The 144,179-nt window shown below is 40.6% G+C and overlaps 2 protein-coding genes across 10 annotated transcripts; one reads left to right on the forward strand and one right to left on the reverse strand.

Annotated features, from left to right (window-relative positions):
* Positions 1 to 3,267: 3,267 nt before the first annotated feature.
* GRSF1 (G-rich RNA sequence binding factor 1) lies at positions 3,268 to 26,084 on the forward strand. 2 transcript variants are annotated; one of them, XM_075202497.1, is made up of 10 exons: positions 3,268 to 3,369; positions 7,769 to 7,919; positions 8,817 to 8,972; positions 14,579 to 14,767; positions 21,943 to 22,081; positions 22,767 to 22,942; positions 23,855 to 23,976; positions 24,140 to 24,278; positions 24,994 to 25,082; positions 25,535 to 26,084. In XM_075202497.1, the coding sequence occupies exons 2-9, from the start codon at positions 7,850 to 7,852 to the stop codon at positions 25,041 to 25,043; spliced, it is 1,041 nt and encodes a 346-aa protein (XP_075058598.1). In that variant the 5' UTR covers positions 3,268 to 3,369; positions 7,769 to 7,849; the 3' UTR covers positions 25,044 to 25,082; positions 25,535 to 26,084. The 2 variants fall into 2 exon arrangements, with proteins under 2 accessions (XP_075058598.1, XP_075058589.1); XM_075202488.1 differs by lacking the exon at positions 3,268 to 3,369 and adding an exon at positions 3,376 to 3,604.
* A 2,865-nt stretch (positions 26,085 to 28,949) lies between these two features.
* RUFY3 (RUN and FYVE domain containing 3) lies at positions 28,950 to 99,280 on the reverse strand. Of its 8 annotated transcripts, none has more exons than XM_075202509.1 (19): positions 98,430 to 99,280; positions 72,063 to 72,116; positions 60,473 to 60,646; positions 59,597 to 59,714; positions 58,736 to 58,837; positions 56,704 to 56,827; positions 56,405 to 56,466; positions 54,686 to 54,751; positions 51,392 to 51,461; positions 50,944 to 51,024; positions 50,691 to 50,774; positions 49,834 to 50,001; positions 46,269 to 46,366; positions 42,196 to 42,315; positions 36,137 to 36,272; positions 35,049 to 35,122; positions 32,580 to 32,613; positions 30,968 to 31,036; positions 28,950 to 30,449 (listed from the first exon to the last, which is right to left on the reverse strand). In XM_075202509.1, exons 1-19 carry the CDS (start codon positions 98,884 to 98,886, stop codon positions 30,306 to 30,308), a joined length of 2,235 nt encoding a protein of 744 aa, XP_075058610.1. In that variant the 5' UTR covers positions 98,887 to 99,280; the 3' UTR covers positions 28,950 to 30,305. The 8 variants fall into 8 exon arrangements, with proteins under 8 accessions (XP_075058610.1, XP_075058637.1, XP_075058626.1 ...); XM_075202536.1 differs by lacking the exon at positions 98,430 to 99,280 and adding an exon at positions 79,980 to 80,805; XM_075202525.1 differs by lacking the exon at positions 50,691 to 50,774.
* Between the last annotated feature and the right edge of the window lie 44,899 nt (positions 99,281 to 144,179).

Raw genomic sequence — 144,179 nt, forward strand, 5'->3', positions numbered from 1 at the left:
TTCTTCGTTGTCCTATGTGAATGGGCTTTACATCTGGGCTATAAACACCTTTCTCACTTTAAGTGCCTGTGATACTGGTAAACGGTGTTGTCATCATTTTTCCACGTGGTGTATTCTACCATATATACAATACTACACTATGTCTGCTTTTTTTCTGCATTATCTCTTTATTGAGCTGAGGTCCAGAGGCACAGCCATTGAGGAGGACCCAGTATATGCCAAGATCTCCTTATTTAACCTCACGGTACGCATGTTATTATTATTATTATCCTTTATTTGTTAGGCGCCACAAGATTTCCGCAGCGCCGTACACCATACAAACAGTACACTATACAGGGTGAAACAGTACAAAACAATAAACAAAATACCAGTACTTCAGAAACTCCAGGCAGGTTAAAGCAATAAACACGGAGCAGAAGAACAGGAAGGGAGACAGGAGGGAAGAGGGCCCTGCTCATGTGAGGTTACATCCTAAGGGAGGGAAAACAGAACAGACACAAGGGGAGCCAGATGAGGCAAGGGAGAGAGCGAGTGGAGATGAAGGGGTTATGCGGATGGTTGGTAGGCTTTTAGGAAGAGTTGGGTTTTTAGTGCACGTTTGAAGGAGCACAGTATAGGAGAGAGGCGGATGGAACGAGGGAGGTAATTCCAGTGAATTGGGGCTGCACGGGAAAAGTCTTGGATTCTGGAGTGGGAAGAGGTGATAAGAGTGGAGGAGAGGCGGCGATCATTGGCTGAGCGCAGGGAGCGAGCAAGAGTGTGAATGGAGAGGAGGTTAGAGATATAGTGGGCAGTAGAGTGGGAGAGAGCCTTGTAAGTGGTGGTGAGGAGTTTGAAAAGGATTCTGTAGGGGAAGGGAAGCCAGTGTAAGGCGAGGCAGAGAGGGGAGGCAGGTGAGGAGCGGCGAGAGAGGAAGATGAGTCTAGCGGCCGCATTGAGTACAGAGCGGAGGGGGGAGAGATGGGAGTGGGGGAGGCCGGTGAGGAGGAGGTTGCAGTAATCTAGACGGGACATGATGAGTGCGTGTATGATGGTCTTGGTGGCATCCTGAAAGAGAAAGGGACGGATGCGGGCGATGTTGCATAGTCCCCAAGTTTTTATATATATGATTTTACACTATGAGGCGCCCCGCCTGTCTTCTGTTGCAATATATATATATATATATATATATATATATATATATGTTTATATACAGGATATTTGCAACAATTTTACCAAAGACTGAAAGTCACGATGAGCATGCTGATTCATGTGTACACAGCTACACGATTTACATTCAGACCTGTTGTCTTCATCTCTCATAACAGTCTGTTGAAAAGATCGTGACTCTGAATATGCTACAGGTATCTGTATACACTGCTGGTTGTAAGTGCATACACACTTCCACATTTGCCCAAAATCATTCCATTGTCGATAGTGATTTTTACAAAGTTTACAAAACTAAATTCACAGATGCGATGTGCTTTGGTACGATAAAACAAATGCTATATCTGACCAAACGGTCGTTTATCGGGTGATCTGCACGATAATTGCATCAGTGTGTGCCCAGCATTAGAAATGGTGGGGAAACTAAGATACAGTATATACATATATTTTACAATGAATGTCAGAAGTTGCCTAAAGTTGACATCCATCCAATATCAATAATGGCGGCATTTCTGATGCTAGCTGCAAAGTAACATGTGTATATACATATATATGTATATTACCCGCAAGTGACTATTATTATATATTTTAATACTGGAAAGAGGGAGAGGGAGAAAGAAAAATGTATCATGTTGAAAGAAATCAGGAATAGCTGAGTAGCTCAGAGAGGTTAATGGCAATGACTAAGGCTGAGTACACATTACGGGTTTCTCAGCCAATTATCGGGCCAAACACCTAATAAATGACCGTTTGGCCCCGATATCGCATTAGTCGATAATGATCGACTGAATGTCAGTCGTTACACGATGAACCTCAGTCGTTCCAAAGTACAGATTGTCGTTTGATTTGATTATTCAGCAGAAGTTAATATCTCGTTCTCACGATCCGGATCTCCATAGAGTTTACAGAGTCATGGGGGTATACTTATTAAACTTTTGAAAAAGTGGAGATATTGCCTATAGCAACCAATCAGATTCTAGTTAACATTTATTTAGTACATTCTACAAAATGATAGCTAGAATCTGATTGGTTGCTATAGACAACATCTATAATTTTTCAATCCTGCAGTTTGGCAAATATATCCCATGATCTTTTCAGCCAATGGTAATGACAGTTGAAGAGCACAGATCTGTGGGTGAATCTTTTAAAATATGTATGTATGTATAGTGTGTACGCATTAATTGGCATGCAGATCAGGACGAAAATTTCAGCTGTATGTTTCTAGACTACAGTTGTAGATATAAATTTTAATCCATTTTCACTTCCCTATGACCTTGGACAAGTCACTTTGTCTTCTCCTGTCTCAGGCACAATGGACTGGTTTGAATGCCCGAATGGCCAAGGGAATTGTTCGTAACAAATTATGTGTAAAGAAAAATGTGCTACATAAAAATAAAGCGTAATAATTTAAATAATAATAATAATAATTTCAAAACAGATCTGAGCATTTTGTTTATTTACTATTCGGTAAAAGCAAATGTGCAAGATAAACGTGCCACTTAATATATACAGTATGCACACTGTTTCAATTACAAGCTATGTGTGTAAACAAGGATGTGGAAAAATGCTTATTGGAGGCTTGTATACTAAACTAATTCTACCATTGCTGTCAAATAAAGTGTTTTGGTTACTCTGTTCTCAAGCAAATAAACTTTTACAAATGAGACATTCAAGCCTACAGTATCCTTCCTTCATTTAAACTCTAATCCTCTATATATCTTCGGCTCTGATCCTCATCTGTACAAATTAATGTAGCATCCCTGTTATACAGGTTCTGCTTGTGGTGATGACAATAATAAGCAACGTTGAATATAAATGTATTTATGCGTACACTATATAATAAACACCTATGATGACTTCTTTGGGGCTAATAACACCAGGTGGGACGAGGAAAGGTCAAGTGACCAGAACAATGTCACAATGACCGTGCTCTCCATGTGATAACCAGGACTCAGTAGGAGCCGCACGGAGCGGTGTATCATGGGAGATGTAGTCTTGGCCTCCCACGCTTACGTTGCCCAGTGTGTATGCCGGAACGTGTAGTACGCTCTCACGTCTTTCTTGTCGTTGCCTCGGATTGGTCGGCACCAGGATAAGGTTTCTGGGAGTTGTAGTCTATGCGGCCTCCCACGTGTTGTCATTGGTGAAGTATGAGGAGCTGGTTGCTGGGAGTTGTAGTTCTGCTTCCTGTTTCAGGCTGGTGGTGTCGTCGGCTGGTCTTTGGTGAGCTCCTCTCCTAGGTTTCCGGGTGAGGTGTATGCCCTTCCTCTGCATGGCCGGGAGCTGCAGAGTCATCAGAGCCTCGATAGCTCAGCTTCTGCTGAGGGGCCGGGGAGCCGCACTGCTGTGGAGAGGAAGGCCCGAGCAGCAGAGCTGCGTGGGGCGGGCGGGGAGAGTGTGGGGTCCTGGGCAGGAGAGCAGAAGGCTGGAGAGGTCGTTCTGCACCAGCATCAGCCAGGTAATGATCCCATGCTGGAGCCCAGGACAGGGGTATCATCTCACGACAGATTGGCAAGCACACAACTATGTTTCTCTTAATACCCCCTGCCACTAAAGCAGTTAGCCAAATAATAGTCTATTTAACGTTTGTATTTTATTACAGATTAATAACTCAATAAATGCGATTAAAATACGGTAATCATGAAGTTTAGTGCCATAAACTCTACAACATCATTAACCATTGTCTGCCATTCTTCCACTCCTTCTCTCCAGACTTCCAGGCTGGAGTACTTCTCACATTTAATATCCTTTATTAAATAGCAGAATAGGAGATTAGCCATTCTCTTCCCCTGAACAACTGTAGCCAATGCTCTGTTTTCTCTCTGGTATTGAACTGGTGTGGCCCATTGGAGTTGCTGCCACCTTTATACAGGTATCCTACTGCTCCATTGTCTGCACTTTTTTCCATGGCTGCTGCTTCTGACAGAGTGGCAGATGTCTGAGGATGTTCAGAGAAACCAGACCAGCAGCAGACAACGATTATTGGCAGTTGTTCAGAACTGAGGTGACTGGACCTGAAGTAGGTAATTCAATGGAAGGTAGTGAAGATGTTTTGGTGAGAGAAAGGAGAGCATGGTTAATCAGGAAGTTTGTGTTGCAGAATTTATGACCCTAAACATAAGGAATACCGATTTGGTAACCTGACACAAATGTACCATTCAGTCAAGTTTTTCTATTTAACTTTGAACTGAATTGATATTTTGATCTTCAGAACCTCAAACCTTGATTTTGCTACCTATTTGGTATTAAAGACATATGCTCTGCTTTTACAGCAATATTTGGAATAGTGAGGATTCTTGATCCAGATGGTCTAGATTCCAGATTTGAATGAGATTACAGGGCATTCAGTATATCCCCTGGTTAATAGCACCAGTTTCTTTCAATCCCATTTTAGATACAGAATTTGCTGTGGGGTTAAGTATTTGTGTTATGTCTTTATAAGCTCTGAGGAGATAAGATGTGCTACTTCAGCAGTAGGACATGCTAATACTGAAGCTCAATGACTTGATGTCTGCCTAAACAGAATGTCTTTTTTGTGAAGAACCTCAGGAGCTAAACTCTGACTTATTTTTATTTTCTTTCCTTAAGTTTGGGTATGCTGTAGTTGTGAAGGTTCTGTGAAACTAGCTGTTCTGTGTAGTGACATGATGTGACCAGAATTGCTGGCTGTTTAAGGAAATCGCACATGGTCTAGTCCAGTGGTGTGTAAAATCATTTTTAAGGTCTCCAAATATTCAGTTATACACTTCTATCATGACCAACTTTTTTTTTTTTTTGTCAAGTTCCAATTTGAAAGTCTTGCTCTTGTACCTTTCAATTATCTAGCTTTAATCAGTTTGACATAAAAACAAAGGGGGTGTATGTATATATAAAGTGTGTGTTTGTTCTGATCGCCATATGAGACTGGTAAAGGATAAATACTGAAAATTTAAGTACTAGTTGTGTGGTTTGCCTTGACTATGTTGTGTTCAGCGGTGATTATTTGGACATTGGATTGGTTCTGTTGAAGCGCTTTTGTTAATATTTCATTTTACCAGTGTATCAATGCATCACTCATCCCCTGCCAATATTTCAAAGAAAGAAATACATAGGAAAGTAGAGAAATGGTAAATTCATGGCATTAACCATTAGCATACAAATTTCTTCTCCTGACTATAAAATAGTAAAAATGGAAAGCGGTCGCAGCAATCTTTGTACTGACCTAGAAGTTATTGTTACTCTGACATACTACAGCTTCAACCAGATATGTTTTCCATTTCCTCTATCGTGCCAACTGTACTTGCTTGTGTTTTCCTAAGGCACAGTTGCGCTTTTCATGGATGTGGTTGGAGTACTGTAGCTCTCATTTAGTTCTTCCTTGATCTTTTAGCCATTTCTGGAGGAGCTGGAATACATCATTCCAGTCAGTAAACATACTGTCTGTAAAATAAATAAAGTTGGAGAAACAATGCTATTCTCTTTTGTGGAAAAGTTTTGGTTAAACCTATAAAATGTTGTACATTAGTACAATTTTCCATATAATTCTGATGACTGCACAGACCATGAGATTGTGCCCTTCCTTAGGTATTTTTTTTTTCTTTCCCCTTCTGTGGGAATCCTAGTTTTGTTATTGTTTTCGGACTAGCTGGTGGCAGGTGGGAGTTGGCATGTTCTGAATGTGTATGTTGGGCTACAAGTGCTGTTTTTCCTGCAGTGCGTGGCACAGGGTCCTGCAGGTAATGGGATGTTGATGCTATATTTGCTAGGTAGAGACCTCTGGCAGGAAACATCTCAACAATGGATGGTTTCTTGTGGAGGTACTCTCACAAGAAGGGTCAAGCAGAATGAAGCCGTAGATCCATCATTCTTGTGAGGATAGAAGCTCTGCTGGTTGATGTTACTGAAATTAGATGATGGACCTTCTCTCTTCACTCCCACAACATAGAAACAAAGCTAAATTCATGCACCCAGTTTCTGTAGAGCCAGTTCTCACCCCTGGTCTAGTAAGGGCCTCAGGGCTGGACTGGCATAAGGGGAGGGACAAGCAGTAAGAAGCCAGACCTCTTCTCCTTGTGAAGTTTAAGGAAACTTGTAGAACCCTAAGGCTGTCCATAGTTCATATTGTAGGAAGCTACAAACGTATGACCTAATATAAGTTCCACATAAACTGAGATCATGGCATTTATTATACAGTGTTCCTGGTCAGGAAACAAATGGTAGTTCTAGGTCAATTTCTAAATTTTAATTCCATACACAAAAACAGAAAATGTACATTATCTTCCATTGAGAATCATAAAAACAAGTCTCTTAATTGTCACCCTGCACTTTAAGGATGCTTGCAACCCTATTCCAATTCATCCAGAAAATCAGAAATATTTAAGAACTGCAGTATTTGGTACAAGCTTGAGACCTTTCCAGTTTTTGACGTTTAGACTTTACAGCTCCATGGATCTTCATGAAATTGATGACAGATGGTATTTTTCCTTGGGGGATGAGGTACTATGTCCATCTACTACTAGACAATTTTCTAATTTCAGTTGACCTGGAGGCTCTAAACCTTCTGTTTAAGGAGGTTTTACGTCACAGATCCTGGCACATACTGGGTGATATAAGCCATGAAGACAACGCTATGATGAGCAACAGCTCAGAGCTGGAGAAATCCTTGTTGCCAGGGTGACGATGAATGTGCTGTGGTGACTGGCACATGCCCTCCCATTTGTACTCTACAGAATCCCCATCCCAGCATTTGCAGTAGGCTGCCCACAACTGCGTGCTCTTCAGTGCATGAGCCAGGAAACAGTACTGGCTTTCAGTGCATATTCTTATGTAACTGCAACTGAAGTCACACTTATACATTCACCACAATCCCAGTAGAATGATATTTATAGGATGTATAGGGACTAAGGTAGGAGACAGTTCCTAGTGGTCACTGGCTTCTGAAGAGGTGGTGTAGGCAATGTTATACTGCATATGTTGTGGGTTAACTGGTATAGAATAGTGTGGGCACTATGCTGTTCTTTAATGTGACCTGTCTATACAACATTGCAGAGGGTTTTTTTTTTCTTGTCCTTGCTAAGTATGGTGTGCCCCACCTGCTAAATGCTGACTTCTTATTAATTTTTGTTGTTGCTGGTTACCCCCCCACTCATCACTTCGCACATTCAATATAGAAGTATTTTTAATATTTTATGTTGTAAAATGTGGGTGATAGATGCACTGGCAATATTTTCTTCCTAGTTGCTACATTACAGCTATTGGACTCCTGGAAATATGACATTAGGTCTCCATGATCTGTGTGGTCGGAATATAAGAAGAGTATATTCTGGGGGTGTGGTCTGTACAGAAAGAGGGTGTATTCCGTTTGAGATATGTTTTGAAGGTGGAGTGGCTGCCATATTAGTACCTTTTGCTAGGATCTTGCATAACTAACTTGAGTGTCCCTCTGGCTAGATGTAATCCTGGCTGGCTTTCTGTGGCCCCTGCTTTTTTCGTTAACTTCTACTATATATTTTTGTACATAGCCAATGGACTTGGGTTTATTGGGATATAAAAATTTAGGTATTTCAACATCTTGCTTGCATGGAACTTCACCATTGTTTCTCACTGTACAACCACACTACTTAGTATTCTTCTTTTCTTTCAGGATCAGCAGAGTTCATATGTAAACGAATATCCTGCCTTACCAGAGTATGAAAAAGAGGCTGTAGGCAAAGAACGAAACGAGATGTTCATTGTGCGTGCTAGAGGACTGCCATGGTCTTGCACTGCTGAAGATGTGGTTAATTTTTTCTCTGGTATGTCTTTGCACACAGATCGCGCAGTGTAATTCATGAAATGACATTGGGAAAAATAAGCACTTGGACCATTTGAGTAAATGAGTAAACTGTTATGAAAGATATAATCATCATCACCTTTATTATTATAGCGCCACTAATTCCGCAGCGCGCTGTACAGAGAACTCGCTCGCATCAGTCCCTGCCCGATTGGGGCTTACAGTCTAAATTCCCTAACACACACATAGACAGACTAGGGTCAATTTAGCAGCCAATTAACCTACCAGTATGTTTTTGTAGTGTGGGAGGAAACCGAAGCACCCGGAGGAAACCCACGCAAACACTGGGAGAACATACAAACTCCTCACAGATAAGGTGATGGTTGGGAATTGAACTCATGACCCCAGTGCTGTAAGGCAGAAGTGCTAACCACTACGTCACCGTGCTTATCTTTATCGCTCTGATATGAATAGTTATCAGTAACTGTGTTTCACTAAAATGTCCATTTTAGGACAAACCTTTTTTATGGCAGACATTGCAGTTCCTACTCTATCTGAAACACTTCTTCCTCTATCAAATGGTCACTGATTACACTGCCCACAATACAACTAACCCCACCCTTGCTCCAGGTGTTCTCTGCACTCTTCATATTGCCCACAATGAGCTTATCGTGTTTAGCTGCAAACTATTTACTAATATACAAAATACTATAAGTGTTACACATATTTATCTAAATCATGAGTGGGAATTCATATATGGATATATGCTGGATTTATTCAGCTGTAATCCAGCAACAGTTTTAAAAGTTGCTCATCCTTGGGTGTATATTTGGTGTAGCATTAAACCTTTTTTGACTACATGATTTGCTTATGAACATTTCCTTTGGACCATGATCTGAGTTGCTATTTCACTTTTCAGGTTGCAATATACGGAATGGTGAAGATGGGGTGCATTTCATGTTTAACAGAGATGGCAAGCCACGAGGAGATGCAGTCATAGAGCTTGAGTCAGCAGATGACTTGGCAAAAGCATTAGAACAGCACAAAAGGTACTTGGGGCAGCGCTATGTGGAAGGTGAGCAAGCTAGATTACCCATTGCCACTATATGCTGGTGTGTTTACATTTATCCAATTTGTCTTTTCTTCACCATCATACAAATCAACAATAATATTAATCCAAAACCCAAGTAATTCTTCACTGTTGCTGATCAGATTTCTACTTTTAACAGCTGCAACACTAAAGAGCTTCTAGCAAACATTTAAAATGGATGGGTTCAGAAGCCCATAGCTGAATATCGCATTAGATTTGGCAGCATATGATCACATGAGCCACTGTTCCTTTCAAGTCTACTGAAGAGACTATATTATTTGGCTTTTTCCTTAACACAAAAGTATTTGCTATAGCTTGAGGTTTACATCCGTTATGTAAACTACATTTTCTCAGTTGGCCCAGTGTTTCACCAATGTGCTAAGTTGCTGCTTGAAGAAAATAATCTCATATTCCCCTGCAGCTCCAATTGCCCTCCCTTTATAAATGCTGTTGTTGGTAGGGAGGTAGAGTATTTTCGGTGCTTTGAGAGGGGAAAAACATACACTCCAATTTGCTGTCATTTTGGATTTACTTGCAGCTGTTGGCAATCCATGCTATGCAGATCAGTTTGTGGGTGAGGAACAATGTTGATTGCTGTGTAGACATTCAGCTGTACTGCACCATCCTGGTTACTTGGTATTCGGATACTGTGCACACAATCCAATTGCACTTCTTCATTAAAGCACAACTGCACTTCAGTAGAATATGCCACAATTGAAATTAAAATGCACTCCTCACATACACCTGGTAGAAGCAACAATGTTTTTGGGCTGTGCTTATCTTTATGACAATGCAACCTTTCAGATTTGGTCATTATCTCAGTAATGTCACTGGTTTTTAGTGGATGCATAAACTGAATACTGGTTCATCCCACAAAATAGCTCACTCTGTTGTCTATTGCACTTACAAGCTCAAATGTGGGATATTCTGTATGTAACTGGACCTTCATTATACCATGACTTGAACTATGCCCTATAGATGGGCAGTGCAAAATCAGGAGAAAAATCCCAAGCAATGGGAAGAATAACAAATCTAAAACATCCAAAAGCACCTTAGAGGTCTTAACAGACTTAAACACACACACATAAAAATCTGATCATTTGAGCTACTTGCTTCTTCCATCTTAATACTACTACATACTATAGCTCTGGGATTCTAGTCCGTGCCTTGGTAAGAACAGAAAAGATAATTGCTCAAATTTTAGGGCACTGTAAAGGAAATCAAAGGGTGGTTGGGGGGTGCAGCTATGTTCTGTAAACAAAACTACATTTAGAAAACTTAGAGGGAGTTCTGCATAATAGTGCACCCTCGTATGTGTATAGTTAATCCCTGCAGGAAGAAATCTCATTTCTGGCCTGGTTTTATAATGTTGGTCCCCAGTGCAGAGAGCAAAGGAGGGGAAACCCCTTACTTTTTAAACTGCACATTAAGAAAGGTATGTGCATGTACAGTCTTTTCAGTTCATGGTGCTTCAAAAGAGAGGAGACATAAACAAGTGCTTGGTTAATCCCATATTATATATGGTACCAGCTACAGGTATACAAAACAAAGACAGTTGCCAGCGCTTATCATTAGCACTGCATATCTGTGTGTCCAGTAAAATGACAATATGAGGTATTTGTTCATATTTTGATCAAAACAAAGCCTGCATCCCAGTGTCAGAGCAACATCGTTTGTAGTCGCTGCGCTAGATATTAATAGCAATTTCAGTTATTTATCCCTCCTACCACAGCTTCTATTAAATAGCAGACATCCAGCAATAAGTGTTGTGCTCTCCGTTCTCATCCTTGAATGGGAAGGGAAAAAATAACATGAGGCAGTGCAGCTGCTCCTTTTTAATCACTCCTGTGAAGGGAAGACTCAATGCATTGTTTTCCCTTGTCATAATCCTTTGTGTTTCCCTAGCCTGAGGACCTCCTATCTGAACCAATTAAGACTGCTCCAAACTTTAATAGTTTTCTGTCGTATACTCGCAGCTGGATAACGAGTTTCTATCTAAACCCTTCCTGGTCCAGAGTTGGACAAGTTATTGGCAGAAACATTTTGCTTCACTTTCCAGATATTCTGTTGACCTTGTTCTAGTATTGATAAATCCTCAGTCCTATGCCAGATTTTTATTACAGTTCATGGTAAACTTAACGACTGTGGCTGTTAGACTGATAGCCCAGATGGTCTAAGCCCACGGCCCACACTCTGCATTGTGCACGTCTCTGCAGGCAAAAGAGTTAGGTTAAATGTTAGTTCTGTGATTGTTTTACTCATAAGGTATGGAGGAGGAATAATTTATTGATGGTGAGTTATATGATCCTGCTATAGATAGCCATATCTGTTGATAGGCTAATATACTAGATACCTGTAGCACAGACTAGTTATTTAAAATAAAGGAGATAGCGTTCATTTGGGAAAGCAAACCTTGTCTTTCTCACTTCCATTTTATTTGATTACTGTAAATATTAAGGGATGAATGTATAGAATTTTCTGGTGGTAAATGTAGAACTCACTATTCAATAGGTTTGCATTTGTTTCTCTTATCTGCTTTGGGAGCTTATCTGTCACAAAGGTGCATTCCAACATAGCATCCTGAATGGAAGCTGTATCAGGAAACAGTCTGAGTAAACGGATAGAAGGGCTGCTAAAGAACATTTTCATTATTTTCTGCTCTGCCTACTGTTCTGTCATTAGACTTGGGTTACCAAGGCAGTAGATATAATGGCCTCTCTGTTGCTGGATGGACTGCAAAATGTTTTTTTTTTTTCGTTTGTTTTTTTAAAGAGACTTGTTTCATATGGAATTAAGAAGTTATTTATAAGAAATGGCAATATATGTGATTGATGTAGCCCTGGACCCTGCTACGCTAGCAGCTTGTTCTTTAGCCAACAGGCAATATACACTGCAACTGCCGTAACTGAAGATCGGGTCTGTAGATGTTCAACCTTAAAAGTCCTGTTTCACCCTTCATTCTTTGGGAAGGAAAAAATAGAAAGATGAAATTTAAAAAATTCACATGGTTGAAGCTCCTCAACATCTTCTAAACTGTTTTTTGTTTTTTTTTAAGCCAATTAAAATGGCAAGACGCAGATTAGTTCTCAAAAGCCCAGCCATCTTCTTCAGGAAGAACAGCACTATTAAGTCCCAGATCATCTTTGTGTTCTCGCAAACCAGGATGTTTTCTATTCATCCTTGTTCTTTGTGTTAACACACAGATAGGTCTTAATATCCAGTTCTCAATCTGTATCCTCCGAGACAATTCTTTTCAGCACAAGATGGAATCAGTTTGACCAACCATTTAATCCCTAGGTCAGGAGGAGTTTTTAGCATCCATGGAAATTAGAGATGCGAGATACCTTCACATTTTCATTCATCTAGATGTCTGGTTTCTATTTTTCACCTTCCAGAAAGCTTGTTACCAATTCATGAGTCTTATACCTCTCTGGCTTTCATGAAGGTTATCATGTCCATGGCAATGCTTCTGCAGTGTCAGGGAGCATAATTATCCTGTACTTGGACATGTTGCTGCCAAAGGCCCAGTCCTTCAGTTGGCAGTTTGGGTTCTGCCATGACATGGATGAGTGATCAATACTGAAGTTCTCTGATACCATCCACCATTTTTGTTGAATAGAAAAAAAACACAGCATTAACATATAGAGAATACTTGGACGGGCTTTATTCCCCCCCTCCTCCCAATTTGATTATTCCGGTTATAATCTAAAGTAATTCATGATGGTGGTGGGAATAGACCTTACATTATTTTCAATTTCATCCGAGGCCGTCGGCTGAATCTTCTCTGAAGGAGCGATACAAGTCACAACACCTGTTTCTGAACTGGGAACGGTTTGCTCATCTGACCCAGGTGAAATTCTCTCATGGCAGGGCGGCACCTTGGACGACTGCGTTTTAGCAGGAATGACCTGTATTTGCTATTGTTTGTAGGGTTAGACACTGTTCGTTTAAGTTCCAGGTTAATATCCAAGATTATCTGTGATTTTGTGAATAGACACTGTGAATGTCACTGTTATAGGGCAGTGGCATTCAGGGTCCAGATGGACAGAGGTTCAGCCAAGTGTAGAGGTTTCTGATTAAGGCATCCTGAGATACTCCTGAGGTTCTTTTTTGTGTATCTGTTTCCTCTTCTGAATCCTTCCTCACATTCCAGGTGATTGTGTTGCTGACCACCGTTTTGGGATAGTGTTCTTGTCAGACTGTTCTTCTCAGTGTTCTACAGTGAGAACAAGAAGTTGGTACTGTTCTAGCTGAAGGTCATGTAAAGGTTGTGTGTACATTTCTTTGAGGCATTGCATTGTTTGTAGTCTGTTCTTGATTTGAAAGCTACAAAAAAGGTTTCGCTTCTTTGGAATGATACAGCCATTAGGAAGGCATACTTCACCATTTGGAGAAACTGCTTCTGCCAAATAACTACATCATATTCTTCATAGGATCTTTGTATTTTGTTCATTATGGTACCTCAGTAGTGCCAATTTGTTCATCCAGCAAATGTTCTAGAGGTTTTTATCCTTGTTTGTGTAATGGTAATCTGAGATATGATGTAAGCTACGGTAAGTAATAAGGTGGAATTGTAGATGGTAGAATTTGGGCCTAATAATGTGTTTACCCCTATTTGCTTTGGATAAAAAAAATTGATGGGAGAGCACAAAAATACCTTTTTATTATAAATAGAAGCAAGTATGGTTCTATTTTTAAAAAGTGTATGTACATCTTTCTTTTTTTCCTCTTTAACAGAGCTTCCTTAATATCAGTGTACATTATAAAAAGATCAACTTTTACTAATCTAATACAGACCAGTGTTCTCCACAGAAACTATTGCCAGCCGCAGGGCTTTAAGAAGTAGCCGGGTGCGCCAACTTGGTGGTTTTGCCCACACTTAAGTAAATATCCATGCCAGCAGAATAACTTTCAGTTCCACAGGCTAAGTTTACACTTTTCAGTGTTTTAAATAGTGTAAGATATTCTGTCACTGTTTTCTTGTTGCATATTGCTTTCAAACCATATCTCATTATGCTGCTGTTTCCCTGTGCAATGTGTAGGTATGAGTGTTTCCCCTGTTCACAATATTCTCTGTTCTTCTCAGGCTTCATGTACAGTAGGATATTTCATGTACCCTAGATTGTCACTCAGTCTTCCTTTAGTATTTATAACAGTCTATCGTTTCTTTGCACCCTCTGACATTTCAGTTGGAAAATGCAATGTTACTAATTTGTAGCAGTCGCAATCGGGCTAATCGTACATTGTTCAGTATTCAGTGTTACATGTGCTGCTCATATTTCAAACGCTCCAGATTTCCCCTTTCTCCTTCTATTAATCCATTGTTCCCATTCTAGTAAGTTTCTTAGTATAGTCATCTAGTGAGTGTAATAAAATAAAATTCAGACACTACAGCAAATGCAGACAAGCGTTAACGATGCATTACAGTACACGAGCTTAGAGAGAGCAACTCTGAGTGTTCTGCGTTAGTAGAAGTTGGGTGGTAAAAACAGCCTGGTGGAGGTCCTGGGGAGAACACTGCAGACATTATGTGTTAATAGAGTATGTTCAAATGGTATCTGCTTTTCACTAGCTGAATTCCTTTTTTGCAGTGTTTGAAATGAGCCCGAAAGATGCAGAGTCACTGTTGCAAAGACTGCAAGCTGTTATGTCACCCACGACACAGTCCTCTCTTTCCCAAGCTGTACAATCAATGTCTGCGACCCCAAATGATAGCACAGTGCGACTCCGTGGTCTTCCATATAGCTGTAGTGAACAAGACATTGTCAATTTCTTTTCAGGTGATTTATTTATTTTATATTGTATAATTTGCAGTTGTAAACTTGACATGATTTTTTTTTTTTTTTTGTGTGTACAGTGCATCTGGAAAGGATTCACAGCGCTTCACTTTTTCCACATTTTATGTTACAGCCTTATTCAAAAATGCAATAAATTCCCTTTTTTCCCTCAAAATTCTACACACAATACACCATAATGACAACGTGAAAAAAGTTTGATTTTTTTTTTTTTTAAACCAGTAACATTTTTATCGTTTTTCAAAAGGGGTACAGAAGAAAAGAGGGGAATGGTACATAAAGGAGATGGAACACAACACTCCTGAAAGCATACAAAAAGTTTGATATTTTTGCAAATTTATTAAAAATAAAAAATAAAATCGCATGTACATAAGTATTCACAGCCTTTGCCATGAAGCTCCAAATTGCGCTCAGGTGCATCCTGTTTCCAGTGATCATCCTTGAGATGTTCCTACAACTTAATTGGAGTCCACCTGTGGATTGATTGGACATGATTTGCAAAGGCACACACCTGTCTACATAAGGTCCCACACTTGACAGCGCATGTCAGAGAAAAACCAAGCACAAAGTCAAAGAATTGTCTGTAGACCTCTGAGACAGGATTATCTTTAGGCACAAATCTTGGGAAGGGTACAGGAAAAAATCTGCTTCTTTGAAGGTCCCACTGAGCACAGTGGCCTCCATTATCCGTAAATGGAAGAAGTTCGGAACCACCAGGACTCTTCCTAGAGCTGGCCGGCCGTCTAGACTGAGCGATCGGGGGAGAAGGGCCCTAGACAGGGAAGTGACCAAGAACCAATGGTCACTCTATTAGAGCTACAGTATTCCTCTGTCCTTCTGGAAGGTTCTCCTCTCTCTACAACCAGCTCTGCAGCAATCCAAGTTTGCCAAAATGCACCTGAAGGACTCTCAGACCATGAGAAACAAAATTCTCTGGTCTGATGAGACAAGGATTGAACTCTTTGGCATGAATGCCAGACGTTATGTTTGGAGGAAACTAGGCACCACTCATCACCAGGCCAATACCATCCCTACAGTGAAGCATGGTGGTGGCAGCATCATGCTGTGGGGATGTTTTTCAGCGGCAGGAACTGGGAGACTAGTCAAGATAGAGGGAAAGATGAATGCAGCAATGTACAGAGACATCCTGGATGAAAACCTGCTCCAGAGTACTCTTGACCTCAGACTGGGGTGACTGTTCATTTTTCAGCAGGACAATGACCTGAAGCACACAGTCAAGATATTAAAGGATTGGCTTCAGGACAACTCTGTAAATGTCCTTGAGTGGCCCAGCCAGAGCCCAGACTTGAGTCCGATTGAACATCTCTGGAGAGATCCGAAAATGGTTGTGCACCGACGCTTCCCATCCAACCTGATGGAGCTTGAGAGGTGCTGCAAAGAGAAATGGGTGAAACTGCTCAATGATAGATGTGCCAAGCTTGTGGCATTATATTCAAAAAGACTTGAGGCTGTAATTGCTGCCAAAGGTGCATCAACAAAGTATTGAGCAAAGGCTGTGAATACTTATGTAGATGTAATTTCTTAGTTTTTTATCTTTAATAAATTTACAAAAATTTCAAACTTTTTTCACATTGTCATTATGGGGTATTGTGTGTAGAATTTTGAAGGCAAAAAGGAATTTATTCCACTTTGGAACAAGGCTGTCACAAAACAAAAATGTGGAAGAAGTGCTGTGAATACTTTCCGTTTTTTTTGTTTTTTTGATTTGAGCTTTTCTGCTGTGCATAGTATTTCTCAGGATTAAAAGCAAATATATAGTTGTGCAGTATCAACAAAATGGCCGTAAAGCATGTTTATTAATTGTGAGAAGTGTAACGCACAAAATTTGGACAGGTGAGCTTCGGGGGCAGAGTAGAATTCAAGTATTTTTTTGTTTAAGTTCCGGGGGGAGAAAAAGCTACTCACAATCAGACTTGTCTCGCAGTGGTTTGTGTTTTCAGTAGGAGTGTTTGGGTGTGGTGTGATTAGCATCGCATTTCATACATAACGCTGAGGGGAGGTTGGTTAACAGGAAGCTAACTTCAATTTATTTTTCCATGATTAATTACAAAGCTATTATCGGATTATTTAACTATATAAATACTTGTACATTTTTTTTTAGTTCTAAGAATGTATAAAACAGACACTGATTTGACAGTGGTTATCAATGTCTTTATTGAGATCTTTTTTTTTTTTTTCATTTAAAACTCATCCTGGGAATAGGAATCATTGAAGCGATGGAGGCACCAGACATTGAAACTCTTCAGTTTTCATAAGTTGATATGTGAATAGTTTTTAGCTGGAATTATTTGTGCATTTTGATGTATGTGCATACTGTTATTCTGCACGAAGAATTTTCTCTTTCATCCATCTGGGGGACACTCCTCAACCATGGGGTTGAGTCGGGGGGATGAGTCTGGCACCCAAAGAGTTAACTTTTTTTCAGCTGACAGCATATCACCCCCGCCAATTCCCACATACCTCAGTTTGAATTGGGTGCCCTTGGAAGAAGGTTGCACCTGAAGAGCTCCAAGAGAGACAGTGAACAGGGTTCACTGGTTATAGGTTTTTTCCTTTTCTTTTGCAGTTTTTTTTCTTTTGGCAGTGGCGAGAGGCTCCGTGCAAATGGAGCTGACTCGTGGGAGAAGCGCCTGTCGGGGGGGGGGGGGGGGCGGCGGCGGCCCCGCTGACAGAGGTAAGAAGCGCTTCTCACAGCGGGAAGCAGTCTGCAAGAGACTCTCCCCGCTGTTGCAGGGCGGGCGCTGCCATTAGGCAGAGAGCGCCTTTACTGCTGAGGTTCCCCGGAAGCCAGCTGGAGTATACCAAGTTCCTCCTCCCATGGGGATGGCAGTGAATTTTTGAGGATGGCACGCTTTGAGTAGCGCTAGCGGGGAACACATTCTAACAGGTTTTCCCCTAATATAAGCGAAAGGGCAAAACGCTGTTAAGGTAAACAACACAGAAGGAGAGCCAGTGGAAGGGGAATGTGTTTGAGGAACACCGCTCCCAGAACCCCCCCCCCCCCCCCCCCCCCCCCCCCCCCCCCCTGCTGACTGAGCACGTGGAAGATCCCTTTTTGGCGCCAAGCTTCAAAAGGAGGACAGTTGTAGCAGTCATTTGAAGAGAAGTGCACTGTTGACACATATCTTCCACGCTAAGTATCACTTTGTTTCTTCTGTATATGCATTTGTATTATAAGACTATGAGGTGTTGAGAGAACTGTGTTTAAGGAAAACTATAAAGTTCTCCAAACCTGTCTTATTTAATCAGAAATACTATGATATGTTAAATAACCTAGTCTGTATTTTCTGATAAAACTTGTGGAAGTGTTTGGGCGTGCCAAACATATTGTCTGTTCCAAATGTAATGCTAAATGGGCCCAGGTGTTCTGTGCTAATTGCAGTCATTACTGAAAAACCTGCTGCAGCCTTTCAGCTTGACTAAAAAAAATATACCTTATACTCTCTATATAGAGGAAAAGGAACAGAAATACTATCTTTTGACTGGTTCATAGATAAATATGTACCTGTATTTTTGCGGTGTGGTAGCAAAATGTGAGAAAGATAAAGCAACAGGATTTCACCTAAGTAGATTGGGGAAATCACTGTTAGCAGAGACACAGAAGGAGATTCCAGTGGTAGGGGAATGTGTTGAGAAACACCTCTTCCCCTCTCCCGCTGAGTGAGCACGTGGAAGATCCCTTTTTGGCGCCAAGCTTCAAAAGGAGGACAGTTGCAGCAGTCATTTGAAGAGAAGTGCACTGTTGACACATATCTTCCCCGCTGAGTATCACTTTTATTTTCTTCTGTGTGTATGTGTGTGCATGTGTAGACATGTATATTATAAGACAATGATGTGTTGAGAGAACTGTTGTTTATGAGAAAACTATAAAGTTCTCCAAGCCTGTCTTATTTAAATCAGAAATACTATGATATGTTAATATAACCTAATCTGTATTTTCTGATAAATTGGAGAAGTGTTTGTGAATTTTGAAACGTGATTTAGTTTTTCTTATCTTGTGATGGCAGATAAAAGCAAAACACGTACCAAACATAATGTCTGTTCAAAATGTAATGTTAAACTAACAAGTGAACGGCTGGATCAGGGGGGGGCTCTGTGCAGCCTGCACTGTGGCTCCTGTGAAACAGCCTATAGACACCTCCACCATAACGGTAGATCCTCCTGAGTGGGCGGCTGCCTTAACACAGGGAGTTAATACCCTTGTAAATCTGTTATCTAAACCAGTTGAGATCCCAGCTACATCTGTGGTTTCTCAGGGTATAACAGTAGGAATGATAGATGAGTCATTTTCCCCAGGGGTCGGTGTATTTCCCTCCCCAGCCCTCCCGGGGGTTTCCCAGATGGGAGAGGTGGGTTGGTCAGCGGTGGCTAAAAGCCTGGACCGGCTTACCCATCTACTGGAGAACCCCAGACACAAGCGTAGTGTTAAAAGACGTAGACATCATCATCATTTATTTATATAGCGCCACTAATTCCGCAGCGCTGTACAGAGAACTCATTCACATCAGTCCCTGCCCCATTGGAGCTTACAGTCTAAATTCCCTAATATATACACACACTCACACAAAGACAGACAGAGAGGGAGACAGACAGAGACTAGGGTCAATTTTTTGATTGCAGCCAATTAACCTACCAGTATGTTTTTTTTGGAGTGTGGGAGGAAACCGGAGCACCCGGAGGAAACCCACGCAAACACAGGGAGAACATACAAACTCCACACAGATAAGGCCATGGTCGGGAATTGAACTCATGACCCCAGTGCTGTGAGGCAGATGTGCTAACCACTAGGCCACTGTGCTGCCCTAGACAAACAGCTAAAGCGCTGTGGTCAGTGTCAGACTCAGAGAGTTCCTCAGAGGAGGAGGGGGAATTGTTGGACGATTCAGATGTGTCCATTATAGAGTCAGAAGGAAACTAGGCACCAGGGTATGGACGATCTGGTAAGAGCAGTTCGTCAGACCCTGGGGTTTGCTGAAGTAGAGGAGACGAAGTCTTTGGACCGCTCCCTCTTTAAGAAGGCTTCTAAGCAGGTGGTCATGTTCCCTCCCTCAGTTGAGTTGAGGGATACTGTAGAGGCCTCTTGGAAATATCCAGATAAAAGGTTCTCTATGCCAAGGAAGTTTGGCGTATTGTATCCCCTTCAGGAGGAGGATATGACCCGTTGGGAACAGGTGGCAAAGGTAGATACACCTGTGGCGAGATTGGTTCGTCAGACTACACTACCTGTACCCGGGTCAGCGACCTTACAGGACGCGACTGACAAGAAATTAGAATCCCTGCTGAAGTCGATCTTCTCGGCCGCCGGTATTAGCCTCAGGCCAGCATTGTCCTCTACCTGGGTAGCTGGGGCCATGGAAGTCTGGGCAGGGCAGTTAGTCTGCCTTGCAGGATTCAGATTTACTGCCTCTGGCCATGCAGCTAAGGGAGGCAGCAGGCTATGTGTATGAAGCGGCCCATAATTCGGCCTCCATAGCTTCGTCTATTTCAGCTACAGCTGTAGTAGCTAGATGGGCATTATGGTTAAGGGCTTGGAATGCGGATTCAGAGTCTAAACAATCATTAGAATCCATCCCGTATACGGGTGGGATGTTATTTGGTCCAGAATTAGACTCTTGGATTTTACAGGCTTCAGGGGGCAAGAAGACATCCTTGCCTGTAAATACTCCAAGACCTAGGGCTAGGCCTAGGTTTAGTTCTTTCAGACAGCCTCCTTACAGGGGCGGGTTTGGCAGAGGCCAGACTACCGATCCAGGGGCTGTGGAATCTAGGAGACAGTCCCGTAGGGGAAGGTCATCCTTTGCCCCTGTGGCGCGGAGAGCTTCTTCTGCCAAGCTGCCGGATAGACCAGCGGCATGACTACCACCCACCTCTGGTTCCAGAGGGTGGGGTGGGAGGACGGCTGCTTGGGTTTGCCCGGCAGCAGACAGGGTCCTCGGTAGAGGAGTAGGTCCAGAATATCGTGATAGAATTCATGGGTCCAGCTCACTTCAGGTTTTGGAAAAAATTACCTCGCTGGCTTCTGTCAAATCAGAATATGTTAAGAGATCTGCAAAGATACGTAAGACAAAGTCTCTATTTGTGTTTGACTTTTCCAAACGGGAATGGCCAGCATCTAAGCAAACTATTGCCAGATGGCTTACCCTGACTATCAGGGAGGCTTATGTCCGTATTAATCTCCCTGTGCCGAAACGTATTGTTGCCCATTCTACCCGGTCGGTTGGGGCGTCTTGGGCGGCTCGTAATGAAGCCATGGCGGACCAGCTATGCAGAGCAGCCACCATCTGGTCCTCCGTCCATACCTTTACGAAATTCTACCAATTTAATATATTTGCGTCTGGGGACGCCTCCTTTGGCCGTAGTGTTCTGCGTGCAAGGAGATCAGAGCGGTCCCACCCTTCAGAGGGATTGCTTTTGTAAGTCCCCATGGTTAAGGACTGTCCCCCAGATGGATGAAAGAGAAAACGGGATTTATACTTGCAATAAATCTTTTTCTCTGAGTCCATCTGGGGGACACTTCGATTCCCCCCCCCCCCCCCCCCCCCGTCTTTTCGTTGTTTTGTCTCCACTACCCCCTCTGTTGAGTGGTGTGTCTTGGTTGATTGGCCTATCTTCCTAATGGCTTTTGTAATCAAACTGAGGTATGTGGGAATTGGCAGGGGTGATATGCTGTCAGCTGAAAAAAGTTAACTCTTTGGGTGCCAGACTCCTCCCCCCGACTCAACCCCATGGTTAAGGAGTGTCCCCCAGATGGATGAAAGAGAAAAAGATTTATCGTAAGTATAAATCCCGTTTTTACATGTTTGCATCCATTAATAGAATAGAAGCTGCTACATACTACTTGTTTTGTCTAGGTAAGAAAAGTTAACCCATTTGTTTGAGTAGGCAGTCCATGAATGGAGTTGCATTTTCCTTGAATCAGGGCTTTCAATAAAACATGGGGCTATCTTTCTAGCGTGTTTTCAGGACATTGATTCCTTTTGTTCACCTTCGACATTTGAACAAAGTAGCTGCTCAAATAGGTCATTGATTGCTATAGAGAGACTCTTGGGCAGTAGACCTGATGGGGTTTTTCTCTAAATAAGAAAAAAAAAAGTTTCTCCATTATAATGTATATTTCTTAATGATGTGTGTTCTTACAGGTCTGTCCATAGCCAATGAAGGTATTACTTTTGTCTTTGACCAGAGGGGACGCAAATCGGGGGAAGCATTTGTACAGTTTCTTTCTCAAGAACATGCAGAACAGGCACTTTTGAGACACAAGCAGGAAATAGGCAGCAGGTAATTGGCAGCAACTGGTTAACATACCTAGTTTGCCTGTGTTATGCTGAATTCAGATAGGTCCGATACCTTATGTGAAGAGTCCAAAAACTGTCACAGCTGGTATCTAGCAATAGGCCTGAGAGCAACATATACAATAAGGGTCGCTCAAACCGTTAACTCATTGACTGTAACATCTCTTGCACATTGTAAACACAGATGATTCTTCTATTGCTTCATGTACGGTTTTCAACAAATCATGATTTTTTATTTATTTTTTTTGATTAGCAATAATGTAAATTAAAAATCTAAAAATATGTTAGCATAGAGGTGAAGAAAAAAAACTTTGTCAACCTTAATGAATAGCCTCAATTTTGGCTGATTTATAACCTTTAAATTGTAAACCATATGCATTGTATTGTATCTGGTGTTTTGATATGGGGAGTACTTAAAGGGGACATTTCCATAGTTAAAAATATAATTTTTCTATTTGAGTCAAGAAAATGTCATGTTCCTATAATCTATTATATTCCTATAACAATGTGTGCATAGACAAAGATGAATAGAAAAGAACTTAGGAGTCACAGCATAACATTTTAAAACCGCTCTAGTCCTTTAAGTACAAGCCATCCTGGATTTGGAGGAGTTAAGGCTTCTTGCTATTGATCTTTGATTTTTTTTTTTAATGGTATCTCTCCACTGTCAGGTACATTGAAATTTTTCCAAGCAGAAGAAGCGAAACTCAGAGTGCTAATTTTCCCATTAGAAGAAGAAAAGCATTTGATCAGACCATGAAAGACCTTTATGATCCAAACAATCCTCATAATAATGAAAACAAAGACAGACAAGTTGATATGTCAAGCGAGAACAATCATATGAATGGTGAGATGCTACCGATATTTTTTTCCCCATCAAATGATCCGTTAATGACACTATCTTCTTTAACCCTTAGAATGCCAAGCATATGGCTGTTAAGTGTACAGAATGCTGACCCCCAAATAAGCACATAAGATTCACTTTCTCAGCAACATAAAATTAATATATATATTTTATTCATAATTTATTTCCCCCCTTCTGGTATTTTTCAGACTATTTTGCACAGAAACACAACTGTGGTGGTCAAATATCTTATGAGAACTACATGTAAATTTTATTAATGTAGTCTCTGATGTCTAGTCTGCTCTAATTGAAACTAGTTTTAACCTCTTGGTTTAATTGGTGGTTTAAATTTGTTGCACTTATTAAATGTTCTTATTTTTTCCTTATTTATGAAATTACTTATTAAACTCATTATGAAATTCAGTTTAAATAAGGTATAAATTTAATAGCTGCACTTGTCATGGATAAAATATTATTTTGAATGGGAAACAGTTATGTAAATCAATCTTAAAGGTTAGCCTGATCCTTCTAATGAGAATTTTTCTAAACCTCAAGCACATAAAGGGTTACTACACCTCCCGTTACAAAAAAAAGCATACGTTTAAAATAACTGCTCAGCAGTAAAAAAAATTTAAAAAATTTGGTGGGTTATTAAACAAGTTGGTGACCTGCAATTTGGGATTTACGTTCACTGAAATATTGCGCAGTGAACAGCTTCTGTGATTTCCTGTATGCCTATTCTAACTGCTAAAGAGACAGATGCATCAGTTACTCTAATTTAATTTTAGTTCTACTTAACTGCATTGAGAGCTCCAAAATCTTGGTTCCTTTGCTACTACTTGTGTTTTTAATAAGCGATGTAGAAAATGTTTGTCCCCCATTTTGACTAATCAAGAAAACTGTTTACCCCTCCAGATTATGGTAAGGAAATGTCTGGAAAGTCTATGGATGCTAATGATTTCACAGTTGTATCGCCAGTCCATGATATCCACATTCGAGGAATTCCATTCCAAGCTTCTGGGCAAGATATTGCAAATGTAAGTTAATGATGGCTAGCAAACTTCTTGTGTAGATATTTATGGCCATGCAGTTTGGTTATTACAATACACATAGAAAGGGAGGACACTGTTAGTTTACACAACTATGTATTAACAATAGCTGTCTACACAGTGATGTGATAACTGTTTTTTCTTTTAATAGTTTTTCCATCCTGTGATGCCATTGAAGATTAATATTGAGTTCAGTGCAGATGCTGGAGGTGCTTCTGGGGAAGCTGTTGTAAGGTTTTTAACTCATGAGGACGCTGTAACCGCCATGGCCAAAAACAGATGCCATATGCGTAAGTGTAGCTGCAATCTGTGTCTGGTCTTATGGCTTTGCTCTGTAAATTGCCATGACTCATCTGTGCATTGTAGGGAACACGTTGATACCACTGTTTACTTAATAGAAATTCAACTTTAAAGTTCTAATATGCATTGCTAATCGGGATATTTTGTTTTGTGACTTGAAAGAAAGATAGATCATGAGAAACTGTAACTTGTCATGGAATAGAAATCATTATACAGCCGCCCCATGACTATGTTAAACACATACTCTATTTACTTTAATCAGAGTTACACAGTACAAACATTCCCTTTGTTAAATTTATAAGCAATACTATAAACTGTTCTGTACTGATCCCCAGTTTTTGTTGAGACATTTGATGCTTGCCATCTGTTTCATGTACATCTACAGCTTGAATCAACGCACCAACAAATAATTTGCAGGCTGGGGTATCTTGGGTTTAGTCTGAAATTTCCCTCAGTGACTGCATGAAAGGTTATCTAGTTTTATCAATCCTCATGAACAAATGCAGTTCTCTAGTTGTCCACCTCACTAGTGATCTATCTGCTCTTAAAAGCCATTATTGTGACCTAGTCTGGCTTGAAAAATGATTAATTGTGTCTGACTTGTGGCTTCACAACAACCAGTTTATTACAATCACGATTACTGCAAATATTGCAGATACTTTATTGTATGTATTTTCATGTTTAATATATATTTTTCCCTCCTAGAACAAGGATACTTAGAACTGTTTCTGAATTCATCACCGGACGGTAAATGAGATCTATGTTGGTAGTCTTGGTGTGCGCACACACAAAAGGTATTAATACCCATATAGCAGTAAAATCACACATTGTATTTGTGTACAAGATCTATTGTTGCTTAACCATATTTAACAGAATCAACTTCTGCATGGTGACTTACAATATTTAAACACTTACATTAACCTTCTTACTAAGATGTATTATATAGTCACACAAGCTACTGTACAAACTGTTGCATGAGGGTGTAGTAGAGCTGCCCATGATGTACTTGGTCAGTCTCTAGATTCCGTGGGATTTAAAGCGCACCTGTCAACTATCCATGAGGCTGCAGTTCCTAGGACATTGCCTGTCTTGTTTATCAGGCACACTGCTACATCTGTCTGTAGCTTATGGGTCCATTTTTAATTTCAGACAGAGAATTGATTTTTTTTTAAGATATATTTAAATTTACCAGTGTTGATTGTGTTCACTTAAAATTAATTTTAAGGATTTTTTTTTCCCATTGCAGGACAGAAGAATATTCCACCTCCTGCCGTTCAACAGATTTTGAAATCTTTATAAATACATTGATATGTGTTAACCTGCTGAACGTAAGATGACAACTGGAACTAATTCAGCAGGAGACAATTATACAACATCCTCCACTAAAGTGTACTCATTCAAGTTAATATTGGTTCTGGAAAAAAGATCATTCAGATTGGATTAAATGTTGCGAACCAGCTATGTTTTCTTGTTGTTTCATCAAAGTGCCTAAGTTTAATACTGAGAATGTGATTTGCACTGTAATGCCTCTTGCGTATATCCTGAGAACGGAAACCGAGTAGAGAAATTATGGGTTTACAAGTCCTGTGATCCCACTTTTTAGCTGTAAAAAATTGGTAAGTGGTACAGTGAATGTTCATTGGCAGCAGTTAATAAGGAAGAAATAAAACCCCCTAGGTGATGTGAACTCATTCCATGTATAGCAGATTTGTAATGAGTTCTAAGTTTATGAAAAAGTTACATGAATATATTAGTGTTTTGGGGTGGGGATGGAATAAACATTAGATATCACTTTTTGCTGTTGTCTTGAATACTTTTTATTGTCTACTGTGGTTGTATGTTCCGGTTAATGCCAATATTAAGGTAGAATCAAATAAAACAAACTGACCCCATTTCCAGAGTTGTATTCATTCCAGGGAACAGCTCGGGTGGGATAACTTCATGTTCAGGGAAGGCTAGAAAAAGCCACATTCACTCAACCATTAAAGATATCGGTGTTTCCTCTTCAAATTGTCTCAGATGCATGCAAGTCAATGTTTGTTTGTTTCATTTTCATTCAACAATAGATGAATAGAGTATGTAGACTTAAAGCAGACTATGAACATGGGCATGTTCCAAAGGAGACTGACAAGGTCCTTTGCAAGTGTATGCCTTTAACTTATTTAGAAGAAACCAGTTATGTAGTGTACAACTGTTAATGTATTAGACCAGGGGTGTCCAACCTTTTAGCTTCCCTGGGCCACATTGGAAGACGACAAGTTGGTTTGGGCCGCACATAAAATACACTAACGATAGCTGATCACCCAAAAAACCATAGAAAACGTAGTTAACATATTAAACTTACTTGGAAATGAAATTAGTTAGGAAACCTGTTGCAGAATAATGATTAAAGCAGTAGTCCCATTACCAGCTACAATTTAACTTACCTGCATCTGTCCCTTAGTGGGGTTTGGGGAATTAAATGCCAAAAACTTTTTTTTCCTCTATCTGCACCCATGAATCACTTTTTTTTTATTGACCAATTTGAAACGGGCAGCACAGTGGCCTAGTGGTTAGCACGTCTGCCTCACAGCACTGGGGTCATGAGTTCAATTCCCGACCGTGGCCTTATCTGTGTGGAGTTTGTATGTTCTCCCTGTGTTTGTGTGGGTTTCCTCCCACACTCCAAAACCATACTGGTAGGTTAATTGGCTGCAATCAAAAATTGACCCTAGTCTCTCCCTCTCTGTCTGTGAGTGTGTGTCTATAGTAGGGAATTTGGACTAAGCTCCAATGGGGCAGGGACTGATGTGAATGAGTTCTCTGTACAGCGCTGCGGAATTAGTGGCGCTATATAAATAAATGATGATAATGAAATGGTCACCGATATAGGTAGCATCAGGAGGACTAATAGAAATCTACAGAGATTTAAAGATAGGGTGGCAGGAAAAATGGCTCATGGAGCAGCCTCCGATGAGGGTAACAGTGGGTGATATTTTCACCCTACTCAGCACTGCACATTTAAAATGGTTTAAAATATTAATACAATTGTCTTAATATTTATATTAGATGCATACAGAGAACACAGCTAGTTCATAATTGCATGGTGCATAAAGTCCAAATTCAGAGTAAGAACAACAATAAGATACTGGATAATCTTTCAGTGCTGCTGATAGTTCGCGCGGGTGACTCCTCTGTGCTGCGCAATGGATGTCTGGTGTGATGTCACCTGCGACATTCACTGCGAGCGCCGCACAGAGGAGGAGCTGGAGCACGAGCTGACGTGACCGCAAGGTAAGTTTTTTTTCATTAACAGCGCTGCCTTCTTGCCACAACCACTGGGCCACATTTACAGGCGGGCTGGGCTGTGGGTAGGACAACCCTGTATTAGAGTAAATCTAATGTTACATTTCTTATTCAGACTGATGTGCTTCCCTGCACCAAAATTAAAATAACTTATACATTAAAAAAATCGCTTGATCTAAACCAGGGAATCTTAATGTGTAAGTGTACATGCTTTTTAGACTTGTACATTGAGTGTGTACACTTACCTTCTAATTGTATAAGTGTCCTATCTAAATATTCTGTAAGTAGTTCAGGTAGTCCTATAATGTCAGATGCTTAACACTTAATAACTTTGGGTTACATTGCATCAGATAATAAAATGTGAAGCTTATTGTTACCCAATAGTCTGCTTAAGTTTTAATGCTACATTATCTCCACTGAAATTATAAATTGCTTTACTTAGATTGTAGGCATGAGAGGAAATTTGTCACTCCTGATTCTACATGAAGAGTAAGTGAGCAGAAAGGAAAGGGCTACAGTGATGTGGGACACTTGGCATAAATGGTTTTTAGGCCTTTAAAATGTGGCTTTTCAAAACATGCGTTGGTGTGTTCACAGAGTGCACCATATTATCCCACATCATTGTAGTTTGTACAAATGGTTCTCATACTTAAAACTATATGGAGAGGGGGATTCAGCTCATGGTGATGTACCACACTATCTGGCTGTACACTGCCATCCATTACAGTAGGAATCTTTGCTCATTTTTCTGTACATCTCTCCTGGGGAGGTGAATAGAAATGAGCCCCCCATCCCAATAAGTTAGACTTTAGGCTGTGGTTTAGTAGCCATCAGGATTAGAGTAGTCAGCCCTTACTTTCCCTTAATTTATGTAGTGAACTTTTTTCTTTCCTCCTAAATACATTAGTTCTGTTTAGTAGTGGCACCTTCATTCCATTATACATTTGCGCAGTATACATGTAGTTTTAGGGAAATAGTGGAATCACTCACTTCATATTTTCGGGAACAATAGCAAGTTTTCTCCCAAGTATGCTTTTATAGAACTTGTGTTTCAATAGTAACTAGGCAGATGTGGCACACAAACACATTTTATCTATACTTCCTATGTCTCCTTTTTTCCAAAGATCTTCAAATAAGTGCGAGGTTAATGTATATTTATGGTATGTTTTGAGAAATAAAAGTAGTAAATAGGCAAGACATTAGTGTGGTGATGGGCACCATAATTATAACACAACTCTGCTTAGTTACCAGTTTAACTTGAGCATTGTTGCTTATACTATAGAGAACAGCTGATGCCATGCACCAAACTCAGCAGTGCCCTACTACTGCACTGTTCCTGTACTCTCCTGCATATTGCACAAATAAAGCAAAACACATGCCACTTATTCTTTATTGACTTTTGTATAATACAGTTCTTGTACTAATCCAATATATACAGCAAATGTACAAAAAACCTCCATAGCAGCAAGTGAGAGGTCAGCATTATATGCTAAAATAAAGTAGTTTTAATGTCAGTAGCTATACATCACAAATCAATACCTTGTTACAAGTGTGTTTGCATGATATAATACATTCATTGGTCTCCAGAATCACATTCTCACTGATGGCTTGTGACATAATGTATCACTTGGCTGGCAAACCAGAACCATCACCCAGAATTACAAGACTTCTTTTTCTGTCACATTATCTTGTCCTGACTGTGGAAAGCCACTCTACAAAACAACTTATTACTGTGGTCTAGCCCCATATACTATTGCTCTCCTGTTTCAGGGGAGCATGTTAATTTGGAGATCTTTTAAACCTTGCATACAAATTACCCTTAATTCTTCATTATAATATTCCAGTTACTGGGTTGTGGTGGTATATAATAACACATTAGCCTTACTTCTTTACATGTCAATGAAGAGTACAAAACATTTTTAAAGGGACCATCTAAAATATTCAAGTGCTACATTATGTAATTTAAATCAGTCTATGTTCCTGACTGGTCACTTGGCTTCCTAAACCAGAAACCCTACTTTACTTCATAACTACTTAGAACATCACCATCATAAAAGTTGGAAGAAGAAGAATAAAGGTGGTGGAGTAGACCAGGTCAGAGCAGAGCCATCCCACTTTTTAAAAGGTACAAGCCTGAGAACAGAGTACCTGTAATTTACATCACACAGCTGTCTCAGTTGAGGAAAGTCCTGGAGAGGGTGTACCTCTGTGCTTGTTCACACTCACAGTTGTCATGCCACTTATCCATTTTAATGGATTTCATCGGCTATAAAGCATCTACACAAAAATTAAGCTTGCACCATTTTTTTTTCCTTGGCCACATCTGAAAGTGTAGTCTGGTGGTCTACTTAAAAAAACAACACAAAGCTACCAGTAAGTTTTAATAAATGCCTACTAAAGTTTAACAAACCTCTGAAAGGCATTTACTAGAGACTGTTACACACAAATCTGTGTAAACATGGCCTATCTGCACTTGTTCAAATACAGCAAGGTTAGAACTTATTTTATGCTTTTGAAATCATCTTTACATTGTTAAATCTAACAGTTCTGATCTTAATTTTCAGAATGCACACATATTCCAGGTTTACAGATCGACAATGGCTCTTCTAAATAACAATGTGGACAATCCATTTTTAGATGGTTAATAAATCTGAAGGGCTGTAGTGTGCTGAATTCAATGCCACTAAATAAACACATATTGCATATATTGTCCATGAAGCACACACTGATTTTTAGGATGGACTGCTACAATATTGCTGTATCAGTTTCTTGTGACAGTGGTTACACACTCGCTCAGGATTAATGGAAGAAGGAAGAGGAATTTCATTGGATGAGCATGTGGAGCAAAATATCCCGCCACAATTCTTGCACTCGTTCTGTAATACAGAAATATGAGAATAAACATGGCATAGTTCAATAATAAATAGGAGATGAAGTCTTAGATACAATAACTAAGTGCTCATTCGCAGCTGCTAACACAGTCCTAAACAGCCCATGTTTGAGATAGGAATACTTGTTGCAGGCACAGCTATGATAGGGTTATTTGAATGCTGTATCTCCTCTATTAATAGGAGATGTGGCATGTAAGTGGTGATTCATATTGTATAACCTTTAAAAAAAACAAAAAACAAGCCACGAAGCGTAAGTGAGAAATATGCGCACACCCCACAAGTTGGAGCATTTTTTTCAATTTATCGATCAAACATACAGAGCTTTTAACCCAATCTTACCTCATTAACAATATAAAAAATGCATTTATAAATATAACCTGTTATAATGGATTATGACTTTCTATACATGGGGGCAAATGACCAGAACCCCATCCTTTACTACACTGCCATTTGTCACGTAGGGTTATAGCTTATTACTGCATCTGTTAGCAGAAGGCGACTACCTTGGTAAGCAGGATGCTGGATTCTTCTCGACACAGCTGGCACATCTGAAGGATCTTCTTTTTACTGTCCTAAAACATGAGGTAAATAATATTATTGCCAAAGTGATGCGATTCACCACAAATCATTCTCCTGCATCCTGCCCACTTCCTAATGAAGTGAGCAGGATGGGAGCCTCCATGATGTGGTCTGCACTCCTTGGAGTCCTAGGGGTAACTGTATCAAGCTGCGATTTTTTCAGAGATTTAAAAACGACGTACGTTTCGAGAGATATCCGGCTTGTACTTAGACAGTAAGCCAACATATTAAAATAAAGAAAAATACATATATTCATTACAGATATCTGCACCCATCAAGTGTAGGCGTTGAATTTGCTCTTGGTAAGGGACATATTTCAAAGAGAAGTGTATGTCACAATACGATGTATCTCAAGTGGCAGGGTTGCTTAACGTGCATCTAACTCCCCTTACTATACTATAATGTATTTGCACCTGAATGCCCCTTATCTGCCTCTTGAAGTGCAAGAGACTGCAGGTGTTAGATACACACATCTTCAAATAATGGTGCAATTTGGGCATATGGGTAGTGTAACACTTTTTGCAAAATTACAACATTCTGAAGCATTTACATTCAACTCTAAATTAAACAAAAGCAAATAGACAGATGCATACAGATGTTGCACAGAAATGCCAGTCACCAATGCCTGGTTTGTTCAGAGGATGATAATGCTGAAGGCTAAGAATAGTTATTCTGCTACCTTAAGTATCAACTGTTCCCCACACCTCTTTTTTTTTTTGTTGTAAAAATTTGGCCAGGCCCATCTTTACCTTCTGTTCCACTTCATTGTAATTACTGTTTGTGTCATCCCCTCAATGTATATTTATATGTAATATGTTGGTGCTTTATAACTAAAAGATAATAATAATGTAGCACATACTGTAGACTAATTAAAAAATATTACATAAATCTACAAAAATTTTTTATTTGTAAAATAATTGGTTACCTGTAAGCTAATTTATAAACATTTTGCCCCTCTAAAACATAAGTCATGCTTTATTGAAAATCCCATTGTGCCTCCTGTGAAATTAACATTGCCCAGCTGTGTAACAGCGATGTGTCTGCCAATCTCGCCTATACAAAGTAGTGTGTTGTTTCTGTTGATTTTGAATTCAAACTTAGTTGAGTTTGCAAAATCGCAGCTTTGGCGATTTGTATAGCTAAAGTAGCAAAACATCGGGACTGCGATTTGTACCGATTGTGAAAAACACTTCTCTGGCGATTTTAACCTCTCCCTTGAAAATCCATGGGAATGCAAAATCGCAGCTTCATACATTTACTCCCAGAAGACCTACCCGGACACTCCGGGAGAGTAGGCAAGTGTGATATATAGTGGTTAACATACATTTTGACTGCATTTCTGGAAACACTTGTCAGCACTGCATTTCAATATAATTTTAGAAAAAAAACTATTTCTATATAAAACTATTAATGCTTTTTTCCTTAAAATGCTTTTTTTTTAAAAAAAATAACATCAAATCAATACAGAACTGTTTTTGGTTTGCTTGTCATAGACCATTTTAGAAATAGAACCACAACATCCCATTGCATACAAACCTCGTTCTCAAGGTTAATTGAAGATGACATTGAACTGAAAAGCAGAATAAAATAACAAAATAAGTCTTAAAATTGAAACAACAAAGAAGAAATATGTTCTGAATAAGAAATTAGATGTTACTTATACATAGATATATATGAACTGCAGCACTGAGTGCTGGGTAAATAACTCGAAGCTCCAATAGGACATTGGTTAAAACATATCAGAGGTTTACACAAGTAATCATACATGAGCATTTTCACAGTTATGTTTCTAAAGGCAACCTTAGACACTTCATGGGCAGCCCTCTAACCTCAAAAGGGGAAGCATATTGCCCTTAATCAAAAAGACACCTATCTGTAATAACATTTCAGAAGGAATTTTAAACAAGTGTTACAAAATGTAAATCAAATTTGAAAACTAAGCAGGAAGAAACTGCGGGCCCCAGGTGATGGCCAGGAGGGCAGCATGTGGCCCTAGGAGCACCTGTTACCAGTCACTCATTTATATTAACTTTATATTCATCCACTAAAAAGAGGATTTTGTAACCAATTTCTCAGAATCCATTTGGAGAACACTGCTTCGCCATGAGATATAGAGAATGCAGCGCTAGGAGTGAGGCATTTTCTAATCAAAAAACTTGTCTGGCTTACCCGTCCCTTTCTATGTACCCTTTACTGGTAGGGATCAGTTTTTAACGAACAAATCAGTTAGATAAGCCTAAACTCATCACAGAAGTAACTCAAGATTTCAAACGAATAACAGAGCAAAAGGACAAAGGTATGGGAACACATGGATTCAAAGAAATGGATTTTACAGCTAGTACAAACATCCTCTTTTCTCAATCATCTCATTTGAGGGACACTGCTACACCATGGGGATCTTTACAAAGCTGCCCCTTGGGTGGGGTACACTCAGACACAGTTGCCACAACACCTTGAGGCCAAACTTGGAATCTGTAGAATTTGATAAAGGTGTGGATGGAGGACCAGGTTGGTGCCAGAAAAAACTGTTCAATCAAGACAGTGCCATTCTGGCCAAGAGGAGCTCACCGATATAGTAGGGTGGGAAATAATATCTTCCGTGACCTGTGTTCCCTCTGAAATATAAGGCTGATGAATTGTAACCTTAATTCACCTGGCAACTGTCTGTTTTGTTGTTGGTCATCTTATCTTGTGTGCACTGTAAAGGACAAGGAAGCTATAGTGTGTTGTAAAGGACAAAAAGTGTTAAAGGAGGTCAGTACTCAATACCAGAAACAAGAGTAAATACAGTGACCAAAGTCATTGTATTTTCTAAATAGAGTCAGTACTCAAAAGCATGAATGAGTACCATGACAAGACAGAGTTGCCGGGAACAAAATTACTAAATAAGTCTGTACTCTCTCCTGCTTATGTGATTTGAGTACTGTTACAGGACAGCACGCGCTCAACCACACATTATTAAAGATGAAAAATATTTCCCCCATTCAGAGCTTTGCAGGTCTAGCACTGCAGAGGTGAGCAGCCCGAGTGTAATGGTGGGTTTTCTGCAGCAAAAACTTGCCATGAGTGAAGTGCTACTATTGTGGAAAAGCACCTCCCCCAAAGTCCAGTCCAACTATAGTACTGTATCTGCTACATCCCAGAGCGCTGGAACCTCATCCTTGCCATCAAAATACGGGGAGACTGGGTGTAGGAAGTGCCACGGCCCCTTGATTGCAGTCAGTTGGCTGTGCTGCCATCAAGCTGAAGCCACTGGATCTCTGGCCACTGTACCATCTAGATGACCAGACGACCCCTCCAGGAGTCTTCCTGGAGTCTTGAAACGCCAGTAACACTTGAATGGAGCCTATCCCAGCTCTATATAGTGTGTTAAAGGGCTAATAGCTTTACCTCTCATAGAGGACATCCCTATTAAAAATAAGAAACCAAAAATTGCCAAAGAAATAAACCATGTCCTAGCCCTAGGGGTACTAAATACAAACAGATAACTTTCAGTGGAAGGGGCATAGATTGGAAGTAATAAGCCAGACAAGTTTTTTAGATTGTACTACTCCATCCATATACATGTAAGGCACAGAGGGGAGCAGCTACAATACAAACAAGTTTGCAGTTTGAATAAAGTGCCTCCTCCAGCGCAGCGTCCTCTATACCCATGGTCAAGCAGTGTTCTCCAAAAATAAGATGAATGAGAAATATATGCTCATAAATATTAATTGTTCACCCTATTTCTCATCATATTTGCATGTATAAAACATAAGTGGGTAAAAGAATGGTCTCCTTATATTTTATGTATATCCTAAAACACTAAAATATAATGATATCATTGTTACTAATGAAGAATAAGTTATGTTTAATGTCTATGAAGGACTCTTTCAAGACGGCACCATTTTTAGTATGAATCTCACGCCACAGATTGAAAAGATCCGATTAGCTCTTCTCTCCCTGCATAATGTATGAAGAGCTCAGTAACAAAGTAGATTTTACATCAAATATTGAATGACATACTTGTTTGGAGTGGTGGTGTTTGTTTCATTCACCGCAGCCCTCACATTTTCATCCAGTCCTTTATTTTGGGCATTCTGTGTGGATAAACCAATAAAATTAGTGTTTCACATTTTCTAAATTAATTTGATTGATAATGATCAGTCACTAATTTATTCAGTCATGTGTTCTTCCTCATGTAAAACTATTACAATCTAGTACAATGATGTGATTAAATCACCAGTGTTTTCATGGTCTAATAGCTTTACTTCCGTCTTGTGCTCACTCCTCCAATGACCTCACTACCTTGATTTTGATGCAGAATGATAGATGGTGGAGGTGTAAAACAAGAAGCAACTCAGGTCAGTTAAGCAGCTGGTTGCTGGAGACAAGGCCACCAGTATCTCTCTCTCTATGCTGTAGAAACACTGCAGCCATTTCATCAATGGAACTGAAAGATGCCAAGCCAACTTGTACTCTGCCAGATGAGGGCCATAGCAATTTGAAAGGTTGTACTTATTTCCAGTCTAATTAGCTATTACTATAGAGATCATTGCCTGTACCATTCACTATTGAAACTATAACATTAACTCAATCTCGTTATTTTGTTTGCACTTTTTGTCATTTATAGCTGTTTTGCCTTTTTTTTTTTCTTATAGGAATGTCTATTTACATAGAGGTAACAAGAGCATATACAGGTACTCTTCTCCTTTAATGTTAGGCACCCCATAACTTCTGATGTTCATATGTATAAGGCTATGTTGTGCCATCTCAGATTTCACATTTCCCAGGCCCAATGAGCACAGCATCCAGTATTATGCTTTGTAGGTGTAATACAATGGCAATTTTATAAAAGATTAGTCTACAGAAACACATGCAATTACTTTAACCAAAACGTCCTGGAAATGATCCAATAAATCAGGGCTGTATGCTATCTATTCAGCAGATTGATTGGAAATGTGTAATTGATGCATGTGTCCTAGACACCACAGAATCTTTTCGATAAACTGTTACATATGTTTAAAGCATATTCTAATATTCTGATAGTAACAGAAGTCCTTGACAAAGAAAAGTTTTAAAGTGACTTGGAAAGTTTTTGACCTCTAAATTACCGTTTTGATTGTGTTTCTTTGGAGAAGTTGTGGTATTCTCAAAGGTGTGTATTTATTTTCAGGGGATTCTCTCTCTTTATGGTTTCCAGAAGAGCGCCTGTTTTTTTCCTTCTTCAGTTCCGTTTCACAATGAGCACTAAAACAGAGCAAAATATAAATATTTAGTTAATGATATGTCAAATGCAGAGCCCCCTTCTTAAAAGGTGAACAACCTGATAGGTTGACAGTGTTGCCAGATTAAGCAAAACCTGCAAAGGATATGACAGCATTGCATTTGATAGTTTGCAGTATTACACAAACACATTGATCTAATGCTCTATTTACAACCTGCTGCTCTCTAAATGTTTTGTAATTACCAGTCCCAATAAGCACTGATAGCCAGAGGTTGTCAGGGCATGTTGGGATTTGCAGTTCCACTATACCTGGAAAGCCACAGACTACCTAACTTTAACATTAGTTGGCATAAAAATAGATTTCCTTGTGCTCTATACAAATCGAAGGCTCATTTGTGTACTTATTACATAACCTTTTCCCAGAAAAGGGAATCATCACATGTTTACCGATCTGATGATTGACCCCCCCCCCTCTCTAGAAGTAATAAACTGTTTAATGTCGTATTGACCCTTTTATATGAAGGCTGCATTAATGTTGCTAAATCATAAGTCACTAAACCTAAAATACAAGTGCCATATATAAAAGATAATAAATGCAGATGTACCATTTTTGATCTCTTGAGAGGACAATGATTACTATATTTACATTTGCTAAGCAGAGGAGTGTGACCTTTTGGAGCTAAAGTGCTTTCTTAGTCACTTTTTACTATGCCACAAAGAACAAGTGATTAGTATCTGCAGGTGTTTTCAAATATTATATGCCCTTTCTCCATGTTAACCACAGAGGCGTGAGTTTTTTATAAAACGAAACATACAAAAAATAAATGTCATCTTTTAGAGTGAGAGGCAAAAAACAAAAAGTAGCCCTAATGTTGTCTAGCAACTCTTTTAGAAAAACAAGGGACCTGCACGCATACTTATTCTAAATAAATTAGACTGGGAAAAAATTGATAACCTTAAAATTGTAGTGTTGGAACATATGGATCATAAAACCAAAAGACAAAAGTGGTAGGCCAACATTATTTCATGATTTGTTATATACTTACACTTAACTTTTAACAGACCCTCTACTTTATAGTGACAATCTAATTTACTGAAAATAGTATAATCTAAACTAATGGTCATTAAAATATTTAAATTCAATGGCACTTGTGCTTTCATAACAATTTTCTATGGAGTCCGCATAAAGAGCAAGCAAGCAAGTGAAAACATAACTTGTTTCTAGTTTAGTTATAGTAGCAACATACGCCATGTAGTATATTTACTAAACTGCGGGTTTGAAAAAGTGGAGATGTTGCCTATAGAAACCAATCAGGTTCTTGCTATAATTTTGAAGAAATCAAGTGAATTGTGGCAATTTTAAACAAACTGAAGCTGGAGATTGTTTTAAAAATCTTGCCACTTTTCCCAATTCATTTCAAAAGGCCCATGTTTTACAAGTGCATTTTCAGCATATGTTTACATGCAGAAAGCTAATAAAAAATGTATTTACTTTTGAAACAAATTGAACAGTTTCCAAAACATTCCTGTCCCCAACTTCCTCAACCAGCCTCAGTACTAGTCAGCCTGGGCTGGTTCCCACTAAGCAGGCAGATAAACTAGTGGACCCCATGCTGGTTAAGTGGTAACAGTCTTCACTGTTCACTGCAATATAATGGGGTCCTCCTGTCATTGTGGGAACCCGTCTAGGCCTGCTCAACATGAGGTTGGAGCCTCTAGGGAAGTGACCTGCAAAAAATGAGCAAGCATGGCCTTCAGCACTGGGATTTTATTGGCACCCTTGGGACACTGGGTAGCAAGGTAACAGATACAATTTTTTAAGATTTATAAGTATAGAAATGTGCCCTGTGATCTATGTTACAAAATGAAAATGTGAAATTAGGTGTTTTCTTGGCAATATACACTATGGGCTAGATTTACTAAGCTGCGGGTTTAAAAAGTGGGGATGTTGCCTATAGCAACCAATCAGATTCTAGCTGTCATTTTGTAGAATGTACTAAATAAATGACAGCTAGAATCTGATTGGTTGCTATAGGCAACATCCCCACTTTTTCAAACCTGCAGCTTAGTAAATCTAGCCCTATATCTTGCTCTATTAGGTCAATTAACCTGGCTCACTCTATCTAGGCTATAGGCACACTGGTAGCAGACTAGTGATAAGATACTAATTGTTTCCAGCATAGTGAAAAGTGACAAACCACTAAGACTTAAAGAGAAAACCTACAGTGATAACAGCTGCATCTCCAAATAAGAAATCCATGAAAAATATAAAAAAAAGAATCAGCCTTCTGTGCAATGTTTATTAAACCTAAAATTGTCAGAAGCTCTGGAGGCCAACAGAGGATGCCACAAGTAAAGAAGGCAGCAGATTCCAGTCTTTATATGTTACCAAAACTAAAATAATACATTGGCTACTAAATAACATATTCCCAACCTTTTTAACATAATTTAAAATTGCCAAAAACATAGATTTTCTTCCATTTCTGGCCAATTTCATTGATTTAAAAAGCTTTAAGTCACCAATGATACATATAGAAACCCTCCTGAATTGAAAGTGTACACTAAAATGAATGGACCACTCTGACATATGTATTTCAAATTATCCTGGAGTTTTCCAGTAGCCTTATTTTTCCTTCTAGATCAATAAAAAAAAATTCACAAGTCTTTAATTAAAGAATTAACTTTCTTTGAAAACACTAACCTACTAGTGAATTCAGTAACAGCAGTTATAGTTTTAAATATTTATTTCAATGCTTGTAAAAGTTTTTTTCCCCCATTACACTCTTTTTGGACTCTCTAGTGTCTGAAACAAGGGAAATGTTTTTCAATGATTTCAACAGCAATTTACTAAATTAATGTTTCATAGATCAATCTGTTCTATACTTCTCACTAAGTGATTTCAGTGATTTGATATCTAGCAACTTTTGTTTTGAGATTTGGAAAACAGGGGATTTATTGCCATTGATTGCTTCCAGGACTAGGGAATCAACCTATAAATCACTAACAAAAATAACGATTTTAACATTATTTTTGCAAATTGACCATTCGATCTTCACCTATAGTGCATTTCAATGTGTTTAATATTTTCCACCATTCTGCAAATTCCTTCATTGGCTACTCAATTCCCTCCAGGATTCAATTCAAGCTGTTCACCCTCACTTACAAACATCAATGTTTCCCCTTCATACATCTTTGACCTTGTCACAAAATACACCCCAGCACTTCCTCTCCGTTTCGCCTCTCTTCTTTGCCTCAAAAACTTCTCCTGCGCTGTTCCCCACCAATGGAACTCCTTCCCCCACCTAAGCAGACTCTACTCAAATCTTTCAAGTGCTCCCTTAAAACCCATCTCTTCGCTGATGCCTATCCTATGCTCTCCTAGACCATACCTCATCCACTTACACAACTCTACATGCTGCTCCCCACAACCCACTCGTGTCCCATATGGTCCTACTGTCTCCACTTTCCCCCTCCCTCTAGACTGTAAGCTCTCACGAGCGGAGGCCTCTCTACCCTATGTCTCCACTTTTTGTTTTCTCTAGATCGAATTTACTCATTATTTTTTTGATCAACTCTATGTGAATGTTATGGTTTTATGTTTAACCTGTACTTCATAGTTTGTACTTGATTATGTGCTATTTGCAATTGTACTGGTATAGTTTGTACGAACAGGTTTTATTATGTTTAACTCATTCATGTAATTTTTACACTGACATTCCAGCACTGCAGAACTTGTGGTGCCATACAAATAAATGACGATCACAATTAAAAGGGATTCCACCTTTGAATTTGATAGTGTCTATTAAAAGGCTATACAGTATTACTTCCCTTACCAGCCCCCCTCTTCCCTTTTATTCATCTTTTCTCTATCTGTTAGCATAACCTCAATGTACTTACAACTAGGTGTGCTTTGCTATGTCTGTCTTTAAGTCCATTACTGCTTTACATTGTCCTTACAGAAAACTTACATTAATGAAATAGCTTATCGTATAAACAGCGAACACTAACCATGCCACAAACAAGGTGACTTGAGCAGGTAGTGTTTGGGCAATTTAAGCCATCAAGGGGTTTTAATTTAAAGATGTGTGTCAAAGCTACATGTAGACATTCAACAATTTTCACAAAAGTCTATAGAGAGATGTTACTTCCGATTTTAGAAGCTAGTAAAGATGATTATGTTAGCTCATGCACACCATTTTTGAAGGCATAATGAGCATCCATGGAAATAACTGAGTCACACAAATATATTGAGCCAGGAAGTGTCCGATAATAAAATAATAAATCAGATTTTATACTTTAAAAGGAGATAATTGCCAAATGATTTTCAGTATTTTCTGTCCAACTTCCTCAGTACATCAATATAACAACTACAGAAACAATGAGATTGTGGGCTGATTGAATTATAGTGCAGTGTAGGTTTGACGTTCATGGTTCATAGCAAGTAGCAGCTAATTCATGTGATTGCATTATAGAGCATTTACCAAGCAATGATTTGTATACTGCTGCAAAACAAGATCAATTATCTATTGTTTAAAAAATCTCATGCATGGGCTGATACGGTTACTTGGTTTGTGTAGTGAGTGACCAAATTAGACAACCAGGGTCAACCAGGGCTAAAGCCGATCAAGGTTAAAAGGCAATGTCAACCAATGGCTGCACACACTGGCAGATCAAGGTCTTCAGCTGACTGATGGAAAATAGCCAGACATTAGTCTGGTCGTCCAGACATTGTGGGCTGACACACTCAAGGATTTAGACCCATCTAGATTGCTGTATGTTTGCACAGTTTACCTTATCCAGACAATTGTGTCAATATTGAGATAAAGTTTTAGATGGTCTGATCAATGCTAATGTATAAGCATTGACGACAGAACAATGTTCCAATTTGGCCAAAGTGGATGGCAAAATGGGGAGATTCAGTTGTTCAGTGGATAAACATATTGCTGGGGACACAATGTTTCTGATAGGAGTAAACATCAGCATAATAAAAATTATGTCCCATCAAAGCAGATTTTATTTTTTTATTTTTTAAATCAAACCAGGAACTTACTTGGCAATTTAGGGAAAATCATTGAGTGTGTGTGGGTACATTTAAGAAATGGCAAAAACACAATTTAAAAGGGTATAATAAAGGAAGGACATTTAACAATTATCAAGTTTATTTGTTTAGTATTTTCTCAACTGCAGTCATCACTGATATCAAGAGATAAGACAGACAGAGTGATTGACAGACGGTACAGCAGAAAGTATTATTTTATTTAAGTTATTACCACTTAATGGTTAAATTATACTAACATGCTCCTTCCCCAGAGCCTAATCCTCCCTCTTAAGAAGCAATACAGAACTGGCATATTTTAAGCTAAGTTTACCACTTTAAAACTGCTGGCGTGTGGGGCTGGGTTGGAGTGGGAAGAAGTGGAACCACTAACTCATCTAATCTCTTGCTCCTTCCCAGCCCATAAAAAATGGCTCCTGGAGCAGCTCCTGGTGAGTAAACTGTAGCGAATTTGCAGTAATGCGGTAAATTGGTATGGGACCGTTTAACTGTGTGTATGACAATCACAATAAATAAATATTTTTTTAATTTCTGCTTTCCTGAAATTTCTGGATACCAGGCCTCAGGATAAAGATTCCGTATCTGTATATGAAAACATTAACTACAACACTAGAATTTACTGTTGACACCATTAGTACTTTTCTTTGCAGGTTGTGACACCTCAAGTTACAGTGTAATCATTTTTAATATTACATTTAATCAATTGACAGGAGGGAGGTACAGGTAATCCTGTAAGTATGCACAAGACAGCATCTCAGAATATTGTTATGTGGGTCCAATGAAAGATATCACCACCTGCAAGAGATTAGGCAATTGGCTGGCACCAGAGACACCAAGAAGGCATCACCACTGCTTGTGACTAGTACTACACCCAACAATCATTTCTTCACCGCTGCTTTCGGAGCTGATCCACTTCCAATTGTAGACTCTCAATCTTGTCTCCAAACTCTTGCTTGAAGAGTCGGTTGGCTTCCTCGGCTGCCTGTCGATCTCGCTCCACCACTCGCAATCTGGATTCGAGCCACATGAATGGGTAGTAAAAAACAAAAACAAAAAGCAATGGAGGTGGTGGGGACAAGGACAGGACTTTAATAACTAAAATAAATATAAAACCAAAAGGTAAATGATGGGAAAATTAGAATGGACAGAATACAGGAAAAATAAAATTATAAGAATGAAGCTTTCAACTTATGTCTTAGGAAAACTGAATGGTGGTGAATCAGGCAAAAACAAAAAGACCTAAAGTTATGTATGTAATACCACAGAACATTATAAAAATTATATATTGGGCTCAAACTGCCGCCTGCAGTAGGAAAGATTCCATAAGCAGAATGATCCATAGTTTGGCGATTAAATTTCAAGCGGCGCTGCATAGTAAAGGGTTAACTTCCCTTTACAATGCAGCGCCGCTTGAAATTTAATCGCGAAAGAGGCTGAACACGCAGGTGTTGAAGAACCCGCATATTGATACATTTACCCCCTGGTCTCAAAACGTAGCTACCTGAAGTGGTATTGCAAATTTCCTCAGGTCTTGAGAAGTGTTTGCACAATCTTACGTAAAAATGGAGGGTAGCGGTCTAGATTTGAATTTGTCCTCCTTTGACCACCACAAATAAGTTTGCCAATCCCAGATACTGAAACCTGTTACCGTATCTTCTGAAACCATTTGGCAGTGAGCGATGTACTAAATAAAGGGCCTTAAACCCTTTCAAAATACTGATGCTGTGACAGTGGATGTCACTGGAATGATTAATAAAAGGTCTACTCGTTCCTGTCTGTATACGGTTATAATTATTTTTTCATTTTAATTAAAAGCCAAAGAAAAGTTCATACACTTCATGTTTTTATCTGCTGAATGAAGGATGAGTATTTCTACTGCAATAAGCTGTCTGGATTTGTTTCGTTTTCTTCTTCTACTGTGATATAGAAAGCCAGACTTTTACCACACTATAATGGCAATAAAATCTTCTTTAAAATAAAACTCAAAAAAGGAAAAAAACAAAACCAAAAAAACCCCCCCAAAAAACCTGTACCATTAGCAATAGTTTAATATTTCATAATGCAATCGGTACAGTACTAAATCTAGAAGTGGGCATAGTACAATTAAGCAATACTAAAAGACACATACTTTCATAAAGCCTTGATTTAACAAGCCTACGATAGCTCTTCATTGTTCAACCTTCTATTGGACTACAACTATTACAATCATTGCTCATCTGTCAAATAAGAGGAATGTGGAAATTGTGGGACAGGATGCCAAATAAAAAAACCTGGGTTTTTCATTGTTATTATGGAAAGGTAAGACATGTACATTTATACTTTATCATTAAATGTCACACAGAGGTGGTTTTAAAAAGTTTATTTGGCAAATATTTCAGGGGTTCTAACAAAGATTTCATCTACAGGGAGGGAGTGGGAGAAAAAAAGGATAACAGAACGGAGGAGCCATGGCTTCAAAATGCAGCAATTTCCAAATCAACAGTAGGCAACATTTAACATCTATGTAGTAGCTTGTTACAAGGCAGAATTCCTCCCTTCCTCCTGCTACCGAGTTGCGCTGTTAGTATTCGGGGGCCCTAGTGCTGCTTCTGTAGAAGTTTACTCGCTGTGCTACTTAAGGTTTTTGCCTGCTTCACCAAATCTTTTTCACTGTGTGGTTAATTTAAGGTTGTAACATGAACAAAAACGGAAAAGTCAGATGAGAGACGAGGGCAAATGATTAAACAGAATAGACAGAGAACATCAAGAGAGAAATGTCAGTAAGAAATTCATACGAAGAAAAAAAAAAATACACAAAAAAAAAAAAACAACAACATCATAGAGAACATGTCACTATTTTTTTTTTTTTTTACAAAGTGCCCTTTGCAGTATGAGGAGACTATTTTGTGCTCACGTGTGGGTGAATGTCACCCTACATCACAGCTTCTGTGCCTCAAAAAGCTGCCTGCCAGTGAGCACAACAGTGTGTGGCTTCATTTTAAAGAGTTAGGACATTTACATACAGTTCATTAACAGGATGCGCTCTCCCTGGAGGAAACAGCATGTTTTCTACATGCATAGTGCAGAGGGCACTGTGTAAAATTTTAAGTAAAGGTGGCACGTTCTCTAATGCTCTATAGCAGAGCGCATAGTGTAATGCAAATATACAAAGCTGAGGGTTCCTGGCTATAAAAAGGTATTTTTTTTTTAAAGCAAATGTGGGGGGGAAAAAAAAAATATTTTTTTTGCACATGACCAAAGTAAACAGTAAAGGCGTAGCTTCTTTAAATAGTAATTGTATTGCTGTAGAAAGATGTTGTAATAGGACAGTGTTGGCTAACCTGTGACACTCCAGGTGTTTGTGAAACTACAAGTCTCATCATGCTTTGCGAATATATAGCAGCTTATTGCTGGAAGGGTATGCTGGGACTTGTAGTTTCACAACACCTGGAGTGTCACAGGTTAGCCAACACTGTAATAGGACATCAAATTTGCTCTAAGAAACTGTATTAAATATCACCTGGCAAGTCAGAAATTGACAAGAAACCATAAATAGCTGCAGAAAAGCATATACGTGACATGTGAGCATGCATTCATCATGAACAGTATTGGTCAACAGGCAACCTGAGGCTTCTCCTTCATGTGTGGTCCCCAGTTCCTTCCTGCTTTATGCCCCATTTATGTGCCAGTGTGCTGCAAAGTTGACTATTTCTGGTTTCACTTACACATTTGAACTACCATTTTCTATCATTGGGCACTATTAAAAGAAGGCAAAAGGTTGGAAACCACTCGGCAGAATTGTGTTGGGTCTGTCCCAGCCTTATACCTAGCTTTCAAATGACGGTAGAAAATTTGGTAGCTTGTAATATTTATTTATCTTGTATTAAAAAGGTGTACCGATATGGTATGGTAAGGATAATGTGTGACACTTTGGAATACTATGGGGCCGCACACGTGGTCCTTGAAGCATAGCAGGTTGCCCATCACTGGTATAGTGGTTATCAAACTATTGCTTATTGAACCTATCGTGTGCCAAAGTCATATTATCAAATTCTTATTTGGCCACAGGTGACATGCAATCATTTTCATTGGTTAATCTGTGTTTTAGCAGCGACATCTATTTAACCAAGCCTAGGGGGGAATTCAAGATTCAATTCTGCCGCGAGTAACACGGCGCTTAATCTATTACCGTTAATACGATAATTTTAACCCTGATTTCTGCTCGCGGCTCCCCAAGCTGCGAGCAAAACCAGCATTAAAGATTACTGTATTAACAGTAATAATGTGCACTATTACTGTAATATCGGTAATAGTGCGCAGAACGCGCTACTTTCGGCAGTAACAAGGCCAATTGAATTCCCCCCCTAGTGTCACAATCAAGGGGTGACTAGTCTGATTCAGGTTTATGCTTGAGACATACAGTTCAACCCCGGAACTTCAGCATGCACACACAAACCAATGGACACAGTGTGCAACATGTGATGAGTATATGTGCCTAATCTTTTCAGGAGACCTTGAGTGCAAGTAACTTACACAGGCTGCATACTACAAGTTCCCACAACAGATCTGTGGTTTGGGGATTAGTTCCATTGGTTCTACTTACTACTAAATGTGTCACAGGTCTTGATAGGTTGAGAAAAATCTTTAAATAAGACAAAAATAATGTTCTCACTCATTGCATAAACACAAGTTGCTATCTGGTGTTCTCTTTTATCGCATAAATCAGGAAAATGTAAGTAATATATTTTTCCCATAACAATCTGGTATTGAAGAGGGAAAAGATTATAAGATGTGATGTTCCCTAATTTGGCTATGTAGTGTTCAAACTAAGAAAAAAAAATTCTGAATGTGACAATATTTGACGTTACTAAATTATATTATATTTACGTACCAGCTAATCACATTATACTAAGACCTATGCAGAGTAATATAAGCACACAGACACCAATATATGTTGAATGCGTAAGACTAATGCATGTGTTACCTCTGCTCCAGCTGTTTAATGGTAGCAGCCATCTGACTGGTCTTCTCTTCCAAGCGACTGTTCAACTCACTTTTCTGTTTCACTGCCAGGTCTGAGCTCTGCAGGGTAAGTAACACAAGTCACTAATGAAGAAACGGTCTCAAAAACAAGAATAATACAAGAACAATCCTAAGGTAAGTCAATACAGGATCATAATTGTGGCCTGTAGAAACAGCAGGAATCTCTTTGCACATTGTATCAATTTAGACAAAAACCATTTGGCTAATGCTAGAGTTAAATAAGATAAAAGATGAGTGTCCCTTGACATGAAAAAAGGTACTGAACGAAAATGGGTATTTTCGCACTTACGCAAAATCTTTTTCTTCTAATTCATGGGGTACACTAAAGTACAATGGAATATAGATGTGGGTGTGAGGAGCTCTGGCACTTTACATAATTCTTCACTGGCATGCTCCCCCATCCCCACTATCTCTCTACTGGATAAACATACATAATTAACAAAGCCCCCAAAAGGAACCTAATGAGTGAAACAACCAATAGAGAGAGAAAGGAGAAAAGTTCTATAAACACAACCTGAACCCAAACATGAAAACAAAATAAAAGAAGCACAACAGGAAGGGCATCCAGTGTCCCCCATGTATCAGGAGAAAAGGATTTTACATAAGTGCCAAATTTTGTCTACTTCCAGGTCAAACACCACCTCCCCTGTAAAGGGTATGGATTCTGGGTAAGGCATGCCAAGCCCACAGCCAGAGTACGCAACGGGCAGCCACCAACAAGGCTGAGATCCTGGACCATACCAGGTCGGCATCCATCAGATTCTGCAGCATCTCAGATGGGTTTCAAGAGTGGAAGCAACTCAGACCTAGGTCTGCCTGACCCTCTGCAAGCTGGTCTGTCCACTGTTGAACAAACACAGTCCCTGCCACAGAAAAAAAAATGAACTTAAGGCCAGCAAGGACAAAAAAAAAAAAAATATATATAAAAAAATATAGTGACACCTTAAAGGTAGCAACTACTGGACCTGACATCATGGTAGATTTGGGTAGGTAAGCCACAGGCACGTCCACCTTAGAAAGAGATTCCCTCCTGTTTGTCAGCACTAGGAAGAGGGTACAGGGACTGAAGCCTGTGGGATATCTGAAAGCTGCAATCTGGGTGCCCACAGGCTTCGCATAAAAGATCCCTAATTGGGGAGAAGATGGGAAACCACAGATTCCTCACTTTCCTGAATGTAACGAACCTGTTGGGTCACCTTAATCAAGTCCTCTACTCCCTGTGATGAAGCAACATCTTTCTCTGCCACCAAGGGAGACTCTGGGCCAAAAAACTCTGGCACCTCACCTTCCTTCTCAGAAGAGAGATCCGAGGCAGAATCAGCCCTGGGACGTAAGACCGCTGGTCTCCGGGACATATAAGTGAATGCCAATCTTTTGCATCACTAGGACATCTTAACAGTCAGCCATTTCCCTGACCACACTTGCCAAATCCCCACAATAATAACCCCCTTTTAAAAATGACTGTGTATTAAGGTATAAGATGGAGAGGAGACAATCCCGGCTTATCTGATTGGACATCTCTGCAGTGGCTGTGCAATGTGCCTGCTGGATTCTTGGCGAGTTTGCCAGAAAGGGACATGCCAAAGGAGAAGGTATTAGGAGTGAAAGCACCTCACCCTGTAATACACTAATGGAAGCTCTGTGGAATGAACGGCACAATAGTTTTTTTTCCAGCACCCCAAAACCAAAATGACGGCCCCCACTGATCACAATGCTTTTGCATTAAGGGAGAAAAAGTACCCCCTCCATCAAGGAGAGGTGAGCCTTAAGTTATCTGGACCAATGCTAATCTGCATGGAGCTCAGATGTTCTCATGTACGGTCTAGCAGCCTTGTCTCACCATCCAAGCTCCTTGTTTTGTGAGTGGTGGGGCACCAGGACCTTTGGTCTATGCCTATGTCAGCGGTGACTGGGTACCTCCTAAAGAAGTTGCAATAACGTTAGATGGAATCCACGGTGAGCTCCCTCAGAGCCCACTCCTGTGAAATAGCCACAGCAGCATCTCTAAGCAGCAAGACAATACCTGGCGCAATTTGATCATGTAGAAAATACAAAGTAATAAAATAAAAATAGCAAAAATGGTGGGGGGGTTGTTAAACAGTCCCAGAAAGTGTGTCTGCTTCTGCAGGCACTTAATCTAAACTGGATTATGTTTAGCCAGTAGAGGGTAGCAGATTGTCATCGAATCTTTATTTAAAGTGCCAGAGCTCCACACACACACACATCTATACACCATTATACTCCAGTGTCTCACAAAGGGTATTAGAGAAAAATATGTAACAGACATTTTGTAGCCAGCAGTTCTCAAGTACACCCAACAGAAGGTTCTGCATGGAATTTTCTTGGTGGCCATATCTTAGAACCACTGCTAGCATCACTGCAATTGGTAGAAATACGGACTTATTTTTCTATCCGCAAGACCATAACAGTCCAACTTCTCAGACGGGCTATTGGAAATTCTGGAGAAGTAACCAGCATTTCTATCAATTGCAGCTCTAGTTGTTTGAGACGGGCAGTTTTTCCAATCTTGAAGACTGGTTCATGGCAGTAGAGAAAGCAGCAGCAAAGTATGTATTAATGAACAGATATATCCATTTGATAGAAACATCATTGCATATTAATCAAATGTAGTACATTTGTGAAGTTTGGTGTATAATAAAAAGGGGCTTGAATTATACATTCCAGTTTCCACCATGTGTGCACTGTATCTTTGCAGAAGAAGAAAGCACACATACAAAAAGACCCACTGTGATTCCCCTGGTAATCATCTCAAGAAAGAGAAAGAGAAAGTTAAGTGACATTCATTGTAGTGCACAAATAGGAAACTAACCTATTAAAACAAAATCTTTACCGATATTGTTTATAATGATGATATGACAGCACAATTAAGATTTGAAACATTTTTTAAATTTTAGGTACAGTTTTAATTTTAGTTATGTTTTAATGAACTGGGCTCCTATTTGCGCACCACAATAAGTGTTACTTCTTTCTTGTGATGCTTTTTTAAATTGGTTCCAGACATCCTTTAGCACCTCTGAGCTATTAATTGAATACACTTTCCTGTGATAAAGATATGGAGTACTTTGGGAACAAAAAAAAAAAAAAAGTACAATTTAATGAATTTTCTTGTGTGGTTATAATTCTCTTTTATTTGTATAATGGAATTAAAGGTTGAATCGCTTCTGGTCCCCTGATAATCAAAACACTTTGTACAAGCCTCTGTAAAGCACATTGTACAGCCGCCACCTCCTTAAATTACCACCTTAACAGCAGCTATAATACAGTCGCCCTTCAAAGTGACGTCATTGGAGTTGCCCGGCATCTCTATTCATCGGAATTATTTCAAGTGTGTTTTTCAAGCAGTCGGTATAAAGAGTCTGTCAGGGATGACACTGGTGTCATCTTGTCGGGGTATGTGCTGTCGGGGTTTACAGCATCGCTTTGACGTACCCAACCCCTAAAATCAGAAAAAGATTAAAATCAGTGTTTCAACACTGGCCACTGACCTGCAGTTTAAAGGAGAGTTCATGCTTTAAGGCCCTGAGATCATCAAGCTGCTGTCTGAGTGCTGCTAGAGTATCTTGCTTGTCACACACATCCTTATCCAGCATTTTCATGGCCATCTCCATCTCTTGTCTTATACCTATCTGCACCTCTAATTCCTTTTCCACGTCCTAAAACAGAGAGATGACATTAGAAACAAAATGTACATATCAATCCAACCTATTGTCTTAATCACTTGAAATAAATTCTATTCTTTCATTGTTTAAAAATGTCAACTGAATAAACAAACAAAATAAATTACAGAAGATATTAACCAATTTAAATATTACACAGTATTACATTTAAAGCAGCCATAATTTGTATTTCTTAAATAAAAATATCCAAATCACAGACAAATGATTACAAGTGGAGGAGATTTGGTGAAGTAAACACAAAATGATTTGTACTCTAAGTACAAGGATTTTTAGGTCTCATCCTTTTAATCTGTCTGCTCTCTTTTCTGTTGGTATTTCCTACCTAATCCAAGTGTTAGGATTGACTGGGAAGAGAGATTCAGCAACATTCTAGCAGTGTAAAAAGTAAGATGGTATTCTCTCTGAACTGATAAAATATTGATTCCCTGTAAATAATTTAACGACAGACAACAGAATTTGCACAAATTTCCTACTGCTAATTTCTAGGCTAAGCTGACATTCAGTTAAGTCATAACTCACAACAGTCCCTGCCACAAACCCGATCTACACAAACCATCCCTGTTATGGCCATGCCCATTTATCATTAGACCACATCCCTGTTGACCTCTGAAAAGATTGACTGTCGAAACTGTCAAGTGGTGACAAGGTTTGAGAACAGAGCTTACCAATCGCAATTGGGTTTCTTCCTTTAAATGCTTCCTGGCCTCACTAAGTGTCTGTGCATCTGCAGTCCTCTCCTGCTTGTTACCCTTATGAAGATGAAAGAAAAACGTGCATTTAATACCAGTCGTATTTTGTGCACTTATTTTCTTTCTTAAAAATGTTAAACAACAATATGTACAAAATATAAATGGTAGTACAATGTTGTGTGGTTGACAATGAACATAGACAGTTTATCTTCTTTGTAAACCAGCCCACCTTGGAGTAGTAAGAACTGTCATCTTTCGTCCTCTCCATCTCCTCCTGCATGGTAATGATTCGGTTATTTGCCACAGCAAGCTGCAAACAGGTGAAGATAAACATCAGCTACATGGATCCTTTTTTTCTACTGACACAGCAACATTCAATATACGGTATATGTGATCAGACACTGGAGTAGTGGCCAACCACCGAAACGTATTGCAGATAATCCCAATAAATGCTGGGCACGTTAGGGGAGTTCTTGCTTTCCGAAAGACTGAAGCAGGTAAAACCCAACGTGTTTGTAAAAAGAATAATCAAAATGATGTTGAAACACTATTCAATATGGGAGAGTTCAGAAGACTTGTACAAATTATGGCTTAGTAGATTTGTGAAACATACAATAAAAACAGTGATTATTACAGTGGTTGAACAAACAATGTAATAGATGTAGAGTTTGGCGTACCTCCTCTGTTAGCTTTGTATTAGATTTCTCTAATGCGTCCACCTTTGCCTGCAAGTTGTTGACAGTTGCACTGTAATACAGAGGGGGGGGAATACAAAATAAAATAAAAAAAGGTGGACTATGGTTTTAAAAATGTCTATAGCGCCAATCAGTCTAAATAATGTTTACACGATAAAGGGTACATTCTGAAGCTTATTTCTTGTAGCCTGTATTCACCAAACCAGTGTAAATGAAGACCTACAGTATAATGTGTGACAAATAGACACCTCCCAATCCCATTTAACATTGTCCTCTATTTACAGGGAGTGCTTATTCATAAAATAATGTACAAACAACAATATGAACTACCAGTTGGCTTGTAATTATCTTTCAGTAACCATTTGTGAGTGTTTTATACTAATATAAAAAAAAACCTTTATAGACTTGCATTTGATAGTTTTAAACATGCACTTTAAATTCACCTTGGGAACAAATTAATCTATGCCTCATTATTATTAATATTATTATTTTTGAGATTCTATTAACCGATTACTGAATTTCCTTTACTTTTATAAACAAAATCCTCTTATTAATATCAGTGATATTTTATCAGTTAAAATTGAGATATGTGTTAGTCCTACATCAGACAAATCTAGGTGTTTTGTATACACTTACCAGGGGTCCTACATACATTTGATATTGAGGTCTTGATTTAGGTCTTATGTGTTGTATTATATGAAACTGTATCACCCATATTAATCTTAATACATTTTATTTTAATTATATATGTTTAAATCATGTTACATTACACTGTAAGCATTGTAAGGTGTTTTGTTTTATATTTTGCCTTTCCTATGTCCATGTGGTGATATGGTCCTACCTATACAGTTAGTTTTCTTATATACGTAACATGTCTTACTGTTTGAGCACAGCTAATTAATGTTCATTGTTAATGCGGTTTTGATTTTGTGATAATTGTTTTTCCTGAGAGGCCATAAAATGAAATATAGCCATATAGCATAGTTACCAATTCCTGTTTTTGCATTTGATAATTCACAGATTATTTCCAGAAAAGAAAGATATCTACAATGTGAAACTATGGACTCGTTGTTAGGAACCCCTCCAGCCGGCACAACACAACCCGGAGTCTACTCCGTCAGTCAGGTGTTCACTTGAGCCCCTGATGGTGGGGATAGACTGGGCCGCAGACTGACAGAGGGTCGTGAAGTGTGTACCGGCTGGGGAGAACCCAGGCAAGCGTAGTGGGGTCCAAGCAGAGGTCAGGTTTCACGAGCAGACAGGGAGTACGGTATACAAGCCAGAGGTCAGGGGTCACGAGCGGACAGGGAGATCGGTATTTAAGCCAGAGGTCAGAGGTCACAAGAAGCACAAGCAAAGTCCAAATCCAAGCCAAGGGTCATACACGGGAAATCAGCAGCGAGTCCAAAAAACAGTAACTAGGCAGGGAGCAGGGTTAAGCTGACTGGACACAGGAACTATAACCGGCAGTGAGGCTGCAGACCTCACTGCCTTAAGTACTGAAGACCACCAATCAGAGCCTAGCTCTGAATCAAGTACAGCCCCTGGAGATTAATCAGCCCACAGGCTGGCCTGTCACACATGCGCCCGGCTACTCAGCCTGCCGGAGCGCCTACAGCCTGTTTTCGGCGTCCGGCCGTTGCCCTGGCAACGGTCGGCCCGAAATACCGGAAGTGACGTCCCGGTCGTCATGGCGACGGCCGGGACATCGGAGAGAGGTAATGTGTGTCGCGGCGGTGCCCGCGGCGACTGTCTAACACTCGTATAACAGAACACTGAATAACGAGCTGGACATAATGACCTATTACTCAGGCCTATTCCAGATCTATCTCTATCAAAATTACTACCAAGTTATGAATTTATGAAGTCAATTTAGAAAACAATGCCATCACAATCAGACTGGTGAATGCATTATATACAAGAAAGGATTTTATATTTTTCAGGTTATAGAATATTATTAACAACGCCCCTTGCAAACAGTGAGTTGGAGACTTCAGAAGCAGCACATAGGCCCTAAAGCACCAGGTGTGGTGTGGAGCTGGAATTTCTGGTAAACAGGGGCCATACCAAAATGCTGGATTGAGCAAGACTAGTCTTCGCTTTCTTCAGTGATATATAGATTGTAAGCTTGTGAGCAGGGCCTTCTCACCTCTTTCTTTACTCAGTTTGTTTATTAGTTTACTGTGTTTGTCTCCAACTGTAAAGCGCTATGGAATATATTGGCACTATATAAATAAATAATGATGATGATATGCTTCAATGATACTAGCAATACAAGTATCATCTTTGTTTTAGTTCCAACAAGGTTGAAATGTTTGACACCAATCAAAAACATTTTGGGTAATATTTCTTTTTAAATCTGGACATTTTATACATTACTTCCATAAGGTATTAAGGGCAGCTTCTGTTTTGTGATACACACATCCTAAACCACCAGAGAAAACCATTTATATATGTCTGGTTTTAAACAGTGCGGCGATAATGGGATAAATGGAGCGAGATAAAATTACTGATCTGCTTGGGGCAAAGCAGGCATTCCTCTGTCAATAGTACTGATTAGCTCTTTAATTATTTACGCTTAGCAGTTCATAAACCTCAAATGTGTACATTACAATGAAAGGCATGCACTTTACATTTAGTGCGTCTCACTATACCAGCTAATTGTAATACTGTTAAAGACTATGTTTTAATGTTTCTATCTCACTCTATAGGGAGAGGGAGATATCTCTCTCTCTCTATATTTATCTATCTCCATATCGGTCTATATATCTATCCCTCATAAATGTATCTTGTTTATTATGAACTCTTTTATAAACATTTGACATCAAGATTTTACCATTAATTATGGATATTAAGGTCAGTTTACTGACTGAAATGATTATTCTTTGTTCACAGAAAATGAAAGGAGCAGAAGAGACTTTCTCCCAAGTGTAAGAAAAATACAAATTTTAACAATTTTGTTTCCCTGCTGTAATCAGCGACTGTGTAACTGTTGGTGACAGTTTGTGATTTTGGCCATGAAGGAATCATTTGTAGGTAACTATATAGATCACAGCTCACTGAACATGTATATGGAGCTACAAAATCTCTACTAAACTGTGAAATTGTAATACACCTTACATAGATATAATTTAATAAAATTCTTTTTCATTAAGACAGATGCTTTATCTTCTTTCCTTTTAAAAAGAAAAAGTAAAATGATCAGTTATAGGCACCAAATAGCTATGGTCCTGCTCCGCTGTGTAGAATTTTGATTGTCAAATGTTCATACTGTACCTCAATTGTCTGTTGAGTTCTTCAACATAATTCTTCTGATCAAGGATAGCAGTTATCTGGCCATCTCTATACACAGAATGAAAATACAGTCAAGGCATATTCACAGCAAAAGAAGATAAGAAAAAATGTATAACACTAAATATTAGCATTACTAGATGTCTTGGTTCTATACATTTTACATTTGTAACTTTGAAAAGTTGTTTTCCACTGTGGCAAACAGACATTTGCTTTAATTTTGTAAGTTGCATTATTATAAGACAATTGGATGCTAAATTGGTTGCTATTGGTATCATCATCTTTCTTGCAGTTACCTGTAAAAGTTTTTATGCATGTCTTGCCAATTTATTTTGATCATCATCATCTTTTACACGTTCTATGTTATTGGTGGGGTATAAAACAGAAAGAGGATGTAGATTCTTCAGTCCATCCTTTCAAAAGGGGGTTTCCAGTAAAATTCATGAATGTCCCTCACCCAAACAGTTTATGATCCCCATAGTGACAAATGTAGAGCTAGCTTTACTCACATTACATATTGCCTAGTTTATGCTTTAAAAACAAACTAAACTAAATTAAGTCTGCGTTTTCCTTACCCCACTATCTCTAATTTCTGAAAGCAAGGGCCATTATGCTAAATATTTTGAACAGAATAGGTTAAGATATCTCAAATGCTGTGTATTTAATCAGCTGAATCATATACCAGAAATAACAGTGCTTATACTTCACAAAATATGTTGACCATGCCCTCTTTCACTCCCCTGCAGCAGGTTGCCATGTTAGGTGGAAGGAGCCTCTGTGAGCAGACAGTGACTGACAGCTAGGCAGACTTGTTTTATAGAAATGTACAGTATGGATTTATGTGTTCATAAAAGGGGCACAGTTCATAGCTGAAAATTCCCATTTTGGTGTTTAGGAGTCCCTTAAAAGACAGAGCAAAGCGCACATATTGACAAACATGTTTACATAAGTTTTTGCTTTTAATTCTACTGGTTAGCAATACACTGCACATACAGCTGATCCTTTTAAAAATGATCCAAGAGAGACTGTTCTCAATCAGTTATCACGTCATTCCTTTAAAAAAAAAAAAATAGGGGATAAAGAATCTAAATTTTTCAGGTTTTAAAATTAACTTCATCAGCAAGAAAGACACCATGCAGCTAGAAATTAAATTTAGCTAGATTAAAGACTGACGCACTGATATTTGTCTCTTCATGGATGTTAAGAAAAAGGATGTCAGTGACAAGCTATGTGGTGTATGTTAACCCTTCATTTCACTGTGGATTTTACACTTTCATCTGAATGTAACAATTACACTTTTAGGGCTTGAAACTAAATGAGGCAGTTTTTTCCTTCATATCTTTCATAACATAACTGAAATACGTGAACATCAGTGGTCCATTTATGAAGGGGTGTTTTGGCTTTATGGACAAATGCATTCAAAATTCCATAAACAAACGTATTTTCAAAATGATCAGAGAGATTTAGATTATTGACGGGAGTTTATAAATATTTTAGCATTTAACTACTATCACTAATATTCATGGGAGGTCAGAAGTTTTATCACACAGGTGGAGGTCAGAGGCTTTTTGGTAGAGTACTCTCCATTGTCATTCATCTCATAATGTAAACTATGTCAAAATAAGCAGTGGACAGGACCATGGTTATACTGAGATTTATCACAGAATATCGGCTTTATTACCTGAATGATTGCATAGTACTTACCCTTCACTGCATTTGTTTATGGGGCCTTCTTTTAGGTACATTGAAAAATCAATTACTCCAACCTGAATTAGACACAAACAAGAAAAATTAGACTATACTAGTACATTATCCCAGTGACAAAGGTCTTAAAAATGCAACGTTGGTAGACTTGTAGTACATTACAATACATGATAAAAATACAGTTTTCCGTAAGGAGAAATCATGTAAACCTTACTAACTGCATATGGAGTAGCCTTTATTGCTATTTATGCTGTACAGTGCAGATCAAATATTGCAATACAGGACGTTGGTATGCACACCTGTGAATCTAGGTCTTCCCCTTTCATACAAAAATTAGCATCAATCACATTGAGTCCAACCAGAAGCCCAGAAATGATGGCGCCTTCCTCTTCCATCATTAGCGCATTGGGCTCATAGAATTCACTACAAGAGAACAAAATGCAATGTAACATGATGTTTCTGTTTTTATAATAAGACATAGCCGATTCATTTAATTACAAAATATGTACAAACTTAAAGCATTATTTATTATTCAGTCTAATCGTGTTTTGTGCTCGCCCGTTCTGTCCAACAAATAGGCCGCACGTACTTGAATCATGTGAACAGTTTTAAAATATATACACCATACAGTCACACACAGTGAGTAGTGGTAGTACAGTATAAAAATCAACGGAGAGTGACATAAGACCAGCTTTGGCCTTCTATTGTACATGAAAGAGCATTGTGAGTGATCATGAGGCACAGCTGCTTATTTAGCCCTATTGTTAGTCCAGACTGTACCAGTAGCCCTGCTGTAAACACTTCACAGAATTACTAATCAATATGTGGGAACATTAGCTGTCCTGCCTGACTCATTAAAGACATTACACTGAACTGCTTTGTGCACCTGCTTCCTCGTGGTATGTGCTAGACCACTTTTATTTGTGCATCAGGATCAAATGCTGCATTTCAAAGCAGAGGACTAAGAAGACACATCACTTGCAATTATGATCAGAATTAGTCACAAGCCAACATACACTAGAGTGTTCTGATCCAGAAAACACAGTAAATAGTCACATGCAATTACAAAGTACTCAGTTTAATGTGCATTAAATCAAGTTTTATGAGATTATCCTCATATGTAGGAGTGGTTTGCCTTTCATGTAAGAGAACAGACTGTAGCATGCATTCATTTAGTATATACTGAGAAAGGGAAAGCACAAAAGTCATCTCTTGTCTTTGTCAAAACACACCTAGGGGTAAATGTATGAACATGCGGGTTCTTCAACACCCGCGTGTTCAGCGTGTTCGGCGATTAAATTTCAAGCGGCACTGCATTGTAAAGGGAAACTTCCCTTTACAATGCAGCGCTGCTTGAAATTTAATCGCTGGTGTTGAAGAACCCGCATGTTCAAAAATTTACCCGAGAGAATAATATTTTAGGTAGTTACATGGAACAGCTATAGTGGGTTGACATACACAAAACAGATATATTTACAAAACTGCCTGTGTTTGTTTATATATATATATATATATATATATATATATATATATATATATATATATATATATATATAATAAATGTCTAGTGGCGTGTGTTAGTCTGTCTGTGTGGAAAAAATAAAACCAAGCCGCAGCGCCACCTGCTGGGCGGAGTTATACACTGACCTACTAAATTCTTAGTGCGTGTGGGAAAAAAAATTCAGAAAGGGCTGAAATTTGGTATACTAAGATGTTTTTAATTTGTTAATTGTTAAAAGTGTTTATAAAGATTTAAAAAAATATATATATATATATTTCTTGAAGGAGAAGTGACAGTTGGGAGTGGTTGGTGGTTGCCGGGGGTGACAGTGGGGAGTGGTTGGTGGTTGAGGCCTGGGCTATGGCCCAAGTGCATGACAAGAACCTTTTTAACACCTTAAGTAGCTTGATTTGACTAGAATGCATGAGTATCATGCACGGGTTAACTTATATATATATATATCTTCCTCATATTTTATTGTCTTTTTATATTTTTAAAGTACAACACAGTCGTTATGCCAAAGCTTCCTGGTCTGTAAGGTTCCCACATACACTGCGATACTGAATGCCATTTAGGTGGATTTAGAGCGAACTGGGTGCAAATTGCTGTGTTTATGAGCCCCAAAAGTCTAATGATCCCAATCTACATGAGAATGGTATCTAATGCTCAGTAAATCTCATCAGATGATGAGCCAACTGCTTTTTTATTTCCCTACCGGATCTAGCCTTTCAGCCTAGTACCAAACATACAAAGCACTCACACGCAGCTGAAAGGGACTCTGGGAACAAACACCTCTAATCCAGAAAGCAATTCATTTATTGCCAAGTTACCTCAGGAGATCTTTTCTATTGATAAGGGCTTTCATGTACTCGGAAAGTTTTTTCTGCATCAGTGCTAAACGCAGCCAGGCCCGGCCTCTGCCCACAGGTGTCCTGTCAATGAACAATCAGGTAAAAATTCAAGTATGCACAATTTATACAATAGCAGAAACACTGGTCATCTTCCTGCGTTATAACATTATACATGAAATCAATGTTTCTTTCCTGCCGATGAGCTGTTTTTAATGCGATTTTGATGCACTGCATCTATACCAATACAATCTGTCGTACTGGCAGTATGTGTTTATTAAGTCATGCCAAGTGTTAAAATGTTAATGTGGCAATGAAATTTTAAAATGTAATGGTGGGGATGATCCAAAAAAAAAAATCATCCATCGTATGGTGTAGTAATGCACAAGGTGGAAGGCAGCTTTGTGGCAACACAGTCTGCAAGTATGATGACATATATACAAAAGTCATGTATGCCATAATGATTAGGGCACTACAAGCACTATATAGAATGACTGTGCAAAAAGGTTTTGTAGCCTAAGGTACTATATCACTACCTTAACCTTGTTTACAAACACACCTACCTGCATATGGATTACAGTTATTCTGCGCAACATATTTCGGTGGATATTTGATTCAACACCCATAAAAGGGACTTTACGACCCAGAAAAGGCATCTGCTTGTCTGGGGGAGCGTACGGCTAAAAGATTTACAATTTAAGGAGAGGTCTAAAAGGTGCGTCTCTAAACAAACATAAATCACACCTGATTAAATGAAGACAAATATATGAAAAAGGACAGGTGGAATGATCTTATAGTGCAGATAATGTAAGAAAGCCTGCAGTTATGGAAAGTGCCACTCACCTGAGCCCAGGTAGGTCCTTCACACTAGCTGTAATCTCTGACGCTTCGGGTACAAGTTTCTCCACCAATTCCAGGGGCCCCCAGAATGATTTATTCTGTCCCAAAAAGGTCTTCTTACCTACCAAACAATAACAGAGATTTCACATTAAACACATATCTCCTATATAAAATATAGCAGGGTAAACTAGATTCAGTGTATATTCTCCAGCAAGTTACTGTAAGAAAAGTGGGGCTTGGGATTTTGTGCAGTTGTTTACAGTAATAAAGAATGTAATTAACATAAACTTTGAAACGGACTAGACCGGTATTGGTGTGGTGTTTAACAAAATGGCAGGGAGATTTTAAAACAGAGTAACTTACTATCACTACACAATGTTGCTTAAGTTATTGATACTATTTACCAACCAAGGTAAAATTAAAACATTTTTCCTCCGTGCTTAGCTGTCCAGATCTTTTTTTTTTTATTCTTTATTTAAAAAAAGAGGAAACATCACAAAAATACAAACATAGTACTAAAAAAAATATATGACTTTACAAGACGTTTCCTGTTTTATGTATTATATCAATTTGAAGTGGGAAGGGGGAGAAGGATCAGAGATAAGGGAAGAAGGATCAAAGATGAGGGAAGAAGGGAGACTGGGGTGGAGGGAAGTTGGAAAGGCACTAACAGCATCAGGAGTATTGCTTAGGACAATATGTGCAACACGTCTGGGGACAATCGTTCCATACAATTAAAAATCAAACATCAACAAGGACAAGGAGCCACCGTGCACTGCTTTTTAAAGTAGATGCGTCAAAAAAATATGGTAACTGCACAATTTTATTTATTTTTTTACAAATAAATATGAGCTAATCGCCAAGTGTCAATGTTCCTACCTTTTAATCCATGTTTCAGACAGTGTTCCATCACCACAAAAAACTGCTGCAATGGTGCATAGTCAGAGTCCAGGGTCCGACCAAGATTTAGAGCAGACTCAATTAAACCCTTTATACTCAACTTTGCCATATTCATGAGATTCATCCGTTCGTTGGCCATGAGATAATTGGGATCTATAAAACAAAGAAAATAAAGATGAAACACACTTTTCAAGAGAAAAAAAAATACACTGAAATGAATTAAACATAGTTATCTAGTAAATGTTATATTGGTGTATTAAGAATGACTTTACTACAGTACAAATTGTATACTGAATACATAATTAGCAGTTTGAAAACATAAAATGACCACGGTGGAATTAACAGTCAATGCTGCTTTTAGATCAACAATATACCCTAAATTAGTAATTGTGACAATAGCATTTCCAAAACACACACAGTTTAAGGCGAGTAGTTGGTACATACTTAATCAGGAAAGAAAAGTACTGTGAAGCCTGATGTACGCTGTACCAAGCCTATGCCTCCTAAGAACCAAGTGAAGCATCTCTACTACCTGTACGGTGTATAGTTTGCAGAGAACCAGAACATACTATTGTGCTATTGCTTCCCATCCTTCTTCTCAAATACTGTGCATAAGTCTCCATTATCCGTTAGATTTTAACTGTAGCATATAAAGATATCTCTACACTTATTCATTTGTTATCTATATCTTGTGTGGACCACTTGTATCCAAGCTTATTTTTCCCTGTGATTAAACAAATAAGGTATGTACACTCTAAAGAAGTCATTACATATTTTACAGATTAGCCACAATTCTGTAATAAACAACACATTGAAAAGACTTGTTGCACAATATCACAATTATGGCTTTTTCTGTACTCATTTTATACAAATATTTTATTTCACACAGCCAATTATTTTCTTGTTCAATTTATTATTAATTTACTGACTTTGAACTATTGTAATGTAGTGGACTTAACAAAAGTAGACAAAAACGTGTTAAATAATTGCACTATGCAATGTTAGTAATATAGTAATATTATTATTATTATTATGTTCTGCAACAGGAAATGTTGATTAGGATAATGATGGTTATTGCAGTCTTAATTCCAGTAAAGTACCGCCTAATAAAAACCATATAACTAGTCTAAAGTCCGTAACCGGCCTTTTTTTCTCTCTTTTTTTTTTTTTTTACTATCCCCAAAAAATTGTTCATAAATATGTTTTGGCTTACAAAAAGTTTTGTTTCTATGGGAATCAATTAGAATTTCTCGAATATGGATTAGAAGTATTGCAAACAAGTAAAACATTTTATAGATTTCCCAGCTAAAACTACAGTAATCTCAGAACTACTAAATATTTTTTCAATCCTAAAATTGTTAACGATTTGTTAACGATTTCAAGTATAGTTTCCTGTATTAGATGCAGCAAAATGTACTTAAACAGAAACAAATACAGAGCAGAATTGAACTTCCGTATACAGAAGAATCTGTTTACCTTTTGTAAGAATCTCAGTCAATTCAAACCTTGCATAAGATGGCAGATTACCAAAACGGATTGACGGATTGAGATCAGATTTTGGTTTCATTAGTGAGAAGACAAAATTGAGTGCCTGAGGAGACATTACAGAACACGTGTGCACAGCCAGAGAAGTCCTGAAAAGGTTGTGTTCACTAGCTGGAAATTTATAGTCTGTCTACTCTGCACACATTGCAAAGTCTTTTGCTGTTCCCTTAATTACATGATCAGAGGGTATTTAGATACAATGGGCATTGTTCCTTCAACATAGGAGTGTCATAGTTCATTTAATTTAACTGGCCAGCATTCCAGCAACACTGTTATTTAAAGACTCAAACACCATATTTAAGGGTAGATTAAAACTAGATTTAATTTTTATTAAAATCGCTGGAACTGGGTTTGGAACCAGGAAAAAATATAGGTGAAGCTGCTTCTAAAGCAATCATATTGAAGTAAAATTATAGACATAAAAATAAGTGCTGTTTAGTGGGGTCAAATACCATTCTTTTAAATGATTTCACAGTGAGCAAAGTTAGTGAAACAAAGTTAATATTTGCCCAAAGCATGCGTGGGGATTGATCATTGACCTTTCATTCCTTCAAATATTTAAATATCTTAAAAGGGGGCACTTACACTAATTTGCATTACAACAATAAAAATAATAAATAATAAAAACAAATAAAATCACTTGAACATTTAATACTAGATCACAGACCATAGAGAAGATTTCCTAACAGTATAGTAAGTAGAAGTTAGTTGTAAAAAATAAAAGAATATCAGACTTAGTGTTAAAGCCAAGGAGATATATATCTATATCTCTATTAATATTGAGCATGGAGCCAGACTGGTCATAACGGACCAGTGAACCCTTTTAGGCTATGTCCACGTGAATGATTGCAATAAATTATGCAAGCATCATTTTACACATTAGCACACACTCCAATATGTGCAGAAATGTTAGTATGGACATAGTTTCCTGTTTAATGTACACATGTTGTATTTCAAATTCCCCCTCAGAAATCTTGCTATAAATATGTATTCTTGAGGGAGAAAATATGTTTTCCAGCTAACAGGTAGATAGCAAGCTTCCAGAAATAGCGCTGCAGGAGAACAAAAACAAATAAAAAATAAAATGGATTTTCTCACTCACTGAGACTGAGTACACTTGTACACAGTCCGCTTACACAGACCCCTGCATACATGAGGGTGTACGCTCAGCTAACTAGATATTTCAGAGCATTTAATACAAAATGAGGCAACAGAGTCATTGCCTTTGTCCCCTACTGAAGCTAAAAAATATGAAGAAAAAGGCTAGTAACCAATATATACACTTCAATTCACAAGAGGAATTTAAATTAAATCTAAAGAGGCTTCAATTATGCGATAATACTTAGAAATGAAACTCTCTTCAGACTCAGAGGAAGTGTCTTAAATGAGATTCTGTCTCCTCCTCCTCTTCAGGTATTAAGGAAAATTTGAAATGAAAAGACAAAAAAGTCATACTCCTCATAGCATGGCAGTCTGTTCAGGTCACAGCACACTCAAGTCAAGTCATGGTTCCGCCTGCAGCTGGCAGTCATTTGATAGCAGCAGCGGGTATATTGAGGGCACCCGAAGCAGCAGTTCAGGGACCAGGGCAATACCAACCTGTACCGTAGATAGCCACGTCAATACAAAGCCTACTCAATTGAGGACGTTCCCAATTCCCTCAATAAGCGTATTGGGTCCCCAGCTTTTTCAAAAAGAGTTGAGTATAGTGACTTATAAATGGCCAGAGTGAGACCGGTAAGAGTCCCCTTTCTAAACTGTATAGTTCACATTGTGCAGTAAAAGGACTCGGAGGTCCTTCACTTTGAGCAGCTAGGCCTCCATTCCACCTTGATTTGGGAAAATGATGTGATTTTAAGGAACCACGTGTGACTTCAGAGGCAAGCTCTTTAAAAGAAACCAGCATAAAATGACAGATGCATTAGGCCTAATAGAGCAGAAAGGGAAGGGACTACTTGTTCTTCCTTGGATTCTCTAGTAGCTTTTAAAATGGTCAGTAGAGCTTTTTACGTCTGGATTGCTCCTTTTCAGCCAGAGGAATGACCAGCTACACTAGAGATTATATTAAGTATATGCAAAGTGGCTATATGGACACTGGCAGTTGTCCAGTCCAAGAGGAACTGGCTCCAGTCCCTAGAGTGCCAATACGAGGCAAAATTGCAAGCTAGAACAAAACAAACTCAGAACACCTTCCCCGTAATGAGACATCTTTACCAAACGTGAGTTAAGATTACTCAGGACCAATGGATATCAAAAGAGATTTCTTCATCAGTTGCCCTTTAACGGTTTCCCAAGGCAGGTGTTTCCCCAATTAAGAATTCCCCCCCCCCCCAATTATCTATGTGATGTTGAATACTTTTGTGTCAAAAAGACAAAGTATTATAGGAGTGATACCTTTATTGGCTAATCAAAAGAAATTTTTATATTTACTAGCTTTCAGAGCACAAAGGCCCCTTCATCAGGCAACTTTACAAATGAATGACTGAGAAAAGGGCACAACATTTAAGAGATGTTACATCAAGCAATTGCAATTGCTTGATGTTACAAGCAATTGATTGCTAGAACACAGAAAGGTCATCCTAAAAATTTTATCAGACCTGGGGTTTATGATAAATTATTTAAAATCTGTCCTCACAGCTTTTCAGGCCATCACCTTCTGGGATTTGAGCTGGACACAAATTCCCTATCACTCAGTTTTTTCTCTGAGCTTTCGTCATGTACCACTAGCATCAGTTTCATCAAGAGAGTTTGATATAGTCAAACTCCAATATCCCTCATAATGGAAGTGAGAAACAAATTAATGTCTTAGACCATCCCCTGCTTCCTTCACGCCCAATGGTGGAGGCGCCTCATTTTATGTAGGCCATCATAGGCACATCTCTCACAGGCTGGAGAGGCATGACTATGGGACAGGCAGTTCAGGGTCTCCGAGAGTCAGAATCTTATATCCACTTCAACTTGCTAGAACCAAGGGCAGCAAATCAGCTTTAAGAGCACTGAACCATACAACACTCAGGGAAAGTTCATTCTCCTCTCTACAGAAACACAACAGGACAGAACTGTTCTATATAAATCATATGTGAGGGACAACAGTCCAAAATTCTCCTCTACAAGAAAACAATAGGAATCTGTAAAATAACTATGCTCAGGCAGATTCCCAGCATGTTAAGTGCTGGGTGAATTCAATAAAATACCAGACTTACTATCACTGCAGAAGATTTCTTCACACATTTAATCCATGTTATTCCAGAGAATAGTCAAGACATCCAGACAACCCAGATGTTGAACTATTTGCAACTCCCTACCCAGCAAACAAACCCCAAGAGTGTGGAAAATGGACACTATGATTTACTCTTAGGTATTTCCTCTTCCATCCCTTCTATTTGGGGTCCTTCACAAGATCAGGATATATAACCAGATAGACAGGATCATTCCAGTCTACCCACCCAAACTAAGATTTCCCTTGATCAATCACCCATTACCACCTCTGGGTCTTTCCAATTAAAGTTCCTTGGAACCCTGAATGTCCCAAATGCATGCGGCTATCGCTAGGTTGGTAAAGATAACCCCCCACCTGACTACTTCAGACATTAAAGCTGCACCCCCAAGTGGAGTGAAAAAATTACCCTACAAACGATGCCATTCACCAAAGGTCTTGGGACTCCTCTGTGCAGCCATTTTCTCTGGGGCTCCAGAGTTCATCTCTCAAAGCCAAAAAAAGGGCTTCTTGATCAGGAGAACTGTAACATGGATGGTTTAGGATTCACAACGTCTATTGCAGTTTTTAGCTTTCTAAAGTTTGCAAAACTTCAGTATACATATGTTCTAAACGGATAGGTACAGGCATTAATATAATCAATGCATATATATATATATTTTACACAAATACACATTACATTCTGTCCTTAGAACATACTGTATTCTTTCTCCCTTAGCCTGGTCAGTGACATGAATTGCAGCAGAAGATTGCATTGCATGACAAATTAATGATTACACCTAGCATATTATTTAACTTATTTTGAGACTGTATGCAGCTTTGGATAAACTAAAGAACGGTGGCATACATTACCTACCACAGGTGAAGGCCACATTCATCGTGGACAAAAGATGCACACTCTGGACGTGTGATTTCACAGGCTTATTACCAAAAGGTGGAAAAATAGTGCAAAATTGCACAACTGCAGTGGACACTTACTCAGGAGAGATGCTGGCACAGAGAGAGATTCATGCAAGCCAAGAAACTACTTTGAATTTCTATAGGCATTCCATAAATGTAGTGCAAGTCTTTGTAGCAACTTCAAACTAAATTTGAGACTGTCTGTAGCCTTGGGTGAAATAAATATCGAAATGACTGCTGCAGTGTGGTCCTGCTGCCATCTGTCGGTGAATGTAGTGATCACATATTCGACTGTGAAATATCTTATCTATTATTTATTGGGCGCCACAAAAGGTCCACAGCACCGTACATGATATAAAGACAAATTAGATTATTTAGTGAAAGAGTGATGGTAATGTCCAACGTGAAGTAGGCTTGAGTTCAAGAAAACAGGGCTAGGGAAGCAGGCCTACAGCTACAGAAGAAGATGGAATAGTAGAAGGAGAACACGAGGAAAGAGCTTACATCCTTATGGGAAGGGGAGTCCTCCCCTCTAAAGAGAGGGTAGAACATAGGAAGGTTTTACAACGGAAGCAGAGGTATAGAGGGAGAGGACAGAAGAGAGATCATGATAAGGCTAGAGATAAGCATATATGGGCAGATATAAATAACAGATCTCAAAGGGAGTGCTTTCAAAATATATACAATGGCCCACATCTGGGGGCACAAGCTCTTCTGTTGAGAGGGGTCTTTGGAAAGTCTATTTTCAGGGATTTCTTACACAGACTCTTTAGACTACTTATACCTATTTAACAATCAAAGTTAAGAAAAGACTGCCTCTCTTAATAATTATATATGTATCTGGTTATTCATTCCATGTGGCGTTCCATGAGTCTGCAAGATGAACCCAAGTTAAGTGAAGTTGACAAATTCACTGATAACCAGGACCAAATCGAAAGCCACAATCAGAACATTTACGGCATCCAATTGGACCTTCTGCACACACTTCCCTCCCCTCACAGCCATTTTAGTGTGGAAAACCTAAATCTTCTGTCACTTAGGTGGTAGTGCAACATAAACAAATTTCTCTTTACATCATAGAAAGAAGGCTAGATATCTTACTTAACAAGGACTTTGAATCTTGACAGAGCCATTAAGGATTAGTTTCCTCTTGAACCAAGAAGCTACTCGGTGTCTTACATTTTCTGGCCTCTGTTTTAGGATGCACTCAAACTTTAAAATTTCCCAATATGTATCCTTTACAGCCAGTGGAACAGAATTAACATTTGTACACATTTTTGATCGATGGCTGTCACAAAAACACCTGAGGGATTCTTAAGGTTATCTTTAAGGATTTCCTGAAGGCTAGAACTAAGACATTTGATTGCTTCTTCAATTTCCCCTTTCTAGGACGAAATCTGGTTTAGCTACAAAAATCTAGTCCGCTAATAAGTCTTTTATACAGGAGCTAGCGTTCGTTGTCTGCGTGCAAGTCACGTACACACTCCTCAATCATACAGCTGTATCTAACAGTTTACAGTATAATCATCTCGCATGCTGCCTGGAACCATTTAGTTTTTTTGTCTCCACTACCACAAACACAAAAAACAAAAAAAGAAACAAACATACAGTAGGCTAAATCTTTCAATTAAGAAAGGACTATTCTGATGTTATAAGGCCAGGAGTTAAGGTACTCTTATTTGTATTTAGGGTAGTGGCACACTTGTACTTTTCAAGATTCAGAAGTGCTCATGTGCTATTTTTATTACAGATGGAAAAGCTTGCAGTTTGAATGGAGCATTTTAAGAAAACTCCATGTAAAACGGTTTGCTGAAATAGGACAGTTTCTAATCAAGGCTGTTGTACAAAAAGTTGCTTTCAGCTTTTTTTTTTTTTTTAAAAAAAACAACAAGTAAAAACCAAACAAACAATGGAGTGATTAATGGGTTTACCCGACACTTACTCTGTATTAGTAATTTGGACCTATTAGATGCTGCACTTTAACCATCGCATAACATAAATCCTGACAAACATCACCTCAGCTTCAAGTAACAATCTGTATTCAGAGTATATCCTAGAGACCAAAAATAGATTTCAAGTAAAAAGGGAAAGAAACACTAAATATAGGCCAGCACCCACCAAAATGGATATATTGTACAGGAAGGTGAACTGCATTATCTGGCCTTTTCTTGAATGTTACAACAGCTGAATATTATTTAGAAATTTCTTACAGCACATGCTGCCTTGTTTTGGTTGCCCTGTCAACTATCGCTAGTCACCGACATTAATCAATAAATCTGCTTTTCTAGCAATAATGCATGCTGCAAATTTTCACCTTTAAGAATAATAAAGTACATCAATATAAAGGCAGATGTCTACATAAACAGTCACGATTTACAAAATAATATAATTAGGATTTTAAAATAAAAATCATAGCAGCCTTCTATCAGCAAAACCAGGATGTAGAACCAGGGCCGTCTCTTCCATTGGGCACAATGGGCAGGTGCCCGGGGGCCCGTCAGAGGCAGCGCTAAAAAAAAATCCTGGAGAAAAAAAGAAAGAAGAAAATACTTACCTTGCGGTCAGCTGGCGATACGGCTCCCTCCCTGGTCTCCTCCTCCGTGCGGCACTCGCAGTGCGTGTCTGGTGTGACGTCATCACGCCCGCCCGACATCCATTGCGGAGCGCAGCACGGAGGAGTCCCCTGCTGCCTGTTTTTTGCGCTGCAGTGACTTGTAAGCAGAGTGAAGAGGATCGCATCGGAGAACAAGGTAAATTAAGGGTTTTTTTTTTTAAATTATTTCAAGGGCGAGATAGAGACAGAGACAGAGACAGAGACAGAGACAGAGACAGAGACAGAGACAGAGAGACAGAGATATAGATATATATACACACCCCGGTGCACTGCTTTGCCCGGGGGCCCATAATGTTGTTAAGAGGGCCCTGTGTAGAACACATATAAAAATTGGTGTGAAACAAAGGTTGATCACTTTTACATAAATAAGGGTGTTATTTATTTCAGTATTTACTTCCACTTTGGAAAAAGGTAAGCAAGGAGGCACAATTTAGAATGGAAGATAATTTGTCCCCAAAGACCCATATTTCCCAGTTTTGGACTGAGGCAATCCAGAGTTCACAGTACTATCAGAATCATAAGTGAATTACACGATCCCTATTCATAAGCAAGTCACAATTAAACTAGATCAACCTCTACTGTTGCAGACTGGGAGATGAATAAAAAATAAACTCCCCACATAAATAACTTTATTAAACAAACAAAAAATAAAATTCAAAGTATGGTACAATTTTCGGTCTGCATTTATATGGAAGTCAGATTACATGAAAGTAGACCAGAAAGGATGTCATCTTTTGATGTCGGTCTCAGTCCACCGATCACAACCACTAACAAACACGCTATTTAACTGCATAATTGAACAAGTTAATAAAAGACTGCTGTCCTGAGGTCACTCCCATGTATTGGACTTAAGTAGTTAAAACATTTGGCAAAAAAATCAAAGATGAAAAAGAAAAGCTGGCGTGTCCTAAAAACTGGAGTGACACTGCTTTCTATTTGTAAGTAAGGGAGTATGAAAATGAGTCAGCGATCCTGCAGAACCAGATAAAAGGATTTAGTTAGACAGCCTGTAATGGAAATAAAAATACAAACAAACAGGCGACGACTACTGGAATTACAAAATGACTGTTTCTCTAAACCAGTGCTTGGGACATATTTGGGCATGGCTCATGTGGAGATTGTCATGCAGAGTAGGAGATTGATGATCAAAACAATAGTCCATATCATTTTACAATTATAAATTGTGGCACAAATCTCTGTGAACTCTAGTGATGCAATTAGAAAGTGGTTTATTTTTTTTTCACAATTTCATTATATGGACAGTATACTGGGGCACTCAAAGAAGTTCTGCAGGGGGGGTAAGAAAACACTTCTTCACTGTCTCCTCTCCACTATGTTAGTAACTGTATAAAAGTCTACCTGGACCCCAAACAGAATATATATCCTAAATAATTAAGTATATAGTACCACTACACTCACTGTTTAATTTCCTTTTTTTGAAAATGCAGGTCTTTTCTGTTCAAATTAATCTGAGCAAGCATGATGCCGAGAGCATGAGCCCTTAGCCAAATCAATTTATAAATAAAAAATCCTTGTAAGTCTTTATATGAAAATTAAACCCCATGGGCAATCCCACATTAATCTAATCAGGAGAAAAATACTCCATATGAGTTCATGGTCCCCTCAGGAACCATCCCCGCCTCCCTCATCCCGGTACATGTCGGGCCAGCTGGTGACGTGCCATCAGTGACCGGAAGGGTTGGACTGGTCCATCGGGGTACCGGGGAAATCCCTGGTAAACCCCACAGCTCAAGAGCCCTGCCTCCTACCTAATGATGGGACAAGTATAAAATAAAATGTTTAAAAAGATATAATCACATAGGTGCCGGGCTAGGCTTTGCCAAGTTCTATACTGGTTTCGTTTTTACAGAATTTTTAATTTGGTGGGAAGTCAGAGGGTCAGCCAGCACCACATCATTTGCTTGGTGCCATGTCCCCCCTTCCCCTCTACTCCTCTCGCGCACTTCTTAGGGGCCTGATGAAAACATGATGTACTGAAATGATCGTTGGGCAGGGCATGATTTTGTAATGTATTTTTCATGTTTTCTCATAAAATGTTTAATGTTGTTTTTTTCCTGACTGGTGCTGGTCTGTTCTAGTTTTTGGAATAATGGCGGGTTTATTTTCATTATATGGATTATACATAGTGTCAAGTTAATCGTGGATTGCGTGTGTGTGTGTGTGTGTGTGTGCGTAGATAGATATTGTAAGGTTTTTACTCTGAATATCTACACATCCACAAAATCAGCAGAAACACAATATCATTCACATTTTTCACAGTAGGAAAATTACAATGCACCCTACTACCATGTCCTATATATACTGAACCACGGCTAATACTACATGTGCCACAAGCACAGGCAATTAGGCACTCAGTCTCACTTGTCTATATATAGGAAATGTCCTTATCACCCCATAGTATCTTTTTTGTGTTAAAAAAAAAAAAAAAAAGTGTAAAAGCTGCAGTCAATGTCGAAATTGATGGAAAGTGAAGGGCTGCCAAGAAAGCATTTGTGTACAAGTCCATTTGCTTACATTTTTTTGAACCCTGGCATTGAAAACAACCACTATTAGGCTTTGTTGACATGCATTAACGCACGTTGAGCACTTAATTTAACACTTGTGTGTACAAGGCCTAAAGTAGCACATATTGCAGGTAATAGGTTTATTTGTTAATATTTTATTTATCAGGAAGTTCATAGAAATATAGCAGCTTGTATTGATCAATTCTCTAAGCAAACAGAACCAGTTTAACCTTCACTACACCATATTAAAAAAGGGATAAGTATACTATTATCAAAATATTTTGATAAGTAACTGCCCACCCTCCTAGCCTAACTTATGGGGGTTCCATCCTTGGACCCTCTCCTGTGTGCTGCTGTGGGTCTATGAGATCACAACTGAGAACGGATTCAAGAGTAAGGCGCAAGGTGTGTCCTATATCAGCCTCGCTTCCCAATATTGTCATTGCGTCATTTGATGCCACCAATGAAATGCTCCCAATGGTATTGCTTCCGGGATGTCGAATGTGAGCCATCTGAGTGCGATGACTAGAGGCCAATGTCCGACAATGGTTTGGAGGATCAGGGGAACACAGATAAGTGACATTTTTTATTTCTCACATACAAGTTTTAGCTGTGCGTGGAATTATCCTTTAATAGTGTCTACCCTGCTATCTGTATGTTCTAAACTGGAAAATGTATAAAATAATGCGTGCTTGACAAGAGATATAATGTACCCAAGCAAAGACCAAGCTATTGGGTGAGTATTTGGTGAGGCGGTGAGGAACGCACCTTCTGTATCATGACGCATTTGCTCCATCAACTCTGTCAAATCCTCCCAAGAATCTTTGCAAATAGCAAAAAAATAAAAAAATAAATAAGGAAGGAAGGAAAAAGAAACAAGCAAAAAACAGGTCATGCGTATAAAGGCCAGAATAATGACATTAGTATTGGTAATTTTACTATTACTGCATTATGCTGTTCCTGTTATTTAATTTAAAATCATTTGAAAATGGTTTTCCAATTTAAAGCCACTGCCCTGTCACAAGATATACATATTTTGAAAACAGTGCAATAGTAGCAAGCAATGGTGAAATGTCATAATAATGACCTTAAACCCACAAAGACAACTACAATCATGGCATTAAATACCACAGTATAAATGTGAATAGTAAAGTAGTAATAGTATGGATATGGTATGATAAGAAAAACAGGAGTACTAGCTAAACATCATCAACATGCAAATCTTGCAATGAATGTGCTTTTCGGCCACTACCTGAAATTATTGCATTTGAGTTTTCACAATAGTAACTTATTTACAACACCAAATAAGACATGTAACATGAAGCAATAGTTATATTTTTATTTCATTTTGTCAGGATCTAGTTTAATTCTGCATCTATCAGAGACCAAAGTGTTTAAAGCAGCAATGCCGGGAAAAAATGAGCGGTGATCCTCTGAGTATTGTAAAACCTTCCCCCTGCTTCTCCCCCCTATGCCTTCACAGGATATGCTGAGAGTTGTGAGCCTGTGTCTGACTGGAAGCCATATTTTGCGCCCTAAAGAGATTTTGAAAACAATACAATGATTTGTAGACGGACAACAAAGAAAAATGACTGATAGATGCATGCTTAAAAAGGTACTTCACTTACTATTTAAAGAAAATAAAAACAACTTCTTTGTGGGATTTCTGCTTTAAATTAATGCATCTTGATTTTGTAAACAATTCTAAAATGTAGACTACATAGAATACCTGCTTCTATTCATGCACTATCATTATCTTTCAAATTATACTCACTAACAGACTGATATTTTGTAACAGCTATTTAACAGACAACATTTTGAGGTGTTTATCATTTTCAAAACAGCACACATTTTCACTAATAAATTGTATTTTTGGCAAATGTCAGTGTTAAAAATCTGTGAAACTTGAAAACAGCACTGCTCAGTAGATATAGTCTCAAATAAAGCAAGAGAGATGTTTTTCTTATGCCAGTATTTGAATTAATAGTGTAGAAACATAATTTATTGATTAAGGGCATTTGGTTACACAATGCATAGGGGCTGGCTGAAACATTACATATACACCATACCGATATCTGATCTAGCTGAGGATTGAATGTGTGTAGCTCCCAGGAGACACAAGATCCATTCTCCTGTCTCTGTTCATGTGATGTATTGTTTTAAAATCTGGCTATTGCCACTTCTGGGAATACACGCTCAGAGCAAGGCTCACAAGACGTGTACTTGTTAAAGACATTAATATTCTGTAGGCATATGTGCATGCTGAAGAAAGGGCTGGGCTAGGTTTTGGAAGCCCCGTTGTACCGTCTAAACACATTTTCCCCTCTACGCTTTCAAGAAACAAACACCACAATTAGGCTGCTCCCATGTCACTACATATTGCATATGTAAAAGACAATGTCTTATACTGCTCAAAATAAATTTTTATCTATTTCCATTTCACTAACTTACAGGTTGATAACCACAATGTCTAGGCTGAAGATTAACCCTATGCTCTAGATATGTTAAAATTTGAGCATGTAAATACCTCTTGTAAGAATGCCCATAATGCATTATTTATGGTGGAAGGCTCTTACGTCCCATCTAACTCTGTACAATATAACCCTAATAGGTGAATGGTTTCTATTCCATAGTGAAAGTTTGTTCTCTTAGCATAAAACAGAACAAAAAGGTTTCATTTCCCTACTTTTAAGGGATAAGCAAAAAATATTTACTTCAAGCAGTCAATGATCATGTCAAGTTAGTCAAGCAAGAATGATATATAAAATGTATAGACATTTAACTTGGCATAATTATAATGGTAATATAGTAACTACCGGTAATACAAATTGGTGGCAAGTGAATAAAATACATGGAATTGGTAGAAACATGCTGTTCGTTGCCAGCACACAATATTGTAGATTTTATATAAGAAAGAATAGGTTAATGGTTTATACTGTGGAGATGCATAAAGCATGTTGGACTGTTTCGGTCCTTTTTTATTTTTAAACATCAATGTGAGTAGAACACACATAGAGGTATATTTACTAAACTGCGGGTTTGAAAAGTGGAGATGTCGTCTATAGCAACCAATCAGATTCTAACTGTCATTTTGTAGAATGCACTAAATAAATGAAAGCTAGAATCTGATTGGTTGCTATAGGCAACATCTCCACTTTTCCAAACCCGGAGTTTAGTAAATCTAGCCCATAATGATCAATGATTTTCAAGGTTGCTTTAGGGGATTCCGTCTTTAACTATTTTGTTTAGAGCTCTATTCCAACATTTTGTAAAAAAAAACCCTTTGTTTATAAATCACCCAAAGAATTCTGGGACATGCACTTATAAAAAAGACTTTGGTTTGCATTTCTTTTCATCATTCCATGTCTGTTTTCTCATTCTTTTTTGGGCGACATAGATTTACAAAACACTGATATATCACAAGCAATAACAAAAAAAACAAAAGAACAAAACAAAAAAACAAGCGACTTCGCGGGGGCTCGCAGCATGTTAAATTACAGCAGTGCTTCATCTTGCATGGCTGCGATTTGTCAACACACTCTTTAAATAAATAGACCTCAAACTCTTTTAATGAAAAGTAGTTAACACAACCTTTGCGGGGTAAAAACTTAAACATGACTCACTTCTGCACATTTTAATGCAGTTACTAGTAACAAAAATATTTGCAAACAACTTTATTTATAGCCAATCTACCCCCCCAAGTGTGAACAAACATAATGAGTGATATTTTGTGCATATGTCTGCATGCTGGTCAGAGTAGTAAAATAACGGCTAGAGGCGCTAGCAATTGTGATGGACGCAAGCTGCGCCCCCTACATCCTAAGTGCATTCACGACAGGCATGAAATGGTATATAAGTGATGAGGGCACAATCAAACAGCTGAAACCCCTAGAGGAGATGGACGTCTGCGAACAGTGTGGGAGAGGCCATGGTGAAGCGATAGCTGCTATTTAAATCTGAGATACATGGCATTGTACAACAGGAGGCAGGGACTGATGACACATATCCTCATTACACCCTGCCTCTGCCAGGATCTGGGAGGGTGCCTGCTCTTCAGGGAGTCTGGGTGGATTCCCTGAACTTTGTGAGCCTCCCGGACATTCCGGGAGAGTAGAAAAGCATTGCAAAAACACTACATGAGGAGGCAAAATGTGTGTGGCTTAATTCGTTTTGTAGTGTGACTTATGCAGTGTAGGTATGAGACTACACTTGCAAAAGACAAATAACCTATTCAAAGATTATTCTGTTGTGCAGCAGGTTATACCAAAGTCTCATTTCCATATTTGAAGTGCCTCAAAAACTCTACTTTAATGCATTACTTAAACTTGATGTGCTCCAGTTCAACTTTGTAGCACATCTGATTGAAGCTAGGGCTGTATAATGGAGAGTGCCTTGACCAAAAACAAAAACGCTGGTGTCTATACCATTGTGCTTTGTTAGGTTTGTAGCTATAGGGGTAGATTTTACTAAAGCTTCTAAAAAAATAAAAGGCGAGGTGTTGCCCATAGCAACCAAATCAGATTCTAGCCAGGATTCACCTTAAATATTCTAGAAAAGGATAGCTAGAATCAGATTGCTTGCTATGGGCAACATCTTCACCATTCCTCTAGAAGCTTTAGTAAATCAACTCCATTGGGCCATCCGTGAGGAGCAGAAAGCATGAACTCTACTCCATACTGGACTATAATTTTCAGGGTCAGCCCAAAATGAGATAGTGACCAGCCACTTTTTTAAAGTAGTGATCTCCGTTCCTCCCAGACTATGCATTAAGATTCACTTTCCGTGTGACAGAATTTGGGAGCTTATTGCAGTAAAACAATACATTTGCAGTCGCAAAACAAGCGATTTAGTACAGGGGAGCTGAATAACGTTATATAAAACAAGCTCATGTGCACTGTACATGCTATGACTCTGCTTATTCGCACACACTAAAATATATTAGCCAGGCTTACAACCCTCTTTAGAACATTTATCATATAAAATCATGTTAGCCATACTATCATTTCAAGAGCATTGAAAATTAATTAAATTCTGTACAGGTTTTAACAATTGCAAGTTTTAAACTGTGATTGGCTGGAATAACAACAGAGGTAACATTCATTCATGGATTAAGACTCCACAATCCTACTGCCATGCTTTGTTAAAGTCAGGTCAGAACTACTGAAAGACAAACTGGTTCAGCATTCACGGAAACCAGTCTGTTTCTCCCCTCCACATACCCAGAATTTAATTTGTACAGTATGGTTGGAATTAAAAATGGAGCACATTTTTTCCTCTGGTATATTGTAATGTAGTAAGGTACTGCTGGTATATAGTGCAATGCTGGTACTATGCAGGCATTGGGACTGTGTGATATAACATTTTACACAATGGTCACTGCATACCACCTCCCAACTTTCCCCATTTCAGCCTAGCGCTTTACAGCACTAGGTTGGGACGTAGTTACGCCCCCAGCGTGCAGTGGCCATGTCCCCTGTCCAGCTCCCGGGGACAGAGATATTGGGAGGTATGTCATTAGTATCATAGATGTCATAACACAACCAACACTGTACAAATTGTACATTTTCTCTTCATTCACAAAATTGCTGGTTCCAGTCCCGACATTTGGTCCTGGCTCCTAGCTTTCAATGTAATCCGTCCTTGTCTGATCTAAGCAATAATCTGAAGGTAATTAGAGCGGCTGCGAAAGGGCAATTGCGGTAGGTAAAAGCCTGTGCTGCTAGTCTTTTACGTGGGTCTGACTTCATGTGCACGTCCTCTTTGGCCCGACTAGGAAATTTCATATAAAAAAGGAGCCAAGAGATTAAAATACAGGAGGCTGCAACAGAAAACAGCAGTTTTGGTGTGTCTGTATAAGTGCCATTGTTTTCCTCAGCAAAGACCTACAAACAATGCATCTAATATGAGAGGGCTAGCAGACAATAAAAAAAAAATACTATATCTCCAAGTATTTCTACTTGGAGCAAACTTGGCCTGTTGCGGAGTTGAATGTACATTAGTTTGCTTAGTGTCAATTACGAAAATGTGCACTGCCAAAAGGCACATGTATATGCGCACATGCAGAGTTAGACGCATCCGACACTTGCTCCTCCTTTTGGCTGGAGAGGCGGCACAAGGAGGTATGAGGCAGTCTAACATAGGCAGAGAATAGCAAAGGCATATTCATGTAGATGCAGACTAAGGAAGACCAGCCGTATCTTTGCACTTGCAAGAGGGCTGGTGCAAATACATACTGATAATCATGACTGTTGTCAGCATTACCTAGCTGATTGGCCGATTACAAAGTCACCTCTGAAGCAGATTGGTGCTTTCTGCAATGATCGTGCAAAAATGTTATTTTTACAGGTGCCTCTTTTGAGTGGAAGTCACGCCAATCATCAACTCTGTATCAGTCCCACGGTGTGCTCGAAATACCAAAATATACAGATGTTCTTGGGATATATTTAAGACACATGAGGAAAATAGTATGGCAAACAATTTTTTACATTAAGAATTTAAGAGAAGCCAACCTAGATGTGGAGCCCTATGTATTTGCTCTATGATGTGGTTGCAATTAATTATGTTAACAATTGAAGGACCTAGGTCATTGATCCCTACCAAGAAAGCAAAAAACAAAACAAAAGAAACAACCAACCAAACAGGTGTGAAAAGGTCTGCCAAGATACGATTGCCGACTTCCAGTAGTTACCATAGGGATCAGTGGTCAATTGTCCCTGTGGCTATATGGGTTCCCAATGCAGGTTTCATATGGTTACTATGATGTAAACCAATGTAACTGCAACCATAAAGACAGTAAGGTAGGTAAACCTGAAAGAAACAGAAAGCACTCCATTTGAAGGGCTTGCTTTCTGCATATTTAAATACAGGCACTTTCTTTGCTTCGCTTTTTTTTTTTTGCTCTCGAGTGCTCACTACGTCTAACGGACAGAAATAGAGGTGTAATACTTGAACCTCAGTAATGACAATATCATATGCTCTGTAGAGCATTGTAGTTGCGCAAAGGTAATGCTGTACATTAGACATGTGTTAAAAAAAACTCCACACCCTGAAAGTAAATGTCTTGTTCTAAAGCTTGTATGTGGAACACAAGTGACATTGCTGCATACGCTGGCCTACTTCTAATCAGAGGTAATAAAAAAGTACAACTAACGCAACATACGTAATAGGCGCTATAAACATAACTGTTACTAAATAAATGTATATAAATAGCGAAAATAAAAGGAGAAGTAAACAGAGTACTAGCATATACAATAGTTCAAATAATGGATTAAATGGATTTCAAACAAATGTTGATTATCTCTGTCACATATGTTTTGAAGTCAAAGGCATATATTCTGAGGGGGTGTGTTCTATGATCTGGGCAAGGCCCAGTTAAATCCTTGTGTCATAGTGACGTGTTCCACTATCTGTTGCATAGTATCCCATTGTGTGTGTGTGTGTGTGTGTGTATCTATAATATAAATGCTTAGTGGCGTGTGTTAGTCTGTCTGTGTGTGTGGAAAAAATAAAACCAAGCTGCAGCACCACCTGCTGGGCGGAGTTATACACTGACCTACTAAATTCTTAGTGTGTGTGGAAAAAAAAAATCAGAAAGGGCTGAAATTTGGTATACTGTTTTTAATTTGTTAATTTAATTTGTTAATTGTTAAAAGTGTTTATAAAGATTTAAAAAAAATATATATATATTTCTTGAAGGAGAAGTGACAGTTGGGAGTGGTTGGTGGTTGCCGGGGGTGACGTGAGAACCTTTTTAACACCTTAAGTAGCTTGATTTGACTAGAATGCATGAGTATCATGCACGGGTTAACTTGTAAATATATATATATATATATATATATATTATATTAATAAATGCATACATACAGACACACTGCGTATCCGCATAATACATGCAAAATAATCAGTTTACGCTTTATACTTTCGGCCATATTAAAAAGAAACAAAAAAACAATGACGAGAGTCCCAACGCCACAGATCACGAGATAGTGAAAGTACATTAAACTAGGGATTACAGACTGACAGCAGCTCTCAGCATGCTCTATTGGGCTTTTGTCTCAAAACTATTTAGGCAGAATGACATGAGCTCTACAACAAGGGAGGAGACAGAGGCACTTAACCACTTCACTGCTGCACATACTACAGAAATCACTGCTACCAGATGGCCCAGCATGCTAAAGCCATTTGTGCAGGCAAAGCATCAACACATTAGGTTAAAAGGGTTCATTCAGTGCTATGGCGTATTTCACTGCACCATAAATAACAAAGGTAATATGAAGGTTACTGATCATAAGGAGAGACTGGCTTATAATAAAATTACATGATCAATATTTTGCTGCAGTTTACTAAATAAATTATGGACCAAAGAGATCCAAATAAGCTTTTCAAAATCTGGTCAACAAATGTTATATAGCATGTAACTATTATGTAAACAGTACAGCAGGCTGAGATACAATTGACCTTCACACATCTATCCCATGCAAGAAAAAGCATAACTAGTAAGTAGCATTTTCTATTATAAAAAGAAAACATGATTACAAATAATCAAATTTGTAAAGAAAATGTCCAAAAATAACAAAAAAAAATGTTTTCTACTAAAACCATGTACAAGATATGGCCATGATAAGAATCAAGAATTATACAGCAAGAGATTATGGGATGTTGTCATGGCAGCGATTGAGCCCATACCTTCAGGGTTAGGTTCGGGGTCTGGCGTAAGAGAGATGTCATCAAGTTCACGCAGGCAAAGCCATTCACCATCCATAGAGACGCGGAATTTGCAAAGGTAGATGGTCTCCATGGCAGCCTGTGTTATCTTGTCAGTCGTGGGGGTTGGCATGTCGCTTTGAGGAGTGAGAGCAGACATGATGGCTCAGATGGTAGAACAACCACTTACAATAAAATGTAACAAAATAAAATAAAGAGAAGTAACAGCAAGCAGGAAGAGCCTTCAAGTAGTCCAAAAATGATTATGCACAAGTTAGGAAGGCAGTGAGCTCAGAGGTAAAGTTGCACAATTAACATGCAAAGTCAGAATGTATATATTTTAAATGTGTTACAAGATTATGTGTTCGGCTTTACAACAATACAAGAGAGATCCTCTTCCTCTCTGGTTTGCTCTGGATTCCTGTGAGTCGTCTCTGCCTCTTCCGCCCCCCTGCTGCTCTGCTGTCAATCGTCATGCGTCAAAACTGCTTGCTAAAACACAAATGCCAGATTATAAGACTCTCCTGTGTCCAAGTCATTAAGATAAAAAGTAAAAATTCAATGCAGTCATCCACTGTGACATAAATGACAAAAGAGGCAATTCATGGAATCCGAGTGTTTCAAAGAGGGCAGCAGGTCTGCACAACCCAGGCACTTGTGATCTTGTAGGATTGGTTGTGCGCAGTAAGCAGGGTGTTGACCAAAATGGCTGACTAATGAAGAGAAGAGAAAATTCACACTCATGTGACCAGGGATGCTAGGAGCGTAAGCAAGTCCCAGGATGCTGTCTAGATGCTGCTGATGCAGGCAGAGGAATTAAAACCTTCTCTCCTCTAGAACCCAACCCCACTGCCTTCTCAGTGACAGCCTTCCCCTCCCCGCTCAGTAACCCCTCCTTGATTCAGACTCTACCAGCAAACGGAGAATCATTTCAACACAATGAAGTTATGGATATTAATTCTGTCAAATACTAGGTTTCTCTATGAAACTCAGCCGAGCATTTCACTGGTAAAGCTTAACGCTTATGAAATAAATAGAATGGTTTCATTATACTCCTGTTAACATACACCAGACATTGAGCTAGGGGAAGATTAGGTTTTGCTCTCTAATTCCTCATATAATTACAAATCCAGTCTACGTTCCTTACAGTGTTAACGTATTCTACGTTTGCTCAAGGCAATCTAATTTAACCTCCTAAATTGTGTGCGTGTATATATTATTTTTCTCTTTTCATCTCCTAGGTGAAACCATTACATGTAACATTCATGAGCATTAAGCTGGTGTTATACCTGTATATTATTTCTGCTGCACCACAATTGCAGAAAATAAATCTTTAGGATTTTTTTTTAACCATTTGCTAGAGAACGTTGCTTTGTCACTTCAATGACCTGGAGTTTGGCTGTATTTTTGGTTTTGTTTTGGGTTTTTTTCCTCATAAAGTGTCTAGCAGTGCATGTTTTCTATATCGCCTTGTTGGAGCAGAGGTGTATACATTACTGACACATTTTAAAAGATCCACAGTTGGAACTAATTATTTCACTTGGAAAACATTTGTCACCTGGGCAAACTTTATTTTTTATTACATCAAGGGGCAAAATTACAAATAGTATAATTAGAAATTAATTCTGTCCACTTAATCAATAAATTATGATTTACCCCATAATTCATAAATCAGTGGTGTCTCCTTTTATGTTCTAAATGGCAATATAACTCCTCTTTATTTTCTGGCAGTTTTTCCAGGCAATTTGTCAATGTAGCTAAATAAATCTGACTTTGTGTATTCTTATAATGTTAAAAATTGGGATGGCGATTTGTAATAGAGCTTTTCCAGATGACACACACACACACACACACACACACACACACACACACACACACACCACACATTTCAGTAAAGCAATCACCTAATATGCCAGCAATACACAAATTCCATAGATGACATACATAGCAAACAATTTGCTTAAACACAATACAATCTGTTTTGTTGTTGAAAAAGGTCAATCTCCTACATTTTGTCTCATGGAAAACGGATGTAGAAAAACAAAACACAAAATGAAACCTAAGGCTATATTTACTAAACTGCGGGTTTGAAAAAGTGGAGATGTTGCCTATAGCAACCAATCAGATTCTAGCTGACATTTTGTAGAATGTACTAACTAAATATCTAGATTTTGATTGGTTGCTATAGGCAACATCTCCACTTTTTCAAACCCGCAGTTTAGTAAATATACCCCCTAGTGTCACATATACCAGGATCCATGTCTTATGAATGCATAGAATTTTTTTGGGGGGGAAAACGCAGCCACTGATTAAGGTGGAAACATACATTTTGACTGCAACTATAATTACTAACCAGTGCACACTGACATCACTAGCATTGTAATCCAAAAATATCTATTCTTAGTTAAAAGAAAATCCTTGAAAAGTTAGAATTGTCTAATCTGGCCAGCACTCCCCTTCCAGCCATGGAATTTAAGAGGAATTAGCAAGAAAGTATTTTTGAGTGTCCAATGTCTATTACAAGGGTAGAGGGTGGTACAGTGGTTAGCATTGCTACCTCACAGCGCTGGGGTTATGGGTTCCATTACTATCACGGCTATAATAGGGAGATATGAGATATATATATATATATATTATATATACACACACACACACACACAAGTTAACCCGTGCATGATACTCATGCATTCTAGAAAATGTTTGTTCCCCGGGGGGATGTTAGGGCGGGGCGATTTAGGCCCCGCCCCCTTTCCGACTTCTAAGGCTGCACAGTATGTGCAGGTCCGCTCGGCAGTGACAGGCAGGGACAGTATGCTGCCCGGCCGCTCTGATTGTGTTTAAAACACAATTAGAGCAGCCGGGCAGCACACTGTCACTGCCAAACGGACCTGCACTGTACACGTGTGTTCATGAGGTAAAATTACCTCACGAAAATGAGTTTGACCCCTCAACTCGTCAATAATGTCAGTATACCAAATTTCAGCCCTTCTGCTTCTGAATTTTTTTTTCCACACACACTAAGAATTTAGTAGGTCAATGTATAACTCCGCCCAGCAGGTGGCGCTGCAGCTTGGTTTTATTTTTTCCACACAGACAGACTAACACACGCCACTAGACATTTATATTATAGATATTATTGATAGCCTGTTTTATTAGTACTTCAATAGTTGTGGGAAACATACAGTGCAAGATGTGCCAGGTGTGTCCAGGGCCGGATTAAGGGAATGGAGGCCCCTGGGCTAAGGGGACCTCCATTCCCCCGTGAGGGCCCCCCTCCCCGTTATCTGAGCCACCCCTCCCGGTGAGCTGAGCCGCCCCCAAGGCACTTACCTCCTTCTCCTGGCATTGCAGTCCTTCCCCGGCGCACTGTACGCTCTTTACTGAGGAGATCTCGTGAGTGTGAGACTCACGAGACTTCCTCAGTAAGGAGTCTATAGCGTGCCGGGGAAGGACCGCATTTAAAGTGCTCAGCAGCATTGATCGCGGCGCGGGCGCCCCCGACCGATCAATACTGCTGCTGAGCACTTTCAAGGGCCCCCTGGATGCCCGGGGCCCCAGGGCTGTAGCCCAGTTAGCCCTAGGGTTAATCCAGCCCTGGGTGTGTCTCTGAAAAGGATGAGATGTGGTCAAAATTATCAAAATGTCTTTCTTGCTTTGTGTTTTTTTTCTCCCAAGTACTTCACAGTGCAGTCAAGCAGACACACCAGCAGTGTAAACTGTAAGTGGGTAGTAATGTCTTCCACTCGGGAACCAGCTTTACCAGTTATTCAACCTTCTACTTTGACTCTCTGTTATTGTAAACATGCAGCTCTTTTAAGTTAACCACATCCGCACAAGGTCACTATTTTGCACTACAGTATTAGATCTGGAACCAAGACTATCTATGGTATTGGAGACCAACAGAACCCTCTTTGGGCAAGCAGTCCTGTATCAGAGTCACTGTGAAAATGCTCAGCAAGAAAAAGAAATTTGCTACAAAAATAAAACAAACAGTAAATAAACAGTTTTAGTTCTATATGCAGAAATTATTGAAGAGTCATTGTAGAAGATACTATACAACTCCTGAGCCTCCTGAGAATGAGGCTGTGTGTACTTTGTGTGTCTACAGATAAATTATTTAAATATCGTATGTATACATGTCATAAAGTACTTTAACAACTGTGTCAAAACATTGTTACCTCTGTTGCAGTTTGTATCTTACAGATAGAATTAAATGTTCTCACTTTTACCGCTTACCTGCAATAAGCCATTTATATGGGTACAAGCTATTACAATGCAGGGGCTGGCAGGGTAGGGGGGCATCTGCACCCAGGCAGGGCCTTGGACAGAGTCACTAATATGCAGGTATTTTAAATTGTTCCTAACAGGCTGCTGAGCTGACACTCGACACCCAGGATAAAATTTGCCAGCCACCCCTTGCTATAATGGCAAACAAAATAACAGTTCAAATATGCAAGATCTATGTAAAGTATTTTGTAGGACAATTTAGCAGAGGTGACATTTTGCATTTTTTTAAAAAAATAAATAAATTAAAAAAATAAAGAAATGGGGATTTTGTATGCAAACAGCACATTAGAACAATGGCTGTCATTTAGCCAAGTGGGTCTATTTATGAATAACCTTGCTTTGTTTCCAGATGTTTGCTTACAGCCAACAGTTACGGTCGTTCTCAATACATGCTCAAGAGGGCAGTCTGATTGAAAAATTAATTTTGTTAACCAGTACTTTCATTTTTCTGAGCCACATTACAAAGTGTACTAATCAGCCAGATCATATTGGAAAAATTGTCTTGTATTGCCCTATTGTGTTGGAAAGCTATCAGAGAGGAAGGAGCCACGAAAAAAACCCTGGGGGCCAACATCTGATGCACAAATTGTACAGTACTTTTATAATGTATTTCTCATTACCTAAGCCTAACAATGGAAGCATCAATATTCCTGTCTGTATAAGGATGATGTATTTTTAGCGTTTATAATCCAGATCTAGTACGATACACCTTGTCCCCATCAACAAAAATATACATAGAATAAATGCAGGCTTGGGTTGTATGGTTGGTTCAACTGATTCAGCAATATGGTAACCAACCCGAAAATGCATTTTGGACTAGAACATGTAAGGTTTGATTAGCTCTAATCTACACAGCAATAAAAACCACACACACAGTCAAAATGGTGCAACACATACAGTTTATAAATGGGTTGCACTCTGGTTCTTGATATAAATTCCATATATTCCATGCATTGCTCAAAATCAAGCACTCAAAGAGCATTTAACCCTAGTTAATGTTCCCCAAGTAAGTGCTCAATAGTTAAGCGCTCGGTAAAACATAAGAGTTCTTTGTATGTCAGCACCAGGTACTCCGTTGCATATATGGTGGGAATGCACAGCTCTCAGAACTTTCTGGGATGCAGTCCTTTCAATTTCTAAGGAAATAATGGGCTTTGATCCACCTAACTGCCCCAAATACTGGTTATTGAATCATAATAAATTGTCCATCTCTAAATATAAAAAATCTACAATCAAAAATCTTAGCAATGCGGCAAAGGCCGTGATCCCGGTACATTGGAGAACTCAGAATATCCCCACCGTCAAAGAGTGGTTTGCACGTTTAGAGACATATAGAACGATGGATGACATACTCTATTCATCAAGGGACAAATATAGGGAGTACTACCATATATGGTTCAAGTGGCTTGAATTTAAGGAATCATTGTACTCTCAATGGAATAAGTGAACCCCCCTCCTCCCTCCCTCCCCTCCCTCTCCCCTCTCTGATCTACCCCCTCTCCCTCGCTTTATCCCCCTTGGACTTTCCCCCATCCTATATGATGTTTTAAGATGTGCTAAATGGTATTTGGTTTTCTATAACGGTGCATTGGCACATCCTTTTCGCACATTTGTATCTTTATATGCATCATTTATAAATGTCTTTAATGCATCGTTCAATGCAAAACAGATATGTTTGTTAAAGATGTTTAATTCTTTCTTCAATAAAAAAAAAACAGATTGTAAAAAAAAACCCAAAAAAAACAAAAACATAAGAGTTCTATGAGAATGCTCATTTAGCACCCTATGAACGCAATACAGCAGGTCGCACTGCAGCACACCTTTCAGATGTGTTAATCACCAAGCAAAGAACAAAAACACACGTTTTTCATCACCTGTGTGTACATAGCTTAACAGTTACACAGTGATCACTAAGTCTCCACTGCACTGTTCTGTTTTGGTGCCTCAATAAACAGATCACTTGAAAAACAATTATTTTTTTTTATATAAACCCCCCCCCCCCCCAGCAAAATGCAGGTTCCCCCCCCCCCAAATCATAAATTATTTTAACAAGTATAACAGTAACACTGCCCATAACTGCTGTTTGCATTTCTATACTAAGCCGATTACTCACTTAGATCCTGTCTTAATCCCTGTCAGTGCCTTATCTATTTACATTGCGACTGTTCTCTACACAGAGAAGGAGCAGTTTTGTGGAATGAGAATACAGCCATCAATTCACTAGGAACCAGTGACATCACTGAGGCCCTTCATAGCTATAAATTCATTAGGCACTTGTACCTAGTAAATTACCAGGTTGTGAAATTAGGGATAAAGTGAAACTCCTCTCAAACATTATAATGTTTTACATTACACTCACTACTTTCCCCTTTAGAAGTAAGGGGAAGAGTGTGAATGATGTACATGTGTGCGAGAGAGAAGATGCAAGCAAGCAAGGGGCGGGGATATGAGTGACGGAATTTTCCATTAATCACATGACAACTGGTAGTAAAAACTAGAAAGTAACAATTCCTAAATGAGTGGTGTTTATTTTTCAAACAGAAATCACTGTTGCAGGCTATAAGAAGCAGCTTGGTAAATGCATTTTCCCTTGGTTTGCTTCTTCAGACTGCTATTAATGATTGATAATCCTGCAGATTTCCCACATTTTTATTTGACCACTATGGCAACAACAGTCACATGATGTAGTGAGCAGAGAGGCTTTGTCATGCCCTGTGAGCTGTTTTCACATTGACATCCTCCACCTCTTGACCCCTCTCTGCCACTACATGACATGACGGCAGCTTGTGTCTGTAGCAGACAATGGGGGGGGAATTCAATTCCCCCAGAATAACGCTGCGCTAAGTGTCTCACAGTTGAAATTACCATATTAACAGATTTCTGCTTGCGGTTCCCTGCCGCCGTTGAAATGACTGTATTAACGATAATTATGCACACTCTTACAGTATATTGGTAAGAGTGCACAGGCCGCGAATTCCCCATAATGTGTTTTTTTTTGCTCTCTGCATTGTGACATAATGCCCCTCCTTTTCCCCTTCTCTGCCATCACATGGCATGCTGAGAGCTGTGATCCTGTGGCAGCCATTATAGTTTGCTCTCCAGCGAGGTATAGGAGATAATGATCTGAAAGAGAATAGCTAACAATAATTACTTCAAATCGCTTCAGATTCAAGCTTAAGAAGGTTCTTAACTTGCTATTTAAAAGAAAAAAAAAAAAAGCTTCAATGTGGGATTGCGGCTTTAAAAATCAGCACCACAATAGTATAAAGATGTGTACAATAATTTTATGGGAAGGACTGTATATAGACTATGGGGCATATTCAATTGGCCGCGTTACTGTTAAAAGTAACGCGGCCTGAGCATTATTACTGTTATTACGGTAATAGTGGGCGTAACTACGGTAGTTTTAACCCAGCTTTCTGCTCGCAGCTCTAGCTGCGTGCAGGAAGCCGGGTTAAAACTACCGTAATAACGGTAATAGTTTTAACCTTGTGGTACTTTGGTGGGAATTGAATTCCCCCTATAAGTACACAACAGTCACAAGACACATCTGGGGCCTGATTCATTAAGGATCTTAAATGAAAAGGTATCTTATTTCAGTCTCCTGGACAAAACCATGTTACAATGCAAGGGGTGCAAACTAGTTTTCTGTTTTGCACATAAGTTAAAATACTGTCTGTTTTTTCATGTAGCACACAAATATCAACTTTAAATTTCAGTGTCCAAATAAGCTATCAAGTTTTTGTGTGCTACATGAAAAACAGTCACTTATGTGCAAAACAGAAAACTAGTTCGCACCCCTTGCATTGTAACATGGTTTTGCCCAGGAGACTGAAATAAGATACCTCTTTATTTAAGATCCTTAGTGAATCAGGTACCTTATTCCTAAACAAGAAAACCTGCATTTTGCAATAGTCCATGTATATTGTTAGGGAAACTGCATTTCGACTACATGACTTCAGTTGTAACAGGCTTTTAGTATATTTTCTCTGATTCTCTGGATGTTGATTTCTAGGCTCAGTGAGACATTACAATGCAGCAGCCTTGAATTAAGGCATATTTCCCAATATTTTAAAAACCATAGTAAAAACCATAGTTAGGACAAACGAATTCCCTCCAATGATCAACTCATTCTCACAAGGTCAAACCAAGTTTATGAATCAGATTATTGGGACCATTGGGAGATATAAATTAGGTAGAAACTTTAGATAAATGGAAAATCTGCATCAAATAATCTATATACTTAAATGTTACACACAGTTCAGGAAGGCATAAACATAAAGTATACATGCTATGCAGTTTGTACAGTCTGAGACTAACTACAATGTAACAAACGTTAGCAATTAAAATCAGCTATAATAAAAACCAAAAAAAACCTGCTTCTTTGCCATAGATATTACTTAAAATTAAAACAAACAAAATTAATTTTTCCTCAGTCCTTCACTATCAATTGCAGCTGAAATAAGATCTCTATATCAACTACATACAAGTTGTTAAAGTAAAGATAAAATAAAAAAAAGGTTACAAATCAAACCTGCGTTATATCTCTAAGGCAAGCAGCTTGATACATACAATATATTACTTATATTTAGACGTTCAGTGAAAGAAGATGTTCTTCTTGTTTTCTCAGTGTTGAATACATGAAAAAGGGAAACCAGTTGATGTTTTATGCACAAGTGGTTTTTGTGCAAGTCTAATCACTAGAGGGTAAAATAATTGAGACATGGATCACAGAAATAATTGAAATCACATTATTTAAATCTACTATACTGACATCTACTTTTACAGATTGTGTTGCACTATTTGTTTCTCTTTTATATGTATGTATTCAACAGTGAAAAAACAAGAACATCATCGTTTACTAAACATATTGTATGCATCACGCCAATCGCATTAGAGAGATAAATAGCACAGTATCGATTCCTAACCTTTTGATTACTTAAAATTAATTAAAATAATTAAAAAGAATTGTTGGTGTTGGCAGAAATTCCTGTTACACTGAGATCCTGTGATCATTCTGAATTAATGTACTAATAGCAGCCAGCTTGATAGGGTGACAGGATGTTCCTTGGAAGCACATTAAGCATGCTTCTGCCAGTACATACCTGAAAATTCTACTCCCGGAGGCTAACCATACGCTGGCATAAAAAATAGATATAGAAGAAAATATACAGTTTTGTCATGCATTTAGTTATGTGTTGTCTCTTCAGATATTGTTTAATGTGCAGTTTTCTGTTTACAATAGTTATTTTTCAAATACAATATTCAAATAAAGACACAGGAACACCATACCGTTTTGTTGTTCTATTGAAACTAGAAAGGATCCTGTAAGGATATAGTTGACAGATTTCTATGAAGACAACTTGCCCTGGATGATCAAAGCTGGGAGTATCCTGGATAGTAATTTAGAAACCTCTTGTCAAAACCCAAAGTATAAGGAGACAGAACCAAAAACAAATGCTTCTAGAGGACCCCATCCCTTAAAATGTATATGAAGTACCATGGCTGTATTGTACCATCTCATCATAGTTTTGTTAAGGTTTTCCTGGATCAAAGTACAGATTGATGATTTCTTATCCAACTCCCAGACGTGTCACATAAAATTACTCATTTCTAAAAAGTAAATTGGTTATCATATATATATCAAGCCTCTTTTCTCCCCCACTATTTATGCATGTACCTCAAATGAGGTCATCTGAGGGAATTTAAGATTAGTACATCTTTCTAATTAGCATATGGGACAAACCAATAAGAGGAAATGTCTAATATTTCTTGTAGATCTAAAAAGTGTTAACTTTTCTGGTCCATAGGCCAAAAAAGTTTTGAATAGGCCAAAACAGTTAATAGAATGTAGCTTACATAATTTTAGAGCATGATTTACAGACTTGTTTTTTAAACTGAATTACATGAAGGGTAATCAGTCTTGGTGGATCACGGAGGCAAGTGTTAAAGTGAATAGTATAAAAGAACAAGTCTTCTAATGTCTTGAATGCTTTTTATTAAAAATAAGACAACAAATATCAGCTAGGTGTCTGTGCTGGGCAAGTTCTTGATTATATTTCCCTCCCCGAAACCTCATTATTTAGTAGATCAAATTGGGTCTCATTCACTTTATAGAGGATACGACTATGTAAAAAAAAAGTTTCAAAATGCAGAGTTTATTCCTCACACCCCAATGGTTGACTAGTATTACACAACCGTCTATTGAAGGATATAAAGATGATTGCAATATTTTTAGGATCAAATGTCGGCGCTCCTGGGAGTTCTTTAAGGAAAACTTTTCACTTTCTAGTCTCATGGCAGATAACAATGAAAGAGCATTGTTGTTGGTTTTTTTCACGTAAAATTTGTTTAGTCCACAAGAGGGACTTCTTTACTTTCTGACTCGGCAGAGCCTTTATCTTATCCAAAATGAGATTTTCAAGAGTTTTTGAGGTGGAAGCCTCTTAAGAAATTCTTTTTAACGGCTGTAATTGTGCCATTAATCAAGCCTGCAATCAAAGTAGATATTATTCATTTGTGATGTTTCTGCCATGAGGACCCCACAAATGTAAGCTTTAAGTAATTTCCACAATATGACAGTTTCGAATGAGTAGCAAATATTTTTTTTTATTATTTTAAAGAGTAATCCATTTTAGACCAATATTCAGCTTACCAAATCATTAGAAAATAATGACAGCAATGAGGCTTCAGACATAAAACTACTGTAGGGGGTTTCTAATTAACGTCTAATTGATTTGGACCATAATATGGCTGCCTCAACTCTGTGTAGGAGACATGTTCACTACTAGTAGCATTCACAAATACAAAGGTTTCAAGAGCTTATAAGAACTGAAAATATCAGATATTAAAGTTGCGATCATGGGTTGGGGGGTGTGCGTGGTTGTTCTCTTCTACAGAGCCGACTTCCTGCCAGCAAGTCATTGAAGGCCACTGCTGTCAGCCACTATTAGCCAACTTTTGCAGCATCCAACTTAGCTTCAGAAATAGGAGGCCAAATTAGAGGCGTTCACCCCCCAGTGACGCCAGAAGAGAGCTAGATCTCTTCTGTCGTCACTGGGGCCGGTTAGTGTAAATAGGAAGTACCCGCACTAAAATGCTGATCAAAGTAATTTTCCATTTGCATTTATAGACAGATATGAAATTATATATTCGATTTCAATTTCATTATTATGGAATAATAAGCTTATTTTGAGATCACACTCTGCAACATTGGCTCAATCACTCAATATCACTGCCAATATCTCAGCAGGTGTCCAGCTAAACATCTCAATACTATTATCACATGGAAATGTTTACAGATAGCTCCGTAAATATTATTAGTGGGTTTTTATACACAGCAACTTGTATTCTAAGTTTGGTGTTCCTTTAACTTGTGCCTTGCTTTTATCACACTTTGTTGTGTGCAGTGTCAAAGCTCCCCTTTCTCTCTATTGAGAGCATTTATCTATATATGTTTTCTAATTATTATTTTTCAAATTCATATAGTATTACTCTAATTTTTTCCATTTCTATAAATAATCACTTACCATTTATGTTTGGTTCTTTGACTTCCCAAATTCTAATAAGTCAGAAGCTTGTTGACTGGGGGGATGGGGTCTGATGTGTCAGGCTGATAAGAATGTAAACTGACATCAGCAAATGGAATTTATGGGATTTAAAAGCAGTCACTGATATACTTTATGATACAGTGAAAGATAGACATTACGGTGTAAATGTATGAACGTGCGGGTTCTTCAACACCCGCGTGTTCGGCGATTAAATTTCAAGCGGCGCTGCATTGTAAAGGGAAACTTCCCTTTACAATGCAGCGCCGCTTGAAATTTAATCGCCGAACACGCATGTGTTGAAGAACCCGCACGTTCATACATTTACCCCTACATCTCTTAGATGAAAACTAACATGCATCTCGCAGGACAGAATAGAGTCCTGGTTTCTCTCGGACCCTTCTATTTTGACATAATTTTGTCTATAAACATATGCAACTGGCCATAGGCTAACAAGTACATGGCCTTTTCTACTTGGAAAAACACAATTACATTAGAATTATATTCACATATTGATAGGTTTATTTCTAAACTTGAAACAATGCAAGGTGCCTGGGTACACAGAGACATTTGTTTGTGAGTTCATGGAACAACTCGTTAGCTTTAATCTACCTATGGAATAACTGGTTTTCTGTTCCATATTTTTTAACATGCATAGAGGCTAAAGCAGGCTTGTCCAACCCGCGGCCCAGCTCGCATGTAAATGTGGCCCAGCAAGAGTTTTGGATGTGGCAAGGAGGCAGCGCTGTTAATAAAAAAAAAAAAAAAAAAAAATCCTGCAAAAAAAAGGAAAAGAAAATGCCTACCTTGTGGTCACGGGTCATGTCAGCTGGTACTCCGACTCCCTCCCTTGTCTCCTCCTCCGTCCGGCGCTCGCAGTGAATGTCGGGCATGATGTCATCACGCCCAACATCCATTGCGGAGCGCAGCACGGAGGAGTCACCCTCGCGAGAAGAAAAATCAGCAGCAGCAGAGAATTGCAGAAAAGAAGAGAAGAGGACAGAAGAACAAGCCGATTAAAAGGTAAGTTAAGGGGGATTTTTTTTATTATTTCAAGGGACGCTGACCAGTGAATAAAAGTCACCTGGTCCTGGAGCATCATGGACCTTATCTCCCTGCTACATACTTCTACTTGTAATACTAATGGGGCATTATATATTATTCTCTTTGGCCCATTATAAGTTGTTATCCCTTAACTAAGAAAGTGGTGTAATTAGCAACAAGTCACAATTTGGGGTCACAGTGGTGTATATGTCAGGTACCGCAGGCCTGGTCAGGGCACCCTGAAATACAATGCCTGGCTTAAATGCACTTTATTGATATTGCATCGAAACAATACAAAAAGTGAATATAGTATAATAACTAGAGAGGATTTTTTGAACAGGGCGATTGAAAGGTAAGTATAGGGGGATTAGAAAAAAAAAGAAAAGAAAAAAAAAGATAGATATAATATCACTTTTTTTCGCATATATATATATATATATATATATATATATATATATATATATATATATATATATATATATATGTTAACTATGTTTTTTTTTTGGATGATCAGCTATCGTTAGTGTATTTTATGTGCGGCCCAAACCAACTCGTCGTCTTCCAATGTGGCCCAGGGAAGCTAAAAGGTTGGACACCCCTGGGCTAAAGGCTGTTATACAGGGGACATGAATAAACTGTAAAAAAAAAAAAAAAAAAAAAAAAAATCAATGTTGAGTCTAATGCCAAGAGAGAAAGAGGTATACACAAGGGACACAGGCAGAGGGATCAATGCCACAGAGAAGCACACACACTAAAAAAAAAGCAAACAGATGCTGCTGTTTTACCACAAGCTTCTCTTCCCACAGACACCACATGCACACATAAATAATCAATGTTATCTTCTCAATAGCCATTATTATGAATATTGAGGAACAAAGGAAAGAGTTTAACTGTTACTGGAACATGATTTACCTTCAGATCTGTGCTCTTCACCTGTCATAACCATCTGCTGAAAAGATTGTGACTCTGTAAACTCTATGGAGATCTGCCTAAACCGCTGGTTGTGAGTGCATACACACTTCAAAATTTGCCCGACATCTTTCCTTTGTTTAGATTTTTATTCTGGTTGTAAAATCAAATGAAACGATATGATATGCTTTGGTAAGATAAAACATGACTGTGGGAGTGTACACACTAATGCAATATCGGACCCAACAGTCGTTTATTGTGCAACGATAATCGGGTGAAAAACCTGTAGTGTGTACCCAGCTTAACACTGTAGAATCTTTTGAAGGAGGATGCCCAAGTCACCGTCATCATAGTAACACTTAGGGGTCTATTTAACATTGGTGGCTAGTGGATGGCAATAATCATTTTGTATTACTGTATACCGCAGTGAAACAGAATGTACTGCCGCTGGTATTTACCATGTCAGGTCTCAACGACGATGGAAACCTATGGAATCCATTGAAAAGGTGTTTTTTTAAGGCTTGCTGCAAAAAGCAAAGCTTGTTAAATTGGGTCACACCGCAGACCTCATAGAAAATAGGCTAAGGCACAAGTCTCCTGATTCTTCCAGCTTTAACCCTTGATAAATTGAAAGAAGAGCTGCTCTCCAGAGAAAACAACTGTATCTGGCTCATCGCAGCTTCTCGTCAGACGGTCTCAACACAGCACTGTGAACTGCTAACCAGTAAAGTGCAGCAGATGGATCCGCTCACAACATCAGTGGCAAAAGGCAGAAGTTTTGCAAATGGCGATAATTTTTCAAAACCTTAAGCATCCAAGCAGCGCAAAGTTAACTTTTAAGGTTTTCGTCATCCCCTTAGAGGTCTATGGAGATGACGAAAATCTGCAAGAAAAAAAAATAAAAAATTAATGATTTCTCCAGCTAGAAAAAATGTTGATTGTAATGATATAAGCAGTCACAATATGACAAACGCTCTAAAACTAGAACGTATACCTTTTTCTCTGGGCCCTATAATTTCTTCAGACCTTGTACAATGTAAACATATTTGATATCCCTATACTAAGGAGAACAATCTGTTCATACTGTCAAGTATATTTCTGGGGTTGCTTTAATTACCTACAAGTAGTTTTAGGAAGAATCAAAGATATTTTTTTTCTTACTTTTGATAATTGTTCTCCATATAAAGCACATATGATACCAAATTAAGCCTTGTCTGGTCAGGAAAAATAACTAAAAATTCGAAGTTGTTACAAGTGAAAAGAACACATCTCCAAAACACAGATATAGCCAATCCATGTACTGGTGCAATACAGGTCAGGATATTTAAGTTTATTTTCATTATTGGGAGCAGTTGTGTTGCAGTTTATAGGTCCTAGTTTTATTCACTGGAAAGTCACATGTGCAAAGACAGTCACATACTAGATAGATGTTTTTAACAGCACAATAAGGGGCAGGATTTGAAATCATAAAAAGCGATCAAAAAACAATTACATGAATATGCAATGTTGGACGATCGTAATATGATTGCTGCTCTGCACCAGTTGAGCCAGGCATACATCAGATACACTTATTTCTTTAAACTTTTCTTTTGATAGTAAAAAACAAATTTGCTATTAGGCTATAATCAAATAAATATAAATCCTCTCAATTATCATCATTTATTTATATAGCGCCACCAATTCCACAGCGCTGTACAAAGAATATCTGTCATTCACATCAGTCCCTGCCCCATTGGATCTTCAGTCTAATGTCCCTAACACACACACACACACACACACACACACACACACACACACACACACACACACACACACGGGCATATTCAATTGTTGGCGTTTCCCGCGGCGTTAAATATATTACCGTTATTACGGTAATTCTAAGCCAGATTTAAGCTTGCAGCTCCCTGAGCTGGGAGCTGAAATCCAGTGTTAAAGGTACCGCAATAACTGTAATTACGCGCACTATAACCGTAATGATGGTAATAGTGCGCACGCCGTGTTACATTTCCGTGTAACACCAACAATTGAATATGCCCCACAGACTTTTGTCAGCAGCCAATTAACCTATCAGTATGTTTTTGGAGTGTAGGAGGAAACCCATGCAAACACGGGGAGTACATACTAACTCCACATAGCAAGTATCTCTGTCCTTCTCTTGTACAAACAAAAAAATAAAAAGATAATATTGATAAATACACTCACAGTAAAAATCTGCAGATTTTACACTATGCAAACGGGTGTATATCTAACTCAACATGGGGCCCTAAAAGCTCAAAAATGAACAGTAAATACATTTATAACATTTACAGCAGAGGACCGCAGAAAGTAAGAAGGAGAAAACAGGCTAATAAAACAAAACAGCTTGAAGGTTGTAATACAGATAAACACAAACCACTAAGAAAGATTTTTGCCATTACAAACAAAATAAGGGAATGTTTCAACTGTTTTATTTTGTTCACATTAAGTATATGTTTTCTTTTAGTATATTTTATTATCCTTTACTGCCTGTGTCCTGCCAACTCTCCAGCCCTACACTAGAGAATAAAAAGACACTAATATTTTACTATTACCATAGTGATGCCATCTTAAGAAGGGTATGTATGTAAACATCAGAAACGTATGGTCCATGGGCCAAAATAAACCACTGATGCTGTATGCTTATTTTCTCAAAAGTACAACATACTTAAGTACAGCCACCACGAAAAAAAAAATATTGAAAGCAAAACTAGCTTCAGTGATGCCTCAACACCTGTCACCAACTGAGGTAGACTCTTTGTGGGATGACCCAATAAAATGAGACTACAGGCTATATTTACTAAGCTGCTGGTTTGAAAAAGTGGGGATGTTGCCTATAGCAACCAATCAGATTCTAGCTATCATTTTGTAGAAGGTACTAAATAAATGAAAGCTAGAATCTGATTGGTTGCTATAGGCAACATCCCCACTTTTTCAAACCCGCAGCTTAGTAAATCTAGCCCTACAGCCTCAAACTGAATAAAGACCAGTGTCTCTGCGGTGCCACTGGTTCCTTCTGAACTGATAAGCTGTGTTTCAAGAATATTGGTTGAGCCCAGAAAATGGCTGCCTCCATTGTGTTTAGGCAAGAGGTGCTCTTTAGCAATAGTGCCACAATCAGCAGTAATGTAGAAAGTAATACTGTATTTCAGAATATTATCAATGACCGACCGTGCTTTTGATTGCTTTCCAATTAGATTTTTTTTACAATGGATGGGTTACAAATATGAATTATTTATTACTCAAGTAATTAATTACTGCAGTTTTGTTAAAAAGGAAAAACCTGAAAAAAATAAAACACTAGAAAATTGTTTTATATATAAACAATGACACATTAAAAGCACTAGTGCTGTCAGTTGTTTTGTATTTGCAAGAACCATAATTACTTACTGGATATAATACCTTCAGTCAATTTTGACAGTTTAATCAGCTGTTTTCTGATACTTTTACATTAGGAGGGTAAATATGCTTGTTAAAAGATGCATGCTTGCTTTGTCTCTGCGACATAAAGGAGGAGTCCCTTATCCAAATTTACATGAGAAAATAAATTAAATATCTTCATTTAATTGATGTACATTGTAATCAGATCAGAACAGTCTGGGAAAAACAACAATATATTAAAGTATATTAAAGTACTGTCCTGATCATTTCAGTAATCTGTCTGTATAAAGTTTTACAGCGATCATTCAAATATTCAAACTAGTAACCACAGCCTTCAATAGTTGAAACACTGACATGTGACTCTTATGCAATCTGATCATATTATTCACATATTAAAGTACTTCCTCCATCTCATACTTGTTTACTATGTACGAATATTACATAGCAAGGGAGATTATGTGTTAGCTTGTATTAATGAAAACCCACTACAATACTAAAGGGCCTATTTATGAACGTCCGAAAATGGTCATATCCTGGTAAATCCGATAACAGCATTTTAAAGTAACTTGGTTATTTAATATCAATGGATAGGAGATATCTGCTGTGGTACTAGCCTCTTCAATTGCAAATGCAGTCCCTGTAGGAGACTATGGGAACTGTGAAAGTACCCTATTTATCAAGCTATGAAATTTGTAACTTATCTTCTACAGCTAATGCCATCTGAAGATGGCATTAGCTGTAAGAGTTAATGGCATTAGCTGTTCTATCCTATAAGGAGAGCATTGCAGGACATGTCTTCAGATCCGTCTCCAGTAGGCTTCATGCTCCTTCCTCCCTACTGCAAATTTGCAAAGGCTAGTAGAAGCTGTAAGTAAAGCAATCACTTTACTATAAACTAATTGGTAGAACAGCTGTCCCAGCTGAGGAATTTTAATATATATATATATATATATATATATATATATATATATACACACATATACACACACATTAATTTCTTACCACTGCAATAGGAAATGATAATTAAAGTAAATAAAATGTGAGGGTTCATAACTAGACCCCTAAATTGTTTCACTCCCACATTTCAGTAGCATATCTTTAAAGCAACAACAACAGTCAATTGAATTTAGACTGGTAGTACAATGCAGCACTAATGTAAACAGAACACAACTTCTTAGAAGTAATGTATAGAGAACGTGGTTCCTCATTTGAATCACATGCATGATAATTAAGCATCATATTTACTCACTTTTTTGAAGTTTGTCTGCACTGTTGTTACCACCACTGCCTGCCTCTGAGTAGTTCATCATCAGCATCATGAGCTGCAGAGAGGTGGTGGGGGAAAGCCCCCCTGATCCGGGTGATAAGGGTTCTGGGTATCCTGGCTGGGATGAAGTGGATGTTGACAGTGAAGATGAGGGAGAGGTGTTGGTGTATTCATGCAGAAGGTGCACTCCTGCCCCTGAATCATTACAAGGGGGAGATTTCACACGCTGCTTCTGCTTCCTTGCCCCCGGATACAGAAAAATGGGTGGCGGTAATGGAGATGCAGGAGGGGAATTTTCTGGTTCCTGACAGCCCCCTTCCTCCAGGTGTAAAGGGATTATTTCCAAATCACGCCCATGCATAGCCATCTCTTGGGGATTACCATTGTCCTGCACCCCTTTACTGTGCTGGTAGCAGTTCTCTTGCTGTTCCCCTTCCATGTCTTCCACAAACAATGTATAGTGTGAGTATATATTCTCCCTTTATGCTGCTTCCTGTGTATATCGTTATTCTGTCTTTATCTATCAGCAAGTTGTCCCATTACACAAATCATGCGCTCATCTAAGTCTTCCTGCTTGTATTAGGTTTTCATTCTTCCTGTCAGTTGTGTTCATACATCTTGTATCGCTCTCCTGTACAACTCCAAACCTAGCACCAAACCAGGCAGAAGGATTACTAACACAGAGCAGAAAGTGTCAGACGTAGGTGCGCACAGGCATCACTCTGAGCTGAGGACACCGACGTAGTAGCCGTCGTCAGACGGGTGAGCAGGAGAACACTTGTCTCTCTCCAGCCCGGAACTCTCCCGACAGCCAAGTCAGCCAGGAGAGGAAGCAGACACAGGACTCTTCCTTAGCCTGCTGCTCCTCCCTCAACACTCCCCTCAAGCTGTAACCCTGTGTGTGGCTGCTGGAAGTAGGACAGGAGCCTGTAATCTTGTATATTATACATGGTGATATGATACTGCATATACACTTTGTAATGAGCTGCAGGACCCGCTATTAGTGACATTATCTTTAATATTACTAAGTTTATCGTGAACATTAATTTCTATAATGTAAATAAAAGAAATACAGATAAAAAAAAGATAGTATTGTAATGTTTTCATTTATTAATGTTTAGCTATATTGTCTGCATATGTGATGTAAAACTCTACAATTCTTAGACAGACATGTATATACAAAAGTGTGTGTACACTCCATTAGAGCAGGTAGCCAACAGCACAGGTGAGAAGCCGGTAATGGGTGAAAAGCGGAATTGCCGGAACGAGTCAGCTCCCTGCAGCGCCCTCTGCTGCTTGGTGTCTTCAGTGAAGCCTGCTGTATTTTCTCTCCCTGTTGATTCTGGCACAGTGCATTCTGTTCTTCTACACAGATACGTTCACTGTAATGTGTGTAGTGTTTATAAGCAGGGGCAAACGCAAAGCTTTGACTAGAACGTGATAAACGCTGAAAATCCTGAATACACTGAGGGGTATATTTACTAAACTGCGGGTTTGAAAAAGTGGAGATGTTGCCTATAGCAACCAGATTCTAGTTATCATTTATTTAGTACATTTTACAAAATGACAGCTAGTATCTGATTGGTTGCTATAGGCAACATCTCCACTTTTTCAAATCTGCACTTTAGTAAATAAACCCCAGAGTGTTATATAACAACGGGTCACAACATTTCTCAACAATCAATTTGTATTCCACAGTTAAGTACCTATTATTGTATATGTATACTTTATAGTAAACATTTATCAGTATTATCATTTTTACAATTGATGTCTATCATTGTAATCTCACACAAAAACATAAGAGTTAATGCCCATCTTGTGTCACTTAGTAATTTCTTTCTGGGTTTATTTATGTTTTATTCCACAGCAAACCAAAGACATAGATATGTGGATGCTACAATAGATATATTTTTATTTTCAACAAATTTGTAGAAGAAATGGTGCATTGTTAGAATAATGAATCCCCCATCAACCCCCCTCCCCCACAAAAAAAACTGACATACCCTGCTATCCTTCGTATACCATAGCACAGCATATAGTACACACATCATCCCAATGCCCAGTATAACATCTCCATGCCCTTATATAAAGGAGTCATCATGCCACTACATAGGCTCATAATGCACGCTACCATAAATCTAACCTCACATTACCCCCACATTATCCTTCTATTGCCACCATATAACAGACCAATGTTATACTGCTGTAGTCTTTGTAATTACCCGGTAACAGGGTTGCAGATGAGGAGTGCAGAATGGGAGTCTGTGTTTTTTCTTCATGTCCTTCCTGCAACAGATGGGGACCACAAAAAAATGTCTGCCGCTCTCCTGTATTAAGCACAGCTGTTTGTGTACTATCGAGCAATTTATTATCCCTAGTGTCTGTATCCAAGGAAACAATCGGCCGGAGCTTGGTTCCTATGACGTCACACATTCCATATTTGTTCATCCTCTGTTATCCGCAATAGAAGAACGCCGATCAAAAAAAAAAAAACCCAACCCCGTTGAGGCAGCGCTGTCCTATACAGCAGCCGCGGCGCTGTCAAAGAAGCGTCCGCGGCGGTGCTGTATACACTACAGCAGGGGGGGTTTCTGGAGACGCAGAAACCCCCCCTGCGTGCGCCACTGATAAGATATATCTATCCATAGATAATACGTGGAATAGTTGTATGCATATATATATATATATATATATATATATATATACACAAGTTAACCCGTGCATGATACTCATGCATTCTAGTCAAATCAAGCTACTTAAGGTGTTAAAAAGGTTCTTGTCATGCATTTGGGCCATAGCCCAGGCCTCAACCATCAACCACTCCCCACTGTCACCCCCGGCAACCACCAACCACTCCCAACTGTCACTTCTCCTTCAAGAAATATATATATATTTTTTTAAAATCTTTATAAACACTTTTAACAATTAACAAATTAAATTAACAAATTAAAAACATCTTAGTATACCAAATTTCAGCCCTTTCTGATTTTTTTTTTCCACACACACTAAGAATTTAGTAGGTCAGTGTATAACTCCGCTGTAAAAGATTCTGGATACTATATTACTAATCTTGATTAGCGCTGGCTTACCTGAGGTGCGGAGTCTAACGATCTCCCCGGTGTTCACCAAGAACCGCCTCAAGGCGGGGTGGGCTTCGCTGCCAGGAGTCGCAGGTCGCGGTCCCCAGGTTCGCCCCAAGATGCAGCGGAGTGAAGCGGAGTGAAGCGGAGGTAGCGGAGTCAAACAAGCCGGTTCGGTACACAGGAATGGACTCGGGCAGAATCAGAAGGCAATTCGGAGTCAACAAGCCAGGTTCGGTACACGGGTCACAAGAATAGGAGAATGGTCAGCAAGCCGGGTCGGTACACAGGGATAGGAGAACCAGGGAAGTCAAACAGGCAGAGATCTGAAAGATGGCCGGGGCATTGCATAACCCGAAGGGCATGACCAGGTATTCGAAGTGGCCATCTCGGGTGTTGAACGCCGTCTTCCATTCATCTCCCTCCTTAATGCGTATGAGGTTATACGCTCCTCTGAGGTCAAGTTTAGAAAAGATGGTGGCGCCTTTAATCCGGTCAAATAATTCAGAAATCAGTGGCAGTGGATACCGATTTTTAACGGTAATGGCATTCAGGCCTTTGTAATCAATGCAAGGGCGGAGGCCCCCATCTTTCTTTTTTACGAAGAAGAAGCCAGCCCCAGCTGGGGAGGCAGACTTGCGGATGAAGCCCCTTTTTAGATTTTCTTGGATGTACTCCTCCATAGCCTTAGACTTCGGGAGGGAAAGGGGGTAAACACGGCCCCTGGGAATGGGTCTACCAGGTATCAGATCAATGCCACAATCCCAGATTCTGTGAGGGGGAAGTCTAGTGGCCTCTTGTTGACAAAAAACATCAGAGAAGGTTTGGTATGGTTCAGGCAAAAGAGTCACAGGAAATTCTTGGGAACGTCTGGGACTATTTGGAGGAACCACTCTCTGTAGGCAGTGAGCGAAGCAGGACTGTCCCCAGGACAATATGTGACCTGATTTCCAGTCCAAGGTGGGGGAGTGGAGACGAAGCCATGAAAGTCCTAGGATGACTGGGTTGGTAGATCTTTGAATTACTAGAAAAGAAATCTTCTCCCGATGAAGCGCTCCTATCTAAAGCAGTAGGGGAATAGTGCGTACCAGAATGGACCCATCAGGAATTCTTTCCTTATCAATGGCCATCAGAGAGATGGGTTGTTCCAAAGCTTGTGTGGGAATGGCAAATTGTTTAACTACCGCGGCAGAGATGAAATTTCCTGCGGCTCCGGAATCAAGAAAAGCCGACTGCGGGAAAGTCTTTTGTCCTAACTGAAGGGAAATGGGAATAGACAGGCAATCATTATTACTGGGAACTGACTGACACTGAGAAAAGAGGCCCAACGATACAGCTCCTGAACTCGTTAGGCCCTGTCGTTTCCCGAGCGTTTAGAACAAGAACTCAGAAGATGGCCGCTCTCTCCACAATATAAACACAACTTGTTCCGAAATCTCCTCTCCCTTTCTTCAGCTGATAGGCAGGTCCTCCCCAGTTGCATGGGCTCTTCAGTTGGGGGCCAAGCGAATCATACTACGCTGAGACTGTTCCTTCTCAGAATTACGTTCCTTGAAACGCAAATCAACTTTGACACAGAGGGAGATAACATCGTCCAAAGACGTAGGGAGTTCCTGAGATACCAGCTCGTCTTTGATTCGGTCTGAGAGGCCCTGCCAGAACGTAGCTACTAGGGCTTCATCGTTCCAGCTAAGTTCAGAGGCCATAGTTCTAAAGTGGACCGCATACTGTCCCACAGACTGGTTTCCCTGGCGGAGACGTAATAAGCCGGAAGCGGCATTGGACACCCTTCCTGGCTCATCAAATATTTTCTTGAAAGTGGACAAAAAGACGCTGAAGTTATGTAGAATGGGCTCGTCCCTCTCCCATAAGGGGGAAGCCCATGCTAAGGCTTGACCGGACAGTAACGAAATCACATAGGCCACTTTCGTTTTTTCGGAAGGGAAGTTTCCGGGTAAAAGCTCGAATTGTATGGAGCATTGATTTAAAAATCCTCTGCAATACTTGGGATCTCCATCGAACTTGGGTGGGTTAGGTAACCGTAACTGTGAGGAAGAAGTTGCTGCTGCGGCCTGAGGTACAGGAGCCACTGCCGGCCCGGGTGATCCACCAGCCACTAGGGTGTTCTGGACAACATCCAACCGAGTAGATAGACTATTGAGGAATTTTAAAAGTTGCTCTTGGTTAGCTTCTTGCTTATCCATCCTTCCTACTAAATGCTCCAACAGATCTTTAGCTGTGGTATCAATGGTCAGAGCAAACTGTAACAGATTCTTGATACTATATTACTAATCTTGATTAGCGCTGGCTTACCTGAGGTGCGGAGTCTAACGATCTCCCCGGTGTTCACCAAGAACCGCGGGGTGGGCTTCGCTGCCAGGAGTCGCAGGTCGCGGTCCCCAGGTTCGCCCCAAGATGTAGTACAGCGGAGTGAAGCGGAGGTAGCGGAGTCAAACAAGCCGGTTCGGTACACAGGAATGGAGTCAGGCAGAATCAGAAGGCATATCGGAGTCAACAAGCCAGGTTCGGTACACGGGTCACAAGAATAGGAGAATGGTCAGCAAGCCGGGTCGGTACACAGGGATAGGAGAACCAGGGAAGTCAAACAGGCAGAGATCAGCACACAGGTAGACACTGGAAACTGGAAGACACTGCAATCCACGAAGAACAGGAGCCAGGAACAGGTAAGTGTTGCTTTGACACTCAGCGAGTGCTAGAGTGAGGTTTTTATGCTGAAGGGGATTCAAAATCCCCGCCTCTGAGATGTGGTCATGTGACCGCCTCCAGGTGCGGTCACGTGGTCCTGAATGTGGAAGTGCGGCTTCCGGACGTAGCGGCGGGGATCAGGTAAGTCCGTTACAGCCGCCCAGCAGGTGGCGCTGCAGCTTGGTTCTATTTTTTACACACACAGACAGACTAACACACGCCACTAGACATTTATATTATAGATATATATATATATATATATATATATATATATATAGCTATAATATAAATGTCTAGTGGCGTGTGTTAGTCTGTCTGTGTGTGTGTGGAAAAAATAAAACCTAGCTGCAGCGCCACCTGCTGGGCGGAATTATACACTGACCTACTAAACTCTTAGTGTGTGTGTAAAAAAAAATTCAGAAAGGGCTGAAATTTGGTATACTAAGATGTTTTTAATTTGTTAATTTAATTTGTTAATTGTTAAAAGTGTTTATAAAGATTTTAAAAAAAATATATATATATTTCTTGAAGGAGAAGTGACAGTTGGGAGTGGTTGGTGGTTTCCGGGGGTGACAGTGGGGAGTGGTTGGTGGTTGCCGGGGCTGAAAGAGTGAGAGGAGTGTGATACTCAGGACCGCTTAGAGAGATCCCTGTGTCTGGATAGACATCTGGATAGGTGTGGCGATGAAAATGAAGGATGAGGTGATGGAGAAGAATGATGAGGTGGTGACATGTGGACAAAACCACGTTAAAAAAGGGCGCTTACGTCAGGAAGTAACGCTCTTCAACTGAGGAGGCCTGGGCTATAGCCCAAATGCATGACAAGAACCTTTTTAACACCTTAAGTAGCTTGATTTGACTAGAATGCATGAGTAACATGCACGGGTTAACTTGTGTGTATATATATATATATATATATATATATATGCACAACTATTCCACATATTATAGATAGATATAGACGTGTGTGTAATGACGACATATAGCTACAATATATATATATATATATATATATATATATATATATATATATATAGCTATAATTTGTTGTTATCAATGTAACTATATATTGTTGTTATCCATTCTGTTTGCCAGAATTGATTTCTGAGGACCATAATAATCCATGCCGGCTGCTGGTATAGGCAGTGCTGTCTTTCACATTGGGCACGCTAGGCAACTGCCTGGGGTCCCTATCCACATAGGGGCATCATAGCGGGGCATAGCCAAGGCTCTGAAGTAATTAAGAAAATTAAAAAAAACGTACCTTTTTGCGTTCACGCGGTGGCAGAAAAACACGTTTATGTGGATTAATCTCTGTAGTACAGAATGTTTTTTTAATATTTAAACACTGACTTTTTAAGCAGATAACAATAAATATAAGCTTAATTTTATCAATTACATTTTTAATCCTGTGATCCTTGTGTTGGTAGGCGCCCTAGGGGGCCTATAATGTTGTTAAGATGGCCCTGGGTATGGAACTCTAAAGGACCTTAACCATCCATTCCGGCTGCTGGAATGAGGCTCTGAGTCCCTTAGCCATTTATTCCAGCTGCCAGAATGGGGCTCTGAGTACCTTAGACATCCTTTCTGGGTGCCGGAATGGAGGTCTGAGTACCTTAAGTATCTATTCCGGCTGCCAGAATGGGGCTCAGAGTACATTAGCCATTCATTCTCCCTGCCGGAATGAATGCCTAAGTACCTTATCCATACAGTCCCAGAACGGGACTTATGCATACTTGCCAACTCTCCCGGAATGTCCGGGAGACTCCCAAAATTCGGGTCAGTCTCACGGACTTCTAGGAGAGCTGGCAAATCTCCCGCATCCCACTACTGGCATCCCAAAATGACACGATTCTCGGTGAATCGTGTCATTTAGGCCCCTGAAACTGACATTTCCGTTGTGGGGGCGGGGCCAAAATGCCATGTAAGGCCGCCCCCACCCCCTCCTGCCCTCCCACCATGCCCCTCTCCCGGAAAAATCTTGTCCAAAGTAGGCAAGTATGGACTTATGGCAATGAACGCAATTGCATGCAACTCATGTGTGAACGCAAATGACACTTACAACTGCCTATGACTTGAAGGGCGTAACCGAGGAGGGAAGGGTGAACTAATGTAGCCCAGGTACAGTAAAGGCAGCCAATTCAATCCTGCTGTAGTACATTTCTTGTTAGAAGTAAGGTTTGCACACGCTCCAGGCCAGGTGTAACTGACGAATGATAGAGATGGCCAAACACAGCATTCACTCTCACAATCTGATGGGATGATTGACAATTCACCTGCACACCTGACACCTGTCATCTGACTAAACGACACTATGGCAGGGGACGCCATTGTGCCTTTTCTAATAATACCCCAAAAAACTACTAACTGCGTACTGAAAAAAGATAGGTAAAACTTTAACATATACACCTCAGTAGCAACAAAACAAATTTATTTTTTTTTGTTTTAAAAACATTGCATAAGTTAGCATGTGTGGATTTTTTCAGTTGCCTTTCTGACCCTTTTAAAGCATTTGCAGACATTTGCATTGCAAGATATTGTTATCATTGTACATACGTACTTGCATACATTAGCATTGCTATTTTATTGTTTTTAAATATTATGCTCCTTGAGGGGCCATTTCTTGGACCGGCATGCAGTAGGTAGCATGACGCCTACTCTCCTCTGTAGATCCTGGTTACTTATCTGTTTTCTTCATATCACTTGTTTCTGCTGACGTCTGTACCTGCCTCCGTATCTTCTTGCACCTACCAGGAGCGGCACCTTTCCTGTCTCTTGCCTCTGGATTGACAAAGCTTCGAGAACGGGCTGACGAATCCCTAACAACAAGACGGACCTTGGTGAAGGAGTGCTGGGAGACGGCCATCTTACCTCCTTCAGTTACTACTTTGTGTAGTGCATTAGATCTGTTGGTGACATTTGGGCTAGGTAAGCAGTGCAATTGGCCAGGTTTCTCCACCTGCCTGTTTCCTGACCTGGCCCCCTGCTCTAGGGTATTTAGACTCCATCTGTGTCCACCCCTCTGACAATGAACATCATATATCGTGGACATTCTTTGGGCTGACTGCACCCTTTAAGAGTCACTGCTCCCTACTGGGACCGGAGCCTACTATTTGACACGGGGTCTGCCCTGCTGCTTGCCAACTGTCTGTCATTACTGGAATTTGTGAAATCTCCCCCTCAATGGTATCCCTGTTTGGCACAAGTTTCTCCCGCACTTTACTGATGTCATTACACTCAATGATCCTACATGCCTTGCGATTGCGGTTAGTACACCACGTGTATAGACGCAATCGCACGGATTAACAGCACACACATTTACATTCGCACTTACACTTGTAAATAATACACATTTATTAAGGTTCCAATCCACATTTATTAGTAAAATTGTCACACTCCGGTCCCATAGATAGGTGCCGGCACTGTGACTTGCCTCTGGGAACTGTGATTGAGCCTATTCCTGTTTCTAAGATACTACCTTTGCACAGGTGTTCCTGACTGCTTTGTTTGGACCTCCCTTCGATTCTCATTGGTTCTGGAGTATTACTTAAACTACCCATGGTCCTTGGCTCATTGCCTGTTCTTCATGTTACTCAGTCTGCCTTGGTCCTGGCTGCTACTACTGAACCTCTTATTTCTGTTACCTGCTTGCTGGACTTCTGCATCTACAACCATTGTTCCTGGTACTTGTAGTTCCACGCTGTCCTGCTGAACCTCTCGTTGCTGTTACCTGCTTGCTGGACTTCTGCATCTACAACCATTGTACCTGGTACTTGTAGTTCCACGCTGTCCTGCTGAACCTCTCGTTGCTGTTATCTGCTTGCTGGACTTCTGCATCTACAACCATTGTACCTGATACTTGTAGTTCCACGCTGTCCTGCTGAACCTCTTGTTGCTGTTATCTGCTTGCTGGACTTCTGCATCTACAACCATTGTACCTGGTACTTGGGGTTCCATGCTGTCCCGCTGAACCTTTCGCTGCTGTTACCTGCTTGCTGGACTTCTGCATCTACAACCATTGTACCTGGTACTTGGGGTTCCATGCTGTCCCGCTGAACCTTTCGCTGCTGTTACCTGCTTGCTGGACTTCTGCATCTACAACCATTGTACCTGGTACTTGTAGTTCCACGCTGTCCTGCTGAACCTCTCGTTGCTGTTATCTGCTTGCTGGACTTCTGCATCTACAACCATTGTACCTGATACTTGTAGTTCCACGCTGTCCTGCTGAACCTCTTGTTGCTGTTATCTGCTTGCTGGACTTCTGCATCTACAACCATTGTACCTGGTACTTGGGGTTCCATGCTGTCCCGCTGAACCTTTCGCTGCTGTTACCTGCTTGCTGGACTTCTGCATCTACAACCATTGTACCTGGTACTTGTAGTTCCACGCTGTCCTGCTGAACCTCTCACTGCTGTTACCTGCTTGCTGGACTTCGGCATCTACCACCACTGTACCTGGTACCTGTAGTTCCACGCTGGTCTGCTAAACTCCTCGGTTGCTATCAAGCTTCATGTTGAACGTTCACTGTGAGTTGATTGCTGCACCTGTGGTTAAGCCTGCACACCTGCTGTTGTATTTTCAATGCTGGGTTCTATTGAGACTTTCCTTGTGATTAATCTACCTGCTGAATTACTATGGCCTGCAGCTAGTTCTATGGTTCAAGTTCCTGCTTTTACCCTGGCTGACCTAACAGTGCTGTTTTCTTCATTCATATGTTTATTGGAAAACATCAGTCATCTGCAGTCCTATACTCGGCTAAGATACTCTTCGTTCTTGCTACTTCTAGGTAATGAACTGTTTGAAGTTTCTTCTGTTCAACTATATCTTTGGGACTGTTATTAGTAGAACATTAGTTCAACGATTATTGCTATTCTACTCTGAGAATTATCATGATACCTGTAACCCACCTGCTACGTAGAATCATCTTTATCTTCGGATCAACAGTTCTACATTCTCATTCTCTCGGAACTGTTGTTGACCAGTGATTCACATCTATCTGCCTTGTGTTACATTATTGGATCCACGCATTCTCCATTTGTCATCCTATGTTTGAACTATTGTTTACTCATCCCATGCAGTTGTCAAGAGTTACCAATTATGAAGTGGCATAATGTGATCTGCATCCTGCTTGTGTCCTAATTGCCATGTATTCAATATCTGCCGTTTTATTTATATATATATATATATATATTTCTTCCATTTCCATTGTACCATCAATCAATATACTACTTTACATCATTGCTACCATCTCCAGTGTTTCATTACTACTATTGCTGAAGCCTGTGAATCCTGAACTCTTTTCTCTGTGGCTCCTCATCCACCGTGTCATTGTGTGTTGCCTCCACTATCCTCTGTCAGTCCTTGCCTGGGAGACCGCGACCTGCGGAATAGGAGCAGCGGAGTCCATATCCCCTTGTGGGGATCCCTGGTGAATACCTCCTATCTGTTTGACTCTGCACTCCTGGGCAAGTCTTATATAGACAGAGGCAAGGGATCTACAAAACCACTCGGAGTCGTGACAAAAATGTATTACAGATTATTTATACATAGATAAAACTACATTAAAGGTATCTAAGGCTCAGGATATAGGAAATGTATCATGTTTAGTGTAATTTTGATTTGCACATTACCATCAGGAATCCACTACTATCGGTGAAGCGATCGCTTCCTGTGATCGCTAGTTATAAAAGATAAAGGATTAATGCTCAAAATTATATTGTGTTTGGAATGCAAATAGGTTGGTTTAAACTGGATTAGGTCAGTTTCCTTTGGCACATTTGCTCAGCTGTTGGAGTGAGCTGGCCCCAACTTATCAGAGGAATCCTTTGAACTGACCTATGATTTGCATTGTACTGGACTGACCTGACCCCTGGACCAATGAAGAAAGACCTTAGTTTTTTTTTGTGTACATTGTGATATCATCACTGTTTTTGTTGTTAACTGAAGCTGCATATAAGCCACCCTGGGCCAGTGTTTGCTTTCTTCCTGACTACAAAGATGAACATAGAGCTGTGCCCAGAGAATGCTGGCGTAATGTAATGTGTTCGGTTTATACTTTCCTGTTTATTGTTATATATTTTATGCTTCAGATTGGCTTGCTGTAAATCCTGCTATCTTTTGCTATTAAATCTCTTTGTGCGTTGGAACCACAATAATCGCATTGGACAATGTTTATTGGTAGCGATAAAACTAACATTGCAAACCGCTCACTACTTTATAGCTGTGAAAGCCTGCATATTTTTTGTCTCCATTTGTATCTTTCTGGCCTGGAGTTGTACCATTACTGCTGCCTGTTGACCCTCAGGAGTATTACGTCTGACTCTGCATCAATTCATCTGCATTGACTTTTCCTTATACCTGCGAATTGCAAATGATGTTGCTTGCTGCTTCATCACTCTAGATTTGCTTCAGTGCCATTTTGCTCATCTTCCACTGGCTGTGTGTATGATGTTATCTTGTTTGTTCCATCTATTTTTTTTTTTTTTTTTTTTGCCATTATGGATAAATCTAACATAGCTTCAAAGCTGGAAAACTTTGCCCGCCCCTCTTCTGTCACACTTCCAGTGACACTCAGGGTTCTACAAATAACTCTACAGCATCGTCTGACCCATCCACTTTGGTTACGGAGTACTCTCATTCCATCCAGCAGGTTCTTCTCGCTCTTACGTCCGCTGAGAAGAGGGTTATCGACCGGATTGGAGAGGTACAATCAGACCTATTCCTTATGCGTCAGGATTTACAAAAGATGAGGGAGAGAGTTGCTGGGGCTGAACATCGCATCCCCTCACTTGAAGATGTTATCAATCCTATGAAAATTTCAGAGTTGGCGATCCTAATCAATGTGTGCAAACAAAAGATGTTTGATCTAGAAGGTAGGCTTAGATGTAAAAATGAGCAGCACGTTGGCACTTCTGTCTTACAGCACTGGAGTCATGAGTTCAATTCCCGAACATAGCCTTTTCTGTAAGGCGTTTGTATGTTCTCCCTGTGTTTGCGTGGGGGTGCTCCGGTTTCCTCCCACACTCCAAAAAACATAATGGTAGGTTAATTGGCTGCTAACAAATTGACCCAAGTGTGTGTGTTAGGGAATTTAGACTGTAAGCCCCAATGGGGCAGGGACTGATGTGAGTGAGTTCTCTCTACAGCGCTACGGAATTAGTGGTGCTATATAAATAAATGATGATGGGACTACCAATCCAGAATCTTAAATTTGGAAAATTTGCTTTTGGGAAAGATTCTTTCACCTCTCAATTTGTGGTTGAGAGCTCACCACCTTGCATCTCAACCCCCTCAGACAGGAGCTCCTGCTCGTACATTTATTGAAAAAGATAAGGACACTGTTCTTCATCTGGCCAGGATAAAAGGACCCTCAAGTATGAAATTCACACAGTCTAAGTATTCCTTGATTTTGCTATTGAGGTTCAGAAGAGTCGGTCCCAATTCACCCAAATATAGAGGAAGCTCAAAGACTTCCCTACGCAGTGTTGTTTCCTGCACGACTTTGAGTGATATCGGAGGGCCAATCCCACTTTTTCTCTACCCTCAGGGAGGCGGTTGAATGGCTAGATGGCAGGCCCCGGGCCCAGATGAGACAATGATTTTCATGTCATTCCTTTTTTATACTATCTGTTTCACTGCTCTGTACAGTAGGTATTTAATATTTTATATGTCAATTTTTGCCAGATATGTGATATGTAGGTACTATATCTCTAAGGAGTTCCTTGCAACAAGTTAGTAGTAGATAGCCCTCTATTCATTTCTTAGTTGGGTTTGTTTGGGTTTTATGTATACCACTGTTGGGATTTTTCTTTAGGTAGCTAGGATGAAATTGATTTTATTCTCTTTTCTGTTGGTTATGTTTTATTGATGGTTGGAATTTGAGGTTGTATTTGCCAATAGGTTTTGTTTTATATTTTGCATATCTATGTTATATGATGCTACTAATTGCCATTTTCATCTCCTACCATTCTGGGGATTGGTGGCTAGCGAGAGCTTTGTGCAATGTTAGTTCTAGTAATAATCTCTGCATGTTTGCTTGCCCATGTTTCTTTATATGATGATTTTTATTGGTCTATTTTAATGTACAGTAGGGCCCCTATTGAGAATATATATATATATATATATTATTAGTGGCAATGAGAGTGGTTTTCCACAGGCCTCTCAGAGTGAAATTAGCTATGGAGCTAACAGTCTGCAGATAAAAGGCTGCAAATCAAGTCCTACATGGTTGTAGCACTGTGCTTATGTTAAGTTATGTACAGGTTTGAGATGTGATAAAGTAAATGTAATATGTGATTTCCTTACATGCTTTAATGTGTTTATCCACAGCTAGCAGCAGAGCTGATAGATGTGGCTGTACTGAATAAGCGTTAGAGAACACCTGAGGAGACTTCCTTTAAAGACAAGGTGGGAGTGTTGCCTGTCAGTCATCCAAGCCTGTGGGAGGAGACCTTGTGTATTTAACATTGAGTTGTGCTCTTGTCATAGGTGAATGACGCCGAACTAGTTGGCCAGTCAGTAGTGAGCTGGCCTGTGTCTAGTTAGCTGTAGGGTCACCAGGAGTTGCAAGCAAAAGGGAATGCTTGCTGGTGTCATCCTGACAGAAGAAGTGTTATTTATTGTGATAAAAACAATAAATATATTTGATTTAAAACTAGAAGTTTTCGTGTTGCTGATATCTGCTGGGTGTTCTTGCAACAGAAGGTGACAAAAGTGCCACGAGAAGGGTGCGGTTTACTGTGTGTGTATATATATATATATATATATATATATATATATATATATATATATATATATATATATATATATATATATATATATATATATATCTCACACACACACACACACTATGATTTTAGTGAAGTTCGAGTTGGTAACCGGGGGTCCTACCACTTTTCCAAAGGACTATTATCCTACTGACAACCAATTTAAAGTTTTGAAAGAAAATTCTCTTTACAAATGGCATAGGGACTCAAAAATCTATCTAGGATTTCACAGTAGTCCCTATGTGAATAATTTCCTTCCACAAATAAGTACAATTCTCACTGTACGACATTCCTACTATGAAAGACTATGTCTACTCCAGTAAAAATTAATTTCCTGCCTCGCATACTTTATTTATTTGAAACACAACCAGGTAATATTGCCCTATCACAATTGAAAACCTTAGTTGGACATAATGAAGTTTGTCTGGCACATAGAAAAGCAGAAAAACACATATTCCCTGTAGATGTGATGATATATCACGGTTCTAGATTGAATGGTATATTACAGACAGAGGCGAAACTAACAAGCTGTGGGCACCGATGCAGTGAAGCAATGAGGAGGGAACCTGGGCCCACAGCTTGCTAGTTCCCCATGCCCCGGTGCACCGCACCTGCTGCTCCAATGGTAGTTCCGCCACTGATTACAGATCAACCCAATTGTGTCAGATTCCAGAGTGGATGACAGCTACAGCAGAGAGTTAATGGGCTGTGATAGAAGACTTGTTCTTTTATACTATTTACTTTAACACTTGCCTTCAGGATCCATCAAGACTGTTTACCCTTCATGTAGTTCAGTTTAAAATACAAGTCTGTATATCATGCTCTAAAATTATATAAGCTACAATCCATTATCTGTTCTGGCCTATTTAAAACTTTTTGGCCTATTGACCAGAAAAGTTAACACTTTTTAGAACTACAAGAAATATTGGATACATTAAATATTAGACATTTCCTCTTATTGTTTTGTCCCATATGCAAATTAGAAAGATGTGCTAATCTTAAATTCCCTCAGATGACCTCATTTGAGATATATGCATAAATAGTGGGAGAGAAGAGAGGCTTGATATAAATGATATCCAATTTACTTTTTAGAAATGTGAGTAAGTTTATGTGGCACATTGGCCGGAAGTAGGCTAAGAAATCATCAATCTGTACTTGGATAAGGCAAAACCTTAACAAAACTATGATGAGATGGTACAATACAGCCATAGATCTATGGATCATTCCTGTGCCTTTTATGATGGCTTTGGATAAGGGGGACTCCATCTTCTCTCATGGAGTGTGAGGGGCCTGATCGATAAACTCAGAAAGTCTCTAGTTTTGACCCAAGTTAAAAAGTACTACCCTGACATAGCGTGCCTGGTTGAAACACATCTTATAGACAACCGCATTCTGGCTATCAAGAAGCCCTGGATGGGGTGGGCTTATCATGCTGTGTATTCCCCTAAGTCTCGTGGAGTGTTAGTGTTGGTTAACAAAAGCTTGCATTTTGTGTTGTAGCAGGTTCAGATAGACCCCCATTGTCAGTAAATGTTTCTTTGTGTTACAGTGTCACGCACCGGACTCCCGCTGCCTCCCCGGGAGCCGGCGGGTGTACCCGCTAACTACAGAGGCCATCCCCACCAAGACCCGCTATTCCTTTCACTTACCTGGTCCACGCTGCTGCAACTCTCCAGCGCTGTCTCTCCCCTTCTTCCGTTCAGCGCTCAGTGGTTCTGCGCATGCGCAGAACCGTCTAACTGCTTTATGTGTTCTCACTGCCCTCTATTGGCTGGTCAATTGGAACTGCACTATATCTACTTCCTCTGACCAGAACTCAATGCTGGTTCTTTCAGTCAATCCCTGACTTTAAGATTGGAAACAGCTCCTGTGTCTTTGCTATTCCCTCAAGCTTCCAAGCTACGTCTCTCCAGGGAACTCACCTCCAGGTGACTACGCTGCTAGCATTCCGGTAAAGCACTTCCAAGTGGCGACACTATCTTTTCCTGCTAACCAGCTCCCTAGTGACTACTTCGCTGAACATCTCAGTTATATTTTCTCTCTTGAGTGACAACGCTGCCAAACCTCCCGCCTAAACACCGCTATCAAGTGACAGCGCTGCTTCCACCTGATTCTACGCTCCGTCTGCTGTGTTCGCTGAGAACTTCTCCAGGGGACCGCGACCTGCAAGTGGAAGCCGCAAAAGCCCATATTCCCTTGCGGGAATCTCTGGTGAACACCTTTCACTTGTTAGACTCCGCGCCCCTCGCTGAAGTAACGTCAATCTCGGCTGAACTATCAGGATCCAGTTGAAGTCTCTCTGGTAACGTGACACTAAGAACCAGCCATGTCAGATCCTGATAGAGAACCTTCCGCCAAGGACATGCTTCAACACCTGGTTGGAAGAGTGGAGCGTCAGGATGCAGTTCAGATGCAACTTCTGCAAGGTTTGCAAACTCTTGCATCCCGTTTAGACGCCTTACAGGAGACCCCGCCTCAGCCGGCTGCTCAACCACAAGCAGTCGAAGTCCCTGCTGCAGCCGCTTCCTCTCTGCGTTTGCCTACACCCTCCAAATTTGATGGTGATCCTACCTCTTGCCGAGGCTTTTTAAATCAGTGCTCCATTCAATTTGAGTTATTAACTCAGAATTTTCCTACTCCCAGGTCAAAAGTCGCTTATATGGTCTCCCTCCTATCCGGGAAAGCCCTGGCATGGGCCTCGCCTCTTTGGGAATGTAATGACAATCTTCTCAATGATGTTTCCGCCTTCACTTCGGCATTCAGGAGGATTTTTGATGAGCCGGGACGAGTGACGTCCGCTGCTACTAGCATCCTAAGACTACGTCAAAATTCCCGTTCTGTGGCTCAATACGTTATTGAGTTTCAGACCCTAGCTTCCGAGCTCCAGTGGAACGATGAGGCTCTTGTTGCTGCCTTCTGGCAAGGGCTGTCAGATAAAATCAAGGATGCCCTCTCTTCTCAAGAATTGCCACCCACCTTGGATGCCCTAATTTCTCTCTGCAACCGGGTAGATCTTCGGCTTCGGGAAAGATCGTCCGAGAAAGACCTTCCTAGACGGTCTACCTTTCGTCTAGCTCCTCGTTTTCAACCACCTACATCTACGGATGAGCCTATGCAACTGGGGCGCTCCCGTTTATCTCCGGATGAAAGAGAGAGAAGAATGAAGAATAAACTATGCCTATATTGTGGAGATCCTGGTCACCTCCTGGCTTCATGTACCCGGCGTTCGGGAAACGACAAACCCTAGCCTGCACTGGAGAGGTCAGTCTAGGGACTCTTACTTCCTCTCCAACTTCTTTTCCAGATCTAACGTGTTCTTTCCCTGTCACCTTACATTTGCTTTCAGGGCCCCAGTCGTCCAAGGCCTTGTTGGATTCTGGAGCAGCCGGGAACTTTATGTCACAATCTCTGGTTACTAGGCTAGCGCTGCCCACTGTTCCGCTGAAAAAGCCCTTGGCTACTACGGGCATTGACGGTTCCCGTCTCCCTAATGGAAGTATTCTTAAACGAACAAAACCCATCTCCATGCAAGTTGGGGCTCTCCACTGGGAAAAGATTTCCTTTCTCGTTCTCCCACTAACCATCAGCCCAATCATCCTAGGTCTACCATGGCTTCATCTACATTCACCCCATCTGGATTGGCCTTCATCACAAATCATTGCGTGGGGTCCTGCCTGCCCTCGCCAATGCCTAACACCAGTCAAACCTCTCGGCTTCACACAGATTCCTTCAGAACCCACCACAGTTATGTTACCGCACCAGTATTCTTCCTTTTCGGATGTCTTCTCTAAAGCCTCCTCTGAGCGTCTACCACCCCATCGAGCTTGGGATTGCCCCATCGATCTCATTCCGGGGAAAACTCCTCCACGAGGTCGAGTCTATCCGCTCTCACTGCCCGAGACAGAGGCTACTACACTCTACATCAAGGAAAATCTGCAACGTGGTTTCATCAGACCTTCCTCCTCACCCGCCGGGGCCGGGTTTTTCTTTGTGAAAAAAAAAGATGGAGCTCTCCGTCCGTGTATCGACTACAGAGGCCTGAACTCCATCACTATTAAAAACCGCTATCCCATTCCATTAATCACCGAACTCTTCGATCGCATTAAAGGTGCGAGAATCTTCACTAAACTCGATCTACGCGGAGCTTACAACCTGATCCGGATTCGCTCTGGGGATGAGTGGAAGACGGCTTTTAATACACGGGACGGCCATTACGAATATCTAGTGATGCCGTTTGGCTTATGTAACGCCCCAGCCGTTTTCCAGGGGTTTGTGAATGAAATCTTTCGCGATCTGCTATATTCCAATGTCGTAGTATATCTGGATGACATCTTAATCTTCTCCAAAGATCTTCCCAATCATCGTTTACATGTGGCTGAAGTTCTTTCCAGATTACGTACCAACCATTTGTTCTGCAAATTGGAGAAATGCATATTTGAGGTCCCTAAGTTGCCGTTCCTGGGCTATTTGGTTTCTGGCTCCGGTCTACAAATGGACCCGGGAAAAGTTCATGCTATAATCAACTGGCCCCAACCAACTACACTCAAATCCATTCAACGTTTTTTGGGTTTCTCCAATTATTACAGGCGCTTTATTGCTGGTTACTCATCTGTGGTGGCACCTCTGACAGCTCTCACCCGAAAAGGGGCAAACCCGCAAAATTGGACCGCAGAAGCATTGGAAGCGTTCCAATTTCTCAAAAGAGCCTTTTCATCGGCACCTATCCTCCAGCAACCCGATGTCTCTCTTCCTTTTTTCCTAGAGGTGGATGCATCTTCCACCGGTGTAGGAGCAGTTCTTTCGCAAAAAAATATTCAAGGCAAGTTTCATCCCTGCGCTTTCTTCTCCCGCAAGTTCCTGCCAGCAGAGAGTAATTACGCCATTGGGGATAAAGAACTCCTGGCCATGAAGTTGGCTCTAACTGAGTGGCGTTATCTTCTAGAGGGGGCTCGTCACCCGGTTACGATCTTCACGGATCATAAGAATCTACTCTATCTCCAGTCAGCCCAATGCCTGAATCCACGTCAAGCCCGCTGGTCCCTCTTTTTTACCCGCTTTGATCTACGGGTCACCTTCAAACCCGGTATCAAAAATAGGAAAGCGGATGCATTATCCCGGGCTTTCCCAGAAAATTTGGGATCAGACACCTTGCTGGAACGTCCCATCCTGGACTCCAAATGCATTAAATTATTCTCAACTTCCTCAAACCCCATTCCCCCCCAGGGAAAAACATTTGTTCCTCCTCATCTACGGAAGAGCCTTCTTCACTGGTGTCATTCTTCACGATTTTCAGGTCATCTTGGCTCTCGTAAAACATTCGAACTACTCTCTCGACAGTACTGGTGGCCCAAATTCCACTCCGAAGTTAAAGATTTCGTGGCTGCCTGCCCTATCTGTGCCCAAAACAAAATTCCTCGCCAGGTTCCACAAGGGTTACTTCAACCTCTTCCACTACCTACCAAGCCATGGACCCATCTTAGCATGGACTTCATCACTGACCTACCTCCAGCTAATAAATTTAATACCATCTGGGTTATTGTGGACCGTTTCTCGAAAATGGCACACTTCGTTTCACTCATCGGCCTTCCATCCTCAGCATGTCTAGCTCAACATTTCATTAAGGAAATCTTCCGACTACATGGCTGCCCCGCTGAAATTGTCTCGGATCGTGGGGTACAATTTGTCTCAAAATTCTGGAGATCCCTTTGTCATCTTCTGGGTATCCGTCTGAAATTCTCCTCCGCATATCATCCCCAGACCAACGGCCAGACAGAAAGGGTCAATCAGGATCTGGAGACGTTTCTCAGGATATTTTCTTCAGCCAACCAGAGTAATTGGGTGGATTTGCTACCCTGGGCAGAGTTCGTACATAACAATTCCTTTCACGAATCCACATCAACCACTCCGTTCTCCGTGGTATTTGGAGGCCATCCGCGTATGCCAGAGTTTTCAGCCCTCCCTCCCACCCAAGTTCCAGCAGTTAACACTCTTCGACAGGACTTTCTATCCATCTGGTCTCGAGTTCGAAAGGCCCTTCAGAAATCCTCTACTCGCTACAAGCTGGCAGCAGATAAAAAACGCAGAGCTATTCCTCTTTTGAAGGTTGGCGACAAGGTGTGGTTATCTACAAAGAACATCCGTCTTAAAGTGCCCTGCATGAAACTTGCTCCTCGCTACATTGGTCCTTACAGGATCATTCAAGTAATCAGTCCCGTGTGTTTTAAGCTACGGCTACCACCCACTCTACGTATTGCCAATGCCTTTCATATCTCCTTATTGAGACCACTCATCATTAATCGGTTCTCGGTTCCTGTCACATCTACCACTCCCCTTTCTCTCCAACAAACTGATGAATTCGAGATCAGCCATATTCTGGATTCCAAAAATTCTAGAGGAACAATCAAGTATTTAGTGGATTGGAAGGGGTACGGCCCCGAAGAGCGCTCCTGGGTACGGGCTGCAGACATCCGTGCTCCTCTTCTGCTGAAAAAATTTCATTCCAAATTTCCGAAGAAACCAGGTCCTAGGTGTTCGGCGCCCACCTCTAAAGGGGGAGGTACTGTCACGCACCGGATTCCCGCTGCCTCCCCGGGAGCCGGCGGGTGTACCCGCTAACTACAGAGGCCATCCCCACCAAGACCCGCTATTCCTTTCACTTACCTGGTCCACGCTGCTGCAACTCTCCAGCGCTGTCTCTCCCCTTCTTCCGTTCAGCGCTCAGTGGTTCTGCGCATGCGCAGAACCGTCTAACTGCTTTATGTGTTCTCACTGCCCTCTATTGGCTGGTCAATTGGAACTGCACTATATCTACTTCCTCTGACCAGAACCGAATGCTGGTTCTTTCAGTCAATCCCTGACTTTAAGATTGGAAACAGCTCCTGTGTCTTTGCTATTCCCTCAAGCTTCCAAGCTACGTCTCTCCAGGGAACTCACCTCCAGGTGACTACGCTGCTAGCATTCCGGTAAAGCACTTCCAAGTGGCGACACTATCTTTTCCTGCTAACCAGCTCCCTAGTGACTACTTCGCTGAACATCTCAGTTATATTTTCTCTCTCGAGTGACAACGCTGCCAAACCTCCCGCCTAAACACCGCTATCAAGTGACAGCGCTGCTTCCACCTGATTCTACGCTCCGTCTGCTGTGTTCGCTGAGAACTTCTCCAGGGGACCGCGACCTGCAAGTGGAAGCCGCAAAAGCCCATATTCCCTTGCGGGAATCTCTGGTGAACACCTTTCACTCGTTAGACTCCGCGCCCCTCGCTGAAGTAATGTCAATCTCGGCTGAACTATCAGGATCCAGTTGAAGTCTCTCTGGTAACGTGACATACAGTAGATAGCTCCACCATTACACTTTTGGGCATTTACATCCCTCCACCTTTCACTTCTGAGATGCTCAAAAAGGCAGCTACATTCATTGCTCTCCCCCCATAAATACTGGTAATTTATATGGGTGATTTCAACAAATAATGGATGCTGGTCTTGATAGATGGAGGGCGGTATCCTCACTTGTTAGATTGGACACTTCTCCTTTCGCTAAACTAGGGAAAGACATGGGGCTGATGTCTGTCGACATCGATTTCCCCATCTTCAGCTCTTCTCTTGTCATCCTATGTCATGCCACACTTTCTTCTGTATTGATCTTGCTCTAGTTTCCCATAGCATGACTCCCATGGTTAGGGAGATGGATTATCTACCTAGGGATATTTCTGATCACTCACCTATCCTACTGTCAGTTGACCTTAATACACAATCCAACACTAGATTCTGAACACTTAACCCATTCTGGCTTGCCCTTATGGGTAAGGGTAGTGATTTGATGGTGAATTGGGAGGGATACTTTGCCTTAAACATAGGCAAGGTCCAGACCCCTTGTCCTTTGGGTAGCAGGAATTTTGTGGCTTAGAACAGACCTACCTTTCCACTTTTTTCCCCTTAGACTGGTTGCAATGTTTTCCTGCTCAAAAAGAGTGGGTGGGTGACTTAACATACATTTGCAAATGTGTGCAATTGAGACTTTTGCATTGTTATGTAAAAGTAGAAATGGCAGCTCCTTTGCTGGCTATAGCAGTGTGCTGTGGGATTTTTCTCTGTGTTCCTTTCAGGATAACCCCACCCTTTCAAGCACCTGCTATGAGCCTATAAATTGATTGAGCAACTTCCACTTCTGCATTGTTTGTTTGAGAGGCATGTTGGTGTCAGTAGCTGAGGGGGAGTTGTTGGCACTGTATTGCCATTTGGAGGCTTCTGGGGTACCTCTTGGTAAGTTGGCTCTCAATTTAAAAACACATATATGTATGGCTCAAATATATGGGACTCTCACCGTTTAGAGTTAGGACTACCCTATTAGCAAGAGCGCCGTGGAGTGGCGGGTGGCTTAACATACATTTGCAAATGTGTACAACTGAGACTTTTGCATTTTTATGTACAAGTAGAAATGGCAGCTCCTTTGCTGACTATAGCAGTGTGCTGGAGAATTTTTCTGCATGTGACACAAACCAGCCTGGAGGCAAGGAGGCGCAAGACCGCATGAAGAAGTGTGGCTATTAGGTACATTTTTACTCACGTAATTATTTATTGTTAGGACTTTTTTTTCTCTAATTAGATTTGTATACATTGTACTAATAAAAGGTTTGTTTAGCATCTTTGCCAAATTGTTACACACTTTGCATTATGGTGTACTTATATAAAGCAGTGTGGAAATCTGTTGGATTATAATAGCGCCATATCATGTCAAAATAACTCCCTTATTGTTTATAACATATTTTTAACAATACTAATTTGTAGTGTTCATTTTTTTCTCTTCAAAGGAGAAAATGTTTACCATTTCACATTTGGCTCCTGTCACGGTTTGGTATTCTGGACTCTGGATCCATTCAATAGGTGTTATAGGAACGGATCCTCGGGGAGTGAGAGTATGGTAACACACTGGCAAGTGGTAGTAGTAGCCCGAAGGTGAACAGATGACAGATGCAGGATAAAAGTACAATCAGCGGTTTAATGATGACTGGATGAATTAACAGGAAAGTCTTAATATATATATAGACACTAGGAGGGTAGTACAAGGTGGGCGGAGCCACCGGCAATATCATATGCAATGTGAACAATCAGCATGTAATATAGATATGGCATAGAATGAACAGTCCAGCAATAAGGTGGAAAGAATAAGGCAGCAGGTATATGGTATTACAATAGAGCAGCACACATCAGAGTAACGATCCAGGTAGCAATATAATCACAATAGATGCGGCAGGGATCCGGTACCATACAATGTCTTAATACTTTCATTTATACATGAATAGTTCAGCCAGAGAAGAGAACAACAAGCAGCTTGATGATACGACCTGTAGTGCCACTGAGCCACAGAGGCCAATGCAGAGTAGATGAAGCTTGAACAGGACGACTCAGAGAGATGACTTGAAACAGTAGAATAGTAGCCTGATGAAGTCAGGTGTGGTTTAAACAGTCCAGTCCTAGGATAAGCGATACAGTGGAGGCAGGTGTAGCTTGAGCAGTATAGCCCGTAGAGTAGCACACAGCAGAGACAGTTGCAGCTTGAGCTGTATAGCCCGTAGAGTATCACACAGCAGAGACAGGTGCAGCTTGAGCTGTATAGCCCGTGGAGTATCACACAGCAGAGACAGGTGCAGCTTGAGCTGTATAGCCCGTGGAGTATCACACAGCAGAGACAGGTGCAGCTTGAGCTGTATAGCCCGTGGAGTATCACACAGCAGAGACAGGTGCAGCTTAAGCTGTATAGCCAGTGGAACAGCAAACACAGCGGAGACAGATGCAGCTTGAGCAGTATAGCCCCTGAAACAGCAACACAGCGGAGACAGGTGCAGCTTGAGCAGCACAGCCAGTGGAACAGCAAACACAGCAGAGACATGTGCAGCTTGAGCAGCACAGCCAGTGGAACAGCAAACACAGCAGAGACAGGTGCAGCTTGAGCAGTATAGCCTTTGAAACAGCAACACAGCAAAGACAGGTGCAGCTTGAGCAGTATAGCCTTTAAAACAGCAATGCAGCAGAGGCACTGACGATCCAGGTGAGAGCACACAGAATAGGTAGGAACCTAACCAGGCAGGCCCAGAGGAAAGGGAGGAAGTGCCTTTTCAAGTCTGGAGCCAAAACAGGAACAAATAGGAATCTTAATTAGAAGTAGCCAGGTAATCAGTCTGCACATGTGCAGATCAGAACTTAGCGGTTTGAAGTCTGTTAATGAGACACATTTGAGTGTCTCAGTCATTGTCTATGGAAGCCGAATGAGCAGCGTGTGACAGCTCCTCACTCCCATTTTACATCCACACATAGAGCAAGAGGTCGCAAACAATTCCTAATGCCGCACAATACCTCAACTCCCTCCTCCTGTTGGCCAGGAGGAAGATAACATTGATCCTAGTCCTCCAGAGTCACAAGATTATTCCGTGTTCAGTTATTCCCATGCTTTGCACAACATTTTTGTGTTTGACAATATTCAATGAAGGTGGCCAATTTTGATAATGTATTATGAACATAATGTAATTCACAAAACATTTGCATTGACAGTGACAGATCTCCGAATACGAGCCCCAGCATTGACCTGCTTGTTTGTATTGTCTAAAAAGGCATTGATTCAGGTGGATCTCCACCAGAACTTCAACCTATTTGTATGAATTTTGACTGCCTATACTTAGCGGACGCTTGCTGTGGCCTACTGTCTTCCTCAAAATAGGATATTGTACAAAATCACTATAGAGCTTATAAATGCAATATGCACCCTGAATCAAAAATTTGCAAGACACATTCCTTGCCTCTCCAGCTTTATATAGTGTCTGCAGGGTGCATATTCTCCCACCATTTGTTGTATGTGAACGCCCATGCGTTGGAATGATCCTGATTTCGGCCCACTGTTGTGATTGCAGGGAGTATGACAGGAAATCCATTAGGGATAAGTGAAAGGAAAGTGTCTCCACCATTGTAGATATGGTCTTGGAGGGAAACGCGACTTATGTTCCTACGTCCGAACATGTCCTGCAATCCAAACAGTGAACAGAATGTTGAAAAGCCTCATTCAATTGCAAACATGAGGGTGGCTAGCTTCATACGAATGCAGCTGATGGCCCTGACAAGACTTATGGACCCCTTGAGGAGCCCCTGGAGGAACCCTAGTAGGAACCCCAAGAGTACCAGTAGGAGGAGAGAGGGAGCCCATCCCAGGCCCTGAAGACAAATGCTAATATCTTGATTTAATAATATAAAAGTACATTTAATGGGTTTTTTTCAGCATAAGTATAGGCCTCAGAATTCATTTGTTTGCTAAATCTGTTTTTGCCTAGGCTTAGGCAAAGATTGCTATTATGCAGGTGTTTGAACTAATGGGCCTAATAAGTGTTTGCTCTTAAGTAAAGTAACCTCCCACAATACATCTGAATGTGCCTTCAAAATGAAGTCCTCTGGGTAGTACTGTGTTCACACAAAGATGAATATTTCTATTAATGTAGAACTCTGCAGAGCTAGAAACATATGCAACCAATTTACACCCATAGAACAAAGATATGTTTCTAACATGTAATAATGTTGACATTAAAATGGGATTAAAATGTAGTCTTTTCATTTTTTTCAGGTACAGGAGATACCACTTCCCCTGTACATTATTGTACAGAAGTTTTAAAAAAACAAAAATCAATGACTAAATATTACTAAATAGCATGTATAAGTTTGTGTTGCTAAATTTCTTTATTTTGTTATAAAAAAAAAATTGTTGTTTGAAAACACCTTTGCTTATTTAATAATGAGACATATCGGTTAGGAAAGTATGTTATAAATGGGTGATTGTTATCATGGTATAGTGCAGTTTGATGAGGTAATGAAGTGATGTTAATATGATTTAATTGTAAGGAAACATCAGTGTTTAGGAGTAATAAGTCCAATTAGAGTAATTAAGAAAATGCATATATATACGTTCAGGAAAAAATACATTTGTAGTGAAAAAATGTGAACTTGCTCCAAAATCACTTATAAGAGCAAATTATGCTTACATGTAAATTTACATTGTATCACTTAAGTGAGTTACTACCATATTCACATTAGAATGTATTCCTCAGATACAGTTGCATTTGTATACGGGCCTACACACACACAAGTTGCGCACTCTTTTAAAAGAGTAAGTTGCATCCAAGTTGTGTCCAGGTTGCATCCACAGATGAATCAGGCCCTCTGTGTCTTGGTGTGAAAAGAACTGAGCTTGTCTACAGGATCCACTGCTCTCTGTAGTCTTCCACAATGTGTTTACCCATAGTCTGTGCTTTTTTTTGCTATTGAAAAAAGTACTGGCACTCACCTAAAGTTGATCCTCATTGCTGCTCTCCTCTTTCCTTCTGAGCTTGTGCAGCTAGTGTGATGGAATATGGAGCTTCTAAGTGGAAGAGGGCACAGCTGAAACAAGAGGAGCTAGTGTGGCTTAGAGTGGAGAAATGCTGCAGGTGCAGCAGATCACCCAACCAGCGACCCTAGGTTACCAAACAAGTGGTCTGACCCTTGGTCTGGGGGAACCTTTGAGAGAGGGTTGTCTGGGTCACTTACCTCCTGTGCTCTCCCCTTAACTTGACCCTATTCTAATAACTTAAAAATATATATTTTTTAAAAGTGCCTGTGCTTATTTACTATTAGAATAAAATGGACTGATATTGGTAAATGCCTTTGGACAGAACTGAATGTGCTTTGAATGCTAGCATTTGCTAGTAATAGCAGCAGTGAGTATGGTATACCAAAAATAATGTTTTCTAGTGTTATACCCGTAACATGCTTTTTATTAGCATTAAAAATTCTAGTGGAGGGGAATGTGGCCTAGCAGCCATCCTGAGCAGATGCTTCCCCAGTGAGCTCCGCTCAGCAACGCCTGTTACGATCTGCCTTTGTTTACAGTACATCACCTCCTCTTTGGATGCTGCCTTGACTGTTTCAGATCCTGCCTGCAATGGGTTAAGCCCTCATCATTTGATCTGGATTCTGATATCCAGGCTTTTTAATGACTGCCTTTTCCAACAGACTGGTGCCAGTTCAATTGTTTGCTGCTCTTTGTCTCTCTGAGAAACTCATGTGATCTGGTCCTGATTTGTCTCCTGATCTCTGACTCCTGTTTGTCTCATCATATTGCACTTTTTTCAGTGATCATGATTTCAGCTTTGTTTGACTTTGCTTCTGTTTAGTCCCTGATACTGTTGTGGATCTTTTGTTTTTTTTTTTACCCTGGCTTGCCTGACCTTCCTTCAGTCTGATTCTTCCCTGGATAATCTAGTGTTTCCTGCTACCACAGCTAAACCTGGTCATTCCGGTATCCCGTTCCTGCAGCTGTCCTATTGTGCCTGCTCTCCAGTAACTACAGCTTCTCTGCTAAACCTGAAGATTCCTTTATTTTGCCCATGCAGCTATCCTATTGTGTAGGCTCTCCAGTAACTTTGGCTGCTCAGCTATACCTGGAGATTCCAGTATCCTGTACCTGCAATTATCCATTAGTGCCTATTATGCAGTGACTCCTGCTTCTCAGCTAAACCTGGTAATCCTGGTATCCTGTATCTGCAGTTCTCAATTTGTGCCTATTATCCAGTGACTTCTGCTTCTCAGTTAAACCTGGTATCCTGCACTGGCAGTTCTCAATTTGTTCCTGTTATTTCTAAGGTTTTGTGCTAGCTGTTTTTCTATTGACTGCATCTAGTTATACCTGTGTGCAAATAAAAACACTCTGTTACATTTATAATACTCTCTTTGGTCTTCATAATTGAAACCCCAACAAAGGAATCTGAGATCCATCGGGAACCCCCATCTCTATATAGATCAGACTTCTCCACATCCAAATGGAGGAGATCTCCTGAAGCATATTGATACCTGTATCCATGGGTCGGAGCCTTGGGGCGTAACAGGCCTCTGCAGCCGCAATCACAAATTTGGGAGCTCACTCTGGCTCCATTTCCACGACAGCTCCTAACGATCTTATCTCTGCCAAGCTCGACAGTGGACACATACAGCACTTATTTGCTGGACATTGGGAGTCTGCCTCTTGTGCCGAATAAACTACTTGTGGTCCACTATACTGTGACCTAGAGAGGAGCGATGCAGCATTCTATATTTCTTTAGAGACATTGAATTTTCAGCTGAAGCAGTGCTGCCTACTGACATTTTAGAGTCCATGTACCCCTAGCGACCAGGCACTGCATGAGTGATTACAACCCTTGCTAACATTAATGCTCAGTCTACGTTCAGCTCCCTGAGATCTGTGTACTTTCCCATGTTTATCATAACAAGTGCTTGATATTTCTGATCTTCTGCAATGATTCTCAGAAACAGGAATCCTACTTCAGATTTTACAATCTGCTAAATGTGTTGCTTCACTGCCACCTCGTGGTTGTTTCAGCATATTGCTACACCTCATACTGTTTACCCACTGCAACATTTTATGTATTCTTCTATGGGTAACAAGTATCCTACATTTAGAAATATATAGTTTGCTTGTAACACAAATCCTACAAATGACACAACTCTGCTCAATGCCATCGAAAACACCCTTTCAATTGTAAAATGGTAATTTTTAGAGACCTTCAGAGTAGAGATGGGCAGGCCAGGTTCCCCGAGATCCGAATCCATCCGAATTCCGCCTATAAGAGTATCGAGCCGAGCAGGTACTCTCCCGCCCGCTCTGAATCAAAATCGAGGCATAACGTCATCGTGACGTATTCGTATTTCTGAGCTCGGTTCTCGCGAGATTTGAAAAGCATAAATACCAGCCTCCACAGCAATCCATCGCCATTTGACAGAGGGAGAGAGCAGGGTTAGGTCACAGGCTATATCAGTGCAGGGACAGAGCAATAATTGGATACATTATTGTTTCTATTCTAGACAAATCTAATTTTAATACCAATTGATACAGCAGTAAGAGGAGGATAGAGGAGGTTTTTTTTTTCAATTTCTGGCACTCCGAGTGCTTTTGGGGTGTCCCATATTCTCCAGTGTTTTACAGTAATTTTTCTGGCTGTCAAAAGTCATATTTGTCAGCAATATAAAAAATTTATTTTTTAGCACTCCAAGTGCTTTTGGGGTGTCCCATATTCCCCAGTGTTTTACAGTAATTTTTCTGGCTGTCAAAAGTCATATTTGTTAGCAGTTGGTAAAAAAAGTTTTTGCACTCCAAGTGGTTTTGGGGTGTCCCATATTCCCCAGTGTTTTAATGTAATTTTTCTGGCTGTCAAAAGTCATATTTGTCAGCAGTATCTATCTTATACAATTCTGGCACTACAAGTGCTTTGGCCTCATTAAAATGGACTCAAAGCAGTCCACATATGAGCAGAATCAGCAACCCGGTTCTGTCACCAGTCCTGATGGTAGTGTTCCCAGTACGTCATCTGGGAAAGGCAATGTCAAAGTACATATTCTTTTTAAATCAGGGAAAAAAACACACACCCAAAATTTTTTTTACCGTGTTGAAGCGAAAAAGAAGTGTAACTGAGGAAAAGTTAAGTGCTGATAAAAAAAAAATTGCCAACATGTCATTCTACACACGCAGTGGCAAAGAAAGAATGAGGACTCCGCCTTCCTCTATTAGTGGCAGATCCAAAAATGTTATCGAGCCTTCTTCTTGTACGGTCACTCGTAACCAAGTAATTTGGAGTCTAAAAGTGGTGCACAACTACTGTTATGCGTAAAAGCCGAGCAGCAAGAAAAAGTAAGGCAGTAGAGGATAATGTATGCTCTGAATCAGAAATGACAACAATCCCTGTGGAGAGTCCATCCAACAGTGGTATGTCTAATCGTGAGCATTCTGTTAGTGTACCCATAAAGAAGGGCCCTTTCAGCAGTTCTGCTGATGTGTGCCTGAACAGCCCGAGTGTAGCCGGTGATATACAAATTGAGGATGGCACTTTAGAATTAGAGGAGGATGAGGGGGAGATTTGTGTAGGTGACGAGGACGCTAATGAGGATGTTGATGAGGATGAGGTTGTTTGTGTAAGTCCTGCACCAGTGGCAGCAGTTCTGGCACTTGACAAGAAAAAGGCCAATGTCATGCCTGGCCATAAAACAAAAAAATCCACTTCTTATGTGTGGAATTATTTCTACCCCAATCCAGACAACAATTGTATAGCCATTTGTAGTGTATGTCAAGCCACAGTCAGTCGAGAGAGGGACCTTAACCATCTTGGAACCTCGTCTATGTTACGCTATTTGACGAGAGTTCATGGCAAAGTGTTGGGAAAAGCTGAAAGTTCTTCCCAAAAAATTACAAGCACTTCATCATCAGCTAGGACCCTCCGGTCACCTACTGTCACAGACTTACCTTATCCCCGCCGCTCCGTCCAGCCGCACTTCCGCATTAAGGACCATGTGACCGCACCCGGAGGCGGTCACATGACCACAACCCTAGAGGTGGGGATTTTGAATCCCCTTCAGTATAAAAACCTCACTCTGACACTCGCTGAGTGTCAGAGCAACACTTACCTGTTCCTGGCTCCTGCTCTTCGTGGATTGCAGTGTCTTCCAGTTTCCAGTGTCTTCCTGTGTGCTGATCTCTGCCTGTTTGACTTCCCTGGCTCTCCGTTCCCTGTGTACCGACCCGGCTTGCTGACCATTCTCCTATTCTTGTGACCCGTGTACCGAACCTGGCTTGTTGACTCCGAGTTGCCTTCTGATTCTGCCTGACTCCATTCCTGTGTACCGAACCGGCTTGTTTGACTCCGCTACCACCGCTTCACTCCACTGTACTACATCTTGAGGCGAACCTTGGGACCGCGACCTGCGACTCCTGGCAGCGAAGCCCACCCGGCCTTGCGGCGGTTCTTGGTGAACACCGGGGAGATCGTTAGACTCCGCACCTCAGGTAAGCCAGTGCTAATCAAGATTAGTAATATAGTATCCAGAATCTGTTACAGTTTGCTCTGACCATGGATACCACAGCTAAAGATCTGTTGGAGCATTTAGTAGGAAGGATGGATAAGCAAGAAGCTAACCAAGAGCAACTTTTAAAATTCCTCAATAGTCTATCCACTCGGTTGGATGTTGTCCAGAACACCCTTGTGGCTGGTGGATCACCTGGGCCGGCAGTGGCTCCTGTACCTCAGGCCGCAGCAGCAGCTTCTTCCTCGCAGTTACGGTTACCTAACCCACCCAAGTTCGATGGAGACCCTAAATATTGCAGAGGATTCTTAAATCAATGCTCCATACAATTCGAGCTTCTACCTGGGAACTTCCCTTCCGAAAAAACGAAAGTGGCCTATGTGATTTCGTTATTGTCCGGTCAAGCCTTAGCATGGGCCTTAGCCCATAGCCTTATGGGAGAGGGACGACCCCATTCTACATAACTTCAACCTCTTCTTGTCCACCTTCAAGAAAATATTTGATGAGCCAGGAAGGGTGTCCAATGCCGCTTTCGGCTTACTAGGTCTCCGCCAGGGAAACCAGTCTGTGGGGCAGTATGCGGTCCACTTCAGAACTATGGCCTCTGAACTTCGCTGGAATGATGAGGCCCTAGTAGCTACATTCTGGCAGGGCTTTTCAGACCGAATCAAAGACGAGTTGGTATCCCAGGAACTCCCTATGTCTTTGGACGACATTATCTCCCTCTGTGTCAAAGTTGATTTGCGTTTCAAGGAACGTAATTCCGAGAAGGAACAATCGCGGCGTAGTATGATTCGCTTGGCCCCCAACTTCCAAACCCCTGTTCTCCCTCCTGAAGAGCCCATGCAACTTGGGAGGACCCGCCTATCAGCCGAAGAAAGGGAGAGGAGATTTCGGAACAAGTTGTGTTTATATTGTGGAGAGAGTGGCCATCTTCTGAGTTCTTGTCCCAAACGCTCGGGAAACGACAGGGCCTAACGAGTTCTGGAGCTGTATCGTTGGGCCTCTTTTCTCAGTGTCAGTCAGTTCCCAATAGTAATGATTGCCTGTCTATTCCCATTTCCCTCCAGTTAGGACAAAAGACCTTCCCGCAGTCGGGTCTTCTAGATTCCGGAGCCGCAGGAAATTTCATTTCTGCCACTGTAGTTAAACAATTCACTATTCCCACACAAGCTTTGGAACAACCCATCTCTCTGATGGCCATCGATGGGGAAAGAATTCCTGAGGGGTCCATTCTGGTACGCACTATTCCCCTTCTGCTTCAGATAGGAGCACTTCATCGAGAGAAGATTTCTTTTCTAGTAATACAGAGGTCTACCAACCCAGTCATCCTAGGACTTCCATGGCTTCGGGTCCACTCTCCCACCTTGGACTGGAAATCTGGTCACATATTGTCATGGGGACAGTCCTGCTTCTCTCGCTGCCTACAGAGAGTGGTTCCTCCGAATAGTCCTAGACATTCCCAAGAATTTCCTGTGACTCTCCTACCTGAACCATACCAAACTTTCTCTGATGTTTTTTGTCAACAAGAGGCCACTAGACTTCCTCCTCACAGAATCTGGGACTGTGGCATTGATCTGATACCTGGTAAACCCATTCCCAGGGTCCGTGTTTACCCCCTTTCCCTCCCGGAGTCTAAGGCTATGGAGGAGTATATCCAAGAAAATCTAAACAGGGGCTTCATCCGCAAGTCTGCCTCCCCAGCTGGGGCTGGCTTCTTCTTCGTAAAAAAGAAAGATGGGGGCCTCCGCCCTTGCATTGATTACAGAGGCCTGAATGCCATTACCGTTAAAAATCTGTATCCATTGCCACTGATTTCTGAATTATTTGACCGGATTAAGGGTGCCACCATCTTTTCTAAACTTGATCTCAGAGGAGCGTATAACCTTATACGCATTAAGGAGAAGGATGAATGGAAGACGGCGTTCAACACCCGAGACGGCCACTTTGAATATCTGGTCATGCTTTTCGGGCTATGCAATGCCCCAGCCATATTTCAGAGCTTTATGAATGAGCTGTTTCAAGACCTCTTGTACCAATCCGTAGTCATCTACTTGGACGACATTCTCATCTTTTCTCAAGATCTAGCATCTCATCGTACTCATGTATTGGAGGTCCTCTCTCCTAACCGAAAAAATCAGCTATTTTGCAAATTGGAGAAATGCACCTTCGAGGAGAAACAAATTCCCTTCCTGGGATATATTATTTCGGGAACCGGTCTACAGATGGATCCCACAAAATTGAAAGCCATACTTGACTGGCCCCAACCTTCGGGCCTTAAGGCCACTCAACGCTTCCTAGGATTCTCCAACTATTATCGTCAATTTATCAAGGGGTACTCTTCTCTCGTGGCTCCCATCACATCTTTGACCCGCAAATCTGCTGATGCTGGTATTTGGTCCACTGAGGCTATCCAAGCCTTTATATTATTAAAGTCTCTTTTTTCATCTGCACCCATTCTTCAACAGCCAGATTGTTCTCGTCCTTTTGTCCTGGAGGTAGATGCCTCTTATGTTGGCACAGGAGCCGTACTATCACAGCGAGGTCCTTCTGGAAAACTTCATCCCTGCGGATTCTTTTCCCGTCGTTTTTTACCTGCTGAGAGGAATTATGGGATTGGCGACAAAGAACTACTGGCCATCAAGTTGGCTCTCTCCGAATGGAGACATTTACTAGAAGGAGCGCAATTTCCTATCACCATATATACCGACCATAAGAATTTGCTTTACTTACGCACTGCTCGATGTCTAAACCCTCGACAAGCAAGGTGGTCCTTATTCTTCTCACGCTTTGATTTCAACATCACTTTTCACTCGGGATCTAAGAATACGAAGGCAGACGCCTTATCTCGCTCTTTTGATCTAGCTGACATGGAATCCTCGGAGGATAATAAATTCATTGTAAATCCATGTCAAGTATTGGCAGCTACACACCTGAAAAAGGGTTGTCCTCCGGGCAAAACATTCATCTTGCCACATCTACGCACCCCGCTCCTTCACTGGGCTCATCACTCACTCTTCTCTGGGCATGCCGGCATTCGCAAGACCTGGGACTTATTGTCCCGAAGCTACTGGTGGCCTTCCTTGCTGGAGGATGTGAAGAGATTTGTTGCTGCTTGTTCCAAATGTGCTCAACACAAGACCTCTAGGAAGAAGCCTTATGGATGCTTGCTCCCATTACCCATTCCTGATTACCCATGGTCACAGATCTCCATGGATTTTATCACGGACCTTCCTCCTTCCAAATCCTGTACTGTAGTGCTTGTGGTCACGGATCGCTTCTCTAAAACAGCTCACTTTATTCCTCTCAAAGGCCTTCCTTCTTCCTCCTCCTTAGCCGATATTTTTATTAAAGAAATATTTCGCCTCCACGGCTGTCCTCAACATATTGTCTCCGAAAGGGGATCACAATTTATATTAAAATTTTGGCAGTCTTTTTGCAATAAATCCGGGATTAAGCTTGACTTTTCTTCCGCATATCATCCCCAGTCCAATGGGGCTACTGAGAGAACCAACCAAGAATTAGAGAAGTTTCTAAGAATATTTATCTCTAGTAACCAAGACAACTGGGTGGACCTTCTCCCTTGGGCCGAGTTCGCCCATAACAACCATTTCCATGAGGCCATCTCTAACTCCCCCTTTTTTGTTCTGTATGGCTGCCATCCTAGACTACCCATCTTCTCTCAAGTCTCATCTTCTGAAGTTCCAGCAGTGGACTCTTTGTTTCTTAACTTCTCTGATATTTGGGAACAAACCAAGACAAATTTAAAGAAAGCAACTACTCGTTCCAAAAAATTCTACGATAAAAGGAGAAGAATGACTCCAAGTTTTGCAGTTGGTGACAGGGTATGGCTATCCACCCAGAACATTCGTTTAAAGGTTCCCAGTAAAAAATTTTCTCCCAAGTTTATTGGCCCATTCGCTATATCTGAGATTATTAATCCCGTAGCCTTTAGATTGAGTCTGCCTCCCTCTTTACGTATACCCAATGTCTTCCATGTCTCCTTGTTAAAACCGATGGTAACCAACAGATTCTCCACCTCATCCAGAACTCCTCCTCCTGCTGTGGATCTGGATCAAGTCGAATACGAGATTAAAACTATCCTAGATTCTCGTAAAGTTCAAGGTGCCATACAGTTCTTGGTAGATTGGAAGGGTTACGGCCCTGAGGAGCGCTCATGGGTAAGAGCCATTGATCTACATGCTCCCCGTCTACTTAAATCCTTCCATAAAAAATTTCCTTTGAAACCCTATTAGGTTTTCGGAGTCCACCTTTATGGCAGGGGGTACTGTCACGGACTTACCTTATCCCCGCCGCTCCGTCCAGCCGCACTTCCGCATTAAGGACCATGTGACCGCACCCGGAGGCGGTCACATGACCACAACCCTAGAGGCGGGGATTTTGAATCCCCTTCAGTATAAAAACCTCACTCTGACACTCGCTGAGTGTCAGAGCAACACTTACCTGTTCCTGGCTCCTGCTCTTCGTGGATTGCAGTGTCTTCCAGTTTCCAGTGTCTTCCTGTGTGCTGATCTCTGCCTGTTTGACTTCCCTGGCTCTCCGTTCCCTGTGTACCGACCCGGCTTGCTGACCATTCTCCTATTCTTGTGACCCATGTACCGAACCTGGCTTGTTGACTCCGAGTTGCCTTCTGATTCTGCCTGACTCCATTCCTGTGTACCGAACCGGCTTGTTTGACTCCGCTACCACCGCTTCACTCCACTGTACTACATCTTGAGGCGAACCTGGGGACCGCGACCTGCGACTCCTGGCAGCGAAGCCCACCCGGCCTTGCGGCGGTTCTTGGTGAACACCGGGGAGATCGTTAGACTCCGCACCTCAGGTAAGCCAGTGCTAATCAAGATTAGTAATATAGTATCCAGAATCTGTTACTCCTACGTCCTGACGGAAATTTCCCTTTATAATGCAGCGCCGCTTTAAATTTAATCGCCGAAGACGCTGAACTCGCGGGTGTTGAAGAACCCGCATGTTAATACATTTACCCCCTGGGCTGGTTTGAAGGATTTTTCAAAAAAATGTGTGACCTTGCCCATAACTCCATCCAATATGAGTATTAACATGCAAAGGATGGTATAGGATTATTTTCAAGAGGTAATTCATATGGAAATGTCAGACAGTCCCTTTCCTTACTGGGAAGAAAAGCAGGCAATTTGGAAACCCATGTACAAACTTGGTTTGCAATACTTAAGCTGCCCACCCTCTAGTGTGTACTCTGAATGAGTGTTCAGCACAGCAGGGAACTTAGTCAGTGATCGCCGTAGAAGGTTTCTTCCCAAAAATGTGGAGAAAATTATGTTTATAAAAATGAACTACATCTTCCACGAGAAAAGCCTTCACTATCCAAGACATCCAAGCACTGACTGTTCTCTAATGGTGGATTCAAGCGGCGATGAATTAATAGTCTGCGATGATGACGTACACACTGATGAGGGTGAGGATGAAGCTGAAGATGATGACAATAACATCTTTTTAAAACTTTCTATTTAAGTGTAGGGGGCAATCTACCCCCAAAGAGGAAAGGGACTTGGGGCATTTCCATATCACGTACCGTCTTGAAAGGCTGCTGTTTGGGCAATTTCTCCTTAAGGGTAGGGTGTCGTACACAGAGTTACCCCAAACTGGCTTTGTCCATTTCTCTTAATATTGTACAGTCTATAACGGCTGAATTTTTGGGTATTTTCGACAAGTGGAGGGGGGCCTAGAGAGACAGAAACCAAACTGGCTTTCTCCATTTCAATTAATATTGTACAGTCTATAATGGCTGAATTTTTAGGTATTTTCGACAAGTGGAGGGGGGCCTAGAGAGACAGAAACCAAACTGCCTTTGTCCATTTCTCTTAATATTGTACAGTCTATAACGGCTGAATTTCTTGGTATTTTCTACAAGTGGAGGGGGGTCTATAGAGACAGAAACCAAACTGCCTTTGTCCATTTCTATTAATATTGTACAGTCTATAACGGCTGAATTTCTTGGTATTTTCTACAAGTGGAGGGGGGTCTATAGAGACAGAAACCAAACTGCCTTTGTCCATTTCTATTAATATTGTACAGTCTATAACGGCTGAATTTTCTTTGTATTTTATACAAGTGGAGGGGGGCCTATAGATACAGAAACCAAACTGCCTTTGTCCATTTCTTTACATATTTAACTAAAAGTGTAGGGTGTTATATACATTCAAAGATGATGGCTGCATTGCCAATATACATAGATGGAGAGGAAGACAATCTAGTTTGTGTGTAGAATTAATAAAGGCCTACCAGGAATTAAACTGTTTTTTTGATAATTTATTAGCTTTACAACTACATTACTTATCCAAGAAACAGGTGGAGCACTAAATTTGGTTCTTTTATGACCACAAACATTGATTTTTAAACAAAATAGCAAAACCAAACCAAACAAAACCAAAACACGCAATGGCGGTTTGGCAAAACCAAAACCAAAACACGACGGTAATCCAGATCCAAATCCAAAACTAAAACCAAAATACGGGGGTCAGTGAGCATCTCTACTTCAGAGTAGGTCCTACTTATTCTGGAACTTCTTGATATAGCAGGAACTCTCATTTCAGAACAATATAGTGCCCAACCAACCAAATCAGAAGCTCCAGTGAATTGTTTTGGTGCCAATGCCACCCCATTAAACTCTCACCATTCCCAAGTACAAGCACCCTCCAAAAAAGCTTGGCAGTTAATACAGTAATCTCAACCAAGATCACAGCAGGACTCTTTGCCCTCTCAGGATGATGCCCTGTCAATTGAAAATTGACGGTCCTGTACCTCTTGAATCTACTCAATCCTTGTTATCTACTCTCAAGATTGATATGACTTCTGAGTTCTGAGCAACAGTTGAAGAAATAAAGACTGAACTGGCATATCTTAGTTCACATATAGAAAATATTGAAAACAAGATAGAAGAACTGGTCTTCTCCCATAATGACTTAATATCTGCTCACGACCTTCTCCAAGAGGAAGTGTCTGTAATTACAGAGAAAATTCTTCATCTGGACGACTGATCCAGGCGCAATAATATTAAAATAAGAGGCATTCCAGACTCTGGGCCTGATTCCGATTGGAATGCAGCTTGCACATAAGTTGCGTTTTTCAAAAGAGCACAGAACTTATGCGTATGTGCAACATGAAAAATAAATTACAGGCGCATCCAAACAATAATAATCACAGTAGGATCCGATAACCTAATGTAAACAAATTGTCCTCTCAATAGAAAGTTTCTTTCTTCAAATGAATGGTACTCACAATACCAAAGACACTCTTCTTTTGTAGATTAAATGTCTTGATTTAATCTCTATTTCCTAATGGAATGTGGTGTCCTTAAAAAAGGAGTTCAATAGTCCTGATAGATTCGGGGACCTGCTTCTAATTTTATTCAGGGAAAGACTACATAGTCATATCACTCCATATGCGGTATACATAGGAGAAAAAGAAAAAAGAAAACCATAGTGCAACACTGTAGATTTTAAATAATATCAATATATGTATTTGTTTGCACTGACAAATATAAAATATGAACAGACATATCATCATGTAATACTTACCCGCTCCACGATCGCCCCTGCTGCCGTCCGCCTGTCACTTCCGGGTTGCGGCAGTTCCAATCATGTGATCCTCGGCGGGGAATTCAAACTCCTCCTCCACCTGTATAAAGATCACCCTCTGACACAAGCCATGTCTCAGGGCAACAGGTTACTCACCTGATTCCTGGCTCTCGGGGTCAGCTCCTGTGTTTGCTACTTGGACCTCCTGTTGGCTACATCTGCTATTGTGTACCAGACCCAGCTTGCACCTCACTATTCTATTGGATCTTCCTTTGGCATGGCTGACATCTGCTATTGTGTACCAGACCCGGCTCCTTCTTGACATTGCGGCAACAACTCCTGCAGGTACCTATCGTATCTTATCTTGTATTGTATCTTGCCGCATCTTCATCTGTCTCCCATGTTAGTAGGCTTAACAAGGGGCCGCAACCTGCAGTTTCTCAGCAGCTGTCACGAGCCGCGTGGTACGCCGCATCCTGAACTCAATATTTCCAGCACTGCACGGAAAGACGCTGCCAAGGGCGCGCTCAAGCGCAGAACATCTTCAGACATTGGACGCTCCACTGTAAGGACCTGTGTACGGCCGTACAGGACCTTAATCACTGAGAGGACGTTGGGGCAACAGCTGAAATCGGGTAAGAGACTTAAACCAGAGGACCGGGATCTTCCGGGTAATCACCTAAAACAAGGTTAGTCTCTTCAGCAGCTCCTAAGGATTTATCATTACCTGACAAAGGATATTATATACGGATTTTGACTACATATTGTACAGATCAAAACAATACTATATCCAACAGCCATTTGTGGTGGATTCAATCGCTTACCATACTGAACAGACTTGTATCTATAGCGGTGGCCACAATTTTCTCTTTTTCTGGAAGACAGATGCGGGTTTATTCTCAGAGGTATTCACCTAAAAGGAGACCAACCCTGGTCCGTTTTACAATGTGGATCTATGTGTGTTGTTAATAGAAACTGTATATATGGACTGATTCTCTTATTAGCAATGTACCAAGCAACGGAGTAAAGCTTGCTATTTCAAATGCATTAACGGTTATAAGGGGACCCTGTAACCCATTTGTTTTGCATTGTTCATGTTTTTATTTATATCCAGTGCACTGGAAATATGTTGTACCATTAAATGTGTTGCATAAACGTTTTACTGTCCTATCTGAAATTTATGGGAAGCATATGCACAAGGTATACTGATCACATGAATTGACAATTAAATCTACATTACTGCGCCAGGGAGAAACTTTGTATATCACGACTGCCTCGGGGATTGGGACATATCCCCACACTTCTCCCAAAGGCTGCAACTGACACTCAGTTAGCTAGCGCGGTCCCTATCAACATATCCGTACGCCGCATCCTGGCATGAACTAGCAGCCGGCCGTGTGTTTTAGTTTCTGTGCTCTGTTATTATCCTTGTGGCATAGATGTAGGAGGGTGTAGGGACAGCCTCCAACACCAGGGGGAGCTCTAATATGATTTAAACTGGTTCACTTATATTTTTATACATGCTTCCTGGTTATGTTATTACCTATGCTAGTTCTAGCTAGTAATTAATTAGCTGCCTCCTGAGGCTGATTGTCAGCCCTATCCTCCTCTGTCCTGATTGGCTCTGAGCCTCACTGCCGGTTATAGCGTCCTGTTTCAGTACTGCTGCCTGCTCCTTTGTCCCTGTGTTTGGTGTTTAACCTAAGATTGATTCTCCGTGTATGAGCGTTGCCTGTTCCTGGATTCTGAACCTGTGCCTCTGACCCTGATCTACTGCCTAAACCCGGATTCTGATTCTCTGCTAGTGACCCTGATCTTTCGCCTGTCCCTGGATTCCGAACCTGTGCCTGTGACCTCTGACCTTGGTTTGTTCTGTGGATATGCTGTCTGCTGCCGGCACCGACTCTGCCTGGACCCCACGCTGCTGTCCGCCATAACACTCTATTCCTGGGTTCTCCTTAGCCAGGACACAACTCTTGACCCTCTGTTAGTCTGCGGCCAAGTCTGTCCCCACCACTAGGGGCTCCAGTGAACACCAGGCTTTCGGAGAAGACTCCGGGTTTTGTTGTACAGGCTGGAGGGGTTCCTAACATTATAACCGGCTGTGAAGATTGGTGTTATATTGCCATGGACAACAGCGACTGAAATCTTTCTCCAGCCCAGGTCCTGGCTAACCAGATCTAGGCGATTTCGCAAGTAGTACAGGGCCTATCCCAGCGCTTGGCAGCTCAAGAAGAGGTCCACTGGCGTCATACCAGAGCCAAAAATGAACTTGCCTGACTGGTTCTCGGGAAGCAGGTCTGCTTTCCGCAACTTTAAGGAGAGTTGCAGGTTATACTTTCGCCTGAGACCACGCTCCTCCGGTTCCGAACAGCAAAGAGTAGGGATTGTTATCTCTCTACTCCATGGCGACCCTCAGTCTTGGGCCTTCTCCCTTCCACCAACCAGTCCAGCCTTACAGGCCGTGGATGCCTTCTTCCAGGCCCTGGGGTTGCTATATGATGACCCAGACAGGATGGCCTCCGCTGAGTCTCATCTCCGGGCATTAAGGCAAGTACGATGTACCGCTGAGGAATATTGTGCGAAATTCCGGCGATGGTCCTCTGATAATGCCTGGAATGATCTGGCACTGCGGAGTCAATTCCGGCTGGGTCTCACCGAGCAAATTAAGTACTCCTTGGTTCAGTATCCGGTACCCATCTCTCTGGAAGATTTGATGCAGCTCGTCATTAAAATTGACCGTCTAATTAGAGGGAGGAAAGCTGAACAGGAGTCGTCCATACCTGTTGGCTCACCACCCAGTTCTAATGCTATGTTGCCGGATTCCCCTGAACCCATGCAGCTGGGTTCTTACCGCCTGCCTCCGGAGGTACGCTCCAGAAGATGCTCACTAGGTCTTTGTTTATATTGTGGCCAACCTGGCCACCTCGTACGCTTCTGTCCCAGCAAGTCGGGAAACGCCAAAGCCTAAGCGCTGGAGAAGAGGTGCGCTTAGGCCTACAAATTATCTCTTCAGAAAACTCTTTGTTGGTTCCTGGACGTCTAGCCTTTCGTGACAAATCCGCAATAGTGGTGCAGCAGGTGATTTTCTGGATATTCACTTGGCTCGGACACTTGACATTCCGGATATCAAGTTAGGTTCAAGCATTACCACCTGTGGTTTGGATGGTAACCCCTTGCCTGGGGGTAGAATTCTCGTGAAGACTCCAATGGTTTGGTTGTCTGTAGGAGCCCTCCATGCTGAGGAACTCTCCCTTTACCTAATTACCTGTCTCTCTGCTCCATTGATTCTGGGGTATCCTTGGCTTCGCAGCCATAATCCCCTTATTGACTGGAAAAGAGGGGAGATCATCCATTGGAGCCCAGAATGTTCCGTTGCTTGCCTGTCTCTACTTCTTAGAGTACTCCAGCCTAGTCCTGAGTTACTACCTGCACCCTATCAGGAGTTCAGTGATGTATTCTGCAAGAAGAAAGCCGACTCACTTCCGCCACATCGGGATTATGATTGTGCAATAGATCTGGTACCAGGATCCAAGTTGCCCAAGGGGCGCCTCTATTCTCTATCTATCCCCGAGACCCAGGCCATGGAGCAGTATGTGGAGGAAAACCTGCAAAAAGGATTTATTCGTCCTTCTAAGTTCCCCTTAGGAGCTGGTTGCTTCTTCGTATCTAAGAAAGATGGTAGCCTTAGGCCTTGCATTGATTTTCGTGGTCTGAATAACATCACTGTTAAGAACACGTACCCTCTGCCTTTGATCTCCATCTTGTTCGATCAGCTTAAGGCAGCCACCATCTTCTCAAAGATTGACCTCAGAGGTGCTAACAATCTCATCCGAATCAGAAAAGGGGATGAGTGGAAAACAGCCTTCAACACCCAGTTGTTATGAACTTACCTTGTCCCCACTCAGCTGCGCTGTCAGCGTTGTCTGGCAGCTGTATCCGCTCTGCTGTTTGGCGCTTCTCCCGATGGCGCCCCCGCACTTCCGGGTTCTCCCTGCATCTAGTCATGTGACTCCTGAGCGAGGAATTCAAATCTCTATATCTACTCTGCTCTGACACGCTGCCTGTGTCAGAGCAATGTGTTTTCCTGTTCCTGGCTACCTGTTCCTGTGTACCTGACTCCTGTGATCCTGCTCCCTGTGTACTCCCATTTTCTTTCTACTCCTGTGTACCAACCTGGCTGTGACATGACTATTCTTTGGCTTAATCCCTGGCACCGTGTATTGGACTGACCATCCCGTGTACCGACCCGGCTGTGTTATCGACTACTCTCTGGATTTCCCTCTGGCACCGTATACCTGATACCTCCTGTGTACCGACCCGGCTGTGTCTCGACACCTCTGGCTCCATCTCCCGCTATGCACTCAACCGACTCTGTTTATCTACCGGTGACTGCTCCAGACCTCCAAACCCTGGAATTCACGATTAGTGCTTGTATTTGCATCACTTTGTCATATTGCCTGTTTGACTACCCATCACTTAGAGCCTTCTCCCTTACGTCAGTAGGCTAACCTGGGGGCCGCGACCTGCGGTTCTTCGGCAGTAAAGTCCACCCTACCTTGCGGTGGTTCTTGGTGAAGACCGGAAGGCCGTTAGACTCCGCGCCCTAGATAAGCCTGTGCAAATACTGACTAAGGCATCTGAACCGTAACACCAATCAGGACACTATGAATATCTTGTTATGCCATTCGGTTTATGCAACGCTCCGGTAGTCTTCCAAGACTTAATCAACGATGTGTTGTGGGAATTCTTTGGAAAATCAGTGGCCACCAACTGGATGACATCCTAATTTACTCACAATACTTGTCTCAGCACCGTCAGCATGTTCGTGAGGTCCTACTGAAGTTACGTGAACACCATCTCTACGCTAAACGAGAAAAATGTGAGTTTTAGGTGTCCACTGTGGCCTTTCTGGGGTATATCATCTCTTCATCAGGATTCGCAATGGATCCCGCTAAGGTTCAGGCAATACAAGATTGGGTCCTCCCTACTAACCTGAAAGCGGTCCAAAGATTCCTTGGCCTCACTAATTATTATCGAAGATTCATAGCTTCATTTTCCTCCTTGGTGGCTCCTATCACTGCTCTCACCCGAAAAGGAGCCAACCCAGCTGAATGGTCTCCAGAAGCGTTGGCGAGTTTTTCAGTCCTCAAGGCCGCATTTATGTCAGCACCAGTTCTTAGACACCCAGATCCGGAACTCCCATTAATTGTAGAGGTAGACGCCTCAGATGTTGGTGGAGGGGCTGTCCTCTCTCAGAGAGACCCTCAGACTAAAAAATTGCATCCCTGTGCTTACCTGTCTAGAAAGTTTTCACCCGCAGAGAATAATTACGACTTTGGAAACCGTGAATTATTGGCTATCAAGTGGGCCTTAGAAGAATGACGACACTGGTTAGAAGGAGCCACACGTAATTACGATCTTCACTGATCATAAAAATCTCCAGTATATCCAGACCGCGAAAACCTTAAATCCCAGGCAGGCCCGCTGAGCTTTGTTTTTTACCCAGTTTAATTTCGTCATTACCTTTCGTCCTGGTTCAAGGAACACCAAAGCCGATTCATTATCCCGCCGTTTCATGGCGTGTCATCCTCGGTCTCCTGATCCACAGTCCATTGTTCCCTCAACTTCCATTCATATCGCCTTAACGCAGGACCTTGAAGCTACTCTTCGCCGGTTCCAAAGAATTGCTCCAGCTCAGACACCCGCTAATAAATTATTTGTACCTGTTCATCTCCGAAAGTCTGTTCTCATGGAAGGCCATGATAACCGCTCGGCAGGTCACCCAGGAATCCAAAAATCCAAAGGACCATTGAAGCTTTGTCTCGCTGGGTTTGATGGCCTACTTTATCTTCGAATGTAGAGAACTATGTCCGTGCTTGCCCAGAATGTGCTAGAAACAAATCTTCTAGGATTTGTCCTTCTGGTCTATTGATGCCTCTACCTACCCCAGGTAAACTGTGGACCCATCTTTCGATGGATTTCATAGTCGATCTCCCACGGTCTTCCAGTCATAACACCATTTGGGTAGTTGTTGACCGTTTCAGCAAAATGGCCCACTTTGTTCCATTACCCAAATTGCCGGATGCAAAACTCTTGGCCACATTGTTCATTTCACATATCTTCCGTCTCCACAGCCTCCCGGATGACATTGTTTCAGATCGAGGGTCCCAGTTCATTGCGCAGTTTTGGAGGGTATTTTGCAATTCACTTGGAATCAAAGTCAGCCTGTCATCTGCTTATCACCCACAGTCGAAGGTTAGACGGAGAAAACTAACCAAACTCTTGAGCAATTTTTATGCATTTATGTATCGAAGTTTCATGACAACTGGTCTTCTCTTTTGCCTTGGGCGGAATTTGCATATAACAACACTTGCCATTCTGCAACTGGTACATCCCCTTTCTTATGTAACTACGGGTTTCATCCAAAGGCAAATTCCCTCTCCTCTGACCATGTTACCGGGACTTTTGCCTTTACATCTCGGCTAAAGTCCATCTCTTGCAGGTCCAAAGTCCTCGCTGATCGTCACCGTGGTCCTTGTCTATTAAAAGTGGGTGATCGAGTCTGGCTCTCCACTCGAAACATCAGGTTAAAGCAACCCTGTAAGAAACTAGGACCTCGGTTTATCGGACCGTTCTCTATCGTGGGAAAAATCAATCCGGTGGCGTTCAGACTCCAACTTCCACCATCCTTAAAGATTCCTAGTACCTTTCACTGTTCCCTCCTGAAAAAGGCAGTTCCTCCCAG

The sequence above is a fragment of the Mixophyes fleayi genome, chromosome 1 (assembly GCF_038048845.1).
Source record: "Mixophyes fleayi isolate aMixFle1 chromosome 1, aMixFle1.hap1, whole genome shotgun sequence".
Taxonomy (NCBI): Eukaryota; Metazoa; Chordata; class Amphibia; order Anura; family Limnodynastidae; genus Mixophyes; species Mixophyes fleayi.

What these genes read in the sequence shown, in the direction of transcription:
- RUFY3 (XM_075202509.1), bottom strand. Translation starts at nt 98,886, where the DNA reads ATGGAAGGGGAACAGCAAGAGAACTGCTACCAGCACAGTAAAGGGGTG. An exon ending in AATAGAAAAGATCTCCTGAG is followed by an intron (nt 56,828 to 58,735) that starts GTAACTTGGCAA and finishes GTTCTCTTGTAG; the next exon opens with TGAATTCTATGAGCCCAATG. An exon ending in ACAGTTCTTACTACTCCAAG is followed by an intron (nt 50,775 to 50,943) that starts GTGGGCTGGTTT and finishes CATCTTCATAAG; the next exon opens with GGTAACAAGCAGGAGAGGAC.
- GRSF1 (XM_075202488.1), top strand. Translation starts at nt 3,404, where the DNA reads ATGCCCTTCCTCTGCATGGCCGGGAGCTGCAGAGTCATCAGAGCCTCG. An exon ending in TGTGGTTAATTTTTTCTCTG is followed by an intron (nt 7,920 to 8,816) that starts GTATGTCTTTGC and finishes TTCACTTTTCAG; the next exon opens with GTTGCAATATACGGAATGGT. An exon ending in CTGGGCAAGATATTGCAAAT is followed by an intron (nt 23,977 to 24,139) that starts GTAAGTTAATGA and finishes TTCTTTTAATAG; the next exon opens with TTTTTCCATCCTGTGATGCC.